This window comes from Podarcis raffonei, chromosome 17 (genome assembly GCF_027172205.1).
Source record: "Podarcis raffonei isolate rPodRaf1 chromosome 17, rPodRaf1.pri, whole genome shotgun sequence".
NCBI classification, from domain to species: domain Eukaryota; kingdom Metazoa; phylum Chordata; class Lepidosauria; order Squamata; family Lacertidae; genus Podarcis; species Podarcis raffonei.
Genome location: NC_070618.1, coordinates 37,334,641 through 37,471,010, shown reverse-complemented (window position 1 = coordinate 37,471,010; position 136,370 = coordinate 37,334,641). Strand labels below are relative to the sequence as shown.

The 136,370-nt window shown below is 44.5% G+C and overlaps 2 protein-coding genes across 18 annotated transcripts; both read right to left on the bottom strand.

Moving 5' to 3' along the window:
* Positions 1-5,285: 5,285 nt before the first annotated feature.
* LOC128405285 (uncharacterized) lies at positions 5,286-21,459 on the bottom strand. Of its 5 annotated transcripts, none has more exons than XM_053371759.1 (13): positions 21,248-21,458; positions 20,626-20,797; positions 20,193-20,437; positions 19,603-19,739; positions 14,241-15,723; positions 13,865-14,033; positions 11,660-11,916; positions 10,826-10,956; positions 9,614-9,851; positions 9,259-9,394; positions 7,561-7,808; positions 6,275-6,411; positions 5,286-6,182 (listed from the first exon to the last, which is right to left on the bottom strand). In XM_053371759.1, the coding sequence occupies exons 1-13, from the start codon at positions 21,306-21,308 to the stop codon at positions 5,916-5,918; spliced, it is 3,681 nt and encodes a 1,226-aa protein (XP_053227734.1). In that variant the 5' UTR covers positions 21,309-21,458; the 3' UTR covers positions 5,286-5,915. The 5 variants fall into 5 exon arrangements, with proteins under 5 accessions (XP_053227734.1, XP_053227735.1, XP_053227737.1 ...); XM_053371760.1 differs by having other exon boundaries at positions 20,719-20,797; XM_053371761.1 differs by having other exon boundaries at positions 6,031-6,178; positions 21,248-21,459.
* Positions 21,460-34,512: 13,053 nt separating this feature from the next.
* HUWE1 (HECT, UBA and WWE domain containing E3 ubiquitin protein ligase 1) lies at positions 34,513-136,151 on the bottom strand. Of its 13 annotated transcripts, none has more exons than XM_053371395.1 (84): positions 136,051-136,151; positions 133,193-133,336; positions 116,758-116,831; positions 115,285-115,383; positions 113,072-113,278; positions 112,389-112,541; positions 110,468-110,530; positions 108,885-108,962; positions 107,867-107,914; positions 107,710-107,778; positions 106,957-107,056; positions 104,882-105,024; positions 104,500-104,650; positions 104,291-104,418; positions 102,190-102,330; positions 101,898-102,009; positions 100,726-100,878; positions 100,531-100,632; positions 99,593-99,673; positions 99,270-99,376; positions 97,176-97,353; positions 94,699-94,790; positions 94,288-94,499; positions 88,139-88,196; positions 86,921-87,133; positions 83,098-83,343; positions 82,855-82,988; positions 82,076-82,176; positions 77,905-78,099; positions 76,087-76,303; positions 75,787-75,909; positions 75,196-75,430; positions 74,507-74,737; positions 74,244-74,366; positions 73,862-73,957; positions 73,298-73,567; positions 71,839-71,991; positions 70,693-70,820; positions 70,265-70,346; positions 69,823-69,999; positions 69,568-69,727; positions 69,119-69,477; positions 68,693-68,886; positions 68,241-68,419; positions 67,764-67,909; positions 67,328-67,394; positions 66,788-67,002; positions 66,365-66,576; positions 65,508-65,690; positions 65,012-65,184; positions 64,647-64,795; positions 64,141-64,216; positions 63,534-63,632; positions 63,098-63,231; positions 62,568-62,739; positions 61,897-62,125; positions 61,516-61,694; positions 60,916-61,005; positions 60,675-60,826; positions 58,644-58,689; positions 57,579-57,857; positions 56,055-56,313; positions 55,831-55,964; positions 55,508-55,731; positions 54,478-54,766; positions 54,278-54,380; positions 52,851-53,391; positions 49,441-50,014; positions 47,733-47,851; positions 47,471-47,627; positions 44,218-44,350; positions 43,929-44,131; positions 43,556-43,683; positions 40,848-40,944; positions 40,537-40,692; positions 40,208-40,453; positions 39,828-39,945; positions 39,139-39,279; positions 38,605-38,892; positions 38,388-38,493; positions 37,132-37,249; positions 36,449-36,630; positions 35,815-36,005; positions 34,513-35,041 (listed from the first exon to the last, which is right to left on the bottom strand). In XM_053371395.1, the coding sequence occupies exons 3-84, from the start codon at positions 116,800-116,802 to the stop codon at positions 34,939-34,941; spliced, it is 13,347 nt and encodes a 4,448-aa protein (XP_053227370.1). In that variant the 5' UTR covers positions 116,803-116,831; positions 133,193-133,336; positions 136,051-136,151; the 3' UTR covers positions 34,513-34,938. The 13 variants fall into 13 exon arrangements, with proteins under 13 accessions (XP_053227370.1, XP_053227376.1, XP_053227371.1 ...); XM_053371401.1 differs by lacking the exon at positions 136,051-136,151 and adding an exon at positions 135,423-135,665 and having other exon boundaries at positions 43,601-43,683; XM_053371396.1 differs by lacking the exon at positions 136,051-136,151 and adding an exon at positions 135,423-135,665 and having other exon boundaries at positions 67,764-67,906.
* Positions 136,152-136,370: the final 219 nt, after the last annotated feature.

The window sequence follows — 136,370 nt, the reverse complement described above, 5'->3', positions numbered from 1 at the left end:
GGCCTAGCAGCTTGCTCATTTCATTAGCCTATTGATGAGGATGCATAATTTAAACATTGCACATCACATTGCCATGTAATAATACTTTATTGAGCTAATACTTAGAGAGTACTGTACTGATTTATTGGGTACCAGATCTTAAAAAGTAGGGACATCACCTTGCCAGCAAAGGTCCGTAGAATAAAAGCTATGGTTTTCCCAGAAGTGATGTATGGAAGTGAGAGCTGGACCATAAAGAAGGCTGATCACCGAAGAATTGATGCTTTTGAATTATGGTGCTGGAGGAGACTCTTGAGAGTCCCATGGATTGCAAGAAGATCAAACCTCTCCATTCTTAAGGAAATCAGCCCTGAGTGCTCACTGGAAGGACAGATCCTGAAGCTGAGGCTCCAATACTTTGGCCACCTCATGAGAAGAGAAGACTCCCTGGAAAAGACCCTGATGTTGGGAAAGATGGAGGGCACAAGGAGAAGGGGACGACAGAGGACGAGATGGTTGGATAGTGTTCTCAAAGCTACCAGCATGAGTTTGACCAAACTGCGGAAGGCAGTGGAAGACAGAAGTGCCTGGCGTGCTCTGGTCCATGGGGTCATGAAGAGTCGGACATGACTAAACGACTAAACAACAACAACAAAGATAGTGCCCATGAACATGAGCCTTCTAGATTGAATTGAGTGACCAATATGAGTCATGTAGTTCTTCAGTTTGGGTGCAACCTTCCAGCCCATGTGAATCCACAGAATCCTTTAATTTTTACAAAATGACTTGGTGGCAGCCTGGGGGGTGGGGAAGGCATGGTTGGCCATCTAATAGAATATTGTTGCAACGCCTAGCTAAAATCAGAAATAGTCAGCAGGTTCCTTGCCTCCTTGTGGGAGACACCTAAAGGCTGCATAGGGAAAACATTATTCAACCAGGTCTTTGGCCGTTAAGCAGTCTTTGGCCTTTTAAATATTTGTGGGGTGGGGGTATATTGTTGTTGTTGTTGTTGTTGTTGTTGTTGTTGTTGTTGTTAGCATTTTGTGTTTTTATGTTGTAAACTGCCCTGTGATCTTTGGATAAAGTGTGGTATTTAAATTTGGATGAAATGTGGTATATAAATTTAATTAATTAATAGGGAGGGAAGAGCCATAATTCAGTGGCAGAGCACACTGGTCCCAACTTTAATCTCTAGTTAAAATTATTCAGGTGTAGGAACGACCCCTTTCTGCCTGAGACCTGATGAGCCACTTCCAGTCAGAGGAAGCAAGCAATACTGGGCTTGATGGATAAACAGTCCTAGTATATATAACAGATTGATTATTTGAGAGACTCTGTAGATCAGTGCTGGAACACAGATTCAATTCCTGGCATCTCCAGCAGCAGGTCTGGGAAAGACCCATTTGAGATCCTGGAAATCTGATGCCAGTCACAGCAAAACAATACTGAGCGATATGGACCAGAGGTCTGACTCAGTCTAAAGCAGCTTCCGATGTTCTTTATACGACCTTCTCCCCAGGAAGGCTCAGTATAAACTGACCTTGAGAAGGAAAAAAAACACTCTGTTCAAAGGCACAGGAAGCCAACACCCTTCTTGTATTAAGAAAATATCACGCCAGAAGATAATATTTGTGAGCGATTATAGTTGTGCATTGTATATTTGGACAGATTTCTTGTCTTGTGTACATTGGGCTTCTGAATGACCATTCTCACTACCTTCCTTCCTTCTGCTTAAGCAACCTTCTATTACTAGCCTTCCAACCACAAATGCAAAATGTAAAAAAACAGAATCAGAGCAGGTGGGAAAGGCAAAGAAAGATGGGAACATGCTCACTTACAAGGTTGCCCTTCAAAAATAAAAATGGAAAAACAGTACTGCACAGAGTTGGGAAAATCCAATTCCCTTCCCTGTGCTAAAGAGTTCCCCTCCCCCACCCCATGCCCAGATTTCCCAGACTAGTGCAAATGCCTCTTTTCATGCTACAGCCTTATTGTTAGGAATTGCTGCCCAAGCATGAGCTATTCCTGTCCCCCTCCCCATCCTGTGTGCATGCCACACACAGCAGGAATGGTTCCCACGGTTCCTGGTGTCCCCCCCCCAACCTCATGGAAGGGGGCTGCAGGGGAGGGCATTGCTAAAGGGAGAGGGAAGAGGATGTGTTGATAGAGATGAGAGAGAAATGAGCCTGATTAGGGGAGGAGGGTTTGATTATTCCCATTGCCAGCAGGTGCCGGCGGAAGGAGTTCCATGGGGATGGGGTGCCTAGCAACACTCTCTGAAGCGCAAACTGGGCAGAGGCAGATGGGACCTGAAAAACCAGCCAAGGAATGGGGGGAACCTACATACCCCCCAGAGGAGTTTAGGTCCCAGGTCAAATTCTTTGGGCCAGGAAATCTATTGCAATCCACAACAGAGGCAAATCTCAGAGAGAAAAACAATTTGGGCATCCATTCTCGCCCTTCATAGAAGCACTCTCCAACCTTCGCTTTCGACCCTTGCTGGTAAATTTGGAAGGGAGTTGAGCCTGTTATTGGAAAAGCCAGAAAGAGACTTCTAGACCTTGTCTACATTGCGTTCAGGCTAATCATTATGTGGGCCAAATACAGATCTACACTTAAGGTCTCCTCATTGTCCCAAGACTGTGGGCTGGGAGAGGATAGAGGTGAAGTTGAAAACCTGTGAATGTAGAAGGTCTCTGATGAGATTTTATAGATTCTCTCTCAGCTATATCTATACTTAAAGTATATATAAAGCACGTGGTTTCCTTCAAAGAATCTTGGGAACTGTAGTTTGTTAAGGGTGTTGGGGATAAATTCTTCAGGGATAGCCATGTGCTTTAAATGTTTGGTGTGGATGTGACTTTTGTCTGTAACGTCTGGCTGAATCACCCAGTTAATTATACTGTGAAGGCAACCCTTGACACAGTGCATCTGGTGGAGTTAGGGCAGAGGCCAGGACTGAGAGTCAGAACTCCTGGATTCTGTCACTTGCACACTCCAAATATGGTAGCTATGCCTAATATATGCAGAAGACACAATTTTGCACCTTTCCTGAGAAGAACTTGGTGCATGCTTTTGGTTCCTGCATAAAGTGGAAAGCAGATGATGAGGGTGTCTGTGAGAACAGGGCACTTCCAGACAGCTGATAATTTTGCAGGTGGAATCAGCTGCATACTGGGAAATTCAGGCCATGCAGTTAAGATGGATTTGGTGCTCAGGCTTAAAAAATAACAAATAATGAGAGTAACAGGGAAATACACTGGGAAATGTGGGATAACAATTGCTTGATGGTGACGTTCACAACATACCTTTTATGCACCATTATACAACTTTAAAAGGGACGCGGGTGGCGCTGTGGGTTAAACCACAGAGCCTAGGACTTGCCGATCAGAAGGTTGGTGGTTCGAATCTCCGCGACGGGGTGAGCTCCCGTTGCTCGGTCCCTGCTCCTGCCAACCTAGCAGTTCGAAAGCATGTCAAAGTGCAAGTAGATAAATAGGAACCGCTCCGGCTGGAAGGTAAACGGCGTTTCCGTGCGCTGCTCTGGTTCGCCAGAAGCGGCTTAGTCCTGCTGGCCACATGACCCGGAAGCTGTACGCCGGCTCCTTCGGCCAATAAAGCGAGATGAGCGCCGCAACCCCAGAGTCGTCCGCAACTGGACCTAATGGTCAGGGCTCCCTTTACCTTTTACCTATACCACTTTAAGAGCCAGGGTTTCTCCCAAAGAATACTGGGAACTGTAGTTTGTTAAGGGTGCTGAGAGTTGTTAGGAGACCCCTTGTCCCCTCACAGAGCTATTAAACCACTTTGGGAACTGTAGCTCTGTGATGTGAGTAGGGTTTTCAGCGAACTACAGTGCCCAGGATTCTTTGCAGGAAGTCATGGCTCTTCAAGTGGTCTAACAGAGCTTTAAATTTATGGTGTGGACTTGAACAATTGTATAGATTCCCTGCAAACAAATTAGAATGAATGCTCAGTAAGTAGCTGCCATCATAGAAGGTCCCCAGAACCTTTGTGCAAATGAATAATAATGAATATTCAATAAGTAGGCTGCCTGCAAGTGACCAAGAACAGCTTGAGGGACAGGACATAAAAGCTGGAAGTAGGCAAGGTGGGAGGGAAGAGAACTCAAAATTACATGGCAGTTCAGAGGGGAAGAAGGTAAATCACAGATTCCAGCCCCAAGGGCCTTGGCTGTGGAATGCCAGGTATTCCCTCCCCCTCCCTCCATGTCTGCAGTAATTGTCTGCTTTGCTGTTTCCCTTGCTCTAAACCTACATGCACCACCACTCCTTCTCTGACCCTGCAAGTGATCCTGCCACATTTTCCAGTGTCCTTTGGTTCCCCCATGTCCCTCCCCTGGCTTTAAGGCAATGGTCAGTAACTGACAGCCCCCAAGTCAAATCTAGCCCACAAAAGACTGCCAGCTGATATACAGACCATGGAAGCAACAAGCCATGTTCCAGATACAGACATATAGATATTTGCTTCCAAACCCCAGACACACCAACCACTTCCTCACAGCTTATTGCATGCCTCTGTGAGGTTTCTGCCAGAAAAGGGGGAGGGGCTGAAAATAGTTCCTGTGGGGGAATCCTTTGGATGAAAAATGTGGGATAACCAGCCTCATATAGCCAACATGCTTAAGTCTAAGTAATGCATGAAGGGGTTAAATGCCGTAGAGTAAGCTGTCTGCCAGGCTTAGCTAGGGCACTCCCACTCTCCTTGGGTGGAGGGTAATCAAGCCTATTGTTGTACCTCAGTCTACCTGAGAAGCTAAGCATGGAAAGAGGTCTGAGCCAGTTGCTCTAAGCTCAGACCGCATGGCTCTAACAAGCCACTCTTATGTTCCTATACCAATAATTTAGGAACTTTCATCACGTTATAACGAAACCAAGTTTTACTGCCTGTGTAACATTTTCTGAATGCCATAGGGGAAAGTGCATGAATCCAACCTTTGAAGAGTTTGCAAGCAAATAATTTTTAACTTACCAAACATGTGGTCTTTTTCTTTGCTAAGGAAAGAGGGGACTATTTTGGAACTCACAAGGACATATTTTAAGGGTCTGAGAGCCTATATTTCAATGCTTTACTTTGCTGCATGTTTTTATGATTGTAAATCTCTGCTGGGGTTCTCTCACCAAAGAATGCTTGCCTAAAACCTGGATAATGGCATCTGGAAAGTGTGTACATACACACACCCCACCTCCGTATTTTTTCCTTGCCACCAACAAGGAAAAGAAGGGCTTGAAGTTTCAGTGCTAGGCCCTATATTGGTCTTATACTGACTTGAACTCTACAATGTATTTGAGAGCATTTTTGTTTTATTGATTCGTAGTTTTAATTATAAGATTAGAGTCCAAGTGCTGATATCAGCTATACTTCCCAATTGCAAACACATATTCTATGCAAATACCATGCTTGGGAGAAGTAACGGGAGACTGCACAAATCAGAAGCTATCTGGAGGGTCGACTATGTATTGTATAGAAAATTCTCCAGAACGTCTACCATGGTTTTTCTATCTTTCTCCCTTAAAGTCCTTAGGATGATGCCTTACATATTCTTGAAATATCTCCATCTCATTTTTGTTACTTGCTCGTTTACTGAAGCAATAGCTGGCGCAGAAGTCCACAGTAGCCTCAAGTCTTGTTGCTAGACTCTCACTCCCAGGGACAGGCCTCTAGTTAATGGCATTGTCCGGAAAGGTGCACATCTGGGCCATCCCAGCTGAGACTTGATAGACCACTGCTGGAGGCGACTGTGGCAACTGCCCTTCACCTGGCAATTTGTTGTGGATATCCCATGGTGCCTGCAGAGATGAGGAGAGCGGGGCCACCTCCAGCACGGAAAGTCATGCACCCGGTAATCGACTGCAGAAGCTGAACCCTCCAAGGCAGCACCTTCAATAGGAATGAGAACACACTAATATGTGTGTTCAGCCTAACTCTGCCTCCCTAAACAATGAGAGGATCAGGAGGAGCATCCAGCTACTTGGTCCACAGGCTGCTGCTCTCCCACGGGGCAGGAATAATTGGTGCTTGGCTTGTCTGGACGTTTTTTCTATCCAGTCCACATAGGAGGTGATGCTGGAGGACAGAACAACCATCTGGGATCCCGGAAAGGGCTCACTCATCAAGCCAACCTGGCTCCATGTCATGCTCTTGGCCTCCAAGTGGCACAGCAGGGCTGCACCCTCACCTACCTGGGAGAAGAAGAAAAGAATGAAGCAAGAATGGCCTATCACAAGGTGTGAAGATGAGTGGTTGGTTGGAGGCTGTTTGGAGAGATACTCACAGCAGCACCAGGAAGGTAGCTAGAGCTATTTCTTACAACACAGTACATGCCTGGATTGACCCCAGGATGTTCCTTGGCACAGTCTGAGGGCATCAGCACCTTGACTTGGTATGCGCTGGAGTCAGCCCCAATTTCACCTGTCAAAAGATGGGTGATTAGCCAGCAAACTGCTTCCAATTCACTTCCCACTTTTGGGAAAGAAAACTTCCAGAATCCTTCCTCCATCCTATGGCATACTGCCCCAAGCTCCACCCTGTCAGAATCCAGCCTTGACTCCCAAATGCCCAGACTCTACATTTGTCCGCTGAATCACACCATTTTATCCTGAACTAATTTGTCTCAGGAATTGTGCCCCCACCCCACCTCTGCTTCCATCACCACAATAATAATCTAGTTTAGCACCACTGAAAAATCCACCACTTCCCTACGCTTTTAGCCAAATGCTTTCATCATATCTACGCCATAAACACGGGGCCTAATTTACATGTTGTGAGGGACACGTTACCACAGACATATGGTCCCCTCCTGCAACTGCCAGGACATGAGATATATCATCATTGCTTTCAGTGTTTTTTCACTGTACTTCATTGGATGATGTTTGCAATGTGCATGATGATGGCATGTAACATGTCATTTAACAAATGTTACTAGGGAGACACAAGAGGTGCCGTGAGGCAGCGACAGTCAAGAGTTCCTCTCAACATCTTTCTGGTACACTTGCACTAATTTTATAGCCATTCCTTCTCCTCAGATAACCTTGGGGATTTTTTGCTCTGTGAGACATCGCTGAGAAGTCTCAGCACCCTTGCCAAACTACAATGCTCAGGATTCTTTGCAGGCTGCCATGGCCATTGCATAAAGATTGATGGAATATAGATTTGGAGAGTAGATGTGTCCCTGGTGGGTGTGTCTTCAAGGACTGTCCACTTCCACTCAGCACAGCTGATCCTTACAGTTCACACACAAGCTCTGTGTGTGTGTGTGTGTGTGTGTGTGTGTGTGTGTGTGTGTGTGTGTGTAAGCAAACGTGCGCGCGCACACACAGAGTAGTTGGGGGCAAAAGCCAGGTTAAGCTCCATTGGCTGCCTGCACAAATCATGCTGCAACTTGATGCAGCGTCACAGGGCTTCCAAATGAATGTACTAAGGGATATTTGATGTTAAGGAACAGAGACTGTTTGAAATAGTCTTGGAGCATACAGCCCTATACAATAGCAAGGTCCCTCTCTCCTCTCCCTCTCCCTCCACCCCACTCTCACCCCACTCCCAGTCAGTCTCCTGGCATACCAGATGGCATCATTTGTAGACCCATCACTTTGCAGCTATCCCAGGGCTCCTTTGGGAAGTACGCCATAGCAGCCACATGTTGGTCAAAGGCGATGGGCTTCTGGAGGAGCAGCAGAGCCACGTTGGAGCTGCCAGAGAGACTGTGCTGCGCCGTCTCCTCATAAGGGTAAATTGCAGCAACATGGATGCCTCTGGCGTGGCCCTTGGGGTGTGTCAGCCTCACAAAGACAGCTATGTTTGCTGGGTCCCTGCAAACAGTAAAGAGGGGCCTGGAATAACTCTGTTTTGGGTCAAAGGAAAAGCAACAAGGCAAAGGGAATAGTGTAGGCTAGTCCATTAAGGCAAATGGGGCGCTGCCCCACCAACCTCAGTCTGCCCTGAGCCCCTACCCACCTGCCTTCTTAGCCACAACCAGTTCAGGTGATGGCACTGGCCGGCTGCTTTTTCCTCCTCCTCAGTCTCTGGGTTGCCCTTGCAGAACTCCACAGGGAGCAGGATGGGGACAAAACTAGAATCAGTTGGCGCTGGCTGTTATTGACTCCCAACTCCATTTTGGCCTCCCTGCTTCCCACCCTACCAGTCCCAAATGGGCACTAGCCATCACTAACAGGGAATAGTCTCTTGTTCTTCATTTTTTTTGCTCTTGGTAGGACCCATAAGGTCGGCGGTTCAAATCCCCGCAATGAAGGGATGAGCTCCCGTTGCTCAGTCCCTGCTCCTGCCAACCTAGCAGTTTGAAAGCACATCAAGTGCAAGTAGATAAATAGGTACCGCTCCGGCGGGAAGGTAAACAGTGTTTCCATGCACTGCTCTGGTTCGCCAGAAGCGGCTTAGTCATGCTGGCCACATACCCGGAAGCTGTATGCCGGCTCCCTCGGCCAATGAAGCGAGATGAGCGCCGCAACCCCAGAGTTGGCCACGACTGGACCTAATGGCCAGGGGTCCCTTTACCTTTACCTTTAGGACCCATAATGATGGGACAGGGCAGGCAGCAGGCTCAGCTATGTTTACATAGTTTATTCAAAGTAACAACTCCTTCATAAACTATGGTAAACTTGATGTTGACCTATGTTAAAACTAATCTAGGCCTTTTTCTTGCTTCTGTTCATGTTACCTGAGCTCATTGGTGATGCTGCGGAGCACAGCCATCTCCCTTTCCTGTATGCCCTCTGGGCAGCTATATCCTACATCAGGGGTCAGAAAACATTTTCAGCAGGGGGCCGGTCCACTGTCCCTCAGACCTTGTGGGGGGCCAGACTATATTTTTTTTGGGGGGGGAATGAACAAATTCCTATGCCCCACATATAACCCAGGGATGCATTTTAAATAAAAGGACACATTCTACTCATGTAAAAACACACTGATTCCCAGACCGTCCAAGGGCCGGATTTAGAAGGCGATTGGGCTGGATCTGGCCCCCGGGCCTTAGTTTGCCTACCCATGTCCTACAGCCTAGGTGAACAAAATAGGTGTGCCTCGTTCACATTCATCCTGTAATGAAATGTCTCCCTACCCTAACATGTAGCACGGAATGGATGAATATTGATAAAAGAACTAGAGTCCCCCAAAGGGCATGGGCTCTGATCTCCTAACACAGGGCTAGAGAACCTCTAGCCTGTGGGCCTAAGTTGGCCCACCATGCTTCTCCCGTTTGGCACTGATTCTGAAGAAGGCCAGGAGAATGGGGGCATCACTTACGTCTGTTGAACACACTGTGCTGTAGTCAACACCCAGTAGCGGTTCAGAATTGAGCCCCCGCAGCTCTGATTCTCACATGTGGCGATGAGCACTTGCCAGGGCAAGGACAATTGTGCTGAGATCCATGCAGCCAGGGCTGAAGAGGTCAAAGAGGCCGGGTCAGCGTGTGGTAGGGGAGAGGACAATAGCAGAGCAAGGGAGGCTAACTCTAAACAGCAGGAAATGTACATGGAATGCCATTCAGGGGTGCTCTGGAAGGCATTGTGCCATCATAGGTACAGGCCACAGTGACCAGGGGGAGAAGGGACATGTGTTTTGAAGCAGCTCACATGAGAAATTCCAAGCTATCACTCACTCTCTGGTTTCTGTAGCTGCCTAAGATTTTTTGTAGGCCTCAGATGTTTCCAAGGAACTGTGCGATTGTAACGATACCCTGCAACCTTTGTGGTCCTCTCCAACCAGGGCAGGTAGTGGGGCAGACTGCTGAAGACATAGGGGCGAGAGCAGGCTTCATCAAAACTGCTCAGCACCCCCAGCTGAAGCCAGGCCCCATCCTGGGGGTCAGGGCAGATCAGCGGAGAACCCACATCACCCTGGATAGGAGGAGGGAGAAGGAAGAGAAAATGAGAAAGGGAAGTAGGTACAAAAGAAACTTCCCAATCATTACACTCTTTCTGTTATGTACTGAAGTTCTCATCCTGGGCCAGCAGGGGGATACTGTAGATAGTTATGCAAATAAGGGATCAAAAGTGACGTTCAGTGATTGGATAGTTTTAGAAAATTGTTACAGTTACGTTGTACTGGAGCTCTATATAAGCAGGCTGACTGAACCCTTCAGTTCAGTTCTGTTCTGACCTGTGAATAAACAAGAGCTGTTTGAAGAATCGCTGTGTTGTCTGATATGTTCACCCAAAACTTAACACTTTCAAACAGCAGTTGACCTGCTTTCTGTGGGGCACTTTATGCTAGAGCTGGCTCAGTAGCTGCCTCAAACAGCAGGAGCCCACAAGGCTTTAGCCCTGCAGGTGCCCCACCTGCCCCACTGCTGGCACAGAAATGGTGCTAGTACTGGTGCCGATTTTGGCTGAAATCACATCCGAAATTTTGCAAGACCTTGTGGAGCATGCACCATCTTGTGCAATTTCAGTGATATCTCACCCAAAATTGGTGCTGTTGGCAGCAGGGCAGGTAGAGAAGAACACTAGTGGCAGCAGGTATGGTAGCGGCAGTGGCAGGGCAAGGCGGCACTTCCTGTTTCGACATGCCGCCTCTGCTTTATGCAAACCATGTAAAAAGGTAATTTGTAAATACCCATCTACTGGATCCATGATAGCAGTATGAGAGAGACAGAGAGACAGACAGACAGAGAACATGCAATATCTAGGTGCTGTTGTACACCTGAAAGAGCTATGTGTGGCAGGCAGGAATTATGTCTTTTAACCTCTTCAGTTTAACAAATGGGTGAGGAGACTGACTTTTTAAATCCACAGCCAGCTGATATCAGCACCGAGTCAAAAAGCGGTGGAGGTGGGTCATAAAGATGATCTACTCCCAAGCTATCTCTCACCGTGCAGACTCCTTCCGGGCCCATTTGAGCCTTGATACAGAATATGGCATTGGAGAGCTGCTCCCCAAGCTGGTCGCAGCTGGTGACGCTCAGGATGTCTAAGGGATGTCTCAGCAGCACGGCAGGGCCTCCTACAGCAGGGAGAGAACACATGGGGGTAGCACCATCTGCCCTCAAGTTAGGCAGCATAAATCCATCTCCATGCCCTCAGTGATGACCACCAGCAGGGCACAGAGATGAGAATCCTTTCACCTTCCAGCTGTTGCCAGACTACAGCTCCCATCATACATGACCTTTGACAATGTTGGCTGAGGCCAGTGGGAGATGGAGTCCCTTAGCAACTGGAGTACTGCAAGTTCCCCACCCCTATAGTAGGATAAAGAAATTGAGCAGATGGGAACAGGAGGGCTGAAAGTTGAAGTGGGCAAGAGGAATAAGGAGAAGAGTCCAGACCAGGGCAAAAGAAAAGGAATATTGGGATAGAGAGTGGACAATGGACAGGAGTGTCCATGAAGATGAGCTGTGGAAGGTTGATGTTCCCAGACTTATCTGAAACAACAAGACAGCTCTCTGGCTGGCTGCAAGAGTGATGTGACACTAGCATTATACCTTTTATGCATCATTTCATGAGAGGGCCCTGCACAAAACCAGAGAGACTTATCTCTCTTGAGTATCTTTTCCAAGCCTCAGCCTGGGGACCCTAACTACTAACTGATATGCAATCTTGCTCACAGAATCACAGAGACTGGAAGAACCAACAAGGTCATTTAAGAGAGCCCCTCCCTGTGCAATTCAGATCACAGTGTACAAGGAGAAAGCAAGTGCACCACTCACCTTCCAGCACAGACCAGCCTGGTAGCCAACAATTTCTGAAGTCACCTATTGCATCTGCCTTGTCTGAGAGACACACAGGTGCAACAAAGGGACCAAATTCCAGTGGCTCCTCCAACTGCAAAAGGCCCAGGTTGTGAAGGTCCCTGTGCTCCAACCAGTTTGGGTGTGTCAGAGACTGGCGGGTCTGCACTGAGTACGTTGCCTTGGAGATGTCAACTAGACCAGCCTGCACCAGGGCCAAAGCTTCTGAATTTTTTCTGAAACAGAGATACAGCAACATAATAGTTTCAGCAACCACACACAACATGTTGCGGAAGCAGGTATTGAGCACTCTCTTGTAGATACTGTTGTTATTTGAACTTTTATTATATGAACTGTGAACTGTATATAAAATGATCAAATAAAATGTGCTTCTGTGGCCCCATTACACCTGCACAGCATGTAAAACAAATGACATATATTTGGGGTGGGAAGGTTATTAATGCTACATAAGGACTTCCTACTTCAGTGGGCAGAGAATGATGAACACATGTTCCAATGTGGTGGCTGGGTAACGTTTTAAGGTGCAACTCAGCACAAGTCTGGAAATCACTGGGAAGGATAAAAATGCATACTGTTCTAGCATGCTAGTAAACTACCTTGTAATCCTAGGATGAAGGGCAGTATAAAATAATAATAATAATAATAATAATAATAATAATAATAATAATAATACAATAAAATTCAGCATTTTAAAATGGATGCAATACTGGTAGCAATCAGGTGCTTGGGGCAGCAATATATTTTGTAAGAGTGAACAGCAGTAAAATGGCAAATGCAATTCAATGTATACATGGGCAAACAACAACAACTTCATTTGACCAGGAACGAAACCAAGGGTCATAGTGGATAGCTTGATGAAGATGTGTGGCAGCTGTGGAAAGGTAAATTCCACTTGAAAATAAAAATGCTGATATCATAATGCAGTTATTCAAGTCATAGTGCAACCACCTTTCGAATACTGTGTACACTTCTGGTCACCACAGCTCAAAAAGAGTATTTATTGTAGAGCTGAAAAAGGTTCAGAAATGGGCAACCAAAATGATCAAGGAGATGGAGCAACTCTCCTATCAGAAAAGCTTACAACATTTGGGGCTTCTTAGTTTAAAGAAAAGATGTGTAAGAGGAGGCATGATAGAAATGTATAAAATTATGGAGGAAGTGGATGGTGTTTCATAACACTAGAACTTCGAGACATTCAGTGAAGCTGAATGTTGAAGGATTCAGGGCAGATAAAAGTACAGTTTTGAGTAAAACCATTGAAATTCATTCCTTATATCTTTAGAGTTTTGGTCTACCACTGCAATTTTATTTATAATATTCTGTTTTCCCCCCTTCTGCAGTTGCCATGCCATGTATGGCACCAAAAAATTCATTTTTCAGCTTGTTATCAGATGAAGGAGAATATATTAAAAATTGTGTATAGGTGGTACCTGATGCCCACAAGACTCATCAAAATGTACAAAAGGGGCTCTAAACTCTGTTGGATATGCTCAGAGGAGGAAGGATCCCTAGAACACATGTGGTGGCCTTGCAAGCAGTTAAAAATATTGGGAGATGGTCGATGAAGAATTTAAAAAAATCTTTAAATTCAGCTTTCCCCCCAAAACTCGAAGCCTTCCATCTAGCCATCATAGGAGAGGAGCTACCCCAAAAGGTGTGTAACCTATTTTTATAGGCCACAGTTGCTACAAGAATTATGTATGCAAAGATTTGGAAAGACAAAGCAGAAGAGCAATTGTTTGATAAACTGACAGTTTGCAGAGTTAGCAAGCATGACTTCTGAAATAAGGGATTGTGATGAAGGGAGGACAAGGGCTGAGTGGGAATATTTCAGAGAGTACCTAAAAAGAAATGATATTACAACTGGCCTGCAAGCAACCGTTTGAACAACAGTAAAATAAAAGGAAGGAATTGGTAGAATTAAAATAAGGTGTAGAAAACAATGGAAATGCAGCGAACTAAGGTTCTGTTAGAATGTCACTGAAGGTTAGGTTGGGAAGTCTGTAAAAAATAGTATAAGGCAAAATGTGTATGGTGTACTGTAAAATTGAAAATGCAGAGAGAGAGAGAGAGAGAGAGAGAGAGAGAGAGAGAGAGAGAGAGAGAGAGACCAAGACAATGCACCCATCTAGAACTAGGTCAACCTGAAAACAGGATACTTACATAAGGTTGGCACAGTTGGCTGAGGTTAAAATCCACCAGGGGTTGAGAATGGAGCCAGCACAGAAATGCTGGATGGGCAGCGTGAGGGCAACAACTGAGGGAAATTCCCCCAACTCCGCCTCAGAGCAGCTTGGGCATTTGGGCACAAAACCAGGCCGCAGCCCACATCCTGAAGGGAAAGACCAACATATTAGAAATAAATTTGCTTGCCTTCAGTTCTCAGTTTATCTAACGGAAGTCTGAAATAATATTATCCAGTACAGTCTATTTCCCGACAGAATGATGGGGGAGCAACTGGTGGCACACACATAACCAGTTCCTCAGATCTCCCCCTTATTATTATTATTTTTCAGGGGTGGGGAGTACATGTACTCACCAAATTTGCGATCCGTAAGAACTGCCATCTTGTTAAGTTGGTAGGTATGGGAGTTGGCATCCCATGCCAGTCCCATCTCACACTGTTTCAGCGTCACCTGTACAGGGAGTTGCAAGTTGGGCATTATGGTTACACTAGGTGGGGCAAGTAATGCTAGGGAAGGGCCAGGAGATGGGCCTTCCTCGCGTTTACTCTTGGGGAACTGTGGCCTGGCTACAACAATATGAACAGGAGCACCTTGGTTGATATAAGTGTCTGGTATGGATGCTACGGCTGTTGAAGGAGGCGTTTGTGGCTGTGAAGTGGTAGCAGGTATTATTATTATATGTGGTGGTACAACAGCTGACATTTCTGTTGAGTGTATTGTGGATGTTACAGATATTTGGTTGGTTGTAGAGGATGTTGTGGACGACTGCCCTGTTGTTGTGGACGACTGCCCTGCTGTTGTGGACGACTGCCTGGTTGTTGTGGACGACTGCCCTGCTGTTGTGGATGACTGCCCTGTTGTTGTGGGCGAATGCCCTGTTGTTGTGGACGAATGCCCTGTTGTTGTGGACGACTGCCCTGCTGTTGTGGACGACTGCCCTGTTGTTGTGGGCGAATGCCCTGTTGTTGTGGACAACTGCCCTGTTGTTGTGGATGACTGCCCTGTTGTTGTGGACGACTTCTGCATTGTTGTGGATTTTAGTGCTATTGTAGATGTTGCAGAAGATAAATGTTCAAGTGTGGAAGACACTACAGAAGATGTTTCTCTGGCCATTGTAGATGTCTGTCCAGTTGTTGAAGATGATAAAAATGAGGAGTGTCTGGTAGTTGTAAGTGTTACATGGGGTGTTGTGATATTGGGGAGGGACTGTGTTGTTGTGGATGTTTTCTGAATTGTTGTGGTTGTTGTAAAATTTACATGATTATCTGCTGCAACTATTGTGACTACTGACTGTAGTCTATTGAGTGAAGATGTAGAGTGCACTGAAGTTGTAGGTATTACAGTCAATGGTTTTGTAGCTTCTGGCGATGGGAGTTCATTTGTAAAGGTAGAATCCAACAGTGGAGGGTTGGATGTCAAAGCTACTTCTGATGGTTCAACAGGTCCAACTGCTTCAGATGCTTCAGATTCTTGTTCCACAATTGGGGGTGTTATAGAAGCTTGTGGGACTTGTGTGGTTGTTTGTGCTGTTGATGTGAATACTATGCCTGTTGGGAATGTTACAGATTCTCCAGCTGTTGAAGATAATTCTCCTTCTGTTTCAGACAGAGCATATAATGGTGTGATTGCTGGGGAAGACAATTCACCATTAGTGGTCTTGCTATCTTTCAGTTGTGGACCAAGTGCTCCTTCTTGACTCAGCCACTTCAAATGGGATAAAATCTGAGAAGCCAGGATAGGAGCTGTGCAGTCGTGTAAGCTCTGGGACACAACACCCATCACCTCCCAGTGCCCGCTGCCAGGGTCACGACAAATCACAGGACTGCCTACAGACACCTGTAGCAGAAAAGAGAGCATGATAATCAGAAATGGAATGAGACAACTAAAGCAGATGATAAAAAGGGGTCTGTGTCACTAAAAGCAGTAAGAAAGGCTGCCTCTTGGGAAGTATAGGAGCTCAGTAGTTTTTTTCCAGCTCCTCAGCTATGCTGCAGTTGGCATGAAGAGGCAATTATTTTGTTTGATTGTGCTGTTTCCTGTCCGCACCAGCAGGTGAAACATGACAGGATGTGTCCAGAATGAAGAAAAGGTGTCCCTGTCATCCCCGCCCTTCATTTCTCCTACATAACTATTTGTGCTTTCTGGTAATGTTTGTTGGTGTCCTATACACTCACACTTTTAAAAAAATCCCATTAGAATTCTGGTATTTCCAAACCTTGGACAATCTTCCCTTCCCCTCTGCTGACTGTAGTTCCTTTCTAATCACATTGGTCCTATCAAATAGTATAAGACCAGATCTAACTTCCCACATACACAAAATGGTGACTAGAAAAGGGAAGTATAGAATGGGCACCCACTAGAGAACTGATGAGGTAGAGGGGACTTCCGGGTTGGTGCCTCCAGCAATGGCGGAATTCCTCTGATCGGGAGGAATTTGCCCTGTGGGAATTTGGGTCTGTACCGCCACGGCAAAGGCGGAGACCCATAAAAATCACAGGTGGGAGAAGCCTGTGAACGTGGGATTCGGCTGGCACCTTTTGCGCCTCCCCTACTCGTGGGGAAACCCGGTTTTGGGGATCCAGAGCGACATGGGGTGAGAGGCACGGTGCTTTGAATCGTCTGCTTCTTCCACGGAGCGAAGCCGCATAGCTGTTGCCAGAGAGCACTGAGCTTTTCCTGTGGACAATTTGACTCTAAAGTAATTACCCGTGAGTAGAGCTGAAGTGGGAGAATTGGATTTTTAAACGTTTAATTTGGTATCGAAACGGGGAGGTTCAATACAGGAAGTCCGCCTCCCCCTTTTGTAAATAAACTAAAGCAATGTGGCTGCAAGCTGAAGTCTTGGAAAGCCTTTTGTAAAAGACTAACTCCATCGGCAAAGAACTAAACCCCCCCTTTGGAGACAGGAGAAGAGGGGGGGAAGTGGTGGACTGAATATGCCTGTAGGAGAGAGTCAAGAGAGTTAAAATACCGCCACTCTGACCCTGGACATTGACAGCGTTTAGAACGTTCATAGACAGGTAGCTAAACAAGAGAATACATTGTTTCTACTGTCTCCGGCTGTTCTTAAAAAAAAAAAAGGAGTAAAAGTAAAAGTATCTGAAAACTGAAACTAACTTTGGATTATTGGAACTGTGTTTAAAAGAGGACTTTACTGACTAATACAAATAGAAACTGTTTTCCCCTAGTGGAAGCTTTTGAAATTGGTTGCTTTACAGGAGCTGGGCTAGGGGAATTTCCAGCTGCAAGATAAAAAATTGTGAGACTCTGGGATTGACCTTGAATCTCTTAAGTGTTATGGCAAATGGAAAGGAAAAAACAGACGGAATGTCGACAGAAGAGGCCTTAGCGGTCGCATTAGTGAAAATAAACGATTCGCTGGAACAGCTTCACAATAAAACAGACGTGATAAATGTGAAAGTGGATGCTGCAAATATTAAAATAGACTTAATTGTAGAAAGTTTAAATAATCTGGGACTAAAGGTGAATACCAATACAGAAACCATCCAGAAATTGATACAGGAATCTACTCTGGTATGGCAAACTGCGGATGAAGTCAAGGAGAAAACCCTTGCTGCTGAATGTAAAGCAATACAACTGGAGAGAGAGAGAGTTCCATCCATACAAGGACAACTTGATGAACATAAGCTGACATTTGTTATGATTGAACTTAAAGAAGAACAGATGAATTTGAGGACCAGAGCTCTATCTGAATTGGAAAAGGAAAGCTTGACAGAGTTTCAGGAGGAGACAGGACTAACATCGGTTGAGAAAGAGAGGTATTTGGGGGTTAGTATGACCACCAAAAATGTGAAACTATTCAAGGATAACTGTGAAGGACGTTGGATTGAAGAGAAGGGGGATTTGGAAATATGGACAAATCTGAAGTTGTTATTGTTGGGCCGAGTTGCTGTGGTGGGGATGAGGGTTGCTGTGTTGTCGGGGATGTTGCTTTTGTTTCAAACATTGCAAGCTTTGGATGGGATAGATTGTCTTAGGAGGTGGCAGAGGGATGTCTCTAGATTTGTTTGGCAGGGCAGGAAGCCTCGAGTAAAATTTAAGATATTGACGGATGCCAAAGAAGGAGGTGGACTTGCCCTGCCAGACCCCTAAACTTTGTTGTGAACCATCTGCTTTTTGCTGGCTGAGAGAATGGCTGCTTCTTGAAAGCACTGAAGTGTTGGATAATGGCAGATGAAGTTGATGGACTATATGGAATTGGCAAAAATGACTGGCAAGATCCGAGACCAGGGAGAAGAGTCGGTGGAAGAAGACTGGAAAAAGTTTAAAGACTATTTATAGAAATATTGTAAAATTAATGACTGTTAGAAGAATGTTGGAATGAAGTTATATGGCTTTAGTAGAAATGTTATAAGGAATTAAGTATAAATAGATTAATAGAAAATTAAAGGAAAAAATAAGGCAAGAATGTGTTAAGATAATTATAGGATAGAAAACAGAGGAAGATGGAAAGGAATTGCTGAAACAATTAATAGAAGTGGAATACAAAAAGGGAGGTGTGAGGAGGTCGTTGGAAATAAGCGAATGAAAGATAAGATATTGAAAATGTTTGAGGTGTTTTTAAATTGTTTTTGTTTGGTTTTGTTAGTTTAATGTGTTATGTAGTGTTTTTGTATTGTATTTGTATTGTTCTTTTTCTTTTCTTTTTTTGTTTGTAGTGTTGTGTCGAAACTGTTCGAAAAGTAATAAATATCATTAAAAAAAAGAGAGAGAGAACTGATGAGGTAGAGTGGGTTTGGAATACAGAATCACAATTTGCTGGCCGTTGCTGAAGTATGAGGGAAGTGCTGCCCTTCTCATATGCAGCTTCCTTTTTGAATTTTGAACAAGGACCCCAAATCAATAGGGATGTGCCTTAACACATCTTCCTGCATCACAAAATGCAAAGAGATATGACAACAGCAATAGCATTGTGTGAAGTACTCTGTCCTGGTACCCCATTTGCTAGAGAAAAGGCACCTGGCAAGGGATCCAGGAAGAGAAGAAATGTTAGCAATGCTTAAGCTCCTGGGTTGTTCTGGAGACAGGTTGCTTTGTACAAGAGGCTTCTTCTCTGTACAAAGTACCCTTTCTACCTGTTTCCCATGTTCCCTTTTGTGAGGCTTATGTGTACAACATGAAGTCAGAGAGATACAGGCACATGCTGTGCACCCTATTATCTGGTCTCCCTGTGTGGGATTTATATACAAATGGTAATGAGCTGTGATGGGTTGATGAGTGAGTCACCCCATATCCACCCCATTACCAGAAAGCACCCCATATACTCTGTTGTGGAGATGTGGTCTGGACAAAAAATTATGTGCAAGTGGCCATTGTTTAATCCCTTCTCCCCAACGTGATCAATGGGAAGGGTTTTTTGTGGCCAGGTCAATCTGCCAATCTAGCAGTTCGAAAGCATGTCAAAGTGCAAGTAGATAAATAGGTACCGCTCTGGCGGGAAGATAAAGGGCATTTCTGTGTGCTACTCTGGTTTCGCCAAAAGCGGCTTAGTCATGCTGGCCACATGACCCAGAAAAACTGTCTGCGGACAAACGTTGGCTCCCTCGGCCAGTAAAGCGAGATGAGCGCCGCAACACCAGAGTCGTTCGTGACTGGACTTAACTGTCAGGGGTCCTTTACCTTTACTAGGGTTGGTGTAAAGTGTGTGTGTCCCCATTCACACAATCGACCCTGAATCCATTCATAAGGGATTACCATGCAGTTTGTGTCATTAGACGCCTCTCTTGAAACACACAAGTTCCATGATTTGCCTATGTCAGGCCATTGCTTGGCACATTCCGATGTCACCAAAGTATGCACAATGATCTCCTTCACTGACCATCTGAAGGACCCTGTGAAGATGGAGAGATGACTATAAACTGCAAGGCCTGTTAGCCTAACTCCAGGGATCCACTCCAGCACTCATCATTCTCAGCACTGTGCGTGTGTGTGCATGCGTTTTTTTAAAAAATAAAATTCTCCTATATAGCCTTCTCAAACTTCTAAGCCTTCACTGACCATATTTTTTCTAATATTTCCATAGCCCTAAGATATATCATTTATATAATTATATAATAATATAATTATACAATAATATAATTGAGTAATAATCACCCCAACACTCTCAATATTAAACTATGTGCCAAATACACATTAGTTGAGTATAGTGGTTCTAACAGATGTGACACATACACTTAGTCTTTTTAAATAACTTGCAGACTTATGAGTACCTATGACTTTGGCTGTGGTCACCTTCCCCACTAGCACAATCCCCTCAGACCTTGACAGGGCACCTCCAAACTCACCGTCGTGTCTCCGCTCAATAATCCTACATTCCTCTTGTGTGTCATAGGGTTTTTCTTTCCGAATGACACAAGCTGGCCATATGTCTGGCTTCCTTAAATCAACTGGCTGGCCAAGCAGAATGAGTCCCAGGTCATTGTTGGGTGGTGCATCCCAAGAGCTGAAACCCCGGTGTGAAATGAACTGGCTCACTGTCTTGGTGCTGAAACGACCATGAGCGCCAGTGAATTCTACATTGCTCGGCTGCCTGCAAGGCAAACATGGAAGGTCATTTCATAATCAACCATAGCTATCAGATCCTGAATGGCGAGACCTTACTCCACAACAGCCTGTTCATTGTTCAGGCACTCTGTTTCATTTCAGAACCAACCATCTTAGGACCAGAGCTAGCACTCCATCAGGAGAAAAGCGCTTCCAATCTCTCACATTACTCACATCAGTAGGAAACAGTTGGCTGCTGTCAGGATCCACCAGCTGCTCAGGACAACTCCTTGGCACCTTTTGCCATTGCCAAATATGTTCACTAACCATGGTGCTTCCAGGGCTTCTCTCTCTTCTGGGGAGGGAGACTTGTCCCAATTCGTCCAGGGATGCCGGATGCTACAGACTACAGAGGAACAGTAGAATATTGTAGGATCTCCCATTCCCTGCACCCTGACTGTGGTACAATGTGTAATACATGCTTTAGTTGGGGCTTTGGATATTGAGTGGTGGTTAACCCCAATGGAGGAGTCTTTGATGGCTCACCAACACTCCAGGCCAGTTCTAGAGTTAACCTCTAATGTAAACCAGTATTGCACACCCTCCCTCAATATGGTACATGTTAGTCAAATGAATTAGTTGGCTGTGCAAATGAACGCCACATGGAACCTTTTTCTTTTTAAAAATATAAGCTTTATACATAGTTCATTGTCAGGGGCTAATGTTCTGTACTTGAAACCTCCCATTCAGTTATACCACTTAATCCTAAAGAGTTTCTGGGTTGCACAAGCCTTTCAGCTTCCCATAACATGGGGAACAGAACTCAAGTGTGCCAGCTCTGACTGTGGTCACTTACAGGTGGTGGAGGAGGACAAAAACAACTGGAAAAGGGCAGAGAGCCCAAGGAGAAGCTCCATCCTTCCTCTCTATGGCAGAGGGAGGCTTTGGGATCATAAAGGTGCTTCATAGGGAAGATGAGAAGAGGTAGTGTAATCCACAGGCCCCACTGAGGCAGGGAGTCAGCACATGAGTTGTCTGGGATGGAACATTTAAGCTCACAAAAGACTCACCTGTGACATCAACTCCATAGAACTCTGAGAACTGCTTTGAATTCTAGCATGCCTTAAGACTCGAGTTCAGTGTTCCTGTCACCTCTTCTGATCCTTGAATGCAGTTCTCTTCCAAAGATGCTGCTGTCCCCAGCACTGGCTGGAGCTGGTGGGAGCTGGAATCCAAGAAACATAAGAACACGGGAAAAGCCTGCTGGAACTGGCTCACCTAGTCCAAGCAACCTGTTCTCATAGTGGGCAACCAGAAACATATGGGAAGGGCCGAAACAGGACCTGAGTGTAACAGCACTCTACCCATCTGTGATTCCCAGAAAGTGGAATTTAGCAGGGGCTAGAACATGTGGAGGAACAACTGTGACCTGTATGTTAAAACAGAACTGTTGTGCAATTATGGACATGGCAGTAGTTTGCAATTAGGGATACTAATTATGTTTTATGACAGTGTTACACTCTAGAATAAGGTGCATTTAAAATAAGGTTCCTCTGAGCCTTGTAAATAAAGCCACAGGTGTTACCAATCACCTGCAAAAAATGTTTACTAGCCTACTGGGAGGCAGACAGGAAGGATGGAGAGCTCTGTCCCTCTTGGATGCATTTATCTCATGTGTGGAGAGTACTGAGTGCTCCATCTCTCCTCCATAGGCCTGTTCTCTCACTTTCATTGAATTCCTAGTTGCTAGTGTTTAATACAGGGCTGGGTTATCTACTGCTGTGTGAATACAGTACTGTCAAATTAGCATGCTTTAGCTGTACTTGTTCATTAATGGAATTCTCCTACTCCCCATATCAGTGTTAGCCACTTAGGGGCACTTCCAGATGAGTTTGTGGAATGAGTGCTACTCAGTGCCATTTTTCTAGCAGTGCCAGAACTGAGTTCCAGATGGAAAAAGCTCTGGTGGCTGCTGAAATGGAATACACAAGATGAAATGGTAAAATCAAGTATGATTAAATGGGCTCAGGACATTGGTCATAACATTATGTTTGCTGATTGGGAAAAGTTGTGGACCACCGGGTTGAAGTTTACGGCGTGTAACGCCTTAAGAGAAAATATAATGAAAATGATTTATAGGTGGTACATAACCCCAGTCAAGCTTGCAAAGATCTACCATTTGCCTGATAATAAATGTTGGAAATGTAAAGAAAAGGAAGGTACATTCTTTCACCTCTGGTGGACGTGCCCGAAGATTAAGGCATTCTGGGAAATGATTTATAATGAACTGAAAAAGGTATTTAAATATACTTTCCCCAAGAAACCAGAGGCCTTTCTCTTGGGTATTGTCGGCCAGGGGGTGTTAAAGACAGATACAATTTTTTTTATGTATGCTACAACAGCAGCTAGAATACTTATTGCAAAGTACTGGAAGACACAGGATCTACCCACACTGGAAGAATGGCAGATGAAGGTGATGGACTACATGGGTTTGGCAGAAATGACGAGCAGAATCCGAAACCAGGGAAGAGAAGCGGCGGAAGAGGAATGGAAGAAGTTTAAGGACTATTTAAAGAAGTACTATAAAATTAATGACAGTTAGAATGATGTTGGGCTTAAAATAAATGGTTACTATTAGTAATGGTTAAGACAAAGAGAATAAGGATGACTAACATAAATTTATAGTAAAATAAGGGAAGATTCGCTGAATAATTATAAGAACTTGGAATACAGAAACGGGAAGCGAGAGGAAGTCGAGGAAGTAAGGTTTAAGAAATTAGGACATGAAATGGTACTTGTGTTTTTTTTTGTTCTGTTATTGTTTGTTGCTTGTTTATGTATGTTTTGTTTGTGTTATATAAAAATTCTTTAATAAAAAATATTATAAAAAAAAAAGGAAAAAGCTCTGGTGCTACTCATGCATGCAAGTTTTTAGTGTATCAAGGTGAAGTCATAAGAAAACTAGCCCATGCTCCCCACCCCATTTAATATTGATTGCTCCTTAGCACACAAAATCCAGTTAGTATAACATGTTATACATCTGCAGTCACTGATGTTGAAGCTCCTTAGTTTTAGTGGGCAGTTTGTCATGTGGCTGGCTTCTATCACTACCCCCTTTGCTCTGTTTTGCTGCTCAGCTGAGGATCATAACCTAGCCATTTTACTGCTGGTGCACAAGTGGAATGTCCAGACTGATATCTGCAACTCAGCGGCCACTTGCCACAACCAGGCTGTTGTGGAGGCTGGCTGGAGTGGTGGCTGTGGGAGCCATGAACCCCAATAAAGGCTGTGAAAACTTGCACTCATTCTGCTCCAGCTTCTTTCTTGGAAAGTAAATGGCTGGTCGAAGGAACCTCCTCACTGGAGCAGGGGCAATATTTTGATAGAGGTCTTGCATAAGAGCAAACTTGCACAAGATCCTTTTTTTAAAAAAATGGCTGATATATGTATGGGGACTATCTTTAAGCAACAGGATTTGGGACCTGGAAGTGGGGTAATGTTGAAGGAAAACATCCAGAGTTAGCTCAGCTGGGCTTAAGCTTTGAGTACTCTGGTGATCTTCATAAAGTTAAATGCAGCTGCTGTATTCTGGTCCTTTATTATATCTGGAACCCATAGATGGGTGGGATTTGATGTTCCCTTGTCCTCCCCCACCCAAAGCACAATCCTCGTTTCCCCACACTGTGAAATATGATTATAATACTGTATCTGCTCTTGTGCAATTCCTGTCAATCTTTTTCTAGTGTGCATGTTTAGATAAAGAAATACCTGTGTTCATACCTAGAATGGAATAAATAGTGGAGGGGCAGAAAGGACTTACTAAGAGAAAATTCACACAAATTTTACAGTCACCTGGTTTTAGGGTGCTGGTACAATTGAACTTATTTTTTCAGTTGCCAACTCAACACATTCAAAGGGCTCAGGTTTGTGTGCATGTTAAACATTATTTAGAAAGAGCAGCCAGAGTGGGGGTGGGGGGACCACATATAAAATGCCTACTGAAAACAAAATACCACATAGCGTTTTTATGCTTATTCTCAAAAAGTAAGGTCTGCACCAAGCATCATATTCCTGCTCTTAGTCACCGGGGTTTGATATTTTGAGTTAGATGATGATGATGATGATGATGATTATCATCATCATTATTATCATTATCATCATCATCATCATCATCATCATCATCATCCCGCTTTTCCCTCAGAATGCCACCATGAGGGAAGTCATGTTTCACATGGGCCAGTGAGACGGGCAAAGCCAGCTTTCCCCTCACGCTTCAACTTGCCCTCAGACCACCCGAAATGTTCAAAAGAGGACCTTGAGTCATCAGCGCAGGGTGCTTTCCCTGGTGACCATCCCCACAGCTGCCATTCCTACTTGGCCTCCCGCAAGTGGGCGAAGCAAACACCTCCCTTAGCTGCCTAGGGATCTGTCCCCTCGCCCCTTTTAAAGATGATGTCGGCCCCGTGAAGCTGTTCTCCATGAGGGCGCCTTTGCACCCCATGCCCTGAAGATGGCTACGAAGGAACTGGCACTCGAAGATTTTGCCCACCCCAGCTGTCTTCGTGTTTTTTGCGGTTCATGAAGAAGCAACATATGTTTTCCCAAGCAGAACCGTCTGAGGACGTAGGAATGGCTGCTTCACTGGGAACAGAACGATAAGACCAGTTAGGGGCAGAGGCTATCTTGCAAAGGAAGGCAAGATGCAGACATGTTTGTGTTTCTGTCCTCGGCCAGCAGACTGGAGTGGGGGGACGGGGACGTGCATGAACATGGGGGAAGCGCTGCCCTTCAAATTCCAATATACTTTTAAATTCCAGCGACAAAATAATTGCATTCCTCGACTGCTTAAGTCTCACGAGGGTGCGCCGTCTAGCTAGATCCGCTTCCACCCTCACGTTGCTTCTGTGGCAAAGGGAAAACGGGACACCAGAGCAAAGATTGCTGAAAGATCTCATGGGGTGGAGGATGACAAGTCTTCATCATGGACTTCCAAAAGGGCAGCAGGGGAAAGAGTAGAAAGTCATCCTTCTGACACACACACACAAACACACACCCACATTCTTCTTTCTACCCTTCACATCCATCGTGTGAGACTTGTTTAGAACTGGCACTTCATGCTCAGGACAGAGCTGTGCTGGATGCAAACAATCCTATACATGTCTCCTAAGTAAGTCACATTCAATTCAATGTGACTCCATGCCTATGATGCAGGATTCCATCTTTAAATGTGTTTAGCATTCTGTCTGACTCCTTCCTTTCCCCAGGGCTACAACTGTTTTGCACAAAGATACAGCAACTCGGGATTTCAGAGGATCTCCTGGGCGCTGTGGCTTTCCCAGTTGCCAAAGACCATGTTAAAAACTAGGCTGTGGGACATAGATCGCCAGGAACTAATTTCAGCTGCGGAAAAAACATGCCCCCCTCTTCATTTTCGACTCTCTTGGGCGCAGGAATTTAATCTTAATTACTTACAATTTTTGTTTAATCCGCAAGAAAGAAGGGCCTTTTCACTGGCCAGGTTTAATTCTAATCCTTCTAACCTCCTTTGGGGCAGGTTTGCAGGTTTGGCAGAAGGAGATAGGATCTGCCCATGCAATGCCCACCTGGTGGAAACTCTAGCTCACATGGCCCTTAACTGTAAAATGTATGATGATCTCCGCCAACAATTTCTAGACCATCTATGTATTCCAACATAGAAACCAGAGACGGAGGTCATGCGCTTCTTATTACAGGGGAGAGACCAGGAGCTCACCAAGACAGTAGCTAAGTTCCTCTATTTGATTTTTTGTCGCCAAAGTATGCTACAGGATCCTGCCCTTGCTGGAAACCCTCAGAGATGAGGCGGATTGCTCGCCTCTTCTGCCCTTTGGTGGGTGACTGTGCTGTTGGGGTGGCGATGAGATCGCACTGGCCTAGCTATTTCAAATGTATTCTGAATGTTCTTATGGGATGCCAATAAAGGTTACTTGACTTGACTTGAATTCAATGTGACTCCATGCCAAAGATGCAGGATTCCATCTTTGAATGTGTTTCATCCTGTTCTGCCACTTCTCACACCCCCCCCCCAAATTCCTGGGTACTCTGCTTCCACAAAAGGGCCACTGGGCCAACTTAAGAGCTGCCAAGAGGGGGAAATGTAAACAGATGCAGTCTAGCGGTCTACCACTAAGCAATAGAACAACACCCCCCATTTCTTCACCCTCTTTCTTCTCCACAACCATAATATGTCCATGACATTAGTGTCTCATACTGAACATTAAGTTGTGGAAAATACTATGAATCGAAAGTGGAGACGCTATATGTATTTTCCCTTATTTGTTTATTTTGTAACACAAAACCTTCAATAAAAACTTTTTTTAAAAGGAAGAATGCTGTGCTGAACCACACTAGGTGGCTCTCCAAAAACAGCCACAAACGTATTGCTGCTGCATCCTTCCTTAGAGGTTGTGAGCACCTCTGGTGGTGCTAAAGATGTGCGTTCCTCTATTACAGCTGCTTTTGATGCTGCACTGTTAGCCTATAACCATGAAGGTACAATATGCCTTTGAGGCAGAGAGAGAACAAATTCAAGCCCTATATGAAGCTCACACAGTTGCTCCCCCTCCCCAATTAAAGAGGGCTTTGCTATGCTTAGCATGTAGGTGGTTTGGCTATGGGCAAGTGCTTCTCATCCAAGTGGCAAATTACAAGGCAGGCTTATACACAGGCTTTCTCACTCTCATATATCATAAATGGCTAGTTACAGCCACACTCTGTTCTGCATCCAAGCATTACTTGTTTTGACATGAGCTCTGCTTAAAAATAACAAATGTTTCTCAATAATGAGGTACTAACTTCCCCAAGAGTTCTCAAAAGCCAGCCTAGGAAAACTAAGCAGGATGTTCTGTGTATCGGACATCCTTTATAGAATTTGCTTCCCACCCTTCCTGGAAGGAACTCCAGGCAACATACGTAGGATTCTCTAATTTTAACCTCACAACAGACCTGGGTAGTAGGTTGGACTCCAAAATAGCAATTTGATAAAGGTCACCCTGTGAACAACATAGCCGAATAAGGATTTGAATCTGGTTAAACACATCAGAATCCACCTATGAAGACACCAAGGAGGCCCCTCCAGATACAGCAATGTCTGTCACCAGACACAGGAGAGCAATTAAAGGCATAATGAATAGAGACACCTTCCAAGAGATATGGGCCCCTTTCTTTAAGCTTGTTAATGACAAATATCAAGACCTCGTTATACAAACAGTTCAATATTTTCAGTTGGAGAGGTTACATTAAGTAATACGTTTGAACGTTGAATGTGGAAGTTTATGTCTAGAGTCAATGGACAGAACAAACACCGTTAGATGTACTGCTGGATGAGTGCTTAATGGTTTTTGTATTTGTTTAAGAACCAATAGAAATTTGAGGTTTTTTAAAAAAAGGATGCCCCTCCAGACTATCTCCAAATTTGCCCAAATGCCGAGTAATCACCATTTAAAGGTAAGAAATAACTGCACTCTCTCTTTTTAAAACACTTCTGGGACAAGGAAACTGTAACAGACCCCAACCCCACTCCATCTGCTGCAGAAAATCTACAATCTGAAAGTACTGCCTTCTGTCATTGAGAAAAACAGAAAGGAAACTGATTGTTAAAAGTGTCTAAAGCAGAGTGAAAAGCCCAATTTATGGTTGACAAGAAAGATTAAACAGATGAGAGGAACCCCCTATATGTGAAAAATCCTTAATCCTTTTTCTGTTTCCTGCCACTAGAGAACTGGAAAAGCTGAAAGTAAAGCGATCATCATTAGCTGTGAGAAAGGAATTTGCTTTGAGATAAGACACAGTTGCAGCTGTGGAAATATTAAGGGGGATTTAGTTGCTAATAATGTCTAGTACATCAAAAGCATCCAGTATGGTTAAGGTACTTTTGGATCTCCCAGTGACCGCTGGTATTGTTCAACAGTTGATGGCTGAACAATTAATAATGATCAGATCAATATTTGATGAAGAAAATGAGCCAGAGAGATATGATATGGAAAATGGAAATGGGCAACAGAGAATTCAGACCAAATTGATGAAAAAGTGGCAGGACTGGATCATGAAATAGTTAAATTTAAAAAATGGAAATGACTTCCATACAAGGATTTGGAGAAGGAGAAGATAAAATAAAAAATGGTGAGATGAAGAATTATTCAGATATAGTACTGGTAGCATTGAGAGGGGGGGGAAAACTTTAGGAAAACTTCAGTCCTGGCCTTCCTTCAGTTCTAGCAAGGAGATATTATTCTGCATATGACCTGGAGTGAATTTAGAGGATGCTATTAAAATTATGGTACTCTTTCTGGAGAAAAAGCAAATGGAAGGTCATAGATGATGAGATTAGGATACTATCGTAAACGCAACAGGAAATGAAAATACAACAGGAAATGGAATTGAACATATGGAACTGGACGTGACCTAATGCATGTATAATGGGGGGGGGATATGGAATAGTGGCCCAACAGGTGATCACAGTGGGGAGACCTTGAGATGGACATGGACAGAAGAACTTGTTATCATTCAGTATGGAGTACTGGTGGTGGGAATTAACAGAAGTAAAGTTTTAAAAATGGTTGACATTTATCAATAATAACAATTAGGGAATCTATCTTTGTCTTTTCACGGGAAAAAGAAAATAAATGAGATACCTTGACTTAAAATAAATATTGTTTAACAGAAAGTGGAGAAGATGGATGTTAGCATGGTCTGAATGATCATATTTTTTAATGTAACCAGCAGATGGAAAATCAGTTTTCTTTTAGTATCTTTTTGTCTCCCTGCCTCCTTTCGTTTTTCTTCTTTCTTCAGTCTCCTATGTTTGGGGCCCTTATGAACACCCAGAGATTGTATACTCATAGGGCTGGTAGATGGTTGATGGAGGACCCCGTGTGAGGGAAAGGGAATGGTCTGTCTCCCAGGGTGAGAGGCTGGGAGGATAAAGACCCAGCTGAGACCTGGGAGGAGCGAGTGTCTGTTGTGGGTGGTAAGGGCTAAGAATTACTTTTTAAGACTTTGCATTCAACTTATTTTTTTTGTAGCTGTAATTTTACTGTATTATGGGAATCTCTTAATAATTTTTTCATAAAGGGGTGGGGGAAGAGACAGAGCACTAAGAAGGCAGCAGGCCTGGGGGAGTCGGGGAGAAGAGCTAGGCTGGAAGAGTTCAATGTCCATTGAGCCGGATGATTTGGAGGAAGCATTCATTCTGTTACTTATTCACATGATTTTTATCCAACCAACTGGTCTGAGCAGTTGAATAAGGTAACATGACAGGGTAACATGATAAGGTAACATGATAAGGTAACATGACAGGGAAGGAAGGACCTTGGCCGGAGGCGCTGGAGAGCAGCTGCTGCCAGAGCAGGCAGAATGAGGCTATTTGGACTAAAGTCAGACCAACATGGCTACCTACCTGAATCTGGACTAAAGAATCATATGAAGACTGGAAGAGCAAATTGTCCAAGAATGATGGGAAGGAAAACTGAAGCAAGACTAAAGGTAAAGGGAGCCCTGACAGTTAAGTCCAGTTGTGAACGACTCTGGGGTTGCGGCGCTCATCTTGCTTTACAGGCCGAGGGACCCGGCGTTTGTCCACTTCCGCAGACAGCTTTTCTGGGTCATGTGGCCAGCATGACTAAGCCTCTTTTGGAGAAGCCAGAGCAGTGCATGGAAATGCCGTTTACCTTCCCGCCAGAGTGGTACCTATTTATCTACTTGCACTGCATGCTTTCAAACTGCTAGGTTGGCAGGAGCTGGGACCGAGCAACGGGAGCTCACCCCATCATGGGGCCTCAAACCGCCAACCTTCAGATCATCAAGTCCAAGAAGTAAACAGTGAAGACTTTGGCATATGGATAGCCTACACTAAAACTGGGCTAAAGCCCAGCCCTCACTAGTACTGACAATGGTCAGGGGTAACGGGAGTTGTACTCTGCAGCATCTGACTACCTTTGCTTGAGCAGGAAGAGTATTGCCCCCAACTAGCTAAACAGCCTCAGAGTAAGCAGGAAAGAGACATCATGGCCAATACTGAGGCACAAGGATTGCCAACAGTTTGGGGCCCATTTGGGATTTTGAGAGTGCCATGGGCATCACTTCCTCTTCAGTTGCTTCTTTCCCCCGTCCCTAGCAGATGGAAAGAACAAGAGCACGTTCTGTGTGTTCTCACAGGATCTGGGTAAAGGTTGCATCGGACCCCTGGACAGTTAAGTCCAGTCCAATTTGACTATGGGGTGCGTCACTCATCACTGCTTTCAGGCCAAGGGAGCCAACGTATGTCCACAGACAGCTTTTCCTAGTGATGTGGCCAGCACAACTAAGCTGCTTCTGGCACAACGGGACACCGTGATGGAAGTCAGAATGCATGGAAATGCCATTTTCCTTCCCGCCACAGCAGTACCTATTTATCTACTTGCACTGATATGCTTTCGAACTGGCTAGGTTGGCAGCTGGGATAGAGCAATGGGAGCTCACCCCATTATGAGGATTCGAACCGCCAACCTTCTGATCTGCAAGTCCAAGAGGCTCAGTGGTTTAGACCACAGCGCCACCTGTGTCCCATTAGGATTAAAATGGAACTTCCTGAAATAAAGCTTACATTGGTGTACTGCGCAGTAAAACACCACCACACTCATCTTCTGCTAGCCAGCAACAGAAAAACACTGATTCAAGGCATGGATCCTCATGATTTTTTATGTAGGATAACAAAAAACCCAATAAATCACAGAATGGTGGCTTTGAAGGACTATCTTGCAAATATTATTTGGGCCTATGATCATCCATTTTTTGTATCATGTCAGTGGTGTAAAGCATTGGATCCATTATTTTTTACAGTTCAGTCGGTTTAGATAGACATGTTCTGTTTTGGGGGGGTTGGGGAGGAGTAACCTGTGAATAATTTCAAGAGGATTCTGCATTTGACTCAGGTGTGCGTGTGTGTGTGTGTGCATGAATTCTCTCTCTGGCTCTTCATTGCCTCTGCCTCTCACTCAGTCTGACACCACTCCCTCTTTTTTTCTGTCTCCACTCATCCTTCATTCTTGCTCTATTCCAGGCTGCCTCAACCTCGGCCCTCCAGATGTTTTTGAGACTACAATTCCCATCATCCCTGACCTGACCACTGGCCCTGCTAGCTAGGAATCATGGGAGTTGTAGGCCAAAAACATCTGGATGGCTGAGGTTGAGGAAGCCTGCTCTCTTCTGTCTCCTTTCAGGACATACCACTCTCTTGCCCCTGCCTTCTCCTCAGTCAGGCCATTTCCCTTCCCTTTTCCTCCTATTCCCCCCATCACCCACTTTCTGTTCAGCTGCTCAGCTGAGCCTTGAGAAGCAGAGAGAGCTAAAAGAGGAAGTGGGACTCACTCTTCCCACTTGCTTTCTTGTGTCATTTTTTTGAGGAGGAAACAATAATCCCCATTGCCAACTTATGGCAAAGGGGACAGAGGACAAGAGCATTTCCCCTGCCACTCACAAAACCTAAGGATATAGGCATCATGTTGTTAAGCCCAGCTGTAGCTTCACTACTAGTTAAAAAGTCAGCAAATTGGCTGTTGCCTCCCCAGCGCAGATCTCTGTAACTTCATTTTGAAAAGTTCAAGCAGATTGCCGAAAAGTGCTCATCTTCCTTTCCTCTGAATGATAGTTTTACCTTACTTAGGAGAAATCTGTACATTAGGCCCAGCTGTTATTGCTGGGGAGTCAGAAACTGGACAAACTTGTTTCCTCCCTCCTGACCACAAGCATGAAAGTAGTAAAGGGACCCCTGACCATTAGGTCCAGTCGTGGCCAAATCTGGGGTTGCGGCGCTCATCTCGCTTTATTGGCCGAGGGAGCTGGCATACAGCTTCTGGGTCATGTGGGCAGCATGACTAAGCCGCTTCTGGCGAACCAGAGCAGAGCACGGAAATGCCATTTACCTTTCCGCCAGAGCAGTTCCTGTTTATCAACTTGCACTTTGACGTGCTTTCGAACTGCTAGGTTGGCAGGAGCTGGGACTGAGCAACAGGAGCTCACCCTGTCACGGGGATTCGAACCGCTGACCTTCTGATCGGCAAGCCCTAGGCTCTGTGGTTTAACCCACAGCGCCACCCGTGTGAAACTGGACAAACTTGTTTCCTCCCTCCTGACCACAAGCGTGAAAGTAGTAGCGTCATTCAATTTTGCCTTAAATGAAGCAGTAGGGTACAGAAAGGAATAGACATGGAGATTTTAAAGAGACTTTCAGAGGACAGAAAGGAGGAGTGGGCAAGAAGCCATTGCCTCTCACATAAGAAAACCATTCAAGAGGTTTCATCAGCATTCTGCTGGCTCATTAATTGCCTCCAAGTGACGTTTCTCCAGGTGGAGTGCTGGGGTTAGTGACCCTCTAGGTGATATTGGGACCAGCATGGTCAATGGCCACAGATGATGGGAGATGCAGGTCAACAAGATCTGGAGAGCCAGAGTTTCCCCATTCCCCTTTTACTACCAGACCACCCATTTCAAAATCTGGGAGTCTTAGTCCTCTACCAAAGCAACAAACAATAGGTAGTGATGCAATATGTATTAATATTAGGTATTTGGAAATAACAAAACACTCCACTTTGAGATTCAGTGCCCAGAATAAATGATTCAGAAGTTATTCTGGTCTTCCGAGATTGTTCACTGAGTTCACGGAGGAATTTCTGGCAAGGACTCATGTGGCAGAAGGGATAGAAATAGGATGACAGGAAATTGCATTGTGGGGTGGAGGACAGGGAGCTTGTGTTGGACACTCAAGCCCCAACCTGTTAAATGAGAAGCATTGCCAGCTTCTTAGCATCTTGCCTTTTCAGACATAACTCCAAGGTATTTTTGCCAAAGCGATGTGTGGTACAAACCTGGTTAAAGGAAGTGAGGTTTGATTGCTTAGGATGCAAAATGGCATGCTGGCTAGTGATCTCATACAATACAAGCATGTCATGCACTGGCTGGACACAGAGGAATGGTTGGAAGCACTGGCTGGGGAACCCCCAAGGGAAGAAGGCTCAGAGCCCAGGGAATGGTGGTGGGATGACGATGAGTGGTCAGAGCCTGGAAGGAGGAGGTGTCAGAAGCTGAAAAGGTAACGGGGTTTAGTGAGCAGGAAGGGTCTGTGTCAGAGAGAAGTCCAGAATCAGAAGGTGAAGCAGGAGAGGAGGGAGTCCAAGAGGCAGAGATGAGACATGCTGGTGAAGAAGCTAGGGTGTCTCCCCGCTGCCTGCTGCAACAAGCCACCTATCCCCCTGGTCGCCTAGGACCAGAAGAGGGATGAAGGGAGAGGAGCAGAGACAGGCATGTTGGCATAGTCTCAGATTGTTTGGAAAGGACGGGATTTAGACAGCTGTGGGAAGGTGCGGATCTACCAAGAATTGTTGTGCTCATTAGGCCTGGCTCCCCTGAGCAGACCTTGTATCTTCTAATGAAGAGTAAACTTCACATATTCTGTGTGATTTATTGTTGGCTACCTCTGGCACATAACTAGAGATGCCACCCTGCCTTCCCGAAACTGCCAAAATCAAGAGAGCTGCTTCCCTCTCATGTTGAATATACACACCCCGTTTCCAGCAAATAAAATTAGTGGTGAAAACTGGCACAAGAAGCTGCCTTATACCAAGTCAGACCATTAGTCTATCTAGCTCAGTATTGCCTACACTGACTGGCAGAGGCTCTCCAGATATTGAGATTGACGACATTCCCAGTCCTACCTGGAGATGCTGGGAATTGAACCTTCTGCATGGAAAGCAGATGCTATACCACTGAACTACAGTCATAGGTGCTAGAAGCAAGATCTACCCCAGCTTGCCAGAACACTATGCAGACAGGAAACAACCACATGGAGGACCATTATTTGGGGTGGGCATGTTGTCAAGAGACTTCCCATCCTACTTGAGTAATCTTTGTCTTGCTAGAATTTCAGTCACAAGTGTTAACCGGCTGTACATGGAGATGTCTGGGATTGAACCTGGAACATTTTGTATGCAAAGCATGTATGTTACCATGCAGAATGGCCTAACTGACTCCTTCTGCATCTCCAGAAGATCTTCCCAAAGCCAGGTGAACTCTCCACACTTACCAAAATGAACACACAGGCACAGAACATTCTTATCAAGAGTGCGCTTTTATTTTTTTTATTTTTTTTCCTTTTTTTGGAATTTTTTAAACCTTAGGTTCCCTTCCAGCAGCAAATGGGTGCCAAGGAAAGAGACCAACAAAAGAATCCAAACGCTCCCTCCCGCCGCCTCATCAACACATTCCAAGCACAAATTAAGAAATGCAAACTAAACCAAAAAATATATATATATTTATATATATAATTTGTCTTTTTCTCTCCGGGTTGCACCCCGGCCCCACCTCCGAAGACGGCTGATTGGCTGGGGGTCTCTGGCTCTCTTCAGTAAGGGGGCAGCAGGGCACGCACACACACACAGAGGTGGTTGGAAAAGGGGGAGCAGCATCGCTCAGTTCCACTCCCTCCTGTTGCTCCCCAAGTCTGACAGTAGAAAAATATGGCAGCTGGAGCCACCCTTACGCCAGGCCAAAGCCCTCCGAGCACTCCTGGATGGCCAGTAGCAGCATGTGACGCAATTTCTCATAACTCTCATAGGCAGGGAGGTCCAGCTGGTTGAAACTGGAGGAAGAAAGCATCAGTGTAAGGGGGTGGGGCCAACCAGCTTGATTGCAAAGTCAATGCCTTTCTTTTTTCAAAATCAGAGCAAAAGACAGTACCTTCACCCTCCCCAAACTGGCTAGAACTCTTAATCTGTAGGCCGTGCTCACTTTACTGACAAAAACCTACAGATCTACAGCCTGCTCACATTTGATTCTTAGAAATATTTAATTTCAACTAGAGGACAGCCCAAGAACCTGTTCTGAAGGTCAAAATTCAGCCCTCGGAAGTGATGAACAATCCTCTGCACATGTGCAGAATGTCTATCCCAAACAATTGTCACCCCATCCAACTCTCCATCTGGGATTTGGATTTGCAAGGCACAGAACTGGAGTTCTGGCACCTCTTTCTTTAGGGACCACTGACTCATGACTGAAGTTATAGATAGCCTCTGTTTCAGAAACACACTCATTCCCTTTCTCCCCTCCCGGCTCACAAAATCCCCAACTGTGTTTCCAGGTAAAGGAGCAACTGATACTGCTGTAGAAGAGAAGCTCCTGTAAAATAGCTAGGCCCTTACAGATATTCATAGGAAAAAAACTTCAGCAGTGTCATGGTATAAGTGTTATGTCTCAAGATGATAGTGAATTCTAGCACTTACAGAAGTTTGGAGGGCCTCTTGGAGTTAGGGTGATTATATGACACACTTCTATTTACATAAAAATATTTCCTGCATAATGGAACACTGGGAGTAGTTTGAAGACTAACAATGGGCTTATCCAATTGCCTCTTACCACGTGTGAGCAGAAGGCAGTCTATCTGTTGAGCGGTCGTCTCTGTGGATCTGGAATTTCTGGATGCCGTTCATGCCCTCTAGGGCAGCAAACCCCTGCAAGGGCACCTTGGATGTGCCTGTGACGAACTGCAGAAACTTTGCTCTGTCTGCCTGATCAAAGGAGCGCAGGGCTCGCCAGAACCACTGAATCTGTGCAGAAGGACAAAAGCAGGTCAGAGATGCTGGCATTTCTGAGAACATGATAAATCTGCAGGCCTTCAGAAGTGAAGGGCCCAGAAGGACCAACACAAAGAGGAGCCAATAGGGGGAGAGGATAGCAGAAGGGATGGGGTCACTCATTTCCTGCCTTCCAAGCAGGAGGTAGTGGTGATATATGCCCAACAGGAGAAGAGCCACCTCATTGTGTGCTTAGCGGCAAACAGAGTTCCAAGACCAAACTTGCAATCAAACATATCAAGGCTGCAATACTATAGAAATTTACCCAACGTCTCATTGAGCTCAACCAACTAAGGAAATTGGTTGTTAACATGCCAAGAAAAATCAAGAGGATTCCTCTCCATTAGGCCTTGACACTTCCACTCTGGAGAAGAGAGAGTTGGTGAAAGGCAACCTGCTAGAAAGGAAAGGCTAACCTGGATAGAGTTTGCCTGGTACTTGTGGTACTCTGTGTTGGACTTCAGGTCATCTATGTCAATGGTGGGCAGCCCCGAGATTAGCAGCTCCAGCTCCTGCTCCGTGAAGATGGAGATGAGGCGCTTGGGGATAATCTCATAGAAGCCCTCCAAGAAGGCAGCCAGCTGCTTGCGGATTGCTCCTGCCAGAAGGGAATATGGATTATCACTGGGTGGGAAGGCAATGGAAGTTCTAAGTAGCCGAAGAAGAGGGGAAACTATTGCTCAGGAGGGAATAAAATCTAAACACTGAAATGCGCACATTTATGTGAAATTTACAACTTCTCACAGCTTATTGGTAGATGAATCTGCCTCAAGTACAGTCTAAGTAATGACCAGCCTTGACCTTAGACCCAATTAGACAAGTTAATTTTTTGTTGTTGCTGTTGTTTGTACACTTTTCCTTAAAAAACAGTTTGGCTTCCTTCTTCAGGCTATTGTTATATCTGGTAAAACAGCAACTCATGGACAACTCTGGCACTAGTTCTTTGCTTAGAATTTAGTATGAATTATGAGATTGGGAGGGAATGTTAATTCAAAAGGTAGACGCAAGTTAATATGTGGAGGGATCCCATCTTCTAGCAGAGGTGGGTTTAGATCATCAGGTTCTTTCCACTGTTCTCAGGTGTACTCCCCTAACACACCTGTCATTCGCATCTGACACACCAGGTGTACATATTCCTTCTTGTTCTCCTCAGTCACAAGGATGTTGGCTCCGTTGGGCTTAAGGTCACGTACTTCACACACACCAAACTCTTGAACCTGTTTGGGTAGGGGAGGAAGAAAGACAGAAGTGTACTAAATAAGCAGAAACTGGATTAACAAGAACATCTCTTGGGAAAAGAGAAGGCTTGCCTTGCTCTTCCTGACAAGGACCAGAAGTCAGAATGACTCAATACTGGCCTTGATTCAATCCTTTCTCTGTTTCACAAATTCTTCCTCAGCCTCAAATTACAATCCAATGGGTGCTTCTCTTAACAAAACACCATAATGTAGTTGCAAGAATCATATTTAGCCCTTGTGCATAGTAAAATATAAATACACAACCAAAACAGAACAGCAGCAGCCATCCTTCAGGGGCAACGAAAGACTCTGGCAGTTATCACCAGGTAATACATCCCTGGGGACGCGGGTGGCGCTGTGGGTAAAACCTCAGTGCCTAGGACTTGCCGATCGTATGGTCGGCGGTTCGAATCCCCGTGGCGGGGTGAGCTCCTGTCTTTCGGTCCCAGCTCCTGCCCACCTAGCAGTTTGAAAGCACCCCTAAGTGCAAGTAGATAAATAGGTACCACTTTATAGCGGGAAGGTAAATGGCGTTTCCGTGTGCTTCGCTGGTGCTGGCTCACCAGAGCAGCTTCGTCACGCTGGCCACGTGACCCGGAAGTGTCTCCGGACAGCGCTGGCCCCCGGCCTCTTAAGTGAGATGGGCGCACAACCCTAGAGTCGGACACGACTGGCCCGTACGGGCAGGGATACCTTTAACTTTTACCTTAATACATCCTTACTATTTTGGAACACTGTGTCCGAATGCCATTCTTGTTACAGTATTTGATAATCAATGCCAATGTCCACAGTCTCATTGTTTCTCACACTGTTTAGAGAGTTCTATTTTTTGAAGATGAAAAGAAATCTGAATTCAAAAGGAAAGAGCTGTATCCACTCCTAGAAAATCCCTACAAATATATAGTCATCTTCACCCATTATTACACATGGCAGGATTTGTACAACTTCTGGGTGAGGAATTCTACCACTTTCTTGATTTTTATCAATCATCTTCAAAACTGTCCAAATTGAATGGTTGCCCATTCTATGTGATAGCCTTTTGTCTCTTTAGCTTCAATATCCTTCAACTTCCAAAAGATTTGCCCCAAAATACTTCCATGAGAAGGGGACAGGTTACCTCTGTGCTGAATGTGAGGTCATAGCCCAGTGTGGAGACATCGTTTTCCAGGAGATACACCAGTCCCTGGTAGAAGTGGTAATCCTCACTCTCCATATCTGTGTACCTGGAGGGTTGAAGGAGGCTGCCTGGGTTAGGAACATGCTTTGGGAAAGACAGGAAAGCATTTTAGATGGACTAGCTCAACAAAAACCCTAAAAGCAAAGGCACTACTCACCTGACAGATTTGCCCAAGATATGCTTGTAGAAGGAGCGGGTGAAGTAGCACTCCAGCAACCGGTTATCATATACTGCTTTGGCCACAATGCGCCCTACAAACTTGAAGTAGCTCAGGTGGTTGGGGTTACAGTGAGAGGAAGGATTGATGGTGTAGGTGACTCGATCGCCAGGCGATGTGCGGAAGAGCGCATACATGGGGTTAAACATCTCCCGTGAGATGATCATGTACCACTCGCGCAGGAGACCTCCAGCATCCTGACCCTCTTCCCCTTCAAATACTATGTACCTGATAAACAGAAGAGGGTATAATAATTAGGAAACGTCAGAAGTTGAGGATGGGTTGAGAACAAAAAGGCTGGCAGGGACTGAATGTCTGGTTTTTAGGTTCCATCTACAAAATAAGGAAAAATCAACATTTAGACAAAACGTGGGCAAAGGTCCTCAGCAAGGGTAAGAAAGAAAACGGTGCACATAAGAAGACTCTGATTACAGCAGCACGCTAAAAGTTCTAGTAGCTGAAGAAGTTGCTTACAATCTGTTTTTCATTTCCTCGGGCGACTTGCGATGCAACTCCCGGTATGAGTCTTCAAAGACATGATCTCGACGCACATGCACAGCCATGTCTTCTTTCCGCAGCCCCTCATCAAGTCTTTCCAACTCTTGCCGGAAGTACCTTGGAAAGAAGATCAAGCATGTAGCCATTACCTCTCAGATCGGGCAGCCCCCAGGGCTATTACTATGGGACTCCCTGAAGCCGATTCACAGTTACAGTTGCAAAGCACTAACAATGCAAGAGATGACATATTCTACAGATGTAGATGAAAAGTGGGCGGGTTTGCCATCTCTCCTGCCCTTCAGAATTGGGGCTGAGATACACTTTTGGCTACACTTCATTCTAGGGGAAGAAGCATAGCAAACTGAATAAGACCACCCATCCAGTCACCACCACTTCTCCTGCCCCACACTGATCTTTTTGCCAATGGAGGAGCTGAACAATGTCAAGAAATGAGAAATGTCTGGGTAGCCAACCTAGAGGGCATCACAGCCAACAGAAAGTCAGTACACAAGCCTAGAATATTACTCAAGCAATCTGCCCTAGAGATCAAAAGTGAGACCTCAGACTCATGCTTACAATCAATCTCTGGCGTCTCCTTGCTGTTTTTTAATTATTATTTAAAATGAATAGGAAACAGAATACTAACACCCCACCCTGAAACCTACTTCCGTTTGACGTCAAAATCCAGCACACGTATGTAATCCACGAGGACAGCAAAGGGGCCGTCAGCTAAATGGGTGGTGGACTGGCGCAGGATCTGGTTCAACACAGTGCGGTGTGTTTCTGCAAGACGAGAAGAAAAGTGAAGGTTCGGCTGCACGCTCCTTATTGTGTTTCTTCCAGGCATGCTGCAGAAACCCGTTAATGAAATTGCTCCACAAGTAAATTCCCTAGTTAGTCACACCTTGATCCACACACTCCTCCCTCAGCAAACCAGCTGCCCTTCTGAGATAGAGACAGCCGAGAAACCCCCACTTGAAGCCCTCATGAAAGAATTAGTCTTAATACCCTGGACACAACCAGACATGCCATAGTTTGAACTAACCTGCAAAGCGGAGGAACTTCTGTGTGTCTGGGGGAAGGCTGGAGGAAATGTGCATGGAAGAAGGTTCACGGGAGAAGAAGGGGTCAAGGGAGGAGGGTGTTGCAGGGGTCAGTGGGGCAGGTGAAAGGGGTGGGGGCTCGTCCTTGATGTGAGCCAGCTGGCTCTCCCGGGTGTCACGCACTGGGGGCTTGCTTTCCCGCTCTGTGGCATGCACCAAGAAGAAGGCCTCCACTGCAGGCTGCAGGACTGTAGGGAGAGAGCAGAAGGTGAAGTTCCAAGAGGCAGAGAGGCCTGAAGCAGACCAACCTTCCAGCAGCCCAGAACCTTACCAAGCACAGCATGTTGGTCATGCGATTCTTCCAGCTCCTTCAGGCACTCGCCCAGCATATCCCATAGTTCATCCAGACTGAGTTGCTCACTTAGCAGAGGCAGATCCGGAGGACGCTCCTCTTTCTCCTTCTCACCCTGCTGGGACCCTTCTGACACTGTAAGAACAAGAGATCAGTCCTTCACACTTTAGCCTTCCCAGTTCCAAGACAAGCAACTCCTTCAGACCTGTAGAAGGAGGGCCTATGGCAGGTAAAACAGCTTCTCTATTTCAGAGACAGCCACCACCCAGCTCCAAAAAGCAGATACTAACCAACTGACTGGGTGTCTTGTGTGGTGGGTGACGGCTGATCCACATCCATAGGTGATTCGTCTCTTCGTACAGAACCCTCTGCCTGGTTTGGCTCCGACTGAACAGAAGAGACGCACACATTAGTGAGGGCTGAAGCTTCCCAAGAGCACTTAGGAAACAGGTGCTGGGAGGTCAGCCCAGTAACTCCCAAAAGGCAGGGAAGAAAATGGACCATCAACAGAACTGTGCATGGTGGCCCTACCACTTTCCCCATCCTTTACAAAGACCAAAAGAGGTTAAACATGCTGCTATACACAAGCTAAAATCTGCAGAGGGAATGAGCCAAATGACACAGCTACAGGAGAAATAGGGGAGCAGGGGGAAAAAGCTAGCAGAAAGCATGACATGCGTGAATCTGAAGGTGGAGCACTTACAGCCAGGAGCAATGGTGAAGTGCATGCACCAGAGTGGGGAAAGTTCTTGGAAAGCAAAGAACAGGTGTGGAGAGAAGAGGAAAGTTGTCATCAGGGACCTTCCTGCAGGGATAACCTCATATTTAACAAAGGTCCACATGCCAGGGGCAAAGGCAGCCCACATCTCTCTAGAGAAACTGGACAGGACTGGGGCCTCTAAGATGCAACAATCTGGAGAGAGGTAGGCTCAAGGATTGTACACACATTACTGTATTATCACATCCCCTCCACAATAGTTGTGATTGAAAAGTACACCAACGTGATTCAGTTGTGTCACTTGTGCTTGCAAACAAGCTTGGTTCTTGTTGACCTCTAATGCATTCTCTCTACCTACTGCAACCCAGAAGTAAATGCAGCAGTTACTTTTTATTGCTTAGCTACTTCTCATAGGAAAGTAATGTGTGTACAAGCCCTAAGAATTTGGACTTCAAGCCATGCTGTGTGGTTGCTGTGCTGGTCCTGCCCCGGGGCCACACACACAGTGGAAGTACCCTGAATACATGCTGGATCTAACAAGTGGAAGTGAGCTCTTAGAGCTACCATGGGTGTCAGCTCCCTCATAGCCATGTCAAGTTGGCTTTCCAATTTGAGTGGCTTTGAGCCAGGAGAAGAGAATAAGGCTGAAGGGCAGAGGGAGGCAGACCAGAACTATGGATCACATGTTCAGTCCACAACTTGTACAGCTTTGGGTTAGCTCCCTTGTTGATTGCGCTTTTTGAAACTTCCACAGAAATCCAAAAGATTTACTATTAATTACAGAACATCTGAAGCACTAAGCAAGTTGTCAACAGCTGAGACCACAGCAGAGTGTCCCCTGACCGCTTGTCTTTTTCTTCACTAATAATACTTGCTGTCGCCGCCGCCACAATGCCCACCTTTTAAAATGTCAAAATTCCAACAACTTAAGCAATCAGAATGCTAAACTTCACAAAACTGATTTGGTCTGTAGGCAATGGAAGGTTATTTCTTACAGGCAGCATTTTGCTTTTCACCTGAAGAATCCAGGGTGGATCACCAATGCTAAAGTATCTGCCACTGTAGAGATGGCTAGCTTGCTCTCAGCTTTTAACACCCAGCTTTTCAACCAACAATCCTAGCCAAACAGTGTATGAAAAAGGCAGCTGAGACCAGAAAAACAATCCCTACCCTGCTTACACAGCTGCAGAGCCTTCCATTTATTCCTTCTGTAACTGGTCAGGCCTTGGCTTTTCATTAGTAAGGAAGGGGAGATGCATAAAGGAATTCCCCACCCCAAGCTCAGTTCTCAATTCATAAGCAGCAGAGTTAGTGATGTATCCACCATGGAAGTGGACGGCCTTTCAAAATGGGGAAGGCATCTTGAAGCTGCAGAGGATTCTTCACCCAGCTCATTGTCTCCTACCACAAACCCCTTCCCCCATTCAACCTGCCTTCAGCAGATAACCCAAAATCGTATGAAGAGGAAGCAAATAAGGTTAGAGCTATTTGGCATAGAGGTGTCCAAGGCATACAGAAGCTAAACACATTTTTAAAGTGCTGGAAGAGTAACTAAAATAATAGAAAACAAAGGGGTGTACGCAGGAGTGAAAAGTCCAAAGACCACAATCTGTTAAAAGGTACTATGCAAATATCCAACTCAGATTTTTCAAATCAATAAGCAAACTTCATAAACGGTAACCACCACTAGAGCCCATGGAGGTATATTGAGGTTGTTGGGAGAACAGCCAAGGAGTATGCATAAGCCAGGTACAAAGAAGGAAGACTTCTTTTGTCTTCAGCATTTCTTACACTTCAGCTGAAATCAGCTGTTTTCTCATCCCTCTACCCAATACGTAGAACCAGTGCTTTTTTCTGGGGGTACGCAGGGGTACGCATACCCCTAAACATTTTGTGAATCTTTGTACTTTTGTCCATTTACTGTATTTATTTCCCCCGATTTGAACTATAAAATGGTGATTTTCTTGAGTCAAAATAAAAGTACCCCTAAACATCTTTTTAGAAAAAAAGCACTGCACAGAACCCAGAATCCAAATCTCAAACTGTCCTCACAAGCTCTTCCTCAGCCTGCTCTGAAGAACAGCTTTTTAGGATCAAGAGCCAACAGCAGCAAGGAGCTGAAGCTTCTTCCTTCCCTGAACAAAGAGGCTCCTCTGATGACAAACCAGTTGGCATAAAAAGGGAGGAGAAAAGATGGAGAGAGGAATGTAAAATAATGAAAAAGGGTAGTTCAAATAAACAAAATGAGTGGCCTACAAGCGCCACAGGCACCATGCTAACCGTTGTTGCTTGCTGCTGCCTCCGGGCCCTCTGACCCTCACGTACCATTTGTATAATGGCGTCAGCCTCAGCCTCCAGCTGCCGAACAGCGGCCTGGATGCTGCTAACTGAGCCCAGACCGGAAGTACCTGCAAAAAGAGGGGGAGAGAAAAAGAAGAATGAGGGCTGGCCTCTACAGCTGAACCTGTATGATTTAATCCCCTACTCAAGCTTTGAACCGACCCCCAAAAACTGCAGTGGCCTATGGGCCTCTCAGGTCTTCTATAGGTAAAGTATGACTGGTCTGCACCAGTTTCAGGAGATCTCCCACCCATGCTCCAGCATCTACAAACAGGCCTTGTGCAGACAGAGCTTGCTCTCCTGCCTAACATACCTAGCCTGCCTGTCTGTTTTGCCTTTTTGTTGGCACGGCGTGTGTCATCCCGTAGCTGGATGATGACCTGCAACACCCTTAGGAAAAACTTCTGTGTGGAGGTCTTAGAAGTCAGCATGGACATTGAGGGTAGCTGGAGCTCGCGACCACCCAGAGGGCGCTTCTGTGATGCCACAATCACCACGTTCTCAGCAATGTCAAACCTAACAATTGAGGAAGAAGGTGGGGAAGAAAGTCAGAGAAGGCCACTCAAAAGACAAAGAGAAAGGCCAACTTGAAGGAGACTCACCTGCTCTGCATCTTGCCTTTCAATTTGGTGGTCTGAGGCTGTTCTTCAGGGAGCCCGTCTGGTGACAGGGACTCACACTGGGCTCGACGTTGCTGCTCCAAGTTGTATTCTCGCAGCTCCGCCAAGAGAGTACCTGGAAAGGGAGAGTTGAGAATTAGTGAGTGCTATTTAAGAAAATCGATCCCACCTCTCCACTATAAAACTATACCCAACACGACAAACAATATCAAAACACATGATGGTAAAACCATTAAAATCCAGAAAACAAAGATGATGTGTTCACAATTTAAAACAGTCAGAATAAAATCCCAGGCAATAAAAAATCCCTGCCTAAAAGGAATTGTGTTCACTAGGAAGTAGAAACTAAAAGGGCCAGTTGAATGTCCCAGTGAGAGAGCATTCCGCTACTGGGCTCTCACACATCCCAGCCAACCTAGAATAAGCCTACACTGAGACACAGAGGAAAGATCATAGATGGTATGAATGGTTCTGGATGTGAGCCATTTAGGGCCTGATGCCAAGTTGGTTAGCATTTTGAATTGCACCCACGAACTTACTGGTAACCAGTGCAATTGTTCTAAAATAGGTAACATGCTTACATAGTTGTGTTCATGTGAGCACCCTATAGCTGCTATATTCTGGATCAACATGGGTGGCCATGTAAGAGTACAATTTAGGGCCCAGATTCAACTTATCTGGTGCGCTAGTGGAAGTCAGTTCAAGGGCTTCCACTAGCACAAGGGTGATTCCTCTGCCATGCTTGCTACCTTGTTCAGAACTGACTGAAATCCCTTATCTGGTTGAATCACCCTGCCCTACCACCAGAAGCAGTTCTGTTATGCTATGGTGTGACTCTTTCTAGCAGAGACAGTTCCAAAAGAGACTATAGCTCATTCAAACCTGACAGCAAGGAAAACAGTCTTATGAGTTACTATCCTCTGTGAGGAGGTGTGCCTTTAAATGTTACCCATGCTTGCACATGTAAATACCCAGACTATCACACTGGTACAGGAGAAGAGCACTGAAGCCCATTGTTTCTGTAAGCTACTGGCTAATATTCCTAGCTTCACATTTCTGACTGTTCACTGTGGTACTCAGTGATTGAGGCAGGAGAGGATCTTTAACCGACTTCCGGGTTGGCGCCATTGTTTAATGGCGGATTCCCTCCGAGCTCCGGAGGGAATCGGCTCCGTAGCGTCTGGGTCTGGCCGCTGCGGCGAAGCGGAGACCCTTAAAATCACAGGCGCGGATGCCTGTGAACATAGAGACTCGGCGGGCACCATTTGCGCCCCCCCAATCCGCGACGGAGCCTTTTTAAAGGCTTCGGAACGGAGGCAGGGTGAGGCGTGGTGCTGAGAGTACTCCCTCGCCTACGGAGTGAAGCCGCAAGCCATTGACAGAGAGCGCCAACTTCTTCCAAGACCGACTGGACTCTAAAATATAAACCCGTGAGTAATACGGAGATTGGAACCTTAAAAATTTAATTTTGGATTTGGAACGAGCGGGAAGGGGCTAAAAAGGAAGTCACCCCCCCCTCTTTGTAAACAATTTAAAGCAAAGGACTGGGCAGCTAAGGTCGAGAGAATCTGCTTTTTGTTTTTTAATGAAAAGATCCTGACTTCACGGTTTTGACACTATAAGAAGATTTACTGGAGGACAAAAAGAATTTGGGGAGCTGAAATTTCACCCCCCCCCCCGAGACCCGGGAACGTCCTATGAGAAAGCCTGTTGCATGGAAGATTTTGACAGCTGTCAAGTGAGCTGTTAGTCAGCTAGTTGTCAGCTGGAAAAAGAGAACATTGTTTCTGCTGTTTCTGCTGGTTTATTTGGTACAACTTTGTTGAAAACAAGGAGGGCTGATACAAAATAACTGGACTTTTGGTTTTGAGCTGAAAGGAACATTAAGGAACTAAAACCCCCCTAGAGGGGTAATAGGGACACTACATTACAAAAATGACTGGAGTATGTAAATTCCAAGCAGAATTGGACAGAGCACTCGTTCTCTTGGGGAACTTGAAAGATGAATACAATGCTTTGTCTACAAAGGTATCACTACTATACTGGACAGTAAACAACAGTTTTGAGCCTGATAAGGACTTGAAACAGGAAGCCTATTCAACTGAACAAATAAATGAAACTGAAAGTGTAGATACGATGGAGCAATGTGTTGTTTTTGAAGAAAATGAAGGAGGAGCAGGAGATTTGCAGGAGTCAAAGGAGAGTTACAATATGAGGCCTGACATGATGATAAAAAAGGACAATAAAAATTGGATGTGGAAAGCCTGGTCTGAATGGGAGTCTGGAAAATGGAGAGATCTCCTCTGGAGGAGATCTGAAGACCTGAGGATTACAAATTTGTTGAAGGTGAAAGCTGGAGCTTTGGGGACATTTAGATCTGTAAGAAATTTGAAACAAGAGTTGGAGCACCCCATAGGCTTTGCTTTTAAGTATGGAGGACTGGCTGGAAGCAACATGGATTCTGTTGGGCCGGAGCCCCTCCGAGACTTGGGGCTTAACATCAAGGACCATCAAAGAGACCGGCAGAAAGGAACTGAGAGAGATATAAGGGCCTCGGACGTGAGATCTCCAGGCTAAATAAATAACATAAAGACTGATGGATATTGGTTGGGGACTGGAACCGGGAAAAGGGTGGGTGGAGGTTGGGAATCCAAAGGGTACATAAGGATAATTTGCTTTTTATATTTTGTTAGTGGTAAGGAAATTGGGTAAATCGTGGAAGGGAAATTTCGGTCGACTTTAGGAAAAAGGTTTAAGAATAATTAATGAGGTATAAGTATTGATGTGTGATTTTAATAAGGTAAAATTGGTTTTTTCTTTTTAAATTAATTGAAAATAAGACTGTTAAAAATAAATTGAGGAAATGGAAAAAAGAAGTAAAGTAAAACAATAGTATGTTAGAACAAATGTTTAAGTTAAGGTAAAGAAATAAGTTAAGGACTTGCTGAACTGACAATTTAAATTGGAATACAAGAAGGGGAGGTGTGAGGAGGTCTGAGAAATAAGGTTAAGAATAATAAGTATCAGAAACTTTATGTGTTTTTTCTATTTTTGTTGTTGTTTAGTTTTGAATATTATGTATTTTTGTGTGTTTTTTTGTTTTGTTTATTTCTTGTTCTTGTTTGTTGTGTGTTTCTTGAAAATGCCAATAAATATTTAATAAAAAAAAAAAGAGAGGATCTTTAACCATGCCAGCTCCTCACACTGGCACTTCTCCAGTCTCATCTCTCCTTACCTATCTGCTTGCAAAGAGTGTAGCCTAGTTGCCGGGCCCCATTAAGCAGAAGCTTGAGCACAGTGTCACGTGTGGCTGAGTCACCCCGTGACAGTTGCAAAAGAACGTTGGCAGCATCTTCCAGGCCTTCTTCAGAGCAGGAGTGAGATGTCAGCACCTGGAATGGAAGATGAGAAAGTCACTGTGCCGCTGACAGCTCAAAATGTTAATCCCTTCCTCTCCCCTCCCCATATTGTGTGTTGGCCACACCCACCACACTCACCTCCACAGACAGCTGTAGCTGGTTCTCCGTTAGGCCTGAGGCAGCCATTTTGCTGTCAGTTCCACCTCCACCTCCCACTTCGCCTACCTTGGCTGGCGATTTGCTGTTTTTTGGGATAGCTGCAGAGAACGACAAGATACAAGCTAGAACCAACTTGGGATTTGACAATTAACCAGTGAGAGAATGACCAAACAAACCACCAGCTATTTTTTGAAGTCTGGGTCTCCTTTGAGCACTTGCCTACCATCTACCTCCATCCCTACACAGAAGTCACAGAGACACCATCTCTCTATCAGGCTTCTATAAGTAGGCAATATCCTCCTTGATCAGGGCTGTGTTCATATATGTGGTAAGTTTGCAAATACCAAGGTGGCAGTGGAAGCTACAGTGTACAGAACCATTCCTGCCTGTCCCCAGAGAAGGAAGAGACATGTAGTGGTGGCAGGTGACGCCCTACAGATGGGGACAGAGGCAGCAGTGTGCAGAAGAATGACTCATGCTTTCAGTTGTCTCTACACAAATGCACAGAATATGGGAAACAAGCAAGAAGAACTTGAGCTCTTAATACAGAATGGCAACTATAATCTAAGATATTACTGAAACCTGGTGGGATGAGGCTCATAATTGGAATGTAGAAATTGAGGGGTACAACCTGCTCAAAAGGAACAGATCAGTCAGGAAGGGAGAAGAAGCAGCATTGTATGTAAGGGATGTGCACACTTGTAAATGGAAACTGGAGCGAGCTTGTTTTCTCCTACTCTGGAGGGTAGGACCAAAACCAAAGGATTCAAGTTACAAGAAAGGAGATTCTGACTAAACATCAGGAAGAACGTTCTGACAGTAAAAGCTGTTTGGCACAGAGTGGAACAGACTCCTTGGAGGTATTTAAGCAGAGACTGGATGGTCATCTGTCATATATGATCTAATTAAGATTCCTGCATTGCAGGGGCTTGGAGTAGATGACCCTTGGGATCCCTTCCAACTCTATAATTCTATGAATTCAGCGACAGCACAGATTCAACAGTGTGTGATATTAAGAGCTTGCCTTGTTTAGAATCCCAGCTCTCTATTTTGTTTCAAAAATCTTTTCCTCAGGGCTGCAATGATGGCTTGAAAGTGTGTGCAGCAATACCTACTGAAGTCTTAAAAGGTGGCTAAATAAGATTTCTAGCAACTGAGACAAATATTTTGGGTCCTTCATAGCTCCCTTCTGGTCTCTATGGCCACCAAAACACAGGATTATGAAAAATAAATTAAATTAATGCAAATACACATACAGTTGTACCTTGGAAGTTGAATGGAATCTGTTCCAGAAGTCCATTCAACTTCCAAAACTTTCTGAAACTAAAGAGTAGCTTCTGATTAGCTGCAGGAAGCTCCTGAAGGCAATTGGAAGCCCCGTTGGACATTCAGCTTCCAAAAATAGTTCGAAAACCTGAAAAATCAATTCCAGGTTTGCAGCATCTGGGAGCCAAAATGTCTGAGAACTAAGCTGTTTGAAAACCAAGGTATGACTGTACAGGTCACAGAGTCTGGATTGCCTGGATGTAGAAATTTACATATATTTTTCTCTTTAGACATGTCCTGCTCCACAACTCAAATGAAGAAAGAAAATGGAATGTGGGACAAGGAGAAGAAAAGTATCCTTTCCTCTTCTCGTCTCCGAGCACCCCTCCCCACAAAAACCCCCAATCAATAGAATACTTACTGGACACAGTGGCAGGGAGAGTAGATGACACAGTTACCACGGCAGCACCAGAGGTGGCGAAAGAAGCAGCAGTTGCGGCGGCAGCTGCAGCAGCTACAGCAGCGGCAGCAGCCAGGGCAGGGGCGGGAGCAGGTGCTGGGGTGGTAGTTGCAGTAGTAGTAGCAGCAACAGCAGCATGGTTGGCTACCCCCTCAGCCGTGGTCTTGTTCTCAGGCAGAGCAATGGAGATGAGTGACAGCAGGCGCAGCAACTTCTCTGTCAGCAGGGAGCTCCGTCTGATCACCGGATGGGACAGCATGTTCATGAGCTGACCCAGAGGAGAGGCTTCTAGACTGTAGGGAGAGCTCTCTCCCTCAGAGCCAGCACTCACAGGCACAGATTTGATGGAGTTCTTGCCCTTGCGGCTTACGTTCATATTATCCAGTTTGACCAACAAGTCCCAGAAGTCAGTGGAGATGCCACTGGTGCCCATTTGACCTGGGCATGGGCTGCCCGATTGCTTGGTGCCCCTCTCCCGTTCACTTTCACAGGTGGTCTCTTTGGTCCGCTGCTGTGTGAAGTGGCTGGGGAACACCTGGAAGGGGGCACGGAGGAGAGAAGCAAGTCAAATCATGTTCTGGAATCCCTCATTGAAAAATGTGGCTTCCAGTTCTATAGGATTATTTATTACTCTGCCCACCGAATCAAGGTTCAACAACAGCACCCTCTCCAACCAGCATCCCTAAAAAAACCCAACCACACACCCCTCACCTTCCAAGTCTACTGGCACACCTGGCTCTAGATAAACCTGAACAGTTCCAAGTAGATGCTCTCTAGAAAATGCCTAGAGTACATAGATATATACCACACTGCCAGTCGCAGCAAAGAACAAATTGTTCAGCAGCAGTTATGTCCTGGGAGAATAAGCTTAAATCACAGAGCAACGACCCCTAGAGCCTTGCTCCAGGAAGACAGTCTCCACTCTGTAATTGGAAGGTGTCCCACATGGAATATCTACCTTGCGGTCCATAAATAGTACAACTATGCCTTTGAGGCAGCATTAACACAGGCCTCCAACAGCAGTTTTTTGCCAAAGCCAGTATTTGGAATCTCTATAGCTTCCTTCAAATTAGCAGAGAGTGAGAAAGGGGACCATGCAGAGCAGCACGTGTGTGCCAGGCTCCTCAGGTTCCCAGTCAGCATTTGGCTGAGTGGCAACAATCTACAGAGCACCAAGTTCACTTCTCTCCCCATGTATGTTTGCCCTTACTCCAGGTACAGGCGAGAGACTCACTGGATGGTTTGGGGCAACTCATGCACATAACCTCAGGACCCAAGTAATTACTTATTCCCCAGGGTTGCTGCAAGACAGAACTATTAACAGCTATATTAAAGAGCATATTCAGAGCTAATAAGATAGTAACAAGGTATTAGTCTTCATACAGGAGGTGTTGGCCCCTCTGTCCACCAAAGGAGGATGAACCTTGCCTGGGAAACAAGCTGCCCCCCTTTGCCAGAAAGAAGTTGAGAGCTATGCTCCTCTTTGTCGCCAGTTCTGGTCCTTTGCTTCATGGGACATATAGCAGATAAAGCATCTTCCCTGTTCCATGGGTCAGAAAAACTTCCCAGATTTACAAATGCTGATCCCACCATATCATCACAATGAAAAAAAATAACAGAGGTGGAGCTCTGACAAAGTTCTGCTACCCTGAAACTGGCAGGACTAGAAGTGGGGAGGGACCAAGCACAAAATTTAGTTACATTAGCAGTGCCCCTGAGGCCTGCCGTAAGGAGAAACCCACTCCTGAATAACCATCATCACTGAAAAATTGGAAAGGATATTAAAAACTGCTCTGGAATCATTTGTTGACAAGATACTAAATTGTTTTAAATAAAAAAAAATCATTATTTAAAAAAAACTTGCACTTTTAAGTTCACAGGTTTTCAGGATGCTTCATGCTAACAAAAGTAGGGCCCATGCTGTGTTCACATGATTTAGCAAGTCACACATGAGCAGGGAGATGCTGCTCACGTGTTTCCCTGTCTTCCTTTCCTCCACTATCCGGAGGACCAGCAGTTCTTACCCTCACACCAGTTTCCCTAAATCTTGGCTTGTCAGGACATCCAGACCAGGGACTACTGTTTGTCCCAAATGCTGGTTAATTCAAGCAAAACAGTTTGTTTTGAAACCAACCAGAGGTTGTGATAAACAGTCCCTGGTGTGGATGGCACAAGAAGGAGGGGGGGGGGAAGAGAGAGAGAGAGAGAGAGACAGACTAGGAGGAAAGGGTTGTTCTTCTTGGCTGTGCAGGAAGATGGGGGAATACATAAGCAAGAGGCTCACAGCAGCTCCTTTCTGCTCATGCAAGTCTCACTGATAATGGTTTAGCATGATGTGCAAACTAGCCCACGGAGAAGAAGTTTCCATGACTATTATTTACTAATCTCATTTATTCTGAACAGCAAAGGAACCAAGAAGTTAACTTGTCTAGCTCCCTTCTAGCACAACTGGATGTTTCCTGGTACAGAATATGCTACGAATGCCTGCCTGTTATTTTCCTTAATCCCTGCACAGCAAAAGACCAGCTGATTAGCGGGCAGCAACTGCAGTGGAGAGAGGAACCAATTTCAAAACTTTTAAAAAACTTTTGCAAGCTGTTCTGAAGGTCTGTGGGTAGAAATGCAGCCTAGAAATACTAAAATAACTGCTCTCCCATTTTTTAAATGATGACCCCTACACCTTTTGCTGCAAATTTGCACTTATTTTGTTTTAGGCATTTTTATGCAATGGTGATTTTGTTAGCCACCTTGAACATGCTGATGGACAAACAGGATCTAAATCTACTAAATAACAACAACAATTAAAGGTAAAGGTACCCCTGCCCGTATGGGCCAGTCTTGACAGACTCTAGGGTTGTGCGCCCATCTCACTCAAGAGGCCGGGGGCCAGCGCTGTCCGGAGACACTTCCGGGTCACGTGGCCAGCGTGACATCGCTGCTCTGGCGAGCCAGAGGCGCACCCGGAACGCCGTTTACCTTCCCGCTAGTAAGCAGTCCCTATTTATCTACTTGCACCCGGGGGTGCTTTCGAACTGCTAGGTTGGCAGGCGCTGGGACCGAGCAGCGGGAGCGCACCCCGCCGCGGGGATTCGAACCGCCGACCTTTCGATCGGCAAGCCCTAGGCGCTGAGGCTTTTACCCACAGCGCCACCCGCGTCCCAACAACAACAATTACAGGGAGCTTAACTGCCAGCTTGCTCTCAGTCTGGAACTCACCCTAATATTTAGTCTAGAGAGCTACCTCCTTGTAATCTAACTCCTTAACTTTTTCTCTTAAGCTATGCAGACCAAGAAGTTTCAGACTTTCATCAGAATGACAGAACGCCCATTGCATAAAAAAGAGCACCACTCTAGACAGCCCTTGTCTTCACCTTGGCAAGTTGGATGAGCGTGTCAAGTACATGGCGGCAGACCACAGGAGCAGCCTGGGGGTGAATATGAACAGTGGAACCGGCAGCAGCATGCTTCTCCGTGTGCTTACGCCCTCCTGCTCGCTGGATCTGGAATATGTTGGTTCGGCAACCCAAAGCAGCATCCATAGAGACGGAGAGCCAAGAAAGCTGCCCTGAGCTTTTGGATTCCATCTTGTGCAGAAGGTCTAGTGGCCGGCTGTCAGGGGCACAGGCCTTGGCTGCTCTTTTGCCTTTGTCGTCTGGTGCAGCAGTCCCCTTAGGTGTCTCTACACACAGTTCACTCTCACTGCTGCGCTGCAGGATAGAGAGCAGGCTCCGAATCACCCAGCTGCGTGTCTGTGCATGGTAGCAAAGGTTCCGCAGCACCCGATGTAGCCGGCTAGTGTTCAGCTTTGGCTCATCCACAAAAAGCAGTACCAGCAGGCAGGACAAGGCCTCATGGTCCAACAGAAGGCGTCCACGCAGGCGGAGCAGGCTGTCCACATTGCTGCCTGATGGCCTAGGAAACAAGAAGACAAATATCAGCACAGTCTACATGACATGCCTTGCAGCTGGTTCCTGTAAACCAGCACATCCTGCTGGCCTGGCATCTCTGCCCATTTGCTTTCAAGTTGATCCCTGAACTGATCCAGTGATCACCGAGCCCATCTTTCAGCTTACACAATGGGGCAGGGAGTGGTTTTTTCAATCTGAGAATTATTTATTAAACAGTTTTCCACCCTTCCTCCCAAAGGAATCCATGGCAGCTCTGCAAGAACTAGGGGTTATTGGGAAGGATTGATAATTGGAAGAAGCAAGATAATACCCCTGGTTTCCAGACTTTAAGGTTAACCTTAGGTACTATACAATTTGGGAAAGTTTTTATATTTCTAGTTTCCCCAAGCATACCCAACTTAACTAATGTTACATTGGTTTTTCCCTAGGAATCCTAACCCTCAGCTTATTCCCTCCAAAGAAACTGCACTACCTTCCCCCATAAGTCTAGTACAGTGTTAGAAACTGAGATATGAAAGCTAGGAGCTAAATGGCACCTTAAACCTAGCTTATGGGTGCAACAACAGAATGTCTAGGCACACTTTTTTAAATAACAAGAATACAAGGCTGAAAATGAATGAACTGCAGCTAAAATATTATATTCATTTTTCACATGGTCTAGTCCTTACCCTGCCCCCCCATATATTCTTAAGAGGGTCTCTTCTCCAGTCTTCAGAGAGTAGTTGGAAGTGAGGAGGCAGAAAAAGTCCTCCTTTCCTTCCATTCTGCAGTTTTAATCTGAAATCTTAGGTGCAGTACTGCACCCAGAGCTCAGAAACTGCTCGCGCTAATGAAATTCCCTGTGCAAAATGTGCCTACAACTATGGGAGTTTTGAACACTGATCTTGTACCTGCTGTGGCTGCTGCTACCACCCATCTGGAAGGTTCCTCCTCTTTGTACAGCCAAACGTGTATACTGGACACCTCTGTTTCCACTCAGTCGGCTTGTGAAGGCTGAGTTAGGGGAAAGAAAATAAGCAAAGCAATCAGATTGGGAGTCGAGACATACAGAACTAAAAACGGTAGTATGTCAGAAACAGATGCGCTTTACCTGGGCTACGCAAAATGGCAGATAAGGCAGAGGTGCTGGAGTGGCCAAAGAGACGCTCGTGCATGAGCTGGCGCTGGCGTGCTTCTTGTTCACGCCGCAGAGCCTGTGCTTCAGCAGCAATGTCAGGAGGCATGACTGCCAAAACACTGTCCTCCATATCCTCCAGCACACTGCGCCGTAGGTCTGATGGCAACGTCTGAATGAAAGTCACAGGGTCCATGGGAGTGTCTGAGCTTGTGCTCTGGGCCAGCTCCCGACGCTGCTGCTCTGCCCGTTGTTGTGCCAGCACCTGAGATGGGAGGGGGAAAGATAAAAACAACTTCTACTGTTAAGCAAGAACAGAGCAAAAATAAAAGACCCAACCAATCTCTCTAAAATGACTCTCCTCCTTCAACCACAAATTTTTATCTCTCTTTCCGAGGTGACGAGGATGTGGGACAGAAACTGGGTTCTGCGACCACATAATGGGTGGAACTCCACAGCTGGAAGCCCCTTTGAGGGTGTGAAGTCTTGGTCATTATTAATTTAGTTCTGGAAATTTCACTATATTTCAAAGAAATACATATTTCACTGAATTACATCCCCCTTATGTGGAATTTACCACAAGGCAATGAACTATGGATCATGCATGCAATAAGGTGAGCCAAACACATCCACACAAATAACTTGCATATCTTGTCCTTATGCAATTTATAACTTAAGCGCAAAGAAGAGAAATGCAACTGCCCAGATTTTCTTGTGACTTGTAGTTGGCAGTCCAGTAGATTTGTTTTTACACCTACTTTCCTATTTTGACCTTCCCATTTTATGTTTTGTTTGTATGTTACATGTTTTAAACAATACAATTCAAGCAATGGAAAAATTCTATTTATTTTTTTTAATTAAGAGGTCAGGAATCCTAAATTCAGAAAGTTTTGTTTTGTACAGTGCAGGGTCACAGGCTATACGAGTTTCCTTCAGATTTCATAGTTCTATTATACTTGTTCCTAAACTGTGTTTTACCCCATAATCTTTAAAAGTGCCACCTTACCTCCTCCTGGATTGCTGGAGGCAGTGCAGCCAGGAACTCTGGACTGACTTCTGTCACACTAGGGTTTCCCACCACCGGCGGTGCTGGGGTAGCAGCAGTTGTGGTAGTCGGGGCCGTACGGGCAGGAGGCCGGATACCCAACTGGTTCTGTAGCACTTCACGCCGGATGTCATCAGGCAGAGCAGCCAGAAAAGATGGGTCTACACCTTCCGGAAGATTTATCCCTATGAAAAAGCATGTTAGAGGTAGCCGCTATCCCTACTAAGAAAAATGGCATTGACTTAGTATAGCTCCCTCTTTTTATGTCCTCTTCTAGTATTTACCTGCCAAGGGGTCTTCCTCCTCGCTGCTGGTAGAAGGAAGGGGTTCTTCCAAGATGCCCCGAGAATCAGCACCGGAAATGGCCACCGCCGAATCTCTGGTGGAAGAGCTCTCAGAGGATGAGGCAGGTGGGGAGCTGAAGAGCAAGGAGTGACAGTATTAGCAAGTGCAGTGCTAATGCTAAAATGGGCATATCACCCCCTTGCACCTCATCGCTGCTCCTTACCCATCATCCACCTGCTGGCTGGGATCTGGCTGGCCCTCCCTGAGGGCCTGTGCATTGGAGCCCTGCTGGGCGGTGTCTGCCGTTGCTACAACAGTGGCTCCCCCTGCCTGGTCCACATTGCTAGGGCCACCAGCCTCTCCAACTCCTTCTTCGAGGTTGCAAGAGGCCAGGCTGCTGGTATCCATGGGTGAGCCCTCCAGCTGGCTGCTGACTGCTGTCAAGGCATCAGAGTCTTCAGCCCTCTCTGGAGAAAGCGAAGCTGGTGGGAAAGGAAAGAAAGGACTGAGAGATAAGTCTGACAAACGTCTGTCAAACCCGAATTTTTTCATCGGATTCAGCCCAGAACATGGAAAGGACAGAAACCTACCCATCGACCTCCTTCTGGTTTTTAGACAGCCTTCCTAAGAAGCATTGATAGAAACACTGCCTGAAAACCTGATACACTGGATTCAAATTCTGCTGCCCATTATGACTGGGCTCTGGTTCCAATTCAGCAAGGAAACTTCTTGTTTTGGCTGTGATATACCCTTCACTACCACCTACTATAGTGTAACAGGCTTCAGAAATTGCCTGTGAAGACTGTCAAGGCAGAATACTGAGCTGAACTGACAGGTCTGATCCAGCACAGCATTTTTATTTTTAAAAATGAGAGAGATTCAAAACGTGAGCTTAAACCTCAATAAAAAGCTACTTAAAAAACAAACAAACATCCAGCCAAATTTTGAAAGCTAGGATCAAATCATTAGGTGGGTGAGTAGGCTTTTAGTTTCACTTTGCAAATTTTAGTTAATATGCAAATATATGCACTTAAAAAAAATGTTTTTATTAAAGATTCTCTTGGGTTACAAAAGTGCATACAGCATTTCTGCTTTCCGTTCATAGGACCCTTTCTACAGATCATACTTATACTCAATATGAGACACTTATGTTATAGACAGTATAAGGCTGGGGGAGAAGAGAAGTGGGGAGAGCGTATGTGCAAGGTTTTTGTGTCAGTGTCACGTGGCCAGGTTCTCTATTCATTTATTAGTTTTCATTGGTGGCGAGAGAGGTTGGGGGCAGGGCATGGTTGGTTGCCTTCAGTTGGCTGCAGTGAGTTTTGTTTGCGTGTATGAGGTGGAGTTGTTGTTAGGGTCAAGTTAGCCATATTGATTTGTATGCTGCTGGTGGGTTCTTGTTTTGTTGGGCTGTGTATGTAATAAAGGGGAGCCACACTGGGGTGAAGGTGTCCTCTTTTATTTGCCCCTCTGTCAGTTTCAGTCTGTTGGCTAGCTGCTCTAGTAGGGCTGTTTCCCATATGGTTTGGTACCACTGGTTCATGTTCTCTCCAGTGTCTAGTTATGATGCTCCTGGCCGCTGAGTAGGTAGGTGGCTGATGAAAATATATGCACTTTAAAACTATTGCTGCCTTCTCCTGAACATGTGGAAGATGGTAGGAATCAGAGTATGTTTATGCACGTACAAGTGACACACAGCCAAGAAGGGGGTAACACCTGCTGCAGGGTGAAGCCTGGGGCCACTTACTGATGGTGGGAGCAGGTGAAAGCTCCATCTGTGTGGCCTCAGCATCAGTGCTTGGCCTCCCAGGGCCTGAGTCTTCCTGTTCCACTGGCATCAGCAACTGCCCAGAACCCTGGGCATTGGACTGCCCCGCCAGCTCTGAAGGAAGCTCGCCTGCCCCGGTCACCTGCTGCTGTTGCTGTTGGGGGCTCTCCAGCGTGACCAGAGTCTGCTTGGGACCAGCAGAGGCGTCTTCAGCTGCAGCTGGGACTGCAGGATAGCCATCAGGATGGGCAGCACCATCTGGGAGCCAAGAGAGGGAGGGAGGCTGTCTTAAAACCCAGACCACTGAGCAGCAGCAGGATTTCAAGCAGGGACTGGGCTTCAGCCTTTCAGCAAAGTAGAACTGCACCCTTAAGGTTAGTTCAAAAGCTGGGCACATCAAACACCCACCCCAGTCCTGGGTACTTCACTCCTCCCAGGGAAAGTAGTAAGTTGTATAGTTATCTCTGATTTGGGGCACAAATCCCTACCCCACAACAATACAACTTACTACCTCACCCCAGCAAGAGCAATGCCACAAACTTCAGCGTCAGGCAACTGGTTCTTCCCCTATCTGAACAGCCAGTTTTTTAAAAATCCTGCAAAATCCTTTCACATAGATCTGAGGAGAACACTCATGCAGATGATCCTCTCCCCAAGCCACAGCAAGATCCAGGGAATCCTGCCTACAAGATCTAATGACACACTATTCCACTATAACCCCCACCCCCAAATTTCTTTCCACATCTAGGGATGGAACCAAGGAACTCAGGGGTTTTGATTCCAAATTTCATTCTTGAGCCCATGTTCTTTCCTCCTGATCTAGGCGTGGTTTCTCAGTGGCTTCTCTCTTCTTCAGTGCTGGCACGGCGAGTTGTGAGTCCTCATAGGAAAGACAGTAGATTGTATAGTTATCTCCAAGACCGGGTGTGACCCTAAAACTATACAATCTACTACCTCATCCCAGGGGGCCCAGGAACAGCATCTGCTTCAGTTGAGCTGAGGGAAGAAGACACCATACAGACATAGAGTAAGGGAACAAATTACCTGGAAGGTTCTGCTCAGCAGAGCTGTTTGACTGGGGTAAGGCTCCCTGCAGAGGGGAAAAAAAAAAGTAAGATTCATCTGATTTTAAAAAAAAGTAAGATTCATCTGATTAAAACTCATCTGGGAAGGAAACTGCCTATGTAGCTTCTGACACCCAGGACAAGGAAAGGAGGCAGAAGCTTCAGGTCACAGCTGCACCTTCCCTCTAGAGTGGTACCTCTGGTTACGAACTTAATTCGTTCCAGAGGTCTGTTCTTAACCCGAAACCATTCTTAACCTGAGGCACGCTTTTGCTAATGGGCCTCCCACTGCCGCCGCGCCACCAGCGCGCGTCTTCTGCTCGCATCCTGGGGCAAAGTTTGCTACCAGGAGCACGTACTTCTGGGTTAGCGGAGCTCGTTACACGAAGCGTTTGTAAGGAGGACGGTACATAACCTGTATGCCTTTTGCTACAACAGCTCTGCCCAATTTTCATCTAGTCCAGTGAGGCACATCTATCAAAATGTTCTCTTCTACATAGAAGCAAGCATTCTAAATACTGCTGGAAAATGTGTCGGTAAGTTTTCCTTTCTGTAATTGGTTGACAAAGATATCCGGCTTGTATAGATTATATACAGAAAAATGTCAAGATATTCTATTCCCTCAGATCCAAAAACAATCTTGCTAAACTGTCTTAGATTTCCTTCTCCTTAGCTGAGATTTAACAGCTAAATTCTGTATTGAAAGAGTAAGAGAATGACCACTTTCTCTTCTGCAAATGTTTGGAACAATGGCTAAGGATATCAATCCAATAGAATTACATCAATGAGTAAACTTCATGACAATGTCCTCATAGCATTGACAGGCAGCAATATGAAGAAACACATTAAAGTGTGTCCATCCCTGTCTCTGCTAACTATTATAGGTCTGACTGTTACCATAACCACTTACTGCTGGTGTCTCTATTCTTGATACCACAGTTTCTTTTGTTCCTGTAACAGTGTGGGGTGGGTGGGGTGTTTTTAAAAAGAACAGGTGTAAGACCTGGCTCTAGGAAAGGAATGTGATGACTTTCCTTCTTACAAAGAGCTACAGTGGACGCTCATGTTGTGAACGTGATCTGTGTGGGAGGGACATTCGCAACCCGCAGCGTTCGCAACTTGCAGCACCGCATCTGCGCGGGTCGCGATTTGGTCTTCTGTGCATGCATGAGCGCCAAAACCCGGAAGTAACCTGTTCTGGTACTTTTGGGTTTGGCGCAGTGCGCGACCCGAAAATGCGCAACCTGAAGCATCTATAACCCAAGGTATGACTGTACTAAGAAAGATCAGCTCTCAGTTTAGTGTCTGAGTTTCTGCTTGCCTTCCTGATGGGAAAGAAAGGAACAGAGGTTTATTCTCTGATTTCATCTCTGTCTGCCATGTGCAAAAGAGCACACAGACATGTGGAATTATATACTGAAATGACAGCGGGGGTTTCTATTTTGTGTTTTCCCTTATACATTTAAATGAATGAACATCCCCAACTTTTTTAAGGTGGCCCACTTGCCATAATTTAAAGTTTACCAAAAAACAGTTCACGTCTTTGCTCTGGAGCAAAACAGATTTGCTGTCTTATCAAGCTACCAAGACCTAAACATGTCTGCTGGCATTTTCATTCCAAATTATAGGTACTCTGCTTCTCATTTACAAACCAGTTGCATATATTCAAGGTGATATTCAACTGATTCGCCTTACTAGTGCAAGCATTATCACGTTCCCTGCTTGCAGCCCATGCCCTCCCTGAAACTTCTCTGGAGAATTTGGGGAAACACCCCTAGAACAGATTTAGGGATGCACAGGAGAGTGTTCCATTGTGCAAGCAGAAAGCCTTGTGCTAATTTAACAGTTGCCTTAGTGCTACAATGAATACAACTCTTAGTCCTGTCCCCACACCCCAGTCACAATGCAGCTTCCATAATGAAAACCATACCAGATGAAATCAGCCCTGCTGAAAGTTTGCATTCAACAAGCTTTTAAAAAAGGTCACAGATGTTCAAGTTGGGCTTCTAACCTGGGCATTTTGCTCTTTGTCTTCTGCCTCCTTGGCCTTGTCTGCAACTTTGGCCTCCTCCTCAGCCAGCTGTTTTCGCCTCTTCTCTCTACGCTCCTCTAGTTCCTCATCTCTCAATGCCTCCAGGTGGTTAATAATGGGAACTTTGACCACTGAATGGAGAAAAAGCACCAGATTAAACAGAGCCAAACAGAGAAGGGCCTGCATTGGCTGAAGCAAGGAAAGTTACTTGTTAGCTCACCTGACACACAGTCATGCATGCTCTCTGCATCTAGTACTTTGCATTCTTCTGTCCAGCGTGTCAGGGCAGTAGGGATGCTTGACAAGGTTCCTATAGAAAGAAAAGTGGAGGATATATTACTGATAAGCCAATCCATACAACAGCTCACCAACACCCTCAAGACCCACAGTTATGCCGTTGGCCAGCCATTCTGCATTTCTCCACTTCTGCCTGACAGTTGAAAATGTGAACTGACTCCATTGATAAAGATGTTTGAATTGATGCACAATGGTATAAAAATGTTGTAGGCACCTGGCTGCTAATTCACAAAAGGTTCTTTTGCAGTCTCCTAAGCATCCCTCAAATTTTTCCACTTAATTTTTTAAAAAATGAAAAATTGAAATTTCAAAAAATGTCACTGACCAACCACTCCCAAAAAGTCCTGCTTTGGCCTTGAGAACTTTAGTTCTCACTGCACCCATATTTACACTTTGGCTCCCTGAGGGCTGACAATAGGGTCGATGTGGCCCAAAAAGGCTCAGCCATTCCCACTGTAGAATTTCAATCTATTGATCCTTTTGATTTTACCTACATATCTAGTAAACAGTCTTAAGGACTTGCCTGCCTGGCTGGTGGCTGTGCTCTGGTCATGGAAGAAGTCATCCAGCAACTCATCATCTGAGCGAGCGATTATGTGCACGTCGTCGTTGCCTACTAGAAGGCGAGCTCGACCTCTGCTTTGTAGTGGGAGGCTACTGCTTAGTTGAAGAATATCTGCAGCTGCTGAAGGGCCCAACAACCTAAGGAAGACATAAAAGGAACACTTGTTTTCCTACACAGAGATGCAGTGACTTCTAAAAGAGTCCCCCAGTTCTCAGAACAAGATTATGGGGAACACTGGGGCAAACCAAACTGGGTTGGGATGTTGCCAGAACAATTCGCTGTTCTGTATTCTACAGCTTTTGGCAAAATGTGATACTCCTCCACTCCCTAAAGTCTCACCTCTGCAGGATCAGAGGTGGGTTGGGCTGGCGGGTGCCAGGGTAATGAACATGGATGGTATGGCCAGTGTTTGCTGTCAGCTGCCGAAGGGTCCTCTGGCTGCGGCCAATGCCTTGCGCCAATCGCGTAGTGGAGGAGCCACTACCCAAAGTCAAGGAGCTATGGTCTGCATGCCGTACCATGAGTGGATGAGTGGCAGGAATATTGCCAGGTGATGGAGGAATATCCGCTGGGAATAGAAATAGGCAAAGTTAGCAAGCCAAGATGGGGCTTTGAAGACATACAAATATAATTTCGCTGGAGACAAGAACTAGTCTGAAATAGGGTCAACAAAGCCATAATTACAAAGCCTCCCAGAGCAACATTTTGGAGCTAGAAAACAGATCATGTGCTAGAACACAGCACTGATCATGGATAAGGCAGGAAACGGAACTGAGATGAAGCTGAATGTGGCCAAAGTCTGGTTGCCTGATCCTGCCTGTTCGGGGCAGGGGGAGGAGACAACCCATTATGTGGATGCTTCTGTCCCACTGGACAGAGAATGCTATTCCATTTCAAATAAAATCCCAGCTCCCTAGTCCATAGGATGTGGGGGAAAGCTTTGCATCCTGGCTCCCAGCCCCCCCAGAATCAGCCATGTCCTGTGGCTTTCCAGTTTTTAGAGTTCTTACTGGCGCTGGAGAACATGTTGTCAAACTCAATGATGAGGTCATCTTCACGGTCAAAGCGCTCAAAACGCACCAGTGGGGAGGCATTCATATCAGGGTAGTCTTCATCTAACTCCATCTCGGAGCCATCATCGTCATCTTCCTCCTCTTCGCCTTCCTCACCTTCTTCATCATCCTGGAGGGAAAGTTATCACCAAACACAAGGCTAAGCAAATGCCGGCTAGAATATGGCATCCTGAAAACCAGTCTTCATACCTCCTCACTCCAACTTTAGTCACTCTCTTTACCTGGAACCACAGACTGAGTCAATGAAATTTTTGGCTCTCACACTATAAATTATTCTAGATCTAAAACCCAAACATCATGGTGCCTAGCTCACATTAGCTCCCCAATAAAAACCTAATACATGCTGTCCTCAGTTGTGACCACCCCTTCCCTGTTATTTTTGATATCTGTCCCACAGCCTCCTATGTTAAGATCATAAAGCACCCACTGGAAAGACTCCTGCACTGCCTTTCCTTCAATGCCCTTACCTGGTCATCTTCATCCTCCTCCTCCTCTTCTTCCTCTTCATCCTGACTATCATCTTCATCCTCATTGCTGCCACTGCTGTCTTCCTCCTGTGTGTGCTCCTCTTCATCTTCAGGATCCAGAATATTCATAGAATCTAGAGAAGATTAGAGAGTGTAGCTATGGTGAGTTGGCCCCTGCAGGTTAAGCGAAGATTCTTCCAGTTACCTTTCTGGCAAGTTGTATCTTCAAACTCCTTTTGCCAGACAGGCAAAACCTCACAAAACCAGGTCTCAGAAACCTCCCCTTCCTCCCGCTTCTCTTATGAGAGCGCAAGCCTATAACAACCCTTCTGCATCATGCTAGTTCACCCTTCTCTTGCACTTACCCTCCCCCTCCCCCTCCAGGGGCTATAGGCACTTCTACTGACTCCATGTAACATCGTAGGCAATGCCTCACCTTCCCTGTTGGCCTGTAATGTGGAAGCCTGGCTGAGATTGGAAGGTGCCTCATCCATCAACACATCTTCCTGAGACTCATCCTCTCCACTTCGGCCCACTGAAGGACATAAAGGAAGTGTATAGGGCTTAGCAAAGTTATGAGCAAACAACCCTCTCCCTTCAGAGGACCTTCTGGGCAGTCCCTAAACTTGATGGCCATTTATCTTTGAGTGCCCGTTATGGTCCTGATGTGATGCTGCTTTCCATATACAGATGGTGATTTTCTTGGCAGTTATAAAGCTACCATGACAAGCCTCTTGCCTCTCAGAAGTCACCCCGCCCACCAATAATTGTATAGGAATAGATTATCTCTATAATGGGCGAAAAAGCAACATGGACATATATATGTCTGATATAGCACCCATGCTAGGTGATAAAGAATAGCTGCAGGGAAGAGAGAAGAACAGTAGATGATCTCTACCTGGAGTGGTCTTATGAGGTAGGATTCTCTACAGCAAAGCAAAAAATGCATTTGGTTCCCTCAGAGGACACAGAGGGGGAGAGGCAGAGAGTCCAGAGATCCTGAAGGAAAGTTCTGAGGCAAAGTGTTGGGGCTTTGTACTCACCTATTATTGTACTATTCCCTGAGCCACCATCCTGCTCTAAAAGCTCATCGATCAGGTCCTCTAGCTCATTTTCCACCTAGAAGATGGTAAAGACAAACACACTGGTGATCTTCAGTTCTTTACAATCAAGTCTCAAAACCGTAAAACAAGCTGCATCACCCTGACTTCTGAAACAGGTCTGATTTGTGCTCTACCCAAGTCAAATGCTATATACGACAGGCATCCCAGCCTCAGGTATCACAATCTAAATTAAGCAAGCAAAGGGTCATTTCAGTTTGTGCAGCTATCCAGATTTTACTCATTAATCTCAGAGCAATGATGTGATCAACAAAAGTCTTTATTTACACACTCCTCTGCATATAGCCCTAAATAAATTGCAACTTTAAGCAACACAAGCAGGAATGGAAGTGATCCCAGCTATATGTCACCAACATCTCATGCCTTAAAACCTGTGGCCACCTCCTGCATGCAATACAGGCAGGGTCCCTACAAGCCACCATCAATACCTGCATCTCCTGTGTGCTCAGCACCTCAGGCTGTCCAGCAATCACAACGGCATCGCTCTCCGTTTCACCATCCATGATGTCACCATCTGTCACTTCTGCTTGGGCAACATCATGGTCCTCCTCCGGGGCCTCTGCTTCCCCGCTCTCCCCTGTAAGTCAAGGGCTCAATATTACCTTCTCAAGTCATCCTTGAATTAGCTTAAGTGGTAGACAGACTAATGGAGACTCATAATGGAAGTCAGAAAAATTCCAGGCCAAGGAAAGGAGGGGATGGCAGGTGTGGCTCTTATCGTGGAACAGGTTGATGAAAAATCACAGAGAAGAGGTACGTGACCCATAAACAATGGATGCTGAGGATGGCATACCTGCATCTTGTTGGCCACTGTTGGCATCTTGTGCTGCTCCCTGAGCATCCTGCTCCGCCTTGCTCTTGCTCGAGGCACTTTTGCTACCGAAGAGACTACTGGGCTGATTGACAATTCGTGATAACGTTTCCAAGGGTTTCAGGGCTGCATTTACTGTGTTGGCCATGTTGGGACTTGGAGGAAAAACACATGCCAATATGAGTTTCCAGACTGTGAACAAAGGTCTTAATAGCAAAGCTAACCTTAGCTGGGGTAGAACGAAGAGAAACCTCTAGTGGGAAGATGTCATGATTCTGCCTGCTCTCTCAATATGCCAATTCAATTATGTTCTAGAGATAGGGGAAAAAAACTTTCTAAGGCCAAATCTTAATGGAAGGGATTGTATCTGTCTTCTACATTTGGTCTTGTACTTGTCCCCTACACCAACTGTTCAACATCATCCCTGATCATGAAGGAGGCTCTGCTCCGTCTCCTTGCGGTTAAATAAGCCACATACCTGGACAGATCAAGGCTGTGAGGCACCCTGGCCAGGTCATTGACCAACCCCTTCTTGAGGAAGAGGCGGATGATGTTGTTCATGCCATTATGCTGGGTCTTTGCTGTGGCATTGCTGTAGAAGCTAGAGGTGGATGGGCATGATTCCATAATGGTGCTGATGATGCACATGACAGCTTGCAGCCTAGAGTGTGTCAAAGCAGAAAGTGACATTTCTTTACTTCCAGAACAGTGTCATGGTTAGCAAACCCTGCAATACCCTGCCCCAATCCCTGTAACAGGAAGGATCTATTTTCCTGCAGCAAGTATTCTAATTTAGTAAAGTAACAGAGAACCTGTGACCCTCCAGATATTCTACAGCTCCCATCTTCCCTGCCATTAGCCATGCTGGCTGGGACCGATGGGAGCCAGTGTCCAACAACTTTTGGCGGGCCAGAAGTTCCCCATTCCTGATTTACAAAATATTGTACCTGAAAATTTTATACAGTCGTACCTTGGCTCCTGAATGCCTTGGTAATTGGACATTTTGGCTCCCGAACACCACAAACCCGGAAGTGAGTGTTCCGGTTTGCTAACATTCTTTGGAACCCGAACGTTCAACGTGGCTTCCGATTGGCTGCAGGAGGTTCCTGCAGCCAATCAGAAGCCATGCTATGGTTTCTGAACGTTTTGGAAGTTGAATGGACTTCCAGAACGGTTTCCGTTCAACTTCCAAGGTACGACGGTACTGCTAAAAAGAAACATGATTTAGTCAAGACCTTTGCTGGGGTGCAAAGCTACAGGAACCTATTACAGGAGAGTTGTAATACAACATCCTCTTCTCAAGTGCTAATCAATCCTCAACATCTTCCAGCTCACCTGGCATGCTTTTCAGTACTCTCTGTCATGGCCAGTGCCCGACCCAGGGCTGCCTTCACCTCATTCACCAGGGCCACCTGGGCATCTGTGCCACTACCTGCTGCAGCCAAGCTGGCTAGGAAGAGGCGTGCCAAGGCTGGTGTATCTTTGTCTTCTGCATTCTGGGTGTGAGGGAGTAAATGGTCCAGCACAAAGGCCAACACACTACAGTCCTGAAAAGACAAAATGAAAGATAGTAGCGAGAGCAGGCCAGGATGGCCTAGTCATCTTCTTTCATCAGCAACTCCTCCTCCCAAGCAGTCTACCCAAACTCACTCCTCTTCTCTGGAACCTAGCAGTGCTGGCCCCAAGTCTTATTTTGCATTTACCCCACTCCTAATCCACAGTTCCTTAGGTTTGTTTTGTTCTTCCAGGGCTTCTCACCTCCTTTATCAGCTCAGACTGGCCCACAGTATAGTTGTAGTTGGCAATTAAGGTGGCAATGCCAACATATGAGCGCACAAGCTCTGCCAGCAGCCTCAAGATGGTGGATGTAGGCATAAGTGGCTTGCTTCCCTTAGCCTTCTGCTTGTTCTCCTCTGCTGCTTTATCACCCTCCTTATCCTTCTTGTTTTCTCTTGATTCTTCAGGAGTGGAGGCTGTAGGACACAAGGGAAAAGGAGAACCAGTGAAAGAACTGCTCCCTGCCTCCCTCCCAAAAAAAACACCTCCCCATGAAGTTTCAGGAGAGACATGGTTCCAGTATGGCAGATGGGGTTTGAGCTCACTTTCAGGAAAAAGACTGAGCAGGCCCCATCTTTACAACCAAGAGAAATGAGACTGGTGTCCCAACACTTGAAGTGATTGAGCAGGGGGGGAATGTCATTTTGGGTCTGTTTTAATCAGAGACTAGTATTTCCAATCACAGGATAGCTTGAAGGGAGATCCCCGGAGAGGCATTAAGACAACAAAAGTAAGACTTACCATCTCCTTGGGGAGTTCCAGACTGGGGAGTCTCAGCAGCTGCACTATCAGCAGCAAAAACCTGAGCCTAGAGAAGAAGAACAAAGGCAATGAACAAAATGGCGCTGAATGGCCTAAAGTCCACCAACAGAGTTCCACACATGACAAGGCACTACAGTTTTCACTGTCATCTGCTACTTTGGAGCAACAGAGAGGTGGAATACACAGAGGTCTCAAACCCTAAGAAACCAGAGGAGCAGTCAACATCTAAACAAATGCTTCAGATACAGTCCACAACCTTCAACAACTGAAAACCTCAAAAAGCAAAAGGAAATAAAAGAGCCAAAAATGAGATGCTATGGGATTTATGATACTGCTGCAGAAAAAATGGCTCAATGATTTTGACAGCTGATAGATATTACTGTGGAGTTTGGGTTTTTGCTTCTGGCAGACTCACATTGATGCCAAAGCCGGTCTGAGAGTCAAAGTCACTGCCCTGACGGGTTAGAGAGCGATACTGCTGGTACATATCATCTCCAATTTCTTGCAGGATCTGACTCATCTCCTGGTTAGTACTGCTTGCCTTGGGTTCAGACTTGTCTGCTGGAGAGGGGAAATGAAACCATGACCACCATTGACATTGTCTTTTCAGAGAGCTGTTACACATATATACATGGCAAATTCAAAGTGTTTATTTCAAGAAGCTAGTGTGGTGTTTATCTTACACCCAATTCCATGATCTGAAGACTTGCTGAAAGAAAAGCACTTCGTTATTACTAGTCTTTTGGGGGTGGGAAGTGAAATGGTTAATACTGGGTTCCAGCTTTAATAAAAAGGACTGATCAGAAGGGAGCTTCTGTTCAGGCAACCAAGAGGCCCTTGGTTCCCCCATGCATAGAAATTCCCACCCATCCTGTCCCAGGCTGTCATGTACCTTCATCAGGGGCATGGTAGGCAGCCAGAGCATTCAGCATGTCATAGATCACCTCCTTGATAGTGTCAGGTATGACAGGCAGCGGTGAGGGCTTTACTGGAGTGGTTTTTACCAGCTGCACAGCGTTGGGGCCCTTGATCCGCAGGTTCTCGAATTCGTCATCAGAGGCTTGGGGAGCAAAAGGAGAAATAATAAAAAAAACTAGAGCAGCCAACACTGGTAAAGGAACCTGGGACTTAAGGAGGGAAGGGGCTTAGTTCTTTGCGATTTTTCCAGCTGCTTTTTATTTTGGCACAAGATTACTATAGGATTCATGCTTCTCTTCTATCCCTGACCCAGACCTCCTTCTACCTCAAATTATGATGAAGATCCTTGTGCACACAGCATTAATGGGCACACAGCATTAGTGCGGACACTGTAGGAAAACCAGCAGGGTTCTGAATTACTTACCAGTTCCAGAGCCACGGGGAGCAGGTAGGGCAATGCGAATGCAGCCATTGGCCACCTCAGTGAAGATCTCTGGGTTGCGGCAAGCAGCTGGGCCCAGCACTCGCAAAATGTAGTTGATCTCCCGAGAGCCCAAACTGCCTGACACGACACCTGAAGTGGTGCTGCCTGCTCCACTGGTGGCTGCTGAGCGCACAACCTGAAACAGACAAAAACAAAAATGTGTGTTCATACTGGCAATTGAAAAAGCCAGTTCTACTGGATAAGTCAATGGGGATTTCAGGAAGCCTGAGCAATTACTGAAGCAGCAACACTTTCCATATGCTGTCTGAGCTGAGTCAAGTCGCCTCTTTAGTGTGCAAGACCTATACAGAAGAAAGCTTCTAAGACTCTACCTTCTCTATGGTGAAGTCAGCAGAAGCAAGCCATACCTTCTCCATGGTGTGATGGAGTGTGCAGGGATCCTCGATTATGTGTCGGAAAAGAAGGGTGACAAGAGGCGTGAAGCCGTTGAAGCCAGAGCTCTGCGTGAGACCCAGGATCATGCGTGTGCTCTTGAGCTCTGCAAACATCATGGCGTATTTGTGGTGGCGGGTGAGGCGCAGACAGAGGCGCAACGTGGCGTGTAGTGTGTCCGGTTCCACAGGAACACCCAACATGCTGACACAGGCACGGATCAACACGGTAACCATTTCCTCTGTCAGGCCCTGGATGAGGATCTCTGATGGTTTGGCCTCTTCTGAAGGTGCTTCCTTCTCCAGGGTGAGACTCTCAGTAGAAGCAGGGCTATCTGATGAGGGAAGATAAAATAGGTCTGAGGTTACAAGTTCCAGTCTCCTACTCTATAGGTAACCCAGTGATGAGACTACATATTCAGTACCATTTGCTTTCTCCTCCTTTGGCTTGTTTTCGACCTCCTTGCCTTCCTCCAAGGTTCTTTCCAGCTCTTGTCCATTGCCCTCTTTCATACTCTTACTGAGCCGGGGCACCCTGAGCAAAGTCAACATTACTGGACGCCGGTTCCCAGTTTCTTCATTCACCTGATTAAGGAAACAAGAGGGAGGTTAAGACTACCATACCCCATGTGCCCAACGACCTCAGAGAACACCCATGACAACATTCCCAGCGCCTATACCTGCACCATTGTAGTGAATTGCACAGTATAGCGCCGACGGCCAGCAGTGAAACGAACACTGGTCTCTCCTGCTTTCCACGCTGTGTCGATGGTGCTGTTGTTGCTTGCACTATAGCTACACCAACGGCCTGAGCGATCGTCAAACCAGCGCCAGTTGTTGCCATTGGCTTGGAGGTACTGGAGAGAAAGAAGACAGATTCTTAGCATTTGCAGACCTACACTGCAGTTCTCTCCATGTCTACTCAGAAGTGAGATCCATAAAGTTCAATGGAACTTGCTCCCAGTTCTAATAAAAGATTGCAGCCTGGTTGTATCAGGGCGTATTGCAAATGCCACAGCTTATTTGCCGTGCACACTCACAATTCCACAGTGGCCAGGATCCTTTCTCCCAGTCCCCTTCGTAATAGCTTGCATTTCCCACACCACCACCCTGAGCTCATACCTTGTTCATCTGGGCCCTCCTCTTGGAGGAGATAGCTGTCTTCTCATAGAAGTCAATCAGCAACAGCACTGGGGTGATCCACCTGTGGGAGGCAAGGTAATTACATCAGCTAAGGCATCCAACAAAATATATTGCATGGGTTCCTAAGCCAAGATACTGCAGCCATTTTTGGGACTAAAACCCTGCCAAGAAAACAGTAGCAAGACCTTCTGGACTCAAGGAGGGAGGTAAACCTAATTTCATTCCAGGTTAGTAACTGCATCCAGCATTATTAAACCATTATGTATTTCATTAGGTACAAATACAAAACTGGTAGCTTCTCCTCACAAGAAAGACCAGAAGCAAAACCCAGGTAATGTATATCAAAGTGTGGGTAAGCCTGGCTTGGGGCTTTCCAGCTCCACCCTATATCCTGTTTTGTTGCTTACTTTGGTGTCTGCACTTCCTTTTGCTCCTTGGCAGCTTGTAGGCAGGGCTGCACCACTTCTAGCAGTTTGATCAGAACGTTGAGGATGCCGCTAGATTCTACAACACGAGCACATGGCAACTTAAGCTCCTGCAGGGAAACAAAGGTAAAGAGGTTGGCAACCATGCAGCAGATAGGACTAATTGGAGCACAAACTGACCATTACATTCAAAGTTCTAAGTGTTATCATCACTTCAGAGCCAAGTGAAGGGGAGTGTGAGGCATTTTCTTTTCAAGTGCATGCTCTATTGTACAGGTCCTCAGCGTAGTTCACATCTAACAGCATACATCAACCTCTTTATCCAAAGTTTATTGAAGTGTTTTTTGATATACTGTAAGCCGGCCACACTGGCTGGGGAACCCCAGCCAGATGGGTAGGGTGGTAATAAGAATAATAAGAATAGTTGATGATGATGATTGAATGAAAAGCACAACTGTCCTGTAAAAAATTACCCCATCCCACACAACTGTATGCTGTAATGCAGCATTCCTCAACCAGGTGCCCTCCAGATGTTAGCAACAGCTCCCATCAGTACCAGCAAGAATTTGGAAGGCATCTGGCCTAGTAGAATGCAATCTGTAGATGTGTTCACCAAAGTGATTTGAATTTGAGTATTCTGTGGTTGTGTGTGTGTGTGTGTGTGTGTGTGTGTGTATAGTATCCTTGAAAAAAGGAATATTTCAGTGTCAAATATGAAATATGAATATATTAATGTTAATGTTATATAACACATACAGACACTGCTTAACATATAGATGCCTAAGTAGTTACAATGGAAAACCCTAAATGAAAAAGTATCATGAACTAGAGTGATCACGTCCACTCTCTCTATCAAATAATTACATTCCGTATGCTCTATATCCTGGACTTTGTGAGAAGTGAGAAACATCTAGTGATTAAAGCAATGAAACAGCAAGGGAGGGCTATGAGATAAATGCTATATGTAAAGAGCAATCCAAATTCTATAGGAAAACATGATAACCATCACCTCAAATGCTTGAATGTCCAGTCCTGACCCTCCAACCCCATCCCAGGTAAAAGTTGAACAAAGACATGGGGTAACTGGTGGGGGGAGGGTATGTCTCCTTTCCCTTTCCTTGGACTCACCTCAAAGAGTAAAGTTAACAGCAGGATGCGTGTGGCCAGGTTGGAGGCCTGTGGCAGGGTAGCCATCTGGCTGATCCACTCTGAGACAGTCTTGGTGTCGCTAGTGGTGAGGGGCAGAGCTGCTTTTATAAGGACATCAGCGGCTTCCCACACCTGCCAATGAAAGGGCATGTTATGAATGGAGTGGATTATCAGTAAGATAGCCTTTCTTGGACACTAGTCTTAATCCATTACAGAACATCCAGAACACAATGGCATTAAGGTATTTGCTCAGAAGGCTATGATGCTAGGCCCTACAGGCACCTGCTGGCAACAGGAAGTTAACTGTTCTAAAATTGAGACCTAAGCATATCAAACACTGACCTCTATGAATTCTACCTGGAGACATGCTCTTGTTAATTTGTTATACCTGGGGTTCCACATTATCTCCCCGCTGCCCCCCAGCTACTTAAACAGAGTTTTCCCTACTGAGATAAATGCTTATGTTTCAAGAGAGCATGTATATTCAGGTATCCCCCCCTACTACCATGTATTCAATTCACGTGTGACCATGCATATGCATGGCTCCAGAAACCTGGAAGTGGGGGGGGGGGATACCTGATGACCCTCAGCAAAGCCCTGCTGAGCCTCTAGCTCGTGAGGAGACCCTCCCTGAAGGGGACATCTTTCGGACTCCGGGGATGGTCTCTTCATGAGCCAGAGGTAGGTGCAACAGGGCTTTGCTGAGGCTCCCAGCTAACAGCTGATGTGTGGCAAAGTGGTTGCTGCTGCACCTTCCTGAGCATCAGGCAGAAAGCCCCACTGTGTCTCTGGCTCACACCAGCCAAAGTGGCAGTGGGTCTTCTTGACCAGCTCAGCTGATGCACAGGGAAGAAACTTCTTCCACACACATCAGCGGGGCTTTGTTGAGCTGACAGGCAACTCCCCATTTTATGCGATTTCAGTGACACGTGTAGAAATTCGGAATGTAACCGCTACGTAAATGAGGAGTCGCCTGTACCATTACACCTGAGTTACCCATGTGTGTACACATCTACCTCAAAGCCTCTGTGGCCAACTGAGCTTCCTGTTTTATACACAAAGAGGAAAACATCCAGTTTTCAATTGGGTTCTTGATTTTTCCTAATGTATTGTACATTAAGCAGTCCTTGGGAGTCCTTTCATCCAGCACACATCGTGCGGCCCAATTCAGGTATTATCTTCCAGGATCTCAAATCCAAGCTCTAACTGAACCCAATGCTTGCAGCCTGTCTTCCAGATTGTCCCTGGAAACCTGGTGAACTTAAGTACCTAAAGAAGCCTTTTCCTGTTCTAGAGCATCTTGGATAATCACCTAGGCTAACAGAGCACTGGGATAATGCAGTCTTGTTCATGGCAAGAATAGCATAAAATGGACTGAGTATTGTTCAGGACGCCTCCCAATGTAAAGAGATTGTGTGGTCTTGGTAGATACGCTCACCTGATTCACCACTTGCTTGAGGATCATGTCTCTGTAGTCAGCACCATTGCGCTTGATGGCAGTCATGATGAGGTCGCAGACCCGGTACACCGTGTCTGGCAGCTCATCCAACAGGTGGAAGCAGCCAGGAAGCATGGTGTCTGTAAAGCTGTGCAGCTCTTCTTGCTCCAGAGGTTCAGCATCTTGGAACTTCTCTAGACACTTTGCCTCCTCCTCCTCTTGCTTCTCCCTGGCCTTACGTTCTTCCTCCTCTTTTCGGCAGGCAGCTTCCTAGAGAGCAGAAACGGCTGGTTATAAATATTGCTATCACAGCACCACAGACTCACCTGCCTACCTCCCTCAAGGATAAGGCACGGTTCCTCTGCCATTTGCAGCTGTCCTATTATTATCAAAGAAAATTGAGTCTGTGATATTTACATTGCCACGACCACAGGTTCTCACCACATTTCTGCAACCTTTGAATTCCAGGATGCATATGCCAGCCCACTCCCGACTTCTTTCCAAAAACCTCACCAGTATTCCTTCAACCCAGCACTTTATGGAATCCCCTTATGATGCCTTTACCTCTGGTGATTCAGCTCTTTGGTCCATGGGGATGTCTTGTCCCAGTGACATAGCAATGGCCCTCATCATTTGATCTTCTTCAGACATACTCAGATCCTGTCATACAACACAGAAATAACCCTGTGAGGTTACAGAACTCAATGCAAGGGAAACTAAAGAGTTCTCCAGACAGTCTACAGGGCCTAAATTGCAGAATTCAAGTAGGAAGAGACCTACCCTTTGGGTACACTGCTTACACAATCCTCCTGGCTAAGGCCACCACAACTACATTAAATTAGCTAGCAATACACATTTTCCTTCAGAAGTATCAAGCTGGAGAGAGTGGCAGCCCAGGAATATGCCCTTCCCCTGCTACTTAGTCTTAGCTGCTAAGTGGCCTTACCCTAACAACACCACCCATAAGTGGAGGAGGATGGGTCAGCAGATACTCTGTAGCTTGTTCCATGGTGCTGGTATTCAGCAGAGCTTCCATGGCATGCTCCCGTGTAAAGCCCATATCCATCAACTGAAGAGAGAGAGACAGGTTTTTAAAAGATCAGAAATGCAGACTGAAGAGACTGTTGTGGAAGACACAGTTTGGATGGAGTATCTCTGGATGGGAGGGTGCTCTTTTGTGGAATGGTGGAATAAGAAGTTGATTTCTACCTGCTGCAGCTGCTGTTGGTTGACCTGGGGCTCCCTTCGGGCACCACCTTCCTCTTGCCCTGCCTCCTCCTCACTGCGTGCTCCTTCTTTCTCCTTCCCAAGGCGCTCACGGATGACAGGCTCTCCACGCAGGATGTGGCACAGAATGGCCAACATGGACTCTGCCATGCGTCCTCCATATACCTTCAGTGGCTTGCGGTTCCATAAGTTCTTGATGCAAGTGAAGGCTGCCTGCACCAGGAAAAAGAATTAGCAAACTTAGTCCTACTTGGGTTACATTTCTTAGAGCAGAAGGTGGCAAAATATGTGTCCGTGTGGAGGGGAGGGGAATCATTCAAAAAGAAAAGAGCAAGAGATTTCTGAGTATGGTGCATTTCGCATTAAGTAGCAAATTCTGTGCTTGCAGGGAATTGTGCAACACAAAACCCTGGGCTAGGGGTATTAACAGAATTAAATGTTTATAATTTAGCATTTATATAGCATTTTGAACTCTCTATAAAGCGTTTGATGAACAGGTTTGTTGTAAGGACTACCGAGAGCACCACATAGGTCAGCTTTATTAGACTATAACATTAGAATAAAATAAATGATTTGAGAGTCCTTGCCACAATCAAGTCACATTGCACCAGATTCTGGTATAATGGTGCCTATAGACCTATAGTATAAGCTAGATAGGAGAGGCTGCTCACCTTCTGTGTTACCACGAGGAAGCGCAGGGCACTGAACTGTAGGTAGTTCTGCCCACCTGGCAGCTTGGCAGGCAATGAATGGGGAGATTCCAGCACTGTGGTGGGATTCACCATTTTCTCCACCAGCATAAGCCAGGCATCCAGAAACTCTCCTGTGCCATCAGGTAGGTCTGGGTGTTCCAGGCCCTCAGCGACAGGAACCTTGCCACCCATGGAAAGGGCCCAGTTGAATGTTCTAAAGGAAAAAAGGAATGAACACAAATAGTGTCACAACCTCTAAGCATTTGGACTTGAATGTTTTTCCTACAGCATCCCACAATGTTATGCACCCACATTTGGGCCCCATTTATTGATCTTCCCACTGACTTGAAAGCTACTTTTCACATACTCCTTGTGCCACCTCCATCAGCCACACAATTAGTGTCATTAGCAACGTATGTTATATTAAGTAATTGAGCAAACAATGGATGACAGAGGCCTTAGTTTTTCAATCTCATTTTTTGACTATAGCACATAAAACTACAGAACCTTCAAACTCAATTTTCAGTCTCCTACACTAGAAAAAGTGGCATGCAGTAGATAAATGCTTACTCAAAGAGTGCGTTGTGGCCCCCCGAGCACAAAAATTTCTGCAGCATTAGGTGGTAGGGATACTTCCGCTCATCAAACAACATTGGCGAGGTGAAACCCACAGAACAGATGAAAAAAGTCAACCTAGAAGAAAAATAGATTTAGATAGTTAGGCTGATGATTCTGCAAGATTAAACACTCAAACATTCTTTGAATCCCAGCACCTCAGGAAGAGTATTTACAAGCATCCAAGTCTAAAATTTCCTTTCTTCCTGCAAACACTGTGGAACTTGAGATCAATTTATAGTAGACAGGACTCACCGGAAGCGGGGGGTGGGCGTGTATGGTGGGGGCTGCCAGGAAAGCCCCTTTGTGAGTAGTTTGGTCAGTGCTGATGCTGTCGAGCGAGCAGCCGGTGTGGGAGCAGTAGTGGTGCTAGCAGCATGGTGGCTCCGGCGTTGTCTTACTGGAGAACCCACACACAGCTTGACCAGCAACCCAAACAGTTCAGCCAAGGCACGGCCTAACCTAGACGAAGCTGAGATACAGAGAGAGAATGAAGAACTGATTTTCTTTACTTGCAGGAACTCTTGGTAGAGTAAACTGTGCCAAAATAAAGAAGCTTATGAGGACTTTCCACCTGGTGTTGGCATAATCTCTAATTTCCTGCTTTACTGAGAACCATAAAGTCATAAAATCATAGAACTGGAGAGCTGGATGGGATGCAGAGGTTCAACTAGTCCAACCCCCTACAATGCAGGCACCTCAGCTAGATCATAAATGAGATGAGTATCCAACCTTTGCTTAAAAACCTCAAAGGAAGAACAATCCACCACCTCTTGTAGGAGTCTGTTCCACTGTTGAACAGCTTTTACTGTCAGAAAGTTCTTCCTGATGTTTAGTAGGAATCTCATTTATTTTAACTTGGAGCCATTAGTTTAGGTCGCACCCTCCAGAGCAGGAGAAAACAAGCTTGCTCCATCTTTCATGTGACAGCCCTTTAGATACTTGAAGATAGCTATTATATCTTCTCTCAATCTCCTCTTTTCTAAGCTAAACATACATAACTCCCACAACTGTTCCTTATAAGGCTTGGTTTCCAGGCCCTTGATAATCTCTTGGTTGTCCTCCTCTGCACGTTTCAACTTGTCAATATCCTTATTAAATTTTGATGCCCAGAACTGGACACATCATTCCAGGTGTGGACTGATCAAGCCAGAATTGAGCAGGACTATTACCTCCCTTAATCATCTTGAATCCTGATTCTATCTTCTGAGGCATTAGCTACCCCTCCCAGTTTGGTGTCATCTGCAAATTGGATGAGCAGCCCCCCAATTCCTTCATCCAAGTTGTTTATAAAGATGTTGAACAACAGGCCCAAGGACTATGTGGCATGCCACTGTTTTCCAGGATGGTGAGGAGCTGTTACCAGCTACAAACCCACCTAAGAGTTACCTCATCCAGCCCACATTTCACCAGCTTTTCTGCAAGAATAGCATGGGGGACATCAAAAGCCTCACTGAAATCAAGATATTCTATGTCCAGTGCATTCCCCTGATCCACCAACCTTATAACATACTCTCTCTCTCTCTCTCTCTCTCTCTCTCTCTCTCTCTCTCAAAATGAGATTCGTCTGGCAGGACTTGTTTTTGAGAAACCCATGCTGGGTCTTAGTAACCACAGCATCCTTTTCTAAGTGCTCACAGACCACTTCTGCACACTGCTGCCTCTGTCCCCCGTCACTGCCACCCCTCTCTTCCTTCTCTGAGGAGCAGCAGGAATCGTTTTGTACATTGTAGCTTCCACCGCCACCTAAGTATGTTCTGAGGTCTGCAACAGTTGTTCTTGCTCCTCTGGCCAAGAAGTGGTGTCCACAGTGAGAGCATGAAATCAATTCTGTAGCTCCAGAGACATACTTTATTCTTTCTTTCTTAAAAAGGGTACCCAAAACCTAACACATCTTATAGCTTCAGTAAAGGAAAGGACATGTCATATTCCAGTGCCTTCTCTTTGTACTTCAGCATAAAAAGGAAAACAAGGAGCAAAATAGCATACAAATAATTTTTGACCCCTAGCTGCATATTCTGCTTAAGCTCTTGTCTCTTTTCTTAACCACCCCCAATATTCTCCTGCTCTCACCTGACAAGAGGGGCTTGATCTGTTTGATCCTGGCTGCCATGGCTGGAGTGATCTTTGACTTCCCCTTGGGATCAGAGGAACTGGGCTCATCTGTTTCCATTGGTGCCAGTGTGTCACCATCCAGGCCAATTCCTTCTAGCAGGCCTTGAGCAGAGGCTTCCATGCTCCCAGCTGCCACTGCTTCCGATTCACCATCTGCAAGAAGAATCATGTTAAATTACTAGTCTTGTATTCTTCCAGTTCTAAGTCAAGATCACTTGGAAACCTGGTTCTGCCAACCTATTTTCCACAATTCTACTTAGGAGGTACCGAGAGTCCATAAATTCAAATGTGCAGACAAAAGGTCCTTGGTAAAGCAATCACTGAAGAATGTAGCTCTATCAGTTGAGTTTAGGAGTTTGGAAAGGGACTTAATTATTTTTTTACATTGGGGCCTCCAACATGGTGCCAGCAGATGCCAGTGTGTTCACTGGTACCTCCTATGGCACCACAAAAGGTCTCAGTAAATAATCCTTAAATATTCATGATGCACGAAACATGTCTTGCTCTTCCTTATGAGCGCCTGTTTGCCCTGACTGGTTCAGCCTCTTCAACACTGAACATGCCACCTTAAGCATGTACATGTCACTGGATACCAGAGGAAAGATGCGAAGAGCTTCTGTGACCGAGCACATCAATGATGGATCTAGATGCCTTCCCTCCCAAGCTGACTGGGGAGGGGCATGCTCACGTCATTCTGTGGTCCTGTCTTTTTTATCTATATATTTCCCTCCTACTCCTTCAGATGTGGCAAACATTTTGTGTTACGTTACACCCACAGCAACTATCTTGTGACTGGCATCCACAGCATCCTCAAAATTCCAAATGTGCCCACTGGTTCAAAAAGGTCTGCATCTTACAACATGGTCATTTCAAGTGAAGTACTTTAGAGCCAAGAGAATCAGGAACTGGACTGGACAACAAAGGGCACATGGAAGGGCAGGGGTGTCAAACTTAAACGGGTTGTTAGGGTCATACTCCCCCAGGGGCCACACTAGTTTTATTATTTATTTTTACACACACACACACACACACACCCATACACAATTTACTAACCAGGTGGCACCAGGGGGCTAATAATAATAATAATAATAATAATAATAATAATAATAATAATAATTATTATTTGTACCCCGCCCATCTGGCTGGGTTTCCCCAGCCACTCTGGGCGGCTTCCATTTTTTTAAAAAGATATTTATTAAAGTTTTCAAATTTAATACATTAAAAAAGAATCAAAAAGGAAAAAACAAAAAGTTTAAAAACACATAAGGTTCACAATACTTATTTTTCAGTAACATATTTCCCTGACCTCCCCACACCTCCCCTTCTTGTATTCCAATTCCAATTGTTAGTTCAGCAAATCCTTATCCCTAATTTGTGACCTATTTCTATTTAGTTCATTTTAAAAACCAATTTTGCCTTATCCAGACTTAAACATCAATACTTATACATCAATACTCATTCTTAAAACATTTTTCTAAAGTCGACCCAAATTCTCTTCCACGAATTCCCCAATTTTCATACAAATAGCAAAACAAAATAAAAACAAAACAAATCAGATTGTAATTATGTACCCTTTGGATTCCCAAACTCCACCCCCCCTTTCCCGGTTTCAGTCCCCAACAAATGTCCATCAGTCTTAGTCTACTATCAGCCTGGAGATCTCACGTCCAAGGCTCTTAATTCTCTCTCAATTCCTCTCTGCCGGTTTTTTTGATAGTCCTTAATATTAAACACCAGATCTCGGAGAAGCTCTGGCCCAGCGGGATCCATATTTCTTCCAGCCAGACCTCCATACTCAAAAGTGGAGCCCGAATCTTGTTTCTTACTCCTTTCAAGTCCAAATGTCCCCAAAGCTCCAACTTCCACCTTAAGCAAATTTGTAATCCTTGGGTCTTCAGATCTCCACATAAGGAGATCTCTCCATTTTTCAATCTCCAATTCAGACCAGGTTTTCCACATCAAGTTTTTATTTTCCTTTGTTGCCATCATGTCAGGCCTCTGGCTCTCCTTTGTCATCTGCAAAATTACAGCTCCTCCTTCCTTCTCTTCAGGAACAACATATGTCTCCTTCTCCAAACTCTCCAAGCTCTCAAGTTTCTCTTTTTGTTCAGTTGCATGGACTTCCTGATTCAAATCCTTATCAAATTCAGTGATGTTGTTTACTGTTAAGTCCAGAGTTGTAACATTTGTAGCCAAAACATCAATTTGGCCTTGTAACTTTCCCAAGAGAACAAAAACTCTGTCCAATTCAGCCTGAATTTTCCCTCCTCCAGCCATTCTTGTAATGTCCCAAAACCCCCTCTAGAGGGATTTTGGTTACTTAATATACCTTCCAGTTCAAATCCAAAAGTCGTTAGTTTGTATCAGTTCTTCCTTATTTTCAACAAATTGTAACCAAGTTGTAACAAATATAACCAGCAGAAGCAACAGAAACAAAGTTCTCTTTTTCCATCTTGACAGCTAATTTGACAGCTGTCAAACTCTTCAATACCTCCTCAACAGGCTCTCTCACGGAGCACACCCGGGTCCGGGGGGGGGGGGTGGCTCTTCAGCTCCCAAAATTAACTCTTTATCCTCCAGTAAGATTTCTTGTACTGCCAAATCGTGAAATTAAAGTCTTTTACCAAAATAGGAAAAGAAGGGGTTCTCTCGACCTTAGTTAGCAGGTCCTTGCTTTAAATTGTTTACAGGGAGGGGAGGCGGACTTCCTGTTTGCGCCTTCCCCGATCGTGCCTAATTCATAAAAATTTTCTTTACAATTCCAATTTCCGTACTACTCATGGGTTGTTACTTTAAAGTCCAATTGCTCACAAGAAGAAGTCAGCGAGTCGGCCAATTGGTGTCAAAGAAGGATAGAACGTTTTTTATGTATGCTACAGCAGCAGCAAGAATACTCATCGCAAAGTATTGGAAGACGCAAGATTTACCCACTCTGGAAGAATGGCAGATGAAACTGATTGACTGTATGGGATTGGCAGAAATGACTGGCAGAATCCGTGACCAGGGAGAAGAGTCGGCAGAAGAAGATTGGAAAAAATTTAAGGACTACTTACAGAAATATTGTAAAATTAAGGAATGTTGAATGATGCTGGATTGAAATTGAGTGGTTTCTAGCTGTAATGGTATAAAGGAACATGAAAAAATGGTTGGATAGAAAATAAGGTGTTTTTATAAGCTGTAATGCTTTGAGTTAAGGATTTGCTGAACAAATAATTTGAAATAGAATACAAGAAGGGGAGGTATGAGGAGGTCAGAGAAATATGTTATTGAAAACTACGTATTATGAAGTTTATGTCTTTTTAATTTTTTTTCTTTGTTTTTTGTTTGCATAAAAAATTTGAAAACTTTAATAAATATCTTAAAAAAAAAAAAAGAAGAAGTCAGCGCTCTCCGACCACGGCAGTGCGGCTTCACTCCACAGGAGAAGCAGTTGACTCTCAGCACCGCGCCGCTCACCCCGTCCCCCGTTCTGAAGCCTTTAAAAAGGCTCCTTCGCAGGCCGGGGGGGCGCAAATGGTGCCCGCCGAGTCACCAGGTTCACAGGCTTCACCGCCTGTGATTTTTGAGGGTCCCCGTGTCGCCGCAGCGGCAAGACCCGATCCTGCGGAGCCAATTCCCTCCGGAGCTCAGAGGGAATCCGCCATTAGTCGATGGCGCTAACCCGGAAGTCCTGGGCCGCTTCCAACAAAGATTAAAAATACATTAAAATATCACACATTAAAACTTTTAGTTTCCCACCAAAAACCTTCAGGGCAATCTGAATTGATACACCAAAGTTTTGACTGCAGCTCAGACAGTGAAGTTTGAAATCACAGAAATATTAGTAGTGTGCTGATGCTACAGCATGCAATACCCTTCGTTAGGTCAATTTTGCTCACCCTGCTAAAGACATCTGTTTTGTAGCCCTGAATAATGTATAAAATGTAATCAGCGTTTTATGACCACACAGAGTATGCCTTAGAGGGTGTTTATATTTTGACATGTAGTATATATAGCGACTGAACTACAAAACGTATCTTCTACAACCATGCTCATGTTGCACTGCATAGGTACCACGAAATTAAAGTTCCTCTAGCGATGCCACAATATTCAATATGTCCAGGATAAGGATCCTGCTTCCCACTCGTACCTGCTTTTTTGGCTCCCTGGGTGGAATTGGGGGCTGCTTTCTCTTCCTTCGGCACCAGCTTCTGCATATCAGCTTGGCCAAATTCGCAACCTGAAGGCAAACTGCAAGCATGGAAAGGTAAGTCACAGCTACAGGTGGCACTCATCTGGCAGGGCACGTTAGCCTACAGCACCATAGAAAAACATTTAGCAATATGGAGCAAGGGGGTGCACTACCCTTCAAGCATGGGGCACAGAAATGAAGGCTCATAGACATCACTCTAGTCAGTGCTGAGCTGTTTATGCTCCTTGGGCTAGATGAAGCCCTCTCCACATTTCCATCTGGACTCTTTTGCCTTTTCCTCCCATGCTTTTGATCATTTTAGCCACATCAGCTTTTAGAATGATTGAACAAATCTGGCTAAATAAGAACTGAAATTGCTGAGTGTGCTCCAAAGCTGCTAAATGGAATCTGGGTCAAAGTTCACTTAATCTATAGATGAGTTTTCCCCAAAAAACTGACTCTAGGTATGATGGACAAGAGAAAGCTCCTTGTAGCCTTTGCTTGCCAAGGGAGCATGTACTAATGGCTTCTACTTTACCATATTATTTTACAAGGAAGACGTGCATTTGAACAAGTCTAAGACATTTAGCTCTCTTCAGCCCTCAGAATTCTTGTCTGCCAAATGACTTCTTGGAAGACATTAACCTGGCTGCTACTGATTTCAAATTCTGGGAGTAAATGATAAAACTGTCCACCACTGCCAAGCCCAAGCCTCTCAACCACCAAATGCTCCATACCTGTTTGGTGTACATAGTGACAGCAGAACCGTGCTTTCCCATACCAGGGAACAGTAGAGTTGGCTCAACTTGCTCAGCACACTCAGGCCCAACTGGGAACCCCACTGGTTTACCGAGATGGCTCTGATCTCACTCTGTAATAGAAGAGATTGCATGCTGTTAAGTGCCCGGACTACATTCTGCTGACAGAAAGCAGTAGCCAGACCAGGTGGGTCATTAACAAGGTGTGGGGGTTGCTCTTACCTGTCCTACCCGGCAGGTATGTACGAACATCATGATGTAAGCATGGGCAGCTGTCAGGGCATGAAGTAAGGGTGTGGCCTGGGCTGAGAGGGTGGCATCAGCCACATTGCCAGCACATGCCAACTCCCGCAGCAGGACCGAGCCACCAGGTGCCTCAATGGGCCGGTGTAGAGGCTCCAGGGAAGATAGGATGGAGTCCAGCTGGAGCAGGCCTTCCTGCAGGACCTTCGGTTCATGAGATAGCGTCTAAGGTAGAAAAGATAAATAGTGACATCCATTAAACAAGGCTCAGTAAGTGCAGATCTCTGCCTCAAAACCACCCACTATACCAATCTCTGGTTCAGGATGTTCATTTTACAGTAGTGGCCTGTGGATTACTGAATACCCAGCAGCACTCAGAAGGTATCCATCACTTTCTCTCAGGGAAATATTGGAAGCTTTTCCAGCTGTTAAGGCCACATTGTTAACATTTAGTGACTTAAGGCTAAATATAGATAATGTTTCCCCACTAATCAAGCTAGTACCACCAGCTTACTCACTAGCCCACACAAGAAGGCTAAGCAACAAGTGCGCAGACTCGCACTCCAAACCCACCCACTAAGCTACCATGACAGAATTAGAAGAGCAGTGGCTGATCATATTACAGTTCAGATGTGGTTTCCCCAAGTCAAGAGATCACAGCATATTGATCACTGCCTGCTCAAACTAATAGAGATGTTGAGCTCCTGCAAAGAACACGGTAATCTAAATTATGTGGTTTAATCCCTGATGGGACAGATGTTTAAACTCATGCCACAACAGCATCCTTGATACATGACCTTTTTGGTCCCTTGATCTGTTTAGGTACTGCTTAGATTGGCAGAAGTGGACCTGGTAAGAAAAGTGGTGCTATGTAGATAATAATAACAACAATGACAACAACGACGATAACTTATTTCTTGTTCCTAGCCCATCTGACTGGGTTGCCCCAACCACTCTGGGCGGCTTCCAGCAAAATATAAAGGAGCACAACAAAACACCAAACATTAAAAGCTTCCCCAAACAGGACTGCCTTCAGGTGTCTACAAAAAGTTATAGCAAGTCAGGTACACTGAATGGGAAAAACAAAACCCCTAAAGTTCACTGCTCCAAGTAAACTCTGGATTTCCAAGTTTAATTATTACGACTCCTCAACTGTCAAAGTTAAACTGGCCTTCCTGAAAAGAAATGAACGTGATGATTGGGCTAATCATGGATCTAGAAACAGGTTGCAAGGTAAGAAAGCCTGTAATATTGGCACACTGAATGAAGCAAAGATGGTGAGAGATTGTGGGCATGTGGAATGATATGGGTATACAAATTTATTCTCAGAACAAAACAGCAAGTGCTGAGAATGACCCGACACAACTGCACCAGTAAGCGCTATTATAAATGCGTATCTTCTGCATAAAAAGACCTTCCAACATCCAGTAGCCGAGCATGACATTATACCCAGAGCTTCAAGGAAGTGTCGCTACCATGGATTGCTGAACACCAGAAGGCTGTATAAGGTGCTGCCACAGCTTATTCACCAGTCAGCATTTAAAGTACTGATTGATTTAGCTTTGTCTTTTTTCTATGAATGCACAAAGCCCCTTTCTCCAGCACACATCCAATAATACACCTTGGTTTCATGCAGTTGACACATGCTCTAAACTAACCCAAACTGGATGGCATCTGGTTGGCCACTGTGAGAACAGAGTGCTGGACTCTGGGCCACAAGGATTCCTCTTATGTTCTAATATGGCCTGAGATCCAGGAATCAAGTACCATGTCACTTGCCAGGTCTTTTGGAGACAAGCAACACTTATGAATGTATCAACAGTCACTGCAAGCAAATGTTGAATGTTAAAGTGAAGAACTGGGTTTCAATGAAGTGGAGGCCACAGCCTATTTGAGACGGCAAAGACTTGTAAGCCATAGATCATAGCAAACAAATAGGATGGTAAGGGTGTTGTTTGCTTTCCCTGCAACCCTCACCAAGCATTGTCTGAGGGGAGGGAATAGGCAGAGTCTTGCCAGCAGTGTGTCTATTACTACTAAACTTTTATATGTGGTGGCCCTGCATCATGGCTCAGAGTTTATACAGGGAAGCCTTGACAGACAGACTATGTCACCTGGACAGACACTATAAAAGAATGAACTTGAATTAGCAGCTGTACATTTGCTAATCAGCATCAGCCGAGAACACTCACTCAATGCTTTTTGTTATTTTACGCTTCTATATGCAAAGCTGGAAAATGAAAAATTGTTGGTTATTTTGCTGAAAGTAAGAAGTCTATCTATGGAGCCAATTTGACAGTGCTTATCTAGGAGAAACTGGCTTTGGTTTGTATTGCTTTGAGGATTAAGAAGATTTTTGGCACTGCTACTAAAACTACAGTAACTGGTTTGTTAATTTTTTACTTCCTTGATCATTGCATCTATATTGTGTGGTGATGCAACATTAGCGGATTTGCCTGAGGAGCAATTTCAGCAAAAGGGCTCTAAAATTGCTTTTGATCAAGTAGTGGTTCTGGTCACCTAAAGTTTATTATTCCTTGATCAGCTTAACCAGAGCAGGAGCAGCATAAAAGACCAGTCTCAATTTCTAAGGGAAAAATGCTATGCCTCAAGTCTGTTTCCAAACATTCATTTCTGATCTAGGGCCACTAGGGCCATTCTTGATGTGTGCAGTGTCTGAAGGAAATGAACTCTAAACCAACAGACAATGAGGCTGCAGCTTAGTGAGCTCTGGCACAAATTAAGCCCCGGCAGAGACTTCATGCAATTGAGATCCACATGATGACCAGTTTATGAATACTACTGCACACGCCAAAATGTGGAGCTGCCACCACATGGAACCACTGTCACTGTCTGACATCTTTTAATTGCTTCAACTAATTCCTGGCTTCTTCCAGAGAACAGCCTGCTCTTTTAAACCAAAGTAAAATGTTTCATCAGAAAAACCAGTTAAGGCTGAGTGGCCTCTGTCCTAAAAAGAAACTAAGCATTCTGTAACAACATAGCCCAAGTTCCACAACCCCAAAAGCTGAACTTTGCAATTGGTATAAATTCTGGAACCCAAGCAAATCAGCAGGGTTTGTTTTGCATAATCATGCAGTTTAAACTGTTGAAGCATAAATTATTCTGCTTCTGAAAATCATATGGAATAGCCAAGAGCTAAAACAGAATGTTAAAGCTCTGTTCCCCAGAAACGTTATCCTAGCCCTTCTGATTTGAGGTTTTACCCTCAAAACGTTTCTTTAAACCATAAAATTGTTGCTGCTCTCCCAACTCCACCCCAGTCAGTGAAATCAAATAAAAAGCTGAGATTCTTAGGAAACAGAATTCTTCAGCTGGTACCGTATTCTACAGGTTTCCCATGCTCCTACAAAAGAGCAGCAAGTGGAAATCATGCTATAGAGTGATAGTCCCAACATGAACTGTGAAAGTATGCCTGTTCTATAGATATGATTTATTCCTTCTTACTTTTTTACTTTGGATTTCTTAAATATAGTTCTACAACTCCATCCAGGTGACAGAGTCCTGAGACACTGGCCCTTCTCTGGCAATACACTAAAATTATGCACATGACCACAATGAATGCTGGGAGAGGTGCAGAGGTCCTCTGCCAAGCTACATTTCTCAAAACGCTATCTCCAATTAAAGGGCTTCTTAGCCCTTCAAAAATAAGACCTGTTAGCTGTAATGAGACAGTCAACAGGAACGTCTAGCAGATGCATTTTGGGGTGGGAGTAGGAGTTAAAGAGTAGGATTTCCAGAAGCTTGTGTGTACTTCCAACTTGATGGCAGTGATAATTACCTTCTGGAAAGGGAAATGTTGTATTCTCCTCCTTACCAATATGGATTTGCAGACTCCAGCCACAGCTTGGCAGGCTGCTGAGGTGGGGAAGTCTATAGGCAGGTTGGGCAGGCCCAAGATGGTGACTAGGGGCAGCAGGCCCTTCTGATTCACAAACTCCTGACAATGGTCATCTGTTGTATTGTTGCTGAGGATGGACTCCACAAATTTCATCTGGGAGACAGAAAAGGAGGGTAGGGAAGAAAATAGTCAACACTTCATACAAAAACAAAAGGTTGGGTAGCCTACACCCAGACCAAGCCCAAATGGAGAGTGAAGCATGGAGAGCTCTCAACTCCATAGTTTCTTAGATTCTATGACACACTCTCTAAATCCAAATTCATCCATCTTTCAAGAGGCAACTACAGTAAAGCCAAAGAAGGAGTGTTTTCTTGGTCCAATATCCTCACAACCCTGTGATAGATGGGTTCCAAGGCTAGCTGCTCCAAAAAAAGCAATCAGTAAAGCAAAGTTTACTTTGACATTCCAGGTTTAATTAAAAGGACACCACACTCACTCTGCAGATAATCAGCAAACCTGCAGTATCTTTTTTTTATTTAACTGATATGTTAAGAAAGTGAATATTACATACTCAAACTCCTACCTCTTAAAATAATTCTATATATGGGGAAAATGATAAAATATTGCTATTTTGAACATGTATTTGTGTCTTTAAATAAGACCAACACCAAGCAAGTTCAGGAAGCATTACTGAGTGACAAAACTGTGGCTACAAGAGCCATACAAATTCATTCTAACAACATGACATGTGAGGCTGGAGACAAAAAAGGTGTCAGGCAAAAGAGCTGGGGATGCCTGAATATCTCCCTAGAGCAGGGGTCAGCAACTTAAGGCCCATGGGTTGGAAGTGGCCCCCGGAGGTTGTTTGACCGGCCCATGAGTTGCCACCAAACTTAGCTACCCGCTCACTTGCTGCGCTAAACTGGCGCAGCGCGGGGACTCGCTTCCGTGGCGCTGAATACTGCGTCTGCACATGCGGAGATGCTGAAAATCATGGGGGCGCATGCTCACACGGGCACGCGATCTGGCCCACAGAGGGATCTCCACAGGACCAATCTGGCCCAGACAAGTTAAACCTTGCTGGCCCCTGCCCTAGACACACTGAAGCCAATCCTGCCAAGGTATCCCTCAAGGACCACCCACTAATAGAGAACTTACCACATTAAGGATGTAGTCCATGAGTGGGATTGGTATCCGTTCTTCTGTCCCGACCACCCTAGAGGGGGGGAAAAGCCCATTACTGCAACCATATTGTTCAATAGAGGCCTCCAGACACTCGATTTTGGGTTGTAGATATGTGAGCTAGCTGCTCAGCTTGCGACCACCTTACAGTATTCTCCCCCAGCTCCCAATCAAATTTATCAGAGAGCAAGCGCACGAAAGACACTATCAAAATCTTTGCTCACCTTTCTTAGTCCTAGACACGCAATATCCAGCTCCCACATCCCAGGTTTTATGCAAAGCTGTCTCCTATTAACGTTTCCCAAAAAGATAAACTGGGAGAATAGAAGTACCACCGTTCTCTTCCAACAACAACAAAAATTCCAGAGGGTAGCCCTGCGCCAGGACTGCGGCAAAACCGCGCCTGAAGCAGTCCAGAATGCATCATGGTGACAAAAGATACCAGCATTGAGGAGACACCAGAAAAAGGCAAAAGGAGGGGGATAACTGTGCTGCCCATCTTGGCTGCTGGCCTCAAATTGGATTAAAGATGGGAATGTGGCAGGGGCCATGAATGGTCGACTGCCAGGCGCCATGGAGTTCTGCAGCAAAATGGAGCTGGGGAGGAGGAGAAGGAGGGGAGGGAACAATTGGGCAGTGACGTAAAGAGCATGCTCGGTGCAAGGTTTGGTCGGAGAAAGAAGAGAAGAAAGAGAAGTCTGACACAGGCAAGGAGGGGCCAGGCAAAATGCTTGGGGTGGATGGGCGGGGGAAAGAAAAGTGGAGGATACTGGGACCTCTCCAGTCTGCACCAGGCACCTGCCACATGGCAGCAAGCAAGCCAAAAGGAAATCCGGCCCTGCAAGTTTGGCCAGAAGAAACATGGCTGCCTCCCTGAAACTAGAAGGAAGTTTAACTGTTTCTAAACCGCCACACACACAGGTCTGTTCTCAACTAAGGCAATACAAAGAAACAAATGCTTAATTCAAAACAGTCTACTCTAAACAAGGATCCTCAAGCCAGCAAACAACTGGATCCAGAGCTCCTTAAGCCAGAAAACTGCCTATAAACCAGAACTGCCAGGGCAAACTTTTTCCCAGTGCCTGAACATTCTTCCTCCACCCACCCACACTGCAAAGCATCTTGCCATCTTGGGGCCAGCAGGCTCTCAATGCAGGACAGCAACTACTCCTCTCTCATTTCCCCCGCGGCATTACCCAGCATATGGCACACATACAAAGTACCACATAGCCAGGAGTTTATGGGGTTAAGAAACCCCATAGACAGGAAACTTCAGAGTTCAGAAGTTTACAAAGAAACAGCTGGCAGGCACTCAGAAGCTGCTGCAGAGCTTGCCAAAGCATTGCAGAGCCAAGAGTGTCTCTGAGTAAGGCCTTCTGCGCAGCTGGGATCAGGGTGCCAGGGAGCAAGCAAAACTATGCCAAAAATGCTCACGGCGACCCTCCATCCACCCCAAATGTAATCCTGCCCTTTGCTAGTGCAATAGGAGGCTCCTTGTCCCAAGAACTAATGCAATCATTGCTCAAAACCAGTTCAATGAAATATGTATTGGCTCAGGGACCTTCTCTATAACCGGTTTTGCCAAGATCTCAGCATTCTACCTCAGCATCTACACAATCATGAGGCAGAGCTAAAGAAAGCAGCCTGATCCTATGCATGTTTACTTATAGAGTATGTTCTACTGAGTAAAATTGTTCTCACTCCCTTGTAAGTCTGCAAAAGACCACAGCCCGTCTCTTCTCGGGAAAACAATCAAACATAAAACTCTAGTAAAAACAGAAGCTACCTGGAAGCATCTTGTTTCTAGGGTTCTACCACACTTAGGAGGGGAAACACAATTCACACACCACCTACCACATGGCTGGGAGAATTTAATTTCACTTTCCTCAAAACCTGGCTTATCATGTCCTATGAACCAGGTATCATGGTGTAAAACAGGAATGAGGAACCTGTGGCTCTCTACATGTTGCTGCACCCCAACCCCTATCATACCCGACCACTGGGCCATGCTAGCTAAGGTTGACGGAGTCCAATAACATCTGGAGGGCCACAGGTTTCCCACTCCCTGGGCTAGTTAAATAAGACAGTTTCACAGTCCATAGTTTGAAGTTGGCTGGTTTACACAGAACAGGTTTTTAAAAATCACAATCTCTGATTTATATGTAATAAGTCAGGTTTTGTGGAAGTGAAACTAAACCCTGTAGGTGTCCTCTGAGGTGAGAGGAAGAACACAAGCCCAAGGCTCACAGCAGCTCCTTCCTGTCATGTTTTAGTCTTACATGAGAACATGGCCAATCTGAAAGCCCAGTGGTGGGATTAAGCAGGTTTATCAAGGTCTGAAAAGATCCAGCCATGTTGTGGTCCTTGGTAAGTTATAATTGGGAGTTTCTCCAATGCAATGAATACTCTGTGTTGATGCAATTTTTAGGAAAGCACTTGCAGCTAAGTTTGGTCATCTGACCAATCAAAAAAAGATTTGGTCAACTGACCAAATAGTGGTTAACTTTGAAAGTATTAACTTTAAGTAGAACAAAAACAGAAAGATAAACATGTTTGATATTTATACTAATTACAAAAACAAAATTATCTTTTAATGAAATAATAAAGTTACTACCATATTTAAAACAAAAAGAACTGTAGTGAATTATAACTTTCAATCATTTGAAATGTGAATTCACTGGACTGTTCTCTAGCTTTTATCCTGAACACCAGGGTCAGTCTATAGCTACATAATGAAATAAAATCCCAAATAAAGTATAGCAACAGCAACCAACTAAAAAGTAGGTTTTAAATGCAGTTGTGCTAATTAGCACCAAGTAAGTTCAACCATGGGGACGCTGGTGGCACTGTGGGTTAAACCACAGAGCCTAGGACTTGCCAATCAGAAGGTCGGCAGTTCGAATCCCCGCGACAGGGTGAGCTCCCGTTGCTCGGTCCCTGCTCCTGCCAACCTTGCAGTTCGAAAGCATGACAAAGTGCAAGTAGATAAAAAGGCACCGTATTTTTCGCTCTATAAGACGCACCAGACCATAAGACGCACCTAGTTTTTGGAGGAGGAAAACAAACAAACAAACAATATTCTGAATCTCAGAAGCCAGAACAACAAGAGGGATTGCTGCGCAGTGAAAGCAGCAATCCCTCTTGCTGTTCTGGCTTCTGTGATAGCTGCGCAGCCTGCATTCGCTCCATAAGACGCGCACACGTTTCCCCTTACTTTTTAGGAGGGAAAAAGTGAGTCTTATAGAGCAAAAAATACGGTAAATGGGGTTTCTGTGCACTGCTCTGGTTCACCAGAAGCAGCTTAGTCATGCTGGCCACATGGACCGGAAGCTGTACGCCGGCTCCCTTGGCCAATAAAGCGAGATGAGCGCCGCAACCCCAGAATCGGTCACGACTGGACCTAATGGTCAGGGGTCCCTTTACCCTTTACCTTTAAGTTCAACCACTGTGGCCTCATGAGGTACTGTATGTGATTATGGTCAAATGATTAACAGATAGAAAATTATAATGTCTGATCTGTCAATTGACTGGCATGCCAACCCTACCCTTAAGCTCACAAAAGCCAATTTCTCCAAGTCACAAGCCAATAGAATAATGACCATATTCCCCAGAGAAAAATTAAGCCTGCCAGGAGAGCAGGAAGATTACACATGCACAGCATAGAATGGAACTGAGAGGAGGAAATTACCGTATTTTTCGCACCATTGGACACACCGGACAATAGGACGCACCTTGTTTTAGAGGGGGGAAAACAAGAAAAAAAAATCTCCCCCTCTCTGCCCAGCGCCCCTTCCACGAAGCGGCAGGAGGCGTTGCGCAGAGAGGAGGAGAATTTCCCCCTTTTCTTTCCCCCCTCTAAAACAAGGTGCCGTTTAAGGTGCATTCAGTCGCCTTCAGGTGGCTACCTCAGAAGCCTGGAGAGGGTTGGGTGCGCAGCGACCCCTCTCCTCTCCAGGCTTCAGATTCCTTTCGACCTGCTCCTTGGGGCTGGCGGGGGGGAGCCCACCACCAGCCCCAAAGAGCAAGTTGGGGAGAAGCAGAAAGGCGCGCAGCGGAGAGGCTGCTGCCAAAGCCGCGCGTCACCTCTCCAGCCGGGAGAGCACGTGCGGGGCTAAAGAAGCCCTCCGCAACCCTCTCCCAGCTGGAGAGGTGACGCGCGGCTATGGCAGGAGCCTCTATAGCCGTGCGTCACCTCTCCAACCGGGAGAGCGCGCGCGGGGCTAAAGAAGCCCCCCGCGACCCTCTCCCAGTTGGAGAGGTGACGCGCGGCTATGGCAGGAGCCTCTATAGCCACGCGTCACCTCTCCAACCGGGAGAGCGTGCGCGGGGCTAAAGAAGCCCCCCGCGATCCTCTCCCAGCTGGAGAGGTGATGCGCGGCAATGGCAGGAGCCTCTATAGCCGCGCGTCACCTCTCCAACCGGGAGAGGGTCACGGGGGGCTTCTTTAGCCCCGCACACACTCTCCCGGCTGGAGAGGTGACGCACGGCTATGGCTTCTTCGCTCCATAGGACACACACACATTTCCCCTTCATTTTTGAAGGGGGAAAAGTGCGTCTTATAGAGCGAAAAATACGGTAAATATTCCCACCCACTCTCACTTGCAAGTGAATTCCACTGAAAGCCAGTGGTGCTTACTTTCGAGTAAAATGTATGCAAGGCAGGAAATAGGTACGAGAAGAATCAGCTTGCAGAAACAAGAAAGAAAAGCTAACAGTACCACTTTGACTGAAACCCACCTCTGGGTTCTGTGGTCCAAGTGATCTTTATAACAGCTTCACCCACCCTCTTTTCTTAGAATTGTGCTTCGTATAATACAGGGGTAGGCAACCTAAGGCCCGTGGGCCAGATGCAGCCCAATCGCCTTCTCAATCCGGCCCACGGATGGTCCAGGAATCAGCGTGTTTTTACATGAGTAGAATGTGTCCTTTTATTTAAAATGCATTTCTGGGTTATTTGTGGGGCATAGGAATTTGTTCATTTCTTTCTTCAAAATATAGTCCGGCACACCACATGGTCTGAGGGACGGTAGATCGGCCCATGGCTGAAAAAGGTTGCTGACCCCTGGTGTAATATATCACTTCAATCACATCTCAGGGCTATAAATCCAGCAGAGCCCGCTCTACCATTCACCGGCTGTATTATGTTCACTGCCTAGATACTCTTTTCATTGTGTGGCACTGTAAACCTACTAAATAAACAAATGCAAACCATGAATCTAAAGCGTTATTTGTGAATCTGTGGCCTGCTTCAATACCAAACAGGTATTAAATGTTAGCAACCTTGTATTGAAGGGTCAATATCACAATAATGCTAGACAGTAAAATGACCATGGTCTTATCCTGTCTTGATTCAAAACCACAAGGCAGGCATGAACAACAAGACAACATACACTCAAACAAATACACCATTTCTCAAACAGTCTCTACCAAAAATGCTCAAAGGAATCAACCTTTACTCTTATGAAGGGCTTTTTTCTTTTTTGCAACAGTACACTTCACTAAATGAACTTAACAGTTGCCTCAAATTCTGCTTTTCCCTCAATGTAGTGATCATAGCACACAGGAAAATGCATGCTTTGCTAACACACGAAGAGCTATGCAAATGCATTTTCTGCTGTGTACAATGTACTTGCCAGTCAACATGGGTAACAGCTGCCCAAGTACATTTTCTGCTATATGCAGCAACCTTGACAGTTATGTGAAGCACGTTGACCAGGATCCAGAGAGTTGCTTAGGCTTACTCAGAGAGCCTCTGCTAATCCAGTGGGGTGTAACTTTTGTATAGCTTACCCGTCCCAACACACCCCGTGCTGGCACCAGCTGCTCTGAAACTCTCCGTTTCAAAACTAATTGCCATGTGGCATGTTGGATTGCCACTGAAGAAAAACAAGACCCCATTAGATTCATGGAATTAACTTCATGGGTTCTTTGAACCATCACCATGCTCTTCCTAAACATGAAGGACAGCCCAGTTGTTTTGCCAAGCCCCCCCCCCCCCGGCCCTCAAATACAGGTTGTTTTCAAGCAGCTTTAAAAACTGGTCAGAAAGCAAGTGCAGGCTAGACTTTGCAGCAAGCCACCATTCACAGGATTGCTGTATGTTATTTTTAGCCTCAGCTACTCACTGCTGGCTGGATTCTGCCTCACTCTGCTGCGTGGCATTGAAACTCTGCATAGCTTGCACCTCTTCCTCTTCTTCATCCTCACTGGAGGCCTCCTCTGCTGCATGAGTTGAGCGAGGTGGCGGAGCAGTGGCTGTTCCATCAGCCTTCTGAATGGAGGGCTTCTGGCAGATGTATTTAGGGTCTTGGCCCAGATTGCAGATTTCTTCTAGTAACTGCAGAACAGTGAACAAGCATGTTGGCATGGAACAACTTCTTGTTAAGACTTCCAGAATACCAGTCTATGTTATTCTCCAAATAAGACTGCATTCAGGAAAAAACAGTGTAAAAGAGACAACATCTAGGTGCACAACTTGGGAGGTTGGCAAGATAGAGAGACAAACAGCATAGGGACCATTTTGTTCTGCTTCCTACCTTAATTATGGCTGTAGTAGCATCTGTCTTGAGTGTGGGCTGGTGCCTCATGAGCTCATCCACAGCACTTCCAAGATTGGAAGCAGTGTCCCCTAGAATGAACACCGCGAAAGGGGAGTAAATTAGTTTTAAGCTATAAAGTACTGTGGTACTTGGCATAAACCAGCCCAGTCAAGTAAGTAACAATCTATTTTTGTCCTCTTAATTTACATAACTCAATATTCTAATGAAACTTTTTTTTTTAAAAAAGGTTCAGTTTTGCATGAAAGGGAAACAAGGTATAAGGGAAAATAACAGAAGGCCAGATAGGAGTAACAGCTAATTTCTAGGTATGACTCTCTTGCAGACACTGTGTGAGTTTTCCATCTATTAATCTCCAAATCCATAAGCCTGGAACTTGCTTTCATAAAAAGTTAGCATGATATTTTCAAGAAAACCAACTTCTACATGTGGTGTTTAATCTTCAGGCACGAATGTCTTTATTATAAACTGTGGGTGAGCATAGATAGGAGATGGAAAGTGAGAATAAGATCTTGTTTATTCTCTAAGATCCCCTGGATTGCCTCTTGTGTTTGGAGCAAAGAGGAGACATACTGTGGTCTCTCCTTCTTGCAAGTTGGGTCTACAAAGGTGGCAGGTGGAGTTACTGTTCCATCCAAAGGCCTTCCGCGCGCAGAATGCCACAAGGTTCAATCTACACAAAACTGGAGATTTTGGACACTCAATGCTATCTCTCCTTTACATCTGCTTTCAACGAGTTAACTAAGGTTCCAAACTGGTGTCTAAGGTCTGTGATGAACTGGATGTGAGTAAACAAGCTGCCCAAACAAGATGGAAGCACCATTGGCTGGGTATGCTACTAATTCAAGATTGAGTGCGGTTGCATTTTCTTTTTAAGAATCAGGTATGGGTCCCCACAGGTCAAAAGAATCTATTTTTCTACGCAACCACGGCAGCCCGAGTAGTATATGTTCCTTCTGTTCACTTCCTGTTTATACATGCTCAGCCTCTTCTACGCAGAACACATTCCTTAAACATGCCCATATTTCACTGGATGCCAGCATTGGGCACCCATCCTTCCCTCCATTCTGAACACTGCCACACACAAGAACAAGGATATGGTTGGCGATCCTCACTTGAAATTTTATAAATCATTTAATGTGTCAACACGATTAGAGTTATTAATATTGCAGATGTTGTATAAGGGATTATTATTATAACCAGAATGCAATTGACACTAATAAGATTTTGGAAAGCAGAAATAAAGAAAATTATCAAATCATCAAATCAAGCTTGCATGCAGGGGGCCACTTTAAATTATATAATTCAGTACTTGAATGATTGGTATTAATAATTGCATTATAAATTGGTATTGCTATAATGAGGCTATTATTGGACTGTAATTGAAAACTAATAAAATTTTATTCCTAATAATAATAATAGTAATAATAGTAAGGATTGGCAACTCTTGCTGTAACTGATAAAAGTATGCCAAATACATTACATTTCTAAGGCTCCATCAATGATGGAATGAAACCTTTCAGATTCATAGCCATCTCATTTTGTTTGCTGCTAGTACAATTTCTGGCTGTGATTACAAGATCACCCACTGCGAAGACAAAGAAGCCAGGTGCAAAGCTGCACATTCACGTGTTAAAACACCACAAGCAGCACAACATTGGGTGCTGTATTAAGTCATCAGGAAAGTAGGATTCTGAGGCAGAAAAACTGCACTTCCATTCAACTTAATCATTAGAAATGGTAAACAATAGAAGCTTGTTTTCAAAAGGGAAATGGGGAATTCCTCATCACAGGTTGTTAACAGTCCACTTTATAAGAATTTCACCTAGGAACAGAGCCGACATATGAGCCATAAAACACTAGGATTAATTTGTTAATTAGACTGGATAATAGTAAAATTCAAAACGATTTCCAAAAGTTAAAACGGGGGGACCCCCTCTAGTTGTCTCCAGGGAGCAGGATAAAACAAACTTTTCCCTCTTCCATGTGACAGCCCTTAATATATTTGAAGATGGCTATCTGGACCACGGGACGCGGGTGGCACTGTGGGTAAAACCTCAGCGCCTAGGACTTGCCGATCGTCAGGTCGGCGGTTCGAATCCCCGCGGCGGGGTGCGCTCCCGTTGCTTGGTCCCAGCGCCTGCCAACCTAGCAGTTCGAAAGCACCCCCGGGTGCAAGTAGATAAATAGGGACCGCTTACTAGCGGGAAGGTAAACGGCGTTTCCGTGTGCTGCGCTGGCTCGCCAGATGCAGCTTGTCATGCTGGCCACGTGACCCGGAAGTGTCTTCGGACAGCACTGGCCCCTGGCCTCTTAAGCGAGATGGGTGCGCAACCCCAGAGTCGGACACGACTGGCCCGTACGGGCAGGGATACCTTTACCTTTTTATCTGGACCACAGGATGGTGACAAGTAGGGAGAAATGCCCAACACAAATGGACCCCGGAAGATACTCACCAAGTGGATCTGAACTGCGACGCCTCCTCATTGCTGGGAGGTAGTCTGGTGAGAGCAACACTTTGAAGAGGCGTTCAAAAGGCTGACACTGAACGAAGGATTGGAGGCCCCGGGCATTCAGGCACAGGGCACTGAAGACATTAGGAAGGGAGCCCAGAACTTCCCGTGTGGCTGGGACCTGTCAGGAGAGATGCGCACCGCAATGCCAAAAGGGTCACAAAGTTGCACTTGAGCTATAAAAGTAACATTTCTTTATAAACTATTATTTGATGCAAATGAGGCCTAACAACCTAACACAAGGGTGGTTAGACTTCAGGCTTGTCAGATCTACTTTGCTTTTTTAGTTCTAGCTACATGTCCTTGTAGATAAAAGTTGTTTATCTAATGGAGCAAAGTTGTTTAGCAGATGGAGACCATGAGAATCCCTGAATGAACTTGGGCCAGTCACAAACCCTCAGCCTAGCCTATCTCACAAGGATAACACAAGGTCAGTCGCCTTGAGCTGTTTGGAGAAAGAGGAGACACACATAATCATTGCTACTCCGTGGAAGATCTTGAAATTCTGAAAAGAAGTTTGCCTCCAAGCACATTCTGAGCCTAGGAATTTCCCCCCAGTACCTGATTTACATGGAAAAGACAATTTGTTGCTGCTATTCTTAATGAACTGGGAGTCGGAACCTTTTTCCAATCTGCTTCCTATCACAAATCTGCCAGCAGATCCTGATCAACCTTCTGCTCACCTTTGGCCTAACGTTACAATATGCAGTGAGATATGGCATAAAAGCAATGTGGGAAAAGAGGAATTTTTATGTGGAATGGGGAACCCATTCTTATGTATAGGAGCCAGAGAACTCTCTTAACTGAGTTGAATGACTTGAGAGAAAAATAGTAGCTTCAAGGGACTACGTTGAGAGAAAACAATATAAACAGGAAAACAGAGATTCAAAGGTGGAAATTGGAAAGAAATGGTAGAGTGAACTGACTGAGCAGGAGTGTAAATAAAGTGGAAAGACGAAATGGGACGTATTTTTTGCCCTATAGGATGCACCGGCCCATAGGACGCACCTAGTTTTTTGGGGGGGCGGGGGGGGGAATAAAGAAAAAAAATTATTCCCCCCCCCGCCGCGGAAACTCCCGCAGGGCTCCCTAGGTTGCGGATATCTGCCCGAAGCGTGGGGTGCTCTGCTTCAGTGCGCCCCGTGCTCTGGGCAAGCAGGCTGCTATCCGCAGCCTAGGGAGCCCTGCAGGAACTCCCACGGGCTCCCCAGGCTTACGGATAGCTTCCTGAAGCCTGGAGAGAGAGGGGGGTCGGTGCGCACCAACCGCTCTCGCTCTCCAAGCTTCAGCGAAAGCCTGCATTCGCCCCATAGGACGCACACACATTTCCCCTTCATTTTTGGAGGGGAAAAAGTGCGTCCTATAGGGCGAAAAATACGGTAAATCCACGTATTTCCACATTCACCCTCCATTTGAGCAGAATAAAAGAGTAGCTGAGGAGATATGTCGAAAAAGTAGCACAAGTGCAATTCCAACTGTGCCATGAATCCCTAAATGGGCGAGCACAGTAGACTTAACATGAACTATAGGAAATGCTTTTATCAAGTACAGTGGTGCCTTGCAAGACGAAAATAATCCGTTCCGCGAGTCTCTTCGTCTAGCGGTTTTTTCGTCTTGCGAAGCAACCCTATTAGCAGCTTAGCGCTATTAGCGGTTTAGCGGCTATTAAAGGCTTAGCGGCTAAAAGGCTATTAGCGGCTTAGAAAAAAGGGGGGGAGCGGGGGAAAAACGGAAGACTTGCAAGACGTTTTCGTCTTGCGAAACAAGCCCATAGGGAAATTCGTCTTGCGAAGCAGCTCAAAAACGGAAAACCCTTTCGTCTAGCGGGTTTTCCGTCTTGCGAGGCATTCGTCTTGCGGGGCACCACTGTATATTCATTTACAAAATGAATTAGATTGCAGTGCCAGAAATTAGCAACTGCTGGAATGCAAAATGGGAAGTATAAAAATTACTAAGACTCTTTCAGCTCCCAGATTAAAAAAACCAACAACATGAGGCTTTTATAGGAACACAGGTACCAAAAATAATAAAACTCACATCTTTTATAAGGAGAGCATGCAGCATGACATCTGTTAGGCCATTGTCCTGTAGCGAGGATAGCAGCGAAGGCTCTTGGAATACAAAGACCGTTACCACCTCAGTGGCTGTCAGGAGAGAAGAGAGAATGAGGTGCGTCACTGACCAGTACAGGTCTTCCTAGGGAGGACAACTTCGCAGCGAGGCTGAGAGATGACACCTCCCATTACAATGGCCCATTCCCAGAGTATGCTGTCACTCCTGGGAAGCAAATCAAGAGGGATGTGGTCCAGGGAAACCAGCTAAGAAACGTATTATTTATTATGCATGAAAGACACACTTACCAAGCAAGAAGAGTGATGGCCCATAGTATTCTGCATTGCTGATGATGTGCTTCAGAGAGGTAGGCAGAGAGCCATCCATCACTGCAAGGAGGAGACATAATGAATAAGGCACGGATAATGCGGTAATTACATAAAGCACTTTCAGTAAAGTTTCCACTAAAAATGCTGCACCAGTAAGATTTACTTTATCACCTTTACAATATGCAGAAATGTACAAAATATTCTGTCACTCTGTACAATTTATTCTGGTTTACTAGTAATGGTAAAGGACAAGGAGCTTCATAGTGCAATTAATTCCCCACCCCCAAACCACCAGAAATATTATTCAGCAACTCATTTGGCTTCCAAGGATGTCAGTAACTATTTTCTGCACCGTTCCAATCATATCTTTACAATAATGGGCTAGCAAATTTCTCTGGGTTTAAACAATGAAACTGGGATTCTAAGGAAGTCACATTCCACCCCCCGTTCCACATTTTGTGGTTTGCTTTGCACAAGATTAGACACTGGTGACTATTGCTGGGAAGTTCATTCCCCAGAACAAGAGCAACTTCCAAAAAGAGGCCTAGTGTGACATTTCACACTTTTACATCTGTGTAGGAGGGAAATACAAAAGTCACCAAAGAAAGCTAATGAATTCTCAGATTTCCGTTCAAACGTAACATTCACCATCTGAGATGTAAAATTTAATAAAAAATATTTACAAGAAAAGAAAAGAAAGCTAATGAATTCATAGAGATCTCTTGCCCAAGTAGAACCAAACTGGAGGAGGATGGAAGCATCCCAGGAGACTCCTGCCTTTAGTTGTGTAGCCACCAGCATTTACAGGCTACTGTACACCACAAAGAGACAAGCATCTTGTCATTATGACAAGTTGGTCAAGGGAAAGCTGGTTCAAGAACTGCTGGCTTAGTCCAAATGCTAAGGCAGTCTCTCACCATGCCGTATGCCATCTGAAAAAGCTGGGTCCTGGATGGCCTTTTTCAAGAAGTTCAACATGGACTTGAGAAGTGCTGCTCGCTGAGGGATACACTGAACTCCTGGAACAAAGAAGGAATCCAGAAAATGAAATCAGTCAATGGCAAACACTCCAGTGGTACAACAAAAGCTCTTTTATCCAAGTCAATACATACCACTTCGGGGTGAGACTACCATGTTTGTGCTGCTGCTGCTACCGCTACTGCTAGGAGTGATGGCACTTGGGGCCCTTGTTTCAACCACAACTTCTTGTCGATGCTCCCCAGAGGTGGAAGGCCCAGGGCTGCTCTCCATGGCTACGTCAGAAACTAGAGAAATGGAAAGATATTTTACAGGAAATAATTGGACTCAATTGTGCGTGGGCGCGGGGGAGGGAGATTTTTTGCTCTATAAGACTCACTTTTTCCCTCCTAAAAAGTAAGGGGGGATGTGTGTGCGTCTTATGGAGAGAATGCAGGTTGCGCAGCTATCTCAGAAGCCAGAACAGCAAGAGGGATCGCTGCTTTCGCTGCGAAGCAATCCCTCTTGTTGTTCTGGCTTCTGAGATTCAAAAAAATTTTTTTTTCTTGTTTTCCTCCTCCAGAAGCTAGGTGCGTCTTATGGTCTGGTGCTTCTTATAGAGCGAAAATTGCAGCGCTCAGCGTAAGACAAATTAGCAGAGGCCCTTCACAAGTTCTACCCTACATCTGCAAAGCTATAGCTGTTGGAATACCCTATCTTTCATTTAGAAGTTGTATCTTCTCTTTGCCGACACAAGATGACAGTAGGCATGACTTCTTTATTATCATTTTTCAAAACTCAACAACCTAACCTGCCCCAGAGCAACAGACTAATATTACTTCTCCCTATTCATTCTCTACACCATGTATAATTCTATCTTGTCTCACCCTACCTCACCCATTTTCTAAAGTAAAAATCCCAGAGGTTCCCCCAATACTCAGAAAATGCTGAGCCAACTCTGCCAAACCACACACCCCAGCAAGACTGGCTAAGCATGTCAAATCTGCCATCTATGGAGAATGCATGAAGTTTACCTTTCATCTCACAATTCTACTTAATTCAGTTCTTGAAAGGCAGTTCTTGAAAGGCAGAAGCATCCCAACTGTATCTAACATGTAACATTTTAGCTATAGCTCTATAAAACATAGGATTATTAAATCTCTTTAAAACGTAATAAAAGCTAACAGAAATACATCAAGTTGCAATTAAAATAAAATCCAATACTATCAACAGATACCGTTTCTGTACCGATTTTCCTCTCTACGTTTATTGGTTCAGTAAGCTATAAACATTTCTGTAAAAGTGACCAATAGCTCTTATGAGATACCTTCTATGTCTGTCTCCATCTCTTCACCCTCCTGTGTAGTGGTAGCAGCAGGTCTCTGGATCTTTGGCTTTATTACAAAGGGACATTCCCTCCGACACAGGTCTGCCTCATGCTAAAACACAAAGGAAGCTATATGTAAAAAGAGCTTTAAAACAACTTGAGTAGAGTTAGCTGAATCACTGGTATCAATGATTGTGAACTCTGCAATAAAAATGAACAATGGCTGTGAAGTCAGGCCTACATGAAGAGTATGCAATGAATAGCAGTTGACACAAGAATAAAGCACAGCTACCTCTAGTCTATAGATGAAGATAGAGAGGCCGCTGTGAGACTGGAAAGCTGCCATGTCTAGGTTTGTGATTAAGTCCACCACACGGACTGCTCTGGTCACAAAAGTGATCTGGTCCTGTTCATCTCCTAAGAACTTGATCACCTGGGAAGAAAAAATGTAAAAGCAGGTAAGAATGTGTGAATGCAGGAGCCACAAAAATGATAAACCCATGAGTACAACAACCCACCATTTTCAACTGACACTGGGGAGAATCCGGAATTTCAAAAGAAAACACCTAAGAAGTTTGTTGCATCAGATAAATGGTTCATCTAGTCCAGCATTCAAACAGGACCTAGGCACAATATAATATAACTCTTCCCCTCTCAAATTCCCTATTAACTGGTATTCAGAGGCACGCTGCCTCCATACTGGAGGTCAACATATGGCCATCTTTGCTAGTAACCACAGGGGTGCCATACGTCTGGAATTTCCCAGACAAAGCCGGGATTCATCCGTTGAAAAGGGAGTCCAGGCGCAATTGTCAAAAGTTGGTTAAAATGTCCATGAAAACCCAGGTGTATGGCAGCCCATATCAGAAGTGTTTGGGGGGGGGCTGGGGGGAGGGAAGCTCACCAACTTTTGTGTCCAGATTTTCACTTCTTGAAATACGGTAACCCTAAGTAACCATGAACAGCCTTTTCAACTACGAACGGGTTCAATCCCCTTTTAAAATTATTCAAGTGGGCTGTGATCATGGTTGCGATCAATGTATCTTCTGAGGGTGAATTCTACAGTTTAACTATGCACTGTAAGAAGTACCTGTTTTGCCTATCCTCAGTCTCCCATTATTCGGATTCTTTCAGTGACCCTGGATTACTGACTTATCCACTTTCTCTACACCAGGGGCGTCCAACTCCCAAGAGACTGCAATCTACTCTCAGAATAAAAAACTGGCAGTGATCTGCCCATGGGGGGGGGGGATCAAATTTGCTTAGCTTTTTTAAGGGGGCCAGTCCAAATTTGTTTAGCTTTTTGGGGGGTGCAGTACTTCTGCTGCTTTTGGGGGGGCACACCATAAATCACTTTAAAAATATTAAGCACTACACCGCTCTCCCCAGAGGCTGAGCACCAGGAACAGTCTACAGCCGCCCGATTGCATAAGTAGACAGGCACAGCCAGGGATCCGCGATCCTGTCAGAGTTAACCTGTTGCAGCCCGCTGGCTGGAGCTTCCAAAACACCCATGTAGCAGGGCGGCGGAGGCATCTGAGCAACAACTGACTCTCGCCAGGTCAGGACAGCACGCGCAGGGATGCTAATCCCCCCCCCCACACACAGAGGAAAATGAGCACGTGATCTACCTCTATCACTCTGGGATTGACCTGTTGGACATCCCTGCTCTACACCATACTTAATTTTATATCTTTCAATCAATAATGTTCCCCCTTGCCCCCTCAAAGACCCCAAGGCTGTAACTTTTCCTCAAAGGGGTGTGTGTGTGTGTGTGTGTGTGTGTGTGTGTGTGTGTGTCTCCAGTGCCCACTGATCATTTTGACTGCCCTTTTCTAGTTCTATAAGGCCCTTCTTGAGGTCTGAGGACCACAACACAACAACTAAAGTCACAACAGCAAAGTTAGGCTATGGTTAAATGCTCTGGAATGCCACCAAGCAGTTTGATTTCTCAAAGGGCAGCTACTATGCCTAATCTCAAATGCTATTAAATCAGAGCTTGGCTTGACAGAACAGGCATTTCAGTTGAGACAAACCAGATACACATATGCATGCATGCTTTAGGCGCCAGTACTTATGAGCCAATCTTTTCTACTCTTAAGATAGTTTCTCGGCCTCAGAAACTGGCCTTCCCTATGGCTGGCATTCAAGATTTACCAGTTTTAATTCAATAGAAACAAATTGGCAAACATCTGTAGTCTAACGGGAACAGCAGCAGCAAGATGTGGAGGCGAGGGACAGAGAAGGGTATCTGTACACACAACAGTGCTCCAGTTTTCTGGACAACAGTCAAAAGAACTGCATGTCCAATTTTTGTCTGACCGGAGTCCAGCAAACAGTTCTCTAATTTTTTGGAACTGGCTGCCTTACTCATTCTTCTGAGCATACATTACCTTCAGTAAGGCCTCCATCATGCCACAGGAGACTAGAGCTTCACCTCCTGCATCATAGCTTGCCAGGTGATACAAGAAGGAGAAGAGTGCTGTGGCAAACTGATGTGGATATGGCTCCATGGAGGGATCTGGGAAGAGGGAAGGAAGCACCATTAGAATACAACAAGCAGAATACAACCAAAGTACATGTGAGATCTAGAAATACTTGCCGATCATGGCCTGTATACAGTTCCGGACTAGGACTGGCAAAAATCCATGGTAGGAGGCAGTTCCAGTGCAATCAATAATACTACTGAGTTTTGGAGTCCTCTCCAAGTGCACAATGGAAGTTAACGTCCTCAGTGAGGCGGCTTTGATGTCCTGTCAAAGAGAAATGGGGAGATTAGGGATTTAGCTCCGAGGAGAATCGTGTGCTATATTATAATTTATAAATATCCACATATTCAGTCAGTATCAAAGGCAGCTGAATAGGCTAGTGACAAGCTCCAGGGAAAATGGCAGAAAAAAAACTCCAGAATCTTTACAGTCCAACCCAATGCCAATACCTTGGGAAGGAACTAAGGTGAGTAGCATTGAGCTAGCTTTCCTTACCAACAAGTCTGGGCAGGAGAAGCAGGTCGATAGATGACGTACCATTAACTGTTTATCTGTTATCTGCAGTACATCCACTAGCTCCTCTATCAACCCATTGTATAGAATGCTGTTGGCGGACTCCTGCAAGGCATTTGAATATACTGTGGAAAGAGACAGAGGCTTTGTTAAGAATTTGCAGCAGGTGACAGACATTTTGGGGGGGAGGAGACAAACCTATCCATTATTTTAAGTGACACATAACTGGTTAATACAATTATGGTTTCTGATCCAGAAGCACAAGCTTCTACTGTACAAGCTATGCCCAGGTGCTCCAGATCAGAGGAAGAAAGCAAACATGCTTCTATATGGCTTCGTTTGGCTTCCCTCTGGTCCTTGCATTTGTTAGTCCACAACCTGAAATTCTCATTGCTATGAACCACAACCCCACCAACTGGCCATGAAGGAACAAGCATTTAAGTCAACCAGGCCTCTATGAAGCAATATCACAAATAAGCACAATAACATTTGTTCCCTGGCCTGTTAAAAAATTAGGGGTGGGTGGTGGGTGGGAAGAGACTACAGCTTTCAAAGATGGCAATTTAGTGTAAAGTTCTTTATTTTTCTCAGACTACTTAAAAACCATCTTGGCTTGGGCTTCTCTCCTATGTTTTTAATATGTTTATGAAACTGTTGGGAGATGTCATCACAGAATTTGAATGGTGTATCATCAATATATGGGCAACAATTAATGCTTGCCCTTTTTGCAGATCCATATGGGGCAGTGAAATTCCTGAATTGGTATCTGCAGTAGTAGTTAAGTAGGAAAGAAGCTTACAACCAACTTAAACTTATCTCATTGACAATATTGTGGTGGGAGTGGGAATAGATCTTATCTAGATTTGGGGGATGGGGAGAGATCACAGATTAAGGTTGTATCTTAAGATACTGCTGCTTTTATATATAAAGGTGGCACTATGACAAGTAGTACCTTTTTACCAGGTACAACCAGTTACGCCTTCTCTGTAGGAGCAGCAGAGATCTGCGCTACGGTAATTTCCATATTATATTACTGTAATATATTCAGTTTGGGGCTACCCTTGAAAGCTGTTCATAAACTTCAGTTAGTGCAGCAGCTAAGCTAGTGGCTGGGACTGACTATTGCAGGCATAGGCAAACTCGGCCCTCCAGATGTTTTGGGACTACAGCTCCCATCATTCCAAGCTAGCAGGACCAGTGGTTAGGGATGATGGGAGTTGTAGTCCCAAAACATCTGGAGGGCCAAGTTTGCCTATGCCTGGACTATTAGAATCATCTCCTTGGTACCAAAAGATATCAGCTGGTTACCGGTTAGTCTCTGGGAAATAAGTCAAGACTTGATAGCACTAACTCATCTGGGTCTAAATACTGATACATAGAGAGGACAGGCTGACATGTCCAGGGCCAAGTCTTTTTTCAGCAATGGTAGCTACACTGTAGGATTTCCTTGATACACAGACTTGTTCACTTCATTTGTTGTGAGCCACTACATCTATCAGTTAAAAAGCAGCTTGAATAGCTAAGTCAAGTATGTGACTCAAGAGTCCCCAGAAATGCATAGTCCAGGCATTCCCCCGCCCTTACGCAGGGGTTACGTTCCAGGACCCCGCACATGCAAGTGAAATTACATAAAGTGGAGAGCTCTCACTTTAACGGGGAGGGCACATGAGGAGGAGAGACACAGACAGAGACAGACTCTCACCCTGGAAATTGCTTGGGGCCACTGCCTAGCCTGCCCCAACCCTGCCTGCCTGAGGGGAGCCAGTGAATGCACTGGCGGCAGCTGGCCATGGAAGGAGAGGGCCAAAAACAGAAACAGTGCCAGGATGGGGGCATGGACACGTGACAGAGTGGCAGGGAGAAGATGCCTCCTGTCCTGCCCCACTGGTTGATCAAACGCCTATTTATTTAATGGCAGTACATGAAAACACGATCAAGTGCAACAAAATAAAAAGTATCACTTTAAAGCTATCCCAATGTCCACTTGTATAAACTCATATTCTTCCCCTTTACTTTGGCAGTGCCACAGATAAGAATCCATCTGCCATCATGCTCACCTAATATAGAAATGGCATGCAGTCTGGCCTGAACAGCTTGCAACCGCTTTTTATGATTGGAAAAGCCATGGGCCAGGCGAATGTGTGTAAACAACAGCATCTACAAGAAGAAAAGAGTTAGCAGTGTTGCAATAAAGGCCCAAGCACCCACCATGACAATGAATCCCTCACAGGGTTATAACTGACACCAGTCACCTGGCAGGATCTACATATGCAACAAAATGAGATGCAACGAATTTTATTACTTCAGTCATATATGTACGTAAGTAAATATTGCAAGCAGAAAACTAGAACAAGGGCAGGGCATGAACCAGTCTCCCCAATGCCCTCGTTTTGTCTAGAGAGCGCACATTCAAAATGCAATTCCCAGATGATACAATTTATTCTATTATCTCATTTAGCCATCTGTATAAAGGTGGCCCTAATGCACTCAACCTGATGCAATCCGGGGCAGTATCTGCTGCTACCTTGTGTAACCATGTCACTCTCAATGGGTTTCCATTTCTCTGTCTCATCACACTCTCCCCATTTTGAGGACACAATCTGGAAACCACACCAAATGAGCTCTCAACTCATTAAGCGCCCTACCAAGCCCAGAAAAAAATCCATTTCAAGTACCAAGGAGATTCATTAACTCGGTTTAGCTACTGAAAATCTCCGAAGCACAGCAAATTTGTTTTCCTTGAAACTAAACCAGAAGCCTCATTCTGTAATGCACCCAGAGCACCACATTGGTCTTTCCTGTCAATGTACCTGTTTATCCTTTGGGATGCTGTACATTTTGGTGAGGGATTCCATAATTTCCGAGGGACTTTCTGAAATCTGCATTGGGTAAATAAGAGAGGCTTAGAAGCCAATACAAAGGCAAAATTAAAAATATCATTCAATTAAGCAGGGGGAGTTAGCTTACCTTGTCAAGTTGTTCTATGTGAATATAATGTAGTGTGTTGCTGGTAGTCTGAAAAGGAAACAAAAAGGTTTTGGAGTTCATTTCCGATCTCTCATTCGGAAGCCATGGCAAAGTCACAACTGTGCCACAGAACTGCTTAAGGGCAGCCACCAAGAGCAACAGCTCAAAAATGAGTTGTGCCTTTGGCCAACAATCAGACCTGGCTTTCGTGGGGTGTTTTAATCATATCCCAATATGGATTACTGTGCTGGCAACCCCTATTTGAGAAAGAGCTGCTGCCCCATAAATCCACATCTGCCCCATAAATCCACACCTAGAAAAAACAAGCATTTAGAGAAGCAAAATGGAGAAGTCTCTTCACAGGTGGACAGAGATGTTACCTTGAAAGTGTCAATGGTGTATGTACCTGGCACTGAAGTGTTCCCATTTAATTTGGGAACACTGTCAAGGTGTGCCATCTACTTTACACCCAAATACTCAGGGAACTGGAGCTACTATGTAAGGGTCCTCACAGGGCCTAGTGTGGAATTTGGGGAGGACAAAGTTTGAACTGTTTGCACCTGACAAGAGACCTTTCATAGAGTGTTTCTCAAGACATAGGAAAACAAACTCTCCCTGAGATATGAGGGCAACAAAGTGGGCCTTCAACACCACTGAATCCCTACCACCATCACCACCACCTCCAAGAGTTAAAAGCAGCATGTTTGATTGCAGGGCACAGCAGCTACAGCAGAGGTAGGACACTGAGTGGACCATGACAACCTCCAAAATGAGTTGATCAAGCTACTGAAAGCATCTGAGAATAGGAAGACTGGCTGCCAGCACCTTCTCATACCTAAAGTAACTTCCTCCATCTTAGTATTCACTCACTGGGAGTAGAGAACCCCACTTCTCTTAGAAACGGAATAGGGAGCAACGTGCTATAGCCTTTTCCAATCCAATGTGGGCTTATTTGCCAAATCTTGCTCCCACCCACTTCCCTCAGAACCCTACAAGAACAAGTCTGTAGGAGACTCACCCTTTTGTCCACTTTGACCTCGGCCCCTGGCTCTGCATAGAATTCAAAGTGTAGTGTAGTTGCACTGGGAGGGTATTTCTGTGTACAGATCACAGTATGGAATCAGAACAAACCAGATGGCAAACACTCCCTCCAAAAAAATCAAACCACTCTCACCCTGGACTAGGGGGAGGTTAAGGGAGGGGCGTTAGCGTAACAAAGGACAATGCACCCTGGTGCTAAGAGCACCCACTTGCAGAAGTGTGAGTATAACCACCACCCCAACTCTCCTTACATCTTTTTGTGCACGTGGGAGGAGGAAGAGAGTTAAGATGTAAGAAGTTAGGATTAGGTATGAAGACATGGTGATGCAGAGGGAGCCCTGCTGATATCTAGGAACACAACAGCAATATCCAAGAAGATGCACAGACATGGAACAATGGCCTAGACCTGTGCCTCCAGCAGCCCCACAGGGTATGAGTAGCAATGCATATAAGACTACTCAGCCTTGCATCACTCAGCTCATGCAAGCTTAATGTAAAAGTTGAAGCAGCCGAGGGGGAGAATTTCGCTGGCCCCAGGTCAAGGGCAGTATTTCAGAACATGCCATCAGACCTTGTGGGCCTCACAACTCATATGAGCCCTACAATTGGTGCACTTCCTGACATCGCTGTCAGCAGTGACGGTAGCGGCAAACCAGGAAGCACCTTAAAAATGATTTGCTTCCTATTTCCAGAAGTTTACAGTAACTGCCACTGTTTTGGTATGATAGCAGCTGTACCATCTGTGTTGATCATGCTAACCCAACTGGGGCAAAAAGTGATCTCCACCAGGATCAACACCCAGAACGTGTATGTTGTAAAGGACTGTTACTCTGATCATTCTCAAAAACAATACATCTTGAAAATACTCTATGTATGATCCTGCCCACAATGATGCTGCTTCACTCCAGAGTGTAGCCATTTCAAAACATAGCAAAAATCAGCAAAGCAGGCACTGGAAAGTTTTAAAGCAACAGGGCGGTTCTGATGAGGCTGGTAACTATCAGAACCACCACAAGCTGGCATCTCTCCCGGTTCAGGGGACCACCATGGACGGGGGAAAGAATTATGCAGTGAGCAAGGAAAGGGCACCCAAGAACTCCCGTCCCCAAATACCCAGTATTCTTTCAAATCACACACTGCTTACCCTCAAGAAGGAAGATTATATATACCAGCAAAAAAGGAGAGTTTCAGTGTCCAAATCTTGGTGTCAGAATCCCTAACCCTAAAACATTGTTTGAAGTCAAACTTTTCCAAAGCCTATGCCAGACAATGCAAAGTGGCTTTTATATCAAATATATCGCAGAATCCTGCTGTGTTTTAATGGACTCTTGCCCATTAGGAAGACCAAATTTTCTTCCTGCAAGAGCAGAGTACCAACTATTTGCCAATTTGCTATTAGATACAAACAGTGAGAGGCACTATAAAAGACACACTTGGGAAAGGACTATCAATGTATTCACGTAAATCAGAAAAGCAACTGGGAATTAGTTCTACACACCATGAGTCAAGCTACCAACCGCAAAGTAGCAGAAAAGATAAAATTCAAAATGGAATACTTACCAGCATGTGCAAATCTCTACAACATTCTGCCAGACCAAAGCCATTCTCCTTGCCACCCCAACTCTGCAGGACAGAAGGAGGAGAACATAAAGGTTGAATGAACCCCAAAACCCTACAAAAAACAATCCAGAAGGAAAACTCAACTGTACACTTCAGTTGGACTTGATCAATAGAAAATTGGCTATGTGAAGTTCTGGCATGCATGTTCTATCACAGCTGCATTTAAAATCTCACTAAGTGCTCCCCTTCTCCCTATGACTCCAAAATCCTACTTAATGTAAACAGTCCTCATGATTGTTTCCAAAAGCAATTGACAAGATCTGCTTTGTGGTAATGAAGGCGACCCAAGATGAAAGCCAACATACCAGTGAGAAACTGCCAATATACTATCCAACATGACCCAATACAACCATGTTGACTGGTAAAACAGACGTTTGAGAGCTAAGTAACTGTCACAGGCTATGATAAAGAGTGCCAGTGCTCAGCTGCCTTCAGAGCTGCTTGAAATGACTCACTGAATCATAGTTTGTACCTGCGATGATAGTACTCGGTCTTTGCCACAGGCACACCTAAACTGGACCTTTTAAGAAAACAACCAGCTGCACATTGCAGTGTCATGTATGTACATCATTGCTTCCTGTGATAACTGCAATTACAAGTGACACCAGAGAGTAAATTTCAACTGCTTTGAAAATGAGAGAAGGAATTGGGTCACCTTTGTTTTGTAATCTGGATGTGTAATCAAGCCACAAACAGATTAAAATTTAGTAGGTTGGATCCAGAGAAAGATGAGTGGAGCCACCTATGCAGTGGCTTATATTTTACTTTATTATAGTTTCCAATTATAAACAAAACAGAAATACCACCAATAAAATACAGAAAATAAATCAAGAACATAAAATAGAGCAGAGAACAGATATAGTATTTAAACATTGTTTCCAAAGCAAAGTTTTACAAAGCCACTCCTGTTTTCCCCCTGAAAGTACACAATTCCCTCAAAGTGCTTTGTTTTAGCTGTGTGTCTGTCCTGCCGGCCCGCTTTTTTAACCCTCTCAATTTTTCTTCATCTGCCTTCATACATTTTTACATTGTACTGTGCAGAAGGATTGGTGGGGAAACACATCACGTGAAGCAGTCCATCACACAATCAGTTACAGGACTGCTGTAGAAGTCTAAGCATGCTTAGAAGTCTGGTCGGCCAAAAATATACCACATCTGAAGCTAGTCACAGACTGAACTTCCTTTATATACCCTGGCTGCATGCTGCTTTTATCACACAGCAGATAAAAAGGCAGTGCTCAAGGAATCTGACGCCTGCTCTCTGTCTCAGATTACACCACACCTGCAATGTGACAGAAAGCCACAAGAGCAGGCTAAACTGTAGCACAATGATCTTCAGGATTTGTAGCTTCATCATGAGGCTCAAAAGTCTGTTTAACAATACACAACCCTTCAAAAGGAGTTGCTCCCACAACAAATAAAAAACTGGCTATATGAAGAAGACCCCAAAGCAAATAAAATTAGACAATTCAGGCTTTTAAGTCTTAATACTTTGACAACAGGAATATTACAAATAAATAACCTCAGTACATAATATAACACTGAGTAAGATGGGCTGATGCAAACAGCCCAAAGGACAAACCAGATTTAAGATGTGATGCCTAAAGCCTTAAATTTAGGAAGCAGCGGTAGAAAATGTGTCAGAGATCTTCCATTTTCTATTGCTTTGAGCAAATCCATTTATACTATGACTGTCAATGCTCCAAGTGTGTCCCACGTGAGAGAAACGGATTAGAATAATTCTTTACTGGAGACATTACATTTTTGATCCATCAATATGGCTTCTAAAGGTGCATTATCTAAAGAAGCCATTAAGCCAATGAACTTCAACTTTCTTGCAGGTCTCTTTACAGCTCCTTACCTCTGCCAAATGCTGTAGCCGGGACAGAAGAGGCATCCTCTTGTCAGAGCCCAGGCGCGTGATGTAATTGGAGCGTTTGCTAAACACATACAGGAGGTTGAGCACTGCAAGCACCACTTGCATATCCGAGGATGCCAACAATGTTGTCAAGTGCTAAAAAAAGAGCAAAGTATTTGAAACATTCCTGAAACTACCACAATCTTAATTTCCAGAGATTAATATTTTCCTGTTATAGCAAATAAATACTCTGGTCTTACTTGCCATACTTAGTCACTGTAGTGTTGTGGCTAACAGACTAAGTTATCAACCAGAAGTCCATAATTCAAACCTTGCTTTTGCTATGGACTCCATATGCAGCCTTAGGGCAGCTACAATCCTCAACCTACAACATGGGGAGCATAATACTAGCCTGCCTACTGGCTTTAAAATTTAAAAATTAAATGTATGCTATGTAAACCTCTTGAATGCTTTAAAGCATTGTATAAAATCGCTAAGTATTTAAGTATTAAATATTTGAGTCCATCTGCCTCCCACAATCAACAATATAGTGTGGCTGTCTTTCTTGTGCCAACAGAAAAGCGGCTTCACACTATTAAAGCCATCATCTGCTTCTAAAACATGTTTCAGATGAGAGGCCCTTCAGCCCTTCTAAATCCCAACCCTGCTACTTTAGAGTTCTTTACCTCGATAGAGCTGTACAGGTGGCGAGAAAAACTGTATTCTATTAGCAGGGCAGTGAAGTTCAACACTGACAGCAGTAAGGATTTCAGCTGTTCCCTCTCCGGCCTGTCGCAAACCAGCATCCATGCCATGTTCTCCACTGTCTGCCCAGCATCTGCTAGGATCCCATCGAATCTGTCTAGCAGGTCCACCCAGTGGTAAAGTTCGCACTTAAAGAGGGGGGAAAGCACATTCAGGAAAGAATGATAGTGACAAGGAGAGATAACTGGACTTCTTGGGAAAGGGTCTGCTATACCTCCCGGGGGATGGGGGAGGAAACCAAGCTATCCCCATATTAATCAGCTAAATACAGCGGACTCAAGAGCTGACTAAGTCACTGGAGAGTAAAACATTAGATCCAACCCCCATGCGTGCTTATTTGGAAGTCTGACTGGCACAACAAGTAAGCCTGACTAGGATAAAGCTATAACTTTTACAGCTCAATTATGTTAGAATTAAGGGGAAACAGGAAAATAAATATAAGATGGAGGATGAATGAAAAGATCTTAAATGATGAACAAAGCTCAAGATCTGCTAAAGGAATTCTTCGAAATAAATATGGCTCAGGAAACAGATATGAGTGATATGGGACGCAAGTAAGGCCTTCATAAGAGGATATTACTTACAACAAAATGCCATACAAAAAAGAATTAGAGAAATATCAAAATTTACTAGAACCCAAAACACCGTGGTGGGTGTCATCTCTGGAGGCAATCTCAGTAAAAAAGAAAAATATGGAGAAAAACTGGGCTACATACAACCAACTACTAAAAGAAGAACATGGCCAACTGAAACTGAAAACTTTTGAGGAAATTAAACAACATTGTACTGGTTGGAGGAAATACCATCAATTACACAACACATTTAATTCAGACAAAAAAATCGGCTTTGGAAAAGAAGAATCTAAACTACAAAAAGAACTATTACAAAACAAAAAGAAATTATTATCTAAAACCTATAATTTAATGTTAGAGTGGGAGTTAAAAGATAAAGAAATAAAAGAGGTGGGCCCAAGATTTCGATTATAATATCCAGATGTAGCAATGGGAAAAATTGTGGAAGCAAAACATTAGATTTACTGCTTGCTACACAATTAAGAGAAAATCTGATAAAGATGATGTACGGGTGGTATATGACCCCCATCAGACTGGCCAAGATACACAGATTAAAATCAAATAAGTGTTGAAGATGTAATAAGGTAGAAGGAATGATGTACCATCTATGGTGGAGATGCAGGAAAATAAAAAAATTCTGGAGTAGCATCCACGAAGAACTAAAAAATATGTTTAAAACATCATTTGAGAAAAAGCCAGAAGAGTTCCTATTAGGTATAGTCTCAACAGACATCCCTGGAGATAAGAAAAGAAGTGTTTTGATATGCTATAGCTGCCACCAGAATACTAATAGCTAAAAATTGGAAAGGGGACATTGTTCCCTCAATAGCGGAGTGGCAAAACAAGCTCTGTGAGTTTATAGAGTTGGCCAAAATGACAGCAGCTATCCAATCAAATCAGAAACTGAGGAAAGAATGGGAATGTGTAGAACAATATATGATAAAACATTGTTCCATAACAAAGTTATTGATATGCATTGACTGAAGTCCACAAACTTAAGGGTAAAATATGGAAAGTTGGTTAACGGGGAATAAGTAAATAGTATTTATAACACAATATAAAAGTAAAGGAAAAAAAAAGAAGTCGAGCTCTGGTGGAGGGAAGACACAATGGTAGAAATAAGGAAAATATACATCTACACATATATACATATACCACAATTTGGAATGTATTGTAAAGAATGATGAAATGTGTAACTGAATGTAATATTGTAAATAATAATAATAGTAGTAGTGGTAACAACAACAACAACGGATAAAGCTATAAATTGGTTTGCAGAACCAGAAGTGCATCATAAAGTTTTAATCCTCTGGGACCAGTCATGGTTGTCTGAAGCACATGCCATCCTCAACCTTCCACAAGAGCTTTCCCCAAACTTGTTGGACTCCCATCAGCCCTAGGCAGCATGGTCAATGGTCAGATGATGGGAATTGTAGTGCTAGAGCACACTAAGTTGGAAAAAATGCTGTATTATAAAGCCTAAAAATAAATATAAATTAAAAGACAAAAGGCATTGCATTTTCTCAAGCTTTTTTACTACATGATCTGCTGCTACCACATACCTTGCCGATGTTCCATGTTTTGATCTGTTGAAGTTCCAGCAGCAGCTGCTCATCATTGCAAACCTTGAGTTTGTCAATCAAGGCTCTGCAATCTGCAGGCTGAAAGGTGAAGAAACTGCATAAGGAACACTAATTGCTACACATCGATGGATGCTTCTTCATAAAAGAAAATGCTGGTAAGCAATGAGTTGTGTTGCTTTAAATTTTAAAAATCATTCACTTCTCTCCTCAGCCCAATGTGCACAAACAGACATGTGATCCTACCAACAACAACTTGGGTGTTTCTGTGTTTATAATTATAGAAAACAAAATGCCCCCAAATTTCTACCTTTTCCCATTGTGTGACGCTTAAACAGTCAGATATGTAATATCAGAAAAAGCACTTCACTGCCTGCAATAAATGAGTTACTAAACTCAATTAAGGCGTACGCTGAGTTGCAATCTACTACAAGATACTGATCAAAGAAAGCAGCCTTCATTCCATTTCTTTTGGAATCCATTTTTGTAGGAGTAATGATCTATATTAGAAACCAATTTCTATAGCTTCTGAGATACTGGCAATCATAACCTGCCAAGTGGAAGAAAGTCCGTTTATTTCTAGCACACAGTGATCTCCAGTTTCTCCCATTTATCTCCACGTTTGCTGCTAAGGAACATGCACTCAGTAAAACACAGATGGGGAACTTGCAGCACCCAGTCTCATTTTATGCACACACACTCATGCTTCCTGAAGCTACCTCACTCTTGAAATCCCAGAATCTTGTTTACTTCCTAATTTTTCCGGGCTTTAAACTCCCCTTCCCTCTTTTCCTCTATGTAGTTTCAGAACCATTGGGTGGTGTTTGATTTGATAAAAACAAATTGATTGTTTAAAACAACTTTTTGTATGGCTTACAGAAAACAAGTTTCTCCCCAACTGTCTGAAAACAAAGTGGTAGTTTTCTGGAGTATGTGTGTGTCCATATCACACAAAGGCAGAAAGGAACTACTTTTACTGTCTTTGCTTTCCAGAACAGTAGCTATATTGATCTGTTGTATGAAAAAACTCTTGAATCCTTATCTGAGTGTAACCTCACCAAAGGTAGTGATGCTTACTTATGAGTAGATTTGCATAGGATTAGGAATTCTCATGTGAGGTGGCCATGTAAAAATTGAACCAGGCAAGGCAGTCTTTATTTCAGTTTAGTTAATGGAACACAGAGGGGTTTTTTTATCATTGTGTATGGCTCTACCCACTAAAAGCATGCACCCCCTCCCAAAAGATTACCCTTGAGGGAATGCAGCCTACAACGGATTGACTATCCCAGCAATAAACTATCACACAACCCAAAAGACATTCAAAACTGAAATGTCAGAAATGCACTGCTGTAGATACAGTCAAATCTGTAATCTCCTTGATCCCAATGCATATTGATCCCAATATTCTCACACTTTTCCTATGATGAGCTCAAGGTAACAAGAGGTGATACTTACAGCCTCTGTAGGTGTTTTCTTCAGCTTAGTTCGGTCCACTTTCATTTTTATTAGTTTTCCGCTTCCTGGTCCTGCTTGGTAAAAACAAAATGACAGAGTTGACTGTCAACAGGACACATTTTAATCAGTTAACAAACAAGTGACAGTGCAAAAGAACAAAGGTGGCCTAAAAAGCTCAAACTACATAGAAATGGGGGCAGTCTTAGATAAACATAAGGAATCAAAAGCAATTTCTGAGGTTGCATGTATACCAAAGACCTCTATACAGTGGTACCTTGGGTTAAGTACTTAATTCGTTCCTGAGGTCCGTTCTTAACCTGAAACTGTTCTTAACCTGAAGCACCACTTTAGCTAATGGGGCCTCCCGCTGCTGCCGCGCCAGCAGAGCACGATTTCTATTCTCATCCTGAAGCAAAGTTCTTAACCCGAGGTACTATTTCTGGGTTAGCGGAGTCTGTAACCTGAAGCACATGTAACCCGAGGTACCACTGTACTAAGCTTCCACTGCTCACATGAACACTTCATTAGCACACAAGGCTACCAAAATACTTCCTGCTTTATTCTGATTTCATTGTAGGCACCTCTTTGTTGTACATCTCTCACATTTGCTACTACTACAGATTCATGCTGGAATCATACAAACAGGTTTGTAGCCACATTTTGGAAGTTAGGACAAGAGCTGCGGACTACTGACATTTATTTTCCACCCACCCCAAAAGGAAAAGGCTTCTATTCTCTTAAAATATTTAATCCTTAGACCAAGATACTGTCCCCAGTTACCCTAAATATTGCATACCGGTTGTGGGACAGCAATAAGAGGCACAAACTGGGGGGGGGGGCAGTAAAGCTACCAAGAAACTGAAATGTTGTTGCAGAGGAAAATCTATTCCAATAGAGAAGGACAGTAAGGCACAGGGCTGAACAAAGAACCATAGCATTGTAGAACTGGAGGGGACCCCAAGGGTCATGCACAAGTTCAAGTAGGGACTGATCAGAGCCTGCTCAATTTGATTCCACTGGAATTTACTTTTAGGTGTCAGCATTAATGTCTTAAACTGCCAAAAAGAGAAAGAAATGCTGAAAAACATATCTAACTGTACTTAATAGTATATAGAGTACCCATGCCACAAAAATATGAATACATTCTCATTTCACTGACAAGCCAGATCAAATTAAGAAAGACCTTGCTGACAAATATATAGAAAGAAAACCTACCCAAATGATGCTGACATAAAAACCTCACACTTATACCAAGCTGGAAAAATGAAAAAATAGCGTGCAAGTTTATCATCCACCCTCTCCCCCTAGCTCTGGAGACCATATTATCTTACACTGAATGTAAGCAAAAGACTTAAAATATGAACATAAAGAACAGGTGTTGCATGTTCTTTTGTATTTCATTAAAAACTTTAATAATTCTTTTTAAAGACCTTCTGGTGGAGAATCAGTTCAGTTACCACAAAAAATGGTTTTCTGGCAGTATGCTCCTCTCTTATCCCATGAAACCAAGTCAGCAGTTAAGAAACACAACTAAAATCCCAAAGCTTATAAGAGTGTGTTCCATGGTCTAAAAACAATGGTGAATGAACAGGTGAAAATACTAAGGAACTCACTACCACAGGCTTCGGCCTCAGCTGAACGTGCCAGGAAGTGATGCAGCAAGACCAAAAACTAATAAGTACAGCTTAAAACATGGGTAGGCAAACTAAGGCCCAGGGGCTGGATCCAGCCCAATTGCCTTCTCAATCCGGCCCACGGACGGTCCGGGAATCAGTGTATTTTTACATGAGTAGAATGTGTCCTTTTATTTAAAATGCATCTCTGGGTTATTTGTGGGGCATAGGAATTTGTTCATTCCCCTCCCAAAATATAGTCCGGCCCGCCACAAGGTCTGAGGGAAGTGGACCGGCCCCCTGCTGAAAAAGTTTGCTGACCCCTGGGCTTAAAAGGTGTGTAGCATGTTCCTTCTAGCCTGGCCAAAGAATACAGGGGGGTGCTGCACTCTCCACTAGCACAGCTTATTAGATGCCTCTCCTTTACTTTCTCTAGTACTGTAAGACAATTATTCAGAAGACGATTTTTAGCTCTACACTCCCCCTGGCCTGGGAGGAATTTCTCTGGCACCAAAGAACTCATACATAGAAATCTTCTCTGTGAAACAGCCAGACCCCACTAAAACACTGAGCGCTGTCAGGTTACCTAGAGCTGTGACTCTCAAACACCCCAGTCTCTCCACATTATGGGTAGCAAATTGGTGTTGGGAGTGGCTATGCAACACTGTCCTTTCTGGCTTAGCCACATTTTACTTCTGGTTGGGTTGTCTTACAGTCAAAAGCTTTTGCTTTTAAACTGGAAGGTCCTGGTGACAGAAACCTGTCACTGCGATACTTGTTAGATACCTAGCATATTTATAAAAAATGCTATAACAATAGAAAAATTTATGATCTACATCAAAACTACAGAAACCTAGACACCCAAGTGTGTGGATTCCCCCCCCACACATGACTATATTGGTGTCTAACAGACCAACTTTTCAGCTTTTACTTAGCTTCACATCTGCTAGTTCTGAAGCAATAACTTCATGGTTGATGTGTTCCCCTTCTCAAGGTACTATATCCTTATATTTGAAGCCCTATTTTGTTGTTGTGCGTGTGTCTTTTAGTATTGTAGGCTGATTTCTGGATCTTCATTTAGCTGACAGCAGTCACATATTAGTCTACCTCTCAAACAAGTTGGCAAAATTACACGCAACATGAAAATGTCAAAAAAGACTGTCATACTTCCTTGACTATACCAGTCCTAATTCAGTTATTGCCCCAGCTGATGTAGGATGCCAGCTGACCTGCCACTGCAGAAGGGGGAAAGGCCAGACCATAGGGGGATTCATAGGAAGGTCTCAATGTGTGGCCATAGCTACACAGGGGGCTCAACACTTTTCCCTATTCATTATCTTGCCCAATGCCCTGTTCTCTTAGCCATCTTTTGATCCAACCATCTGTTCAATCCTTGGAAAGATAAGTTCCCATCTTTTCCATCACTTCCTGCTATCTTTCTAGCTTTCCTATTTGTTGCTCTGACAGGAGCCTCCTTTCACCTGGAAAACAGCAGCCTGTCCCCATTTCCAGAAATAGTAAAGTTACAGGCAGAAAAACTCTACACTTGTTTCATATTAGCAACAAGCAGAATGAGAAGAGACAGGTGCTTGAAATGCAAGAAGAAAAACAGGCAAGTAGGCTGCCTGTCTTGATGTGAGAAGGGTAGTGGTGCTTGAGTACAAGTTTACACTAGTCCTTGTTATCACACCATATGTAGCCCTAAAGAAGCATTTACATATTCCCAGTTCCTTCCATGCTTTGCACAACTGTCAGCATTATGGCACCATCAAGTGGTAAAATTATATACTGCAGTTCTTTAACAAGGAGGAGTCATCAGTCCTTACTACATCTTGAAGGTCCCAGGCCAAAGAGAGGTTAGGCTGGCCTCAACTAGAGCCAGGGCTTTTTCGGCTGCGGCTCCAACCTGGTGGAACGCTCTGTCACAAGAGACAAGGGCCCTGCAGGACTTGACATCTTTCCGCAGGGCCTGCAAGACAGAGCTGTTCCACTAGGCCTTTGGTCAGGGCGCAGCCTGACTCCCTCCTTTGGCAATCTTTACAAAACTTTAGTTTATGGTTGCCATCAATTTTGATTAATTAATTTTTATAATGTTTTTATAATGTTGCACTATTTTAGTGTTGTTAGCCGCCCTGAGCCCGGCTTCGGCTGGGGAGGGCGGGATATAAATAAAATTTATTATTATTATTATTATTCTCTTTGGCTAAAAAGGAATGTAAGCTGTAATACTCTGCACACTTACTGGAGAGTAATTCCTATTGAACAGTGTGACTTGCATGCAAAGGACTGCACTGTTACTATGCATGCTTACTTGGAAGGAAAATTCATTGTGTTCAATGAGCCTTCCTATCTATTAAGTGTGCAAAGGACTGTGATCTTAGTGTCCCTGCTGCCACAGCATTAACTCTCCTTTGTAGAACTACAGATACTACACACTAGACAGTATTTTATTGTCGGGGCCGAAGCCCCTACAACCCCTAGGGCTTGGCTTGCCACAAACTCAGCAAATCTCCTCAATGTATTGGCCCTCCACAGAGTCAACTGCTTAATTCTGTGGGCCAGATGGATGATGAGCATTTTTATTCACATGCCAAGTCAAACTTGTGGAAAGATCAGCTATAAAATTAGTTACCACAGCATTTAATAGTGACTGTGTTTGTCCATAAATCACAACTTGTTCCATCTGCTAACCTAGTAGTGCTTCATTCCAGTTTTCTCTTTTTATCTTAATACATCTGGGTCAAAATTTAAGCACAGCTTTCTCTGGATAAATGTCTGCCTTTAGACAGACACTAGTACATTCCCATCTGCTGTAGGCAGAGTGAACTGCAAATCCCAGAATGCAACATAGTTAAGATTGACACTTGGCTCTGAAGCCATCTGATTAGGAGGATGGCAGCTACTCCCTGCAACAATGAATGTGAAAGAAAGAAAGAGAGAAAGAAAGAAAGAAAGAAAGCTCACAAAAACCAAGTGGTGATTAGAAAATAGACCATTTTCAAGCACTACTTGAAAGATTCCCCTTCCCCACCCTCAATTAAAAACGCTGAAAGACTTAACACTCCCAAGATCAAATTAGTTACTATTTTAAATCTACTACCTGAAATAGAACTCCTGCCCATTACAACACTGAGTGATTCTGCAAATCTCCATTTATTTGGCTGAAATAAGTACATGAGTTAGCTGCATTAAGCAGGTCACAGATCTTGATTGTGTGCATGTACCTGATGTTCTTCAAGGAGGGCAAGCAATAGCCTTGCTTTAAGATGAGGGGAAAGATATTCAGTCACATGAAAATGAAATCTAATGCTATTGGAGGAGTAAAGATTTCTGTCAGGTGGTGGTGTGGTTGCTCAAGAGCAAACAGGCAAGACTCCTGTCTTTTCCAAGCTTTATTCTTAGTGCAAACTATTTACAGTGAAGAGCGTTGCAAGTTCGTGTCTGGTTCAGTCGCTAGCAGAATCTGGGAGTGGCCGGTCCTTGTGCCTCCCCCAGCATAACAGTCGCATGACCCCCATCCTTCTCCTCCCCTCTCTGAGCTGAAACCTACTGCGCAGAGTGGGCGCTGGCAAAGGGGTACTTCCCTCCCCTCCGCTTTGCTCAGGCTCGGTGTTGAGGCGCTCCCTAGCATCTCCTGGTCCCTGCACCTCCTCCCCACTGGAGGCAGGGCTTTCCTCCTTGCCAGAGGAGGAACTGCTTCACAAGATCTTAGGAGGTTCCCTATAACACAACTGCCCTTCCACCTCTCGCCTCTGAGCTGATGGCAGTTCCCTGACAATTTCCAATTCTATATCTCTCTGGTTTTGCTTCATCATGACAGACTAGTAGCACAGGGCTAATCTATAAGGGTGGCGGCAGGCCAAGGAGAGCAGAATTATAGAATCATAGAATTGTAGAGTTGGAAGCAATCATGAGGGTCTTCTAGTTCAATCCCCTGCAATGCAGGAATATTTCACCCAACGCAGGGCTCAAACCCATGACCCTGAGATTAAGAGTCTCCTGCTCTCCCAACTGAGCTACCCCAGTCTTAAGAAAGAGTGTCGTCCAGAGGGATGAGGGGAAGGAAAACTGATAAAAGGAATAGGAAGTGAAGAGATATATAAGGGTGAATAATTGCATATTCATTAAAAGTTGCCAGCTAAGCTTCTGGTGGAGAAGACTTATAGTATGCATAAAACGCTAAGCAGATTTATTTCTTTAACGCACATATTCTGGTAACATCTCTCTAAAAGAATAGTTAAATCCTGGAAGATTTTAGGTTTGGTGACATTAACTTATTATGTAAATCCTCACTGGCCAGCCTCTCTCCATTATGGAAGTGATTTCATACTTACTGTGGAATCAATATTTATTAAATATGCATACCACCCTTCAATACAAATTCTCAAGGCAACTTACATTCACAAAGCAGAACTGGCTACAAAGTCTCATCACAGATTAAAGATTAAAAGCCTGGTGACAAAAATACAGTATACACATCAGGCAAGCTTCCTTAGGGAGAGAAATACTGTACTTAAAAAAATAATAATATTGCAATATTCTAATATTATTTATTTATATTAATGCTTCACTTCTTTTTTAATGAGTCGTTTCCCCCCCCCCCATATTTTAAGCTGCTTTTATTTTATCTGTAAACAGCCTTGAATCCCTGTCAAGAAAAAAGGTGGGTCATAAATATAAAATAATGGAACCACAATCGATGGTCCTCTAGCCAGTCATCACCAGTTTCAACATCACCAGTTTCAAATGGACCAAGAAATGGTAAATGAAAAAATGCTGCATCATGTGACCCCTTTACTGGTCCCAACAAAAAATAATCTTTCAGCTGTGTTCTGATATTGTCCAGAACACAGCAGCCTAAGAGTCTATATCTAGATACCTAAAACTGTTGTGAGGATCAGTTTATAATATGTACTCTCAAACATATAGCACTTTCAACAGATGTGCACCTCAACAATATTCCCTATTCCAAACAGAATTGATGTTCAAACATAGATAGGTTTATACAGTTAAAACATCAAGAAGGCATGGAGAAAAGGTATGTCCCGTTACAGTTACTTGCATTAATTAAAATTTAAAAAATTGTCCAGTAGCACCTTGGAGACCAACTAAGTTTATTCTGTGTATAAGATTTCATGTGCATGCACACTTCTTCAGATATTTTATTTCGACTTGAGTCAGACCAACATGGTTACCTACCTGAATCTTGCATTAATTAGTGAGCCACTGAAAACTCCAAAACAAAAGGCAAGTGCTCTTCTTACAAAGGAAGGAAACCATATAGAGCATAACAGGGGGCAGGGCTTACTTCTAACAACAGGATTTTGTCATTATGTTCTACCTGCTATTTCACTGCTACTACACCCTGCCTGTCCTCCCATAGACTGAGGCGCAGTTTCTTGCCAAAGGTCAACCAGTGAGTTTCATGGCCAAGTGGCAATTTCAATCCTACTCTGAGTCTGAATCTCTAATCATTACACCATACTGCTTTAGTTGGACACACTTTTTGATTTCAATAAGTCTACTCTAAGTAGGATTAACAAGAATACAATCCCATGTTATTATTTTCTTAACCATGGCATGTGTATTCAGAAGTAATTAGAAATTATGCCTACATAGAGCCAGTATGCTAACAATGCTTGGCACCAAAACAATTTGCTACAGTCTGAAGTAGGAAGAATGGGGCTGCATAAACACCCAAATGCACTCCAAACTGAATAGATGGAACTCATAAAGTCATTTCAGTGGTTAGTCTTAGAATCATAGAATCACAGAGTTGGAAGAGACCATGTGAGTCATCTAGTCCAACTCCCTGCAATGAAGGAATCTTCTTCCCAACATGGGGCTTGAACCCACAACCCTGAGATTAAGTCTCATGCTCTACCTACTAAGCTATTGGGAAAGTGCCTTAAGACCCTGAAAAGAATTCTGCTATAGAAGAAGAAGAAGAGTTTGGATTTGATATCCCGCCTTTCACTCCCTTTAAGGAGTCTCAAAGCAGCTAACATTCTCCTTTCCCTTCCTCCCCCACAACAAACACTCTGTGAGGTGAGTGGGGCTGAGAGATTTCAAAGAAGTGTGACTGGCCCAAGGTCTCCCAGCAGCTGCATGTGGAGGAGCGGAGACGCGAACCCAGTTCCCCAGATTACGAGACTACCGCTCTTAACCACTACACCACACTGGCTCCCACACTGGCTATAAAAAGCACACACTTAAGACTCATATTTCTAGAGATCCTTATGACATGCCTGCACCAGTACACATCCATAAGTAAGTTTACAACAAACCTATTCAAATTGCTTTAGCAGCTGGATTTTCATTCACAGATCACCCAAGAATACCAGAATGAAGGGGAAACAAAATATTGTGATACTTGAAATGTTAACCAACTTATGGCATAAGCTTCACAAACTATAATCCAATTCACTGGATACGGAAGAAAAGTTACACTTCATGTGTCTATGGAAGTGTAAACTTTCATAAATTTGTTAGCCTTAAAGGTGCCACAAAACTCTGTTAGTCTCGTACAGTAAAAACATGGCACCCTCTCTGGAGAATCAAGGGTATCACTCAATCCATCTAATATGAACTTCATACTCTTGCAGACAGAAAGGTTCCAAAATCTTTCTACATTTCTAACAAAGTGTGCTCAACACTAAAGAGCAACAAAAAACACAAAAGCTGTTTCCACAAATCATCTTGCACCCATTAGAAAGATCCGGTTGCCTGTTTCTCTCCTCTCTATTACATATGCATTCCCAGCTAAGAAATCTACATGATCAGACACATCATTCATGCTTGAAGCATCCTGACCAGACACAAAACATAGCCATAACCCAAGACACTTTGTCACACATCAATATAACTTAATGAAGGTTTCTGTTGGCTCCCAATCTCACTTCATGATACAAGAAAAATTCAGCACACATGAAAACACCAACATCTGCTAGCTACAGCGCTTTTCATTAGCTTTTTCAAACTAACAGGAATAAATCATGTGCAACGTTTTCTCTTCTGCCCTAAAAGTAACAATTTGAAAAAGCAGGCAACACACGTCAGATATGGCCTGCTCTTTGTGGAAGTCATAACTGAAGAACATGCCAGATGTTCTATCTACACAAACCCTAGTTGAAAGAAGTGTTCAAGTTTGAGAAACCAGTGTCCACTGCAGCTGTGAGGGAATGAACCTGTCCGCCAAAAGGAAATAAATTAGAATGCATAGCACTGATGAAGAATTTGCCACGTGAGCAACTCATACCCCAAACTGGGAGATAAATAATGGTCAACAAATTTGGGGCAGCAATGATAGTCAGCTAAAAAACTGTATTCACCAGGACATGCACTTTCCCTTAAAGGACAGGATCTTGCCCTCAACTTTATCCTTCATCTGTAAACATCAGCACAAGATTGGGACCCAACAGAAGCTCCTCTCTTGTCCTTCTCTAGCTCTGGAGCTAGTGGGGGCAGCAGAGGCATGTGGATTCACTCTGCGCAGGGGGGCTGGAGCTCCAGTTAGTGGTACACTTAGGGAATTTTAGATCCTCAACTTTACGTAGCCATGTTAATTACTTCCATTGTGAAGCACACAATTAACACTTTTCTTCTCTCCCTGCCCAACTGCCATTCTGGTTAACAATGTTCAGACATCTTGGTAGGGACATGAGAAAAGAGTGGCTCTCCAGGTCTACTGAGAAGGACCATAAATAACAAGCATTACACTGAATTTTAGCCCAGCACAAAAATTGTGAGTAGGTGATTCTCAAGTCTAAGAGACTGTCCTGCTACCTGAGTGATGATTGAACAAGGGACCCTACTGCAAGCAAACCAGTTTATAAAACAGAAATAACACTGTCATTTCCACAGGATTCATGCTTTTAAAAAAAGGACTTATATGACCACTGGAGCAGCCACTATATTTACTAGATAAAATACATAATCCATCCATGAGCTTGTAATCTCTGTTACAGAGTTTATATGAAGGCCCCCTAATGAGAAGAAAAAGCAAGAGGTACATTCTAGCTGGGCATGTAAGCTTGAGATTTTGAATGCTCTCCCATATCAAAAGTTCACCGTAGACAAAACATTAGGCTAAGACATTCTGTCTTCCCAAGGCGTTATCTTTCCATGTGCAAGATATGAGCAAAGATGTACCTCTTTACCCAGGTTTTTGTTTAGTGGGTGCATTCCTTCCTTTTATACTGCTGAGCGCTGCTGTTCTATGCTGCTGTCTTGTTATTCTGATAGCGGCTGTTTCTGTGGTTTTCTTTTATTATTATACTGCAATTGTACTTACTCCCCTGGGACCATTTGGTGAAGGGTGGGGTCTAAGTATAAATAAGTAATTACAGTGGTACCTCGGGTTACACACACTTCAGGTTACAAACTCTTCAGGTTACAGACTCCACTAACCCAGAAATAGTACCTCAGGTTAAGAACTTTGCTTCAGGATGAGAACAGAAATCGTGCTCCGGCGGCGCAGCAGCAGCAGGAGGCCCACAATAGCTAAAGTGGTGCTTCAGGTTAAGAACAGTTTCAGGGTAAGAACAGACCTCCAGAACGTATTAAGTACTTAACCCGAGGTACCACTGTATAGAGCGACCATGGAAGCATTCTGATATGGATGCCCTGCACCTTGCAGCAACACGATTCCAAAAAGAAAGTACCACAAGTTCTCTGTTCACTGTTGTCTCAAATCTTCAGACTTCAAAAAAACACAGTCTAGATGAAGACAGAATTAGATCCATATACTTGCCTTTGAAGGGTCAAAATTACTCAGATAAGAATGATGAGAAACCCTAGAGGCTAACTACAGCAAACACTCTGGAAATCCCAAAAGACTAGCATGTCTTGCCAGATTTCCTCTTAGACTCCTATGAGACCTGTAATACACATGCTTAGTCATTGCAACAACTTAAGAATTTAAGTTTCATTTATGAAACATAACACATCACCAAAAGCAAGGCATACAGTGTCCACAAGTGATGGAATTCCCAGCACCATCCTTTGCATTTTGTCTGTTGTGACTCATTGTGCCCTCAGCTACTGAAGCAACAACAGCATACATAGAGGTCTGACAGGACCATGCAGCAAAGGAGAGACTAAGTTTACACATCCTGTGTTGCAGCTCCAGGTAAGCAGAGGCCAAGCACTGTTAACTCTTCTTGAAATGGCTTCAGAAACTACCTGATCTGTAAAGGTTCAACACCATCAGCTTGTAGGTGGTAACCAAAACCCAGTAAGTGACATTTAAAACAAACCAGCACAGAAAGTGTTGGATTGTTAGATTAGAACAGTGGTTTTCAACCAGTGTGCCATGGAACCTTGGGGTGCCTTGAATGATGGTCAAGGGTGCCGCGGACAACACTGGCCTCCTTCCCTCCCTCTCCTCTGATGCCCTCGCGTCTCTGCCTCCCAAAGGCTTGCACAGCTGTTTGTTGCAGCAGTGGTGGTTATAAGCTCCCCAGGTGAATGGTGCCTCTGGGGCTGGCCAAGGGGTGCTGGTTGTCAGGAGCTGAGGTGGCCTTGGAGTAAGGAAGCAAGTCTGTTGACTAGGGAGCCCAGCCAGCCAGTCCACCAGCCCTTGCTGTTGGGAATGGACAGATAAGTAGGAGGCTGGGCAGGGAGGCAGGCAGTGCGCTGACCTTTCTTGTGCTTGCTGTGTGCAAGGCCTGCCAGGGAGCCGAGTGCCTGGTGCTGAGCGCCTTTTTGCCATGCAGGACTGGCAGCACTTGCTGCTGCCTCCCAAGGTAAGGTGCTGGCCTCACATTCAACTTTGGCCAGTCTCTGTTGGGCCACTAAGGCTGGGGGCATCCTCTTCCCAGGCCCCTGTGAGGCAGTGTGAGGAGGCACCTCTCTTTCGGGCGGGGGGGGGGGTGGCAGGCAGTTCAGAGACCAGGGACAGCAGCAGCAGCTGCCCGAAAGACTCCCAAGGAGAGGGGAGAAGAGAGGAGGCTGAGGGAACAGTCCACAAGCGAGGGTGTTCAAAAAGGGGTGAGGGGTTGCCAGCTCTGCAGGCAAGGGGTGACGAAACTGGGCTCCTAAGCCTCAGAGGTGCCACAGAAAGAATGCAGTTGGTCAAGAGCCATGGACTCAAAAAGGTTGAAAACTTCTGGATTAGAATATCAGAATCAAGGCTAACATCAAACAGTGCATGTCCCTCAACTGGAATGCAGTGTGGGAGTGAAAACTCGATGCAGTTTCAAAGATATAAGCTTCCATGTTAATTCCACTTTATGCAGTGTGTTCCTTCAAAAAGACTGCTGAAACAGACATTTCTTCAAGTCAATTGACATTTCTGATTCAAGTTATAGATTTTTCTAACACGCAAAAGCTTTTGGTTGGCTTATTAAATTTTACTCAAAGACCAAGCAAGCCTCAGTGGTACACGCTGTAGTTGCTGAAGTTCAAAAAACCTCATCTGAAGAATTAAGAAGTCTTGCTGTTTTCAAAAGTGTTCTACCTTCGTGGAACTCCTGAACCTCAATCATAGAAATTCAGTGCACAGTAGAAGACTTAGAACGCACACACACTTAACACCAGACTATGGCTGCACGTTGTGATCTTCTCATTAATGCTTGATAAGCTCCAACTGAAAGCACAGGTTTTCCCCAAAACATTGGAGGTGGGGGTGGGTGAAAATAGCTGATCTACAGTACAAGTAGTAAACACATGATCCATGGTCTTTTCTTATTCAAAGTTTTATAACAAGTGGAACTGCTCTGCAAACTTGCCTCTTGAGAAAAGGTAAGAATTCTTTTTAAAGAGCATAATTTACTTATCTGGTTCAACCTCTGCCATACATTAAATGCTTGGTGCAGATAATACAAAGGAAGTTTCTGTGATCTGTTGTGTGAAGTGATTTCTTTCAGATTCAAAATGTGTAACTACCCACGACTACCAGCGTTAGCAAATCTGTCCAATATCAAGTGAAAGAGAGACAGGGTACCATGCCTCTACCACTCGATTAAAATCTATTCTTTGTATATCGCATTGTTGTTTTATTGCTATGGCCGATGCAAATAAAGATTCATTCATTCATTCTCTACCACTTTCAGATTAACATCTCTTGCAATTCTTTCCTTTCTCTTAGTGAATTTAGGACCATATTCTGGATTTCATGTACTCCAAAAGTTCACCTCACTAGGTTCTTAATGAGATTTCTTCTTAGCTTGCCATAATATTTAAGTTTCTTCAGTTAAACAAATCTGTCACTCCTGATCAAGTCTTTGTATGTTTTAGAATTCTGCATCCCTACCACGCTTTAGAGGGAAGGTCAACAAATCACCTCCCTTTGGAACTATGTAGTATAAACAAGACAGAAGATGGAGCCGATACATGGCAGAAGAATTCAACCAAGGCCAAACATTCAGTAAGTGGCACAGATAAGGAAATAAAGGATTACACTTCAGTTTGAATGGAAAAGTGCCACCACAATCCATCCTACATCCCAGCATAGCCACAACTAACAATATACAATAATTTTTGGTATTTCAAGCATATTAACAAAACCTTGACAGAAGTTCTAAAATCCAATACAATTCAGCAAAACCATCTATAGGACTGCCAAAGAGAGGAAGAGGAAGTCCTACTGCACAAGTGGAAGCCTGTCCTGCTTGAGCAAAGGCGATGCTCGATACATGTTGTTGGCATACGTCTGTCTCAGGAGACAATGGTTACAACCATATGTGGAATTTATATACTGCCCTTCAAAAGCATTTTTCAGGGTGCTGTATACAAAGGTATCAATAATAGAAGACAATCTTACTCGGCTATGAGTGATCACCAAAGAAGAAAATAGACATGCCAATCTAAGAGAATGTCTATCTCCTGACAATTGTACTGTATTCACACAGATCTGGGCAAACAATGAAGCCTGAAATAAATATTTTAAGCTGTTTCACATGGCTGTGCAGTTTAGCATAGTGGCACTTTTAGACATTCTCTACATGTAGTAAACTAAGAGGCTAATGCTCTTTACCACAGCCTCTATCCTGCTACAATCCCACATATCTTGAGCATTCTGGCCAATGGTCATCTTGGAATAATGTAGTAACAATGGAAACTGAGGGATTTAATAGGAGAGACCTTCAAAAAAGAAGACAGAGCTAATCTCCTCACTGTGAACATTTGTTTGCAAGTTTGCAAGTCACTCCAACAGCCAGATGTGTTAAGCTGGTCAACAAGTATATCAGGTTTTAGCAACTCTACTATTATGACACATCAAATTAAGAGTCTCTGAGACAGAGGGCAAAACTGGCTCTGACAGTGATATTGTAGCTATTAAGCCAAGAAGCCATTTATACAGTATGTAAGAACTCAGAATAAAAGTAGCTAACATGCACAAAATAACCATTACTAATACATGTACAAAAAAAACATCAAGTCAGTTTCCTCAGTCATGGTAACAGCAAGGCCAACATGTATACTTTGGCCCTTCTCTAATGGCCTATGTTGAGAAGCAAGTATCAGCTAGAGACAGTGGTGGTTAAATCTTAATATGCTAAGATCTGTGGACTTATTTGTACGTTTGAGATAATCATCTGATCAACAACTGGAGCAACTAGTTCTGTAATTTATGCTGTGTACATACAGGAAAGAAAACTTTTGATAGCTATAATACATTATCAGTCCTAAGTCCCAAGAAAGCACTGGATAATATATAAATATAGCACATTTTATTATGCTCAAAAACACCTGGGACACATCCCCAAATGCTTTATTTCTAGCTGTCACAGGGTAATTGACATACATCTACCTTCCAGAACCTTAAACAAAGCCTTCAGGTCATATATCCAGTCAGTCAGCATATGGTGAATCAAAGCAGGACTACTGGACCTTGCAAAAAGAAAAAACTGGTCTGCCCTCATGCTTATGAATGAGTAATATGTAAACACCAAGTGCTCTCTAGAAGCACTAGATCCAGTTGAATTGTTTCAGGATGAATTTGACAAACACAGAAAGTTAAATGATTTGATAGATAGCCCAAGATAAGTTGGACACTAGATCTCTAGGTGTCAAATCATAATGCCTTTCAAAGACCCAAAGAAATCTATTAAGCAAAAACTCACATTCCCAAGTGCTGATTACACCATGGGTGATTATGAAATATCTAACCTAGTTTGTTGCCTACAAAAAGAAACAAGGATCAAATGTTCCAGAGGATACACACACAATACAGCAGGAGAATTATGGCTTAATATATTTATTATTATTCATTCTCCTTAGGGATAGCCAAGGACTTTAGGATATTCTCCTGCATGAACTACATCACTCAATGGCCCTAACTTGCACTCATTTAATTAAAATTTCCTTGTACCTGTTAGATTAGAAGATGTTATAAATGCCACTGGAGATCACGAGTTGTGTGAACTGCCATGCAGAACCTATCTATTTTGCCTTTCTTACTTTAAAGTCAATACTGTATAACAATTACGGTGGGGGACAGAAATGCTACCAAATATCCACTTTATCCAAAAAAATATTTACTAACCTTTACTACCATTCTGAGACATACTACCATTCTGAGACAGACCTACGAGTGAGGAAGTTCCTGCTTGGAATCTCACCTCTGCCAATGAAGCTTTAGGCAAGCTATGAATTCTCAGCCTCAAGCAATAAAGGGATGACATCTACCTATTGCAAGGATATCAGTATGTGAAATGCTCTGAACGCTCAAGAGCCTCGTACAAATGCTTATCAACTACACACACAGTAACAAATGCATACTACTGCAACATAGAAATATTTGGAAAATCATTCAGCAATGGGTTGTATTACATCTGTATTGCATCAATAAGGGATGCATCAAGGAAGAAAATTATTTGCCACAACAGCTAAACAGAACCTCAACATAGAAGTAATATACATTCCAACAACAGATGTTGAGATAAATAAGACACTGTCATCACTTTTGTACAATGTTTGCAAGTTTCCACAGGCCTCTGGCTAGTCTCTATAGAAAATACTGGACTAATGAAGTTTGGTCTAATCCAGCAAAACCACAATGAACTAAGATCTAAAACTGATGAAAATGTTAGTGAAAAGATATTTGTAGACATGAGCAGTGAACAAGATTTTTAAAATTAAAATAAAAAAGCAACAAGCAAACATTAAAAGTTTAACCACTCCTACTTAGTTGAATCACAGAATTGTAGAGTTGGAAGGGGATCATAAGGGTCTAGTCTAACCCACTGCAATGCAGGAATATTTTGCCCAACATGGGACTTGAACCCATGGAACTGAGATTAAGAGTCTCATGCTCTACCAACTGTGCATTCCTTTCAATAAGCTTTGAAAAATCAAAGTGGGTTTTTGAATCCCTAGTTTTGCAGCCCTCTACACAGAAAGAATATAGAAAGCAATATCAACTCCCATTCCCAAATTTGGTTCTGTGGTCAGGATTTTGGTATGCAAAAAAACCATTTGTTGATGGCTTGGGACAAGTTGCCTCTTCAGCCTCAGATTACACTCTTAAGTAGCAACAACAGATGCAGAATTGTACCATATGTGGTTGCGGGTTTCTGTTACAGTATTGAAATGAAAGAATAACTGGTGCACAGTAATAGTTCTAATGCAGCAAATAAAGCTACCATTTGCATTTGGACAAGAAAAAAGAAGGGGCATGACCACTCCACTAAGGAATTACATTCACTCCACATAAACAACCAGCCATAACCCCATACAAACCAAGGTTATACTCTGAAGCCTTTCTTAAACAAGTGTTGTTCTGAGATCTGAGGGTACCTTTTAGGAAAAAGAAAATTTCAGGGAATCGCTACCATTTGAAGAGAAGCAGGATTAAACAAAGAAAGTTCAATACTAACCTGGAATCACAGCCAATCCATACTTGGCCTGGTCTACTATCCAAGTCACTGTTCTGGCACCTTTGCCTCACCCTAGTCAGCCAAGGGTAACACCTTCTGGTTTCACAGTCACTCTAATCCACTTATGTCAGACTATTTTAGGGTCTGCAACAAAACCACAAAAGTTAGTACTGGGCTTCAAGCAGGCAGAGTTCAAGGTACTGACAGGTATTTTTTGAAAAGACATTCAGGCTGGTATAGCTTTGGACTTTGCTAATCTAGCTCCCCTTGGCTAGGATATTTGTCTTAAATGCAGGACAACTTAGAATACAAGCAAGGAGGTGCACAGTTCACTGATAGGAAGAACATTTTGACATCCTAATCATACCAAAGTGAACTGGCTAAGCAGAACTAAGAAATGCTGTAAACTCAGCACATTACTTTGGCATTTTGTGCATCTAGCAAGCTTTCCATATAATGGAGACAACAGAAACAAGCTTTCACAGGATGTTTACTTCTACTGTGGTAAAGTAACAGTTTTAAATAATTTTAAGATGACCAGCTTTTGCTCTACGTTGTGTACTATTTCCCCAAAGGCTTGATTTCTTTTCTTTTTTCCCAGATTAAATGATCAGCTTGTGCATCCTTAGGAAGCAAGTTTTCAGGGACAAATATGGCCATATCAACTATATCTACTAAAAATAATCAATTTGTGAAACTGATCATGGATCCTTATCTTGCCAGAACCATGCCATAAGGTGCCCAACTTTCCTTGCCAACAATATCTATTCCTACTGAAAAATGAGTAAACTGCACCTATGAAACTATAATAGAACCATAGTGTCATGGATTAACTCATCTGAATCATAGGAAAATATATTTTAAAAGAACTTAGAACTATACTGATACTCCTCAGAGGCTATGAGCAACATAAGCTAATGCCTGGGTAAGTGTTAAATCTGTTCTTGCATTTTTAGGCTCTCTGGTATAAGAACTACCATAGTCTATATACAGTTAAAATAAAAGGCTTACTTAATGCAAATGAAATGTGCTATTCAATTTGAGTCATTTGTCCTGACTCAGATAATAGTTTTTCTCATCTGTGTGAACACATACTGCTTATATGCCAATAATTTTTCTATCCAGGAAAATAGGAATGGAGACTGATGTAGCACATATAAATTGTACTCCAAAGAAAATGGTACTCCAAAGATGCTTGGAACTACCAGGTAAAGGGACAAAGAAGAACCCCAATCTTTACCAGACTTCTTATAAGAATAAACTAATATACCACATGAGCTAGCCCAGGCAAAAGAGAGATTTTTGAGTACTGTCCTACACTGGGAAATGGAAGGGCGATTTTATCATAAGTTTACAGGAGCAGATGGAATGGGTGCCAAAGGCTCCCACTGTACCAGGACAAAAGGTGTAAGTAGCCCTACACCTTTGAGGAGAGAAGAAACAAGAGAAATTACCTGCCAATTAGGCCAGATCCACACTATTGTACATTAAAAACACATAACTCCCCCCCCCACCCGAGTCCTGGGAAGTAAGGTTTCGTTAATGGTTCTGGGAATTGTATTTCTGTGAGGGAGAAACTACCGTTCCCAGAGTTCTTTGGGAAAAGTCATGTGCTTTCAATCAATGGTGTGGATCTATCCTTAGGTTCTGAAATTAGACCCAAAGGAAACCAAGGAGGCTGCAGGTCAAGGCTGCAACTATGAGCATCCTCTGCAATGTTTCCTAATGAATTCAACGGGATGTTGACCAGACTTGTTTTCTTGCATAAACGACGAAGCTCCCTGTCTCAAACCGGAAAATACCGGCTTTCCTCACGAGATGTGACTATAGATTAAATGTCTACTGAGGAGCGGAGGGGATGAAGCCCTACATGAGGCGAGTAGGAAGGGCGTGAAGGGTGATAAGGCCCACAGAGCTGCTTCGGCGGGGGTTGGGGGGGTCGAGAATTGAGAAGTGCCTCCTAGTAGGAAGAGAGACGTATTCCTTCCCCACTTGGAACCGAGGTCCCGGTTGACGGAAAGGCCCAGGCAGAAGCGCCCCCCCACCCTCCCTCCTGACTTCAACCACCGCCGCCCTTTCCCCACGGGGAAAAGCCAGGCCCCATTGTCCCGCCTCAGCGCACACCGCTCTCCCCGTGCCGCCAGAGCGTCTCCCGCCTCGGGCCTTTCCCCAACGGGCCCCCTCCTCCGCAGCTGCCGCTCTCCCGTTCCCCGCCCCAGAACACGGGTACCTGCTCCGGGACAGAAATGGAGGGGGTGTCAGTGCCGTACCCCGTTGCCTCCCGCCGCCGCCATCTTAACAGCAGCCCCTGAGCCTCAGCCCTAGCCAGGTCGCGCGAGAACTCGCCACCGGGTAGGGAGGGAGGAAGAGACGCGATATCTGAGGAGACACAAGAGCCCACGAGAATTGCGGGAGGAGGAGGAGGAGGGCGAAGCGAGTTATGGCGGAAAGTACAGTCTCGCGAGACAATGACTGAGAAGGCAGCTTCCTGCGAGACGTGAAAAGAGGAAGTTGAAATCACGCGAGATTTCGGTGACGTTCCCCCTCTGGTGGAGGAGGTTACTCCTAGGGATGAGGCGGCGGGAAACAGGGCAGAGTTGTTTTCCTGTTCTTGCCGCAGGTCTGTGACCTCGGAAAGGAGCTAGTTAACGAGCGTTTATCGCGATACTTGCCGTGAGAACTGAGGCAAAATATTCCACGCGAGAACAACCCAAAGAGCCGCGAGAGTTCGAGCAATTCCCCTGGCGGACTAGGTCTCCTCCTACTTTTGCTTATTGGAAACCTCACGAGATTTGGAGAATAAAATCACGCGGGTAGCCGTCCTTCGCTTCTAGTGACGAAACTCCTAAGATACATACATGTCTTCGGTTATGGTTGAGATGTGGAGCCATAAAGGGATATGGAGTTGGGGGAGGGGACTGGTATCTCGAGGGAGCTCCCGCGAGAGCTCGCAGATCTGGTCACGAGATCTGCCTCCCTGAGCTTCAGCGTATGGGGACGGCTGAGGCGAAATATCACGAGAATGACGTCACGCGGAAGTCCGCAGTCGCTCCTCCTGCGAGGAAGGGGGCCGAGAGGCGCGCGCAGCTCCAGCCACGAAATCTCGCGGGAACAGGGAGCTAAAAGAACGTGACGGATTGTTCAGCAATTCTGCGCACGAGGGAAGGAGCGACGGGTT

Bases quoted from the DNA above. Each gene is read 5' to 3' on its own strand.
- HUWE1 (XM_053371395.1), bottom strand. From the start codon at position 116,802: ATGAAAGTGGACCGAACTAAGCTGAAGAAAACACCTACAGAGGCT. The intron at 65,691-66,364 runs GTGAGCTGGAAG...GACACACTCTAG, and splicing joins AGTACTGAAAAGCATGCCAG to GCTGCAAGCTGTCATGTGCA. The intron at 40,693-40,847 runs GTTAGTATCTGC...TTGTTCTTACAG, and splicing joins ACAAGACACCCAGTCAGTTG to TGTCAGAAGGGTCCCAGCAG.
- LOC128405285 (XM_053371759.1), bottom strand. From the start codon at position 21,308: ATGGAGCTTCTCCTTGGGCTCTCTGCCCTTTTCCAGTTGTTTTTGTCC. The intron at 10,957-11,659 runs GTGAGTGGTGCA...TCCCTGCTGTAG, and splicing joins AGGCTGGTCTGTGCTGGAAG to GAGGCCCTGCCGTGCTGCTG. The intron at 6,412-7,560 runs GTATGCCAGGAG...ATCTTTTGACAG, and splicing joins TCTACAAATGATGCCATCTG to GTGAAATTGGGGCTGACTCC.